Source organism: Peromyscus californicus, unplaced genomic scaffold (genome assembly GCF_007827085.1).
Source record: "Peromyscus californicus insignis strain IS unplaced genomic scaffold, ASM782708v3 Scaffold_12__1_contigs__length_115047231, whole genome shotgun sequence".
Taxonomy (NCBI): Eukaryota; Metazoa; Chordata; class Mammalia; order Rodentia; family Cricetidae; genus Peromyscus; species Peromyscus californicus.
Window position 1 is genome coordinate 100,557,613 of NW_026294413.1, and position 121,860 is coordinate 100,679,472.

Below are 121,860 nucleotides of genomic sequence, written 5' to 3' on the forward strand. Positions count from 1 at the left end.
AAAAATAGAGGAGAAACAAGCTAACCTTTTTAATCCTTTGTATGAAAAATTATCACTCAATGGCAATTAGATAGATCACCAAAGCATATGAAGTCCAAAAGAGAACTGTAGAAAGATGGAATCCAAGCCCAGAGTGGTGACACACACCTTTAACTACAGCACTTGGGAAGCACAGGCAGGTGGATCTCTGTGAGTTGGAGGATAGCCTGGTCTATACAGTGAGTTCTAGAACAGCCGAAGCTATATAGACCATCTCTCAAAGAAAAAGAAAAGAAAAGAAAGATGGCAATCCTCCCAGGAATGTGCTGTACAGTTATTTACTAAAAATATTATGTATGCTACCAGAATTTGGGGACTTGGGAGATTTTTGAGGTGTTTAATTTTGTGATTTATTTTCCTCTTTTATATACTCACTTTTTTTATTCTTTGTTGTAGCACAAATCCTAATTGGTCTTAGTAATAAAAACCCAGAGTCATATATCAGAGTAAAAGCTGAAAGATCAGAGAAACGGAGCAGCCAGCCACTAGAAAGACTTCTTACCTCCACCGAATCCTCCGCCTGAAAGGGAGCTGAGCTCCTGTCTCCTCCTACCTTATATTCCTCTCCGCCCAGTCATATCACTTCCTGGCTCCACCTACCTAGTGCTGAGATTAAAGGCATGAGATCCCAAGGGCTGGGATTAAAGGTGTGTGCCACCACTTCCTGGCTCTGTTTCTCTTTTAGACTGGATCAATCTTGTGTAGCCCAAGGTGGCCTGGAACTCACAGATATCCATCCGCCTATGCCTCCTGAGTGCTGGGATTAAAGGTGTATGCCACCACTGCCTGGCCTCTGTGGCTAACTAGTGGCTTAGCTCCACACTCTGATCTTCAAGCAAGCCTCATTTGTTAGAGCACAAACAAAATATCACCACACTTTGTATGAATGTTTCTGTGTGTGCACACGTGTAGGAGGGTGAATGTGTGAGGGCTGGCATCAGGTGTCTTCCTCAATTCCTCTCCATGTTGTTTTTGAGGCATGGTCTGTCATTGGCCTGGAGCCCTCCAATCCCACTAGGCTGTCTGGCCAGTGAGCTCCAGTGATCCACTTGTCTCCACTTCCCCATTGCTAAAATTACAAGCATGTGCTGTTTACACAGTTTTGTTTTGTTCTGTTTTGCTTTGTTTTTAACGTGGGTACTGGACATCAAGCTCAGGTGCTCATGTTGCACAGCGAGCATTTCACTGACTGAACCATCTCCATGGCCCCCCCATATTTACTTTTGTACATTTTATAAACTTAGAAAGAAAATGCAAGTTATAAACTAGATGAGTTTGGGTGTGATAATCATCTCTGCACAGGCTAACAAAGAGATTCTCTTAATTATGGCTTATTGGAATGTTGCAACTCCAAGAACTTTGAGGTGAGCTTATATTCTCGATTCCTCAATGCCAAGAACACGGAACCAAGGCCAAAGTCCCAATGGGAATTAGTGGCAAATTCAAAATTAGCAGCCAGGTTCCCTGATGCTGGTCCTCCTGAGCCTGGTCACATGACTGCAGCCCAGCAGCACATCTCATTTTTTCCTGGAATTATTTACACCGCTTTCTTGGAAAAACACATTGACAAAAGCCCCGTTTCCTCTATGCCACACTGCTACAAAGCAAAATTGCCCCCATGGTGACTTTTTCATCCATACACTGCACTCTCCTTGTGGCCAAGGTCTAAGCTCCCTGCCCTCACTGCTGTAAAGAGGTCTCTACAGAAGATGCTGGGAGAGATGCTACCAGTGCCGCCTGCTGGCCAAATAGAGCATCACATGTCTGGCAGTGCCTGAAATCCACAATCTAAAAAGAGTCTAAAAAGACGAGAGAAATCTCCATCTGGGGAATAGAAGTGTTCTCTAAGACTGCTCTGGTCATGCTCAATGGCAATCAGGATTAATCAAGACCTTGAACAAAAGAAATTGAGATAATGTAACTCAGACCAATCCCTTGAAATTCCATGTGCCCAAGCATCACCTGGAGACCTTAAGATGCAGATGCCCATCAACTAGGTTTAGGATACAACCTGGGATCCTGCATTTCTCACAAGTTCTGAGATGATTCTGCCCATAAAAGAGAATATTATGAGTAGCAAATTCTAGTTGGAAGTACACAGACTTAGGTATGAAATCCAAAAGCTTAAGTGTCAATATTTCCACTTACTAGCTATGAGATCTCACCAAAAGGATCTCCAACCTTTAACTCTATGTATTTAAACTAGGCTACCAAGATGTAATTCACTGTGCTCTTCTGTGTCACATAAAGGTAACATGTAAACATCCGAGTGATGTGCAGCACATAGTAAGTTTCCACCCAGTAGGTTCATGTCCTCAACAACTTGCTGCCTATGCACAGTGTAGGTAAAGGGCCCTAATTTACACAGGTATGTAAATCACAGTATCTCAAAGTTATGGCTGCCACAGTTTCATTTATGAGTCCCCTTACTCCCAAGGTTAGGCCCACCTACATCTATAAACCCAAAGCTTACAGCCAGTTCACTTAACTGTGGTCTCAGTCGACCCTGATAAATGTGCATCCTCTCTCACATCCAAACTAGAAAGACACACTGGAGGTGAGCTGTATTTCACATGTGCTCTGAGCAGACACCAGAACGTGACCTGTGGGTAAAGCGTCCTGTGACCACAGAGGGAGAAGCATGGTGTTAGTTTTATGTGGTGCAATGTTATTCATTAAGCGGCAATGTTTACCATGCGAGAAAAGTCACAAAGCACAACAAAAACCACTATAACAGTTTATTAAGGAAAGATGTGCTTAGGCCTATGGAAATGGTGCAGTGAGAGAGAGGAAGAAGAAGAGGAGGAAGGAGTCTGTGACATGCTTTTTATGAATGCCCCCACACATGTGCACATGAGCTTACGTAGCTACACCATGCATGCGTATAGATTACATGATCATGCTGCGTGCAAATTGTGTGATCACATAGTACATGGATTATGTAGGATGCAAGGACCTGGGATGATTAAGCCTCTTGCTTGGCTACTGCACAGTGTGTGTGTGGTCATGTAGCAACACATGGTACTGTGCAGCTAGAGGGTCTGTGTTTACACACTAGAATCATCTCTCAGCAACCAAGCAGCGCCAGGAAATCTTACAAGCCATTGCAGCCTCAGTTTCCTCACCTGGAACATGATATAATGATTATAGTGTGTACAATATCTGCATGGAATATATATGAAGGGGACTCCCACACAGCAGGGGCTCCCTCCCAGACCCCATATTAGGCACAAACCACAGCTAAACACCTGTTCTCACATAGAAAGCCTTTATTAAGTGGGGAAGAAAAGTTAAAAGTGGCTGCTTTCTGACTCAGGCAAAAAAAAAAAAAAAAAAAAAAAAAAACAGCATCAAATAACCTTGCAGGTGTCATTCTTAAAAGAAAAAGGGGAGGTCTGGGTTAGAATGGGCTGTGGTGCAGTTGTAAAGAAGATAGAGAGTGAGGGAGAAGGGGAAGAGGACAAGGGAAAGGGGGCAGGGGTATTTGTCCCAGAAGGACAAAGGACTGCCTCTGGATAGAGATGAGACAGATGTTGCACATAAGTAAATGGTGGTTTATAAAGGTAAAGGGGGAAACTCTGTGTTAGGATGGGGTGTTTAATTTTAATTGGGCATGTTAATAAGATGAACCAAAGGGGCTTCTGATTGCTGGACTTTGTTAGTCAGCCTCAGGAGGAAGAAGTGGCCAAATAAGGGAATAGACCTTGGTGGCTAGCTTTAGGAATGTAATCTAATGGTTTTTAGCAAGGCAGAGGGAATGGAGGAGAAGGGCAAGGCCTGCCAGAGCCACATGTTCAAATGGGCTAATGTCCTTTAAATGTAGAATTTCAAAAATGGCTGTCCCTCTTTGTCTTGGTGTCTCCTAAATAACACTGAAGCTCTTCTCTGCTGCCAGCTCTGGTCCTCTGAGTCCAGAATGTTAAAAGCAAAAGCTGATACAGAAATGCACATTTGAAAATCAAGCATATGGCAATTTATTTTATCATTAAATACTTTAGGTCAGGAAGGGTGCACAGCCAGTCTTCTCCACTAGCTTGTACCTTGAGGCAGAGTGACTGAAATTCCCTCTATATCACTCTGCCCTGGCTTCTTGGCCTCTCTAGCTTATCCCTGGTACCATCTTCGTTAAACCCAAACTCCTTCAGCTTTACAAGCATTCCCTCTTACACATCTCTAGACCTGATCACATTGTCTCTCTTTTTCTATATTTTCAATGTTCCACAAACTTCTGATCCAAGGACTAGAGCTCAGGTTGCAAGAGATGAGAACATCAGGGACTCACAGGACCACCAGGAAGGCTGCAAAAGCATCTAGACAGATGTGCAGTGTATTACCTATTTGTCTTGTTGCCACAACAAAATATGGGAGAAAAGCTGTGGGGACTCTGTGATCTCCACAACCAGCAGAGTGATGATCTGTGGGAGGCAAGAAGGCAGTTTGATTCAACAAGACTCAGTAGCCAGTGTGGTTCAACTTGCTGGAGTCTAGCTCCAAGTGCTTTAGGCATTTTAAGTACAGAACAATTTGGTGAAATTTTTTCTGGTGATAATTAATTCAATCCTGTGTGCACAATACAGCATGCATAACTCTCTTTGAGGAACAAATTAAACTCAAAAAAGATCAGATATGACTACACCCAAACTCTTTGTAAAGTACATATGACACCACTCATAAAGATGGGTTCTATAGATTGACTACATGTGACACCTTCTATAAAGATAGGTTCTACAGACTGACTGAGAAAAGCTAGCTTATGATAAAAGCCTGGGGGAGGGTCCAGTGTGCTTCCCAGCCACACAGATAGTGCAAAGGTCAACAGACTAAACTTCGTCCATTCCTAGCCTTCCAGGAATGCCCTGTGTCCTAACATTCCAGGTTGCCCTAGTGCTATCTGTGAGCACAGAGACATCCGTAACTCCTACAAAAAGCAACTTAAGGAAATCCCACAGTTTGCAGATAGGCAGGACACAGCAGCAGGAACTTGCACAACTGGTCACCGTGTATCCAGGGGCAGCAGAGAGATGATGATCAGCTCACTTTCACCTATTTATTCAATCTAGGACTCTAGTCAATGGGATTATATCACCTATTTAGGGGAGATGATCCCACCTCAATTAACCTAATCTAGAAGCCTCTTTACAAACATGTTCATGTTCCAATGAGGATTCTTAATTCCATCAAGTTGACAAGATTAACCACCACAGATAAAAATCATGAAAAAAACTACAGCCAAGATTCCAGGACAACACAATACAGAGACCACACCTCTGCCACCACGTGTGGCTATACACATGGTAGCACAAGACCTTCCCTGGTCACATACACACACACAAACTGACACACAGCCCTAGAACTGTACCCCCAGGACTCCTAAACTTAATAACCTCGTCTCATATTGTATTGACTAGAATCCTATGGCTACCTTATTAAAAACTTTGCAAAAATCTGACCTTCAGAGAAGAATGATTCATGGGTGATTTATAAAGTATTCCCAGAGCAAACCTGTGAGCAAGAAGGGAAGGGGGAACAGAAGAACACAAAGGCAGCAAGAGACAGATCCCAGGCAAAAGAAAAGCAGAGGACAGCTTCAGACTGACACATACCACTCCAAGAAACCTCTAGAGAGTAACTGTAGACATTTCTGCAACTCAGAATTGTCCCAACCCAAGACAATCAACTGGGATTCCACACCTCATAGTCAGCAGGTCTTGGTAGTAACAGCCCAACAGGGTTGGGAATGGACCGTGGAAACATCAAGTCCAGCTGCTCCAGAACAGTCCCTAGAGAAAGAGCAGCAGGTGGGGACTACCGAAAGCAGGAAGTTGGCAGCAATGATAATAAATGGGGTTTGGAGGGACTGGGCTCCAGCATCATAGCTCTATGTGGCCCCTGCAGACCCACCAGTGTTGCCTGTGGCCGACTTGTCCCTGTGTTCCCAGCACCCAGCACAGGGTAGGAGGTTTACAAAACTGCAGGAAATATCCAGCAAGGGAGTGACTAGACATTGGCCAGACAGTACACACGATCTAGAGAATGTAAAAATGAAGCAACAAGGAGTATGCAGACCCAAATACAAAGAACATAGGTAGAGGTCAGAGACTTCCGAGCCAGATTTATAGTCTTTCTGGTCTTACTAGTCCTGGCCATCAAAGGAAAAAATAATCGTGTCATTCCCAAAGCCAAAGGATGCAATGGAGTCTCTGTTTGGTGGACAGTCTCTAGAGAAGGGGAGTTCTGAATTGCTACAAGAATGCAGCTTCCCATCCCCCAGGGAAGAGAAAAAAGCCTCAGCATCCAGAATTCACATGAAACATCCAAAGGACACAGGCAATTGGCCGTGGCAGCTCACTTCTCTTCAGCAGCTAGCAAGTGGAAGGCAGGACTGAACAAGCTTGTAAGCCCCTGACAGATGAGCTTTCCCAGGAGAGCTCTGAAGGACTCATCCCAGAAACCAGGCAATTTTTAATCCTATGCTTTGGGGAAAGAGTAAAGCTGAGGACAATTCCCTCTCCCGTGTTAGAGTGAAGAATCAGCATGGCACCTCATAGTCACACATAAACACAGGCACCACCCACCTACACAGAGAGACAGACAGACAGAGACAGAGGAACATTTTCACACACACACACACACACACACACACACACACACACACACACACACACACACAAACACAGAGGGAGAGACAGACAGGCAGGCAGACAGAGACCGAGGAACACATTGACACACACACACACATGCACACAGAGACACACAGGCACACACTGACACATATACACACAGATTATTTGTTGCCCCTGGGACCTTTGCCCATTCAGAATTCTAGACACAAATCACCCTTTAGGGTTGTTTTCACAGAGGAACCTGAAAATTGGTGTCAGTTATTTGCATTTTGGAAAATAAAAACTCTACCATGTTTTTACCATAAAAACTTCAACCATGTCCTCAAATGGAAATAATAGAATAATCACTCCCCGGGTGCTTATCAGGGAATCCCACAGTTACCAACACAGTTCAAACATAAGTCCAAAGACTGTAGTCCAAGCTTAAGTGAACAAATTGGAAGACATAGGTTGGAACAGCATGGTTCAGCTTTGCTCCCTGAAGCCCTTGGACTAGAGAGGACCTCTCCAAATCGTGAAGGAAAAGGGAATTGAAGAGAACAAGTTAATTATGCCAGACAAGCCATCCCTAAAGGATTCCCATCCTTGAAGCCCTAAAGGTAGGGACCTGAGCCAAGCACGGCATGCCGGCCATGGCTGGGGTCTGAAAGTCCACAGACTTCCCATGGCCCACCACATCGCCAGACTCAGAAAAACAGGGTTGAAAAGAGCTTCCCAGGAGATGGACTCGGACCAGTGCCATAGAGTCCCCAGTACCTGGGCAGAGAGAACACAGAAAGCAAGGCAGCACATTTCCCGCGTGGCTGTGAGAGCAGAGCTGGAAAGCTTTGAAGCTGTGGCAGGACTCCCAGCTGGGGTCCTGGGACTCCTTAGCTGAGACCCAGAACCCACCACAGAGGCAAGACAAATGCCAAAGATGAGTGAGCGTTGAAAACAAAGAAGTGCCTCTTGAGACAACAGCAACCAGCCATCCCTGTCATATACCAGGGTTCATGACAAACCTGCAAATCCAGCCCAGAAGGAAGAGAGAATTCTAGGTTGGTTTTGCCTTGAAGTATTTGAGTTTTAGTCTCAGCAGGATGAAAACTGTTGTAAATTAAACCAATTGTAGGAGGCAGAGTTGTTACCTGCACTGCTTCAGCGTGATGAAGATTAAATACCATCACCCCCACAGAAACATGCCCATCCTGTCCTGTGCACCCATGCCAGGGGGCACAGAACTGGAAAACCATGTCCTTAAAGTATATGCATTAGTTACGTTCCCAACGCTGTGACTAAATGCCTGCCAGAAGCAAGCTAAGGAATGATGGGCTTGTTTGAACTCCCAGTCTGAGGGTGCATTCCACCATGGAGGGGAAGGCATGGTGGCAGGGTGTACCACCACTGGTCACACTGCATCTGAGTTAGGACGCAGAGAGAGATGAGTGAATGCTGGAGCTCAGCGGGAGATGGGGAGAACAGCCAAGGGATGGTGGACGTTCTCTCCTCAGTTAAACCCTTCTGAAACACTCCCACATCACACTCAAAAATGTGTTCCCATGCTGATTCTAAATCCAAATCCAGTCACGGTGACAAAGATTAACCATCGCCCTACGCTCAAAGGGAAGCTCTGTGTGCAGCCAATGACGTGAGTACCTGTGTGTTAAAAACCACTGCTGTTGGTGTGTCTAAGGACTCGTGAGTTATTCTAATCTAATGGAAGCACAACTGGAATTATGTCAAATCTACCTGTTCCTGTTTGGCAGGTAATAACTCTCATGTAGACAGACATAAGCAGGTAGATCATTTACTACTCTAGATTGCTTTCTCCCCTTTTGTTTTCACCTGCAGTCTTGTCAAACTTATCCCAAAGTCTCAACTATTGTTAAAAGTTACCTTCCACTTCTTACTTATTGTTGTTGTTGTTGGTGGTCTAAGATGGGTCTATCATGACGATGTGTTCAGTCAAGGGATGCCCTATTCCTATCACACGTCAGTTTTAATTTCAATTTGAGGCTATATTTTCCTGGTATTTTATTTTTTTACTTAAATTTTTTTATTCATTTTACATCCCCACCACAGATCCCTCTCTCCTCACCCCTCCTCTCCCTTCCTATGGCAGGAATCACCCTTGTAATTTTGTCTCATGTGTAGATCAGTGAGGAAATGACAGCCACCATTCTGAACGGCCCCCAGTTCTACAGAAACCATAAAACAACTGGATGGAGCTGTCTGGTTATAGGACAGAGGAGGGATCCAAAGTCTACATGTGCCTCCACAGCAGAGCCCCAATTATCAGTCCTGAACCCAAACAAAGCACAGATTCGGATAAAGAGCCTCAAGGAAGCCATGATGCAAGAATTCACAGTATACTGTCTCCAACCGTAACTTTTTCTGGTGAATTCGGTCTCCTGTTGTTGCATGATACTAGGGAACTCCAAAATAAGGGAGACTCTAGTCCATGGGAGAATGGAGAAGTCGGGAATGTGTGGCGTCAACCCTTAATTAGAAACTGTCCTAAAAATGTAACCAACTAGGCTCTGGGAAACTTGTTAAAAGCAGCACATCCAAGGACCATGGGTGGATAAACATGGGCAACCTGCCTTGGGCTTCAGCGATTGCTGCTGTGTTGTCTTTCTCATCCAGAGGAAAGGTGAGGTCTGCACCGTGGTGAGGGTATTACAACACCACAGCAAAGTTGGAAAGTCTGAGCCTGGTTTCTCAGCTATGGCTTCTTGCTTTAAGGAAAGACAGAGAAGAGCATGAAAGATACATAGGACTGGAAAGCCAGAATGGACACCTTGAGAAGTGGAGGAGAAGAACTCTCCAAATATCTGGAAGGACTTAAAGAATTGTGATATAATGAAAACAATATATACATATTATACATATATATATATGAAAAATATACATGTACACATATACATGTATGTGTATATGGTTTCTGCTCTTGATTCCTATGGTGATAGTATGTGAATCTTTTGTTTTAATTTGGTCTTTTATATGGGTCCTTGACACAGACTTTTATAAGTTCCAAGGTGATTAGAACATTGTTATTGTTCTATAGGTTCCTCTAGAATGACAATTAGGAAAGGATTAGATTAGAGAGCTTGAATGTGCAGCCTTGTCTTCAACCTCTGGGGAAGGGACAATGGTGAAAGTTGAGCTGACCTTCAATGTCAGATAATGTAAACAAACACACACACACACACACACACACACACACACACACACACACACTCAAACTTCCACACACAAAAAAGGACAGGCTTAAGAGGAGTTCTGGATTGCTAAACATGTAGGAATGTCTGGAAAGTCACACATCCCAAGAGGATATCTAGAAGCTGAGTGATCCTTCCCTGGATCTTGATCTACAATGCTCCTCTTTCTTGGGGCTGTTCATCTGTATCCTTGATAATGAGTATGTGGATGCATTTGTGAGTTTTGTGAGGTGTCCCAGAAAACCAGTCAAACATGAGGAGGAGCTGTGGGAATACTGATCCACATTCAGTCAGAAACATGCCTGAAGCTGATGACTGGCATTGGAAAGGAGTGACACCTTGTGGGGCTGAATCCTCAGCCCGTAGGATCTGACTCTAAATCTAGATAGATGCTGTCAGAATTGAGTTAAATCAGAAGACACCAGTGGTCTAAGTTGGTGGGGAGAAATCTCCATGCATTTTGGTGACAAAAGATAAGTACAATTGGCATGATACTGGACAAGGTTTTTCCTTTACAGAAAGATATACCACAGAACTAACTTGAACCTTCTATATGTAATCTCTACCCTCCTTGGAAGGCAGACCTATGTAGATAATACCAAGAGGCCCAAGTTTGCTGGCTTTAACTTAGTTATAGTTCATCCAATAAGAAGCCCATCAAAGATTAGCAATGGGAAATGGTGAATACAAATATGTTTAGTACCCCAGTTATATTCCTGCAAGGTTGTAGTCTTAGTTCTTATTCTTTTGCTGTAAAGAGAAACCAGGACCAAGACAATTTATAGAAGAAAGCATTTATTTGGGGACTTGTTTATAGTTTCATAGGGTTTAATAAAGACCATCATGATGAGGAGCCTAGTGGCAGATAGGTAAGCAGACAAGCATGGTGCTGGAGCAGTAGTTAAGATCCAAACAGGCACACACAAACAAACACACAGAGAGAGAGAGAGAGAGAGAGAGACAGAGACAGAGACAGAGACAGAGACAGAGACAGAGACAGAGAGACAGAGAGAAGATAAGAGAGAGAAAGAGAAACAGAGAAAAGGTGAGAGAGAGACTGGGCCTGGTATAGGCTTTTAAAACCTCAAAGTCCATCTCCAGTGACACACCTTCTCCAACAAGACCACACCTCCTAATCCTTCCCAAATAGTTCCACTTTCTTGGACCAAGCATTCAACATATGCACCTATTGGGCCATTATTGTCCAAACCATCACAGTTGCCTTATACTGGCTCTGTCCCTGGAAACCACTCCTCTCTTCAAAAATATCCATCTATAAGTACATCTCTGCTCCCACCTTGTCTTTCGGGCCTAGGTGAGAAAGACTGAGAACCTACTAAGCAAGAACACTGCATTCTCTACTGTGGCTCCCTGAACCCCATCTTTATAAGTGAAACCTCTTCAATTGACTCCCTTTTTTTAAATGTTGTGGTACTGGATATTGAACCCAGGCCTTCATGCTAGGCAAACACTCTATCACTGTACTACAAACCCAGGTCTTTTTCTGTTTTTTGAAATAGTACCTTGCCAAGTTGACCAGGCTTGATTTGCTCTCTCTGTGTTGCCAGACTGAGCTTGAACAGGCGATTCTCCTGCCTTAACCTCCTAAATAGGTGGGCTTCCAGGCCTCCACAACCAAGTCCAGCTCAAAAGTCCCTCTTTTTCCTTCCTTACTTGTTTGTTTGTTTCTTCTTCCTTCCTACAAGTTCCCTAATAGATGTTAATACAGGCAGTGCCTGGATCGGCTTCTCCCCAGCCACTCTCAGGTGTCTGTAGAAGAAGACAAATTGCATATTTAGCAAGACAGAAGAATGATTCCCACCTGAAAAAGTAACTGAGAATCGAGAAAATGCTGATGAGTCTGAACGCATCTCCTTTTCCCCTCTTTGAGTTATCATTGTTCTTTTAAGTATAATTGGTTAAAGTAGTGTTCAGGGACTTCTGAAGTTGTTGGGAGAGATGGTGCCTCCCTTAAACTAATAGTAGAATTACCTAATGGGGGACATAAATCTCCATTGTGAATACTGACGCTTTGTCTTTAAGGACGAGGTGTGCTACAGCTCGGGCCTGGGCCTTATTGTTCTCACATATGTGTCAGGTGAATGATGTTAGGAAAACAGGCAGTTTTCCTCCCCTTGTATGTACTATGCAATAAAAGTTAAGGTGTTCCTAAGAGGATTTTACATGTCTGCCCCAACAGAGTCTGTAGCTGTTCTTTAGAGTTAAGAGAGCTCACTCTGGGACTCCCTGCCTCTTAAATTGTTAAATTGTTAACAGAAAGTAGTATTTTGTTAGGAAGACTCAGGAAGGGCTCTGATTCAGAAAATAATATGCTAGAACCAAACTCTGAGCTACCAGCTTCCAGATAGTTTAAGGAATTTAGTTATTTATTAGAACACTATTGTTTTTATTCTTGTGAATTATTTGATACTTCTATTTGTTGTGCTTGACATAAGTGCCTTACTTACCATAAATCTTCAAAAAGTGAAAATAGACAAAGAAGCTTAATTATCCCACAGAACTCCTCTAGTCCTTTGCAATTGTCAGCTGCCAGTAGAAATAAAGGTTTGAAAACAATACACACAGTGGGTGCATCAGATTTTCCTGCTTACCATATTGCCCAGAGTCAGAATGTCCAGGTAAGAAGCAAGAACTGCAACCAACCGGAATAAACCAAATGTAAAATCTCATTAAAATGATATAATGAGAGGCATGCCAGTATGTGGATGTAGAAGGTGGCTACCTTCTACAGCAGTGGTGAAAGGAGGTACTGGTGAGGAGCTAACCAAGTCATGGCAAGACTGGGTTAAGTGTTTTGCCAATACTCAGGTCACTGGTACAAATTGCTATTAACTCTAAAAGCTTGCATAATTACCTAAGGCCCCTGGCTCATGGCTCAGAATCTGAACAAAATATTCCCTTTAGAAGAAGTTGACTGTGCAAATGTTTAGTTTATATGATAACAGTGGAATAAGAAACAAGCCATTTCAGACCTACACACACACACACACACACACACACACACACACACACACACACACACACACACTTCTGCCACCAGATCTTTCTTTATGCCAATTATTTCCTTTTCCTGGAGACTTCAGCCATTCTTATCCTTCCATTAAACTCAGATTTTATTGATAGCACCTAAGAATCACCCTCCCTTCTATTCTATCCTGTCTCCTCGGGCCTTTGGGCAAAGAATAAGAAAGGAAATGTTCAAGGATGGACAGGTGTCTCTGAGGAGTAAGGGCCCAGCGTAGGATGCTCATCCATTGGTCTCTTCTCCTTCACCTTCCTTCTAGGAGGCCCTTGTGACCTCTTGCCTCTGATGCTGGATTCCACCCATGCTGAGGAAGTATCCTTCAGAGGAGCACCTGGCAGAGGTACTTTTGAGTCTGCTTCTGGCTCTGTCTTCTCCCGATCCTCATTTAATGGTCTCCTGGCAGAAGAACTTACAGCTCAGCAGTCTGAGTTCATCCTCAGAGATGAGTATAGACATAGATACAAACACAGCAAAGAGCCACAGTGTTGCTCAGTACAGTGGAGACATTGAATCTTTTTGAAATTTTATGTTAATTAACATGTTGAACATATTTATTGGGTACAGTATGATAAATCAGTATGTGTGGGGCATACACAAATTAGGATAGTTAGAATTTCTGTCTCCTTAGTCCAGTGGTCCTCTATCTGTGGGTCATGACCCCTTTGAGGGTTGAACAGCCCTTTCACAGGGGCTGTATATCAAATATCCTGAATATCAGATATTTACATCACAATTCTTAAAAGTATCAAAATTACAGTTATAAAGTTGCAATGAAAATAATTTTATGGTTCAGGGTCAGCACAACATAAGGAACTATACTAAAGGGTTGCAGTGTTAGGAAAGTTGAGAACCACTGTCTTAGACATTTGGCATCTCTTTATATTTGCAGCCTCAAATGGCCTCTCTTCTAATCATTCATTAAATATGTAATTTTTATAAATTGTGATCACCCTGCTATGCTGTAGAAGACTACAGGTCCAGACTATATTTTGGTGCCCATAATCCAATTCTTCTTAATTCTGTCTTCGCTACCCCTTCTAGCTCCTAGTAATCACTTTTCTGTTTCCTGGGTGGCGTTAGCTGTGCATAAAAGTGAAAACACACATCATCTGTCTGTCTGTGCCTGGCTCATTTCACTTAATAAACCTCTGGCAGATAACTCAGTTGATTCCATTTCTTAGCTATTGGAAATGGTGTGAAGGTATATCTTTGGTATATTAATCATTCCTTTGGTTGTATACCCAGAAGTGGGATGTCAAGATCACACAGCTGTTCTATTTTTACTTTTTGGAAGAACATTTGCTCTGTTTTGTAATGCTAAGAGTTAGGAAGACAACATAGTAGTATAGAGCTTTCATAGCTTGCTAGACCCCAGGTACAGTCCCCAGCACCATAAGAGGAAATAGATGAGTAGGTGTCCTTCCACCAGCTGTAAGGGAGTCCCTTCCTCTGCACCCTTTTGACATCTCTGATTTTTCACTTTGGGGACAGTAACCCTTCTGACTGGGGTGGGTTCATATTTCATCATGATTTTGAATTGAATTTCCATGGTGATTAGATAAGGAAAGCATTTTAGGATGTCAATATAAGCAATGATTTTCAGTATCAATAGCCTAGACAATAAAAGCAAAGCCAAACAAACAGGATTGTGTTAAACTAAGAAGCTTCTTAAGCAAAGAACACCACCATGATGATGAAGAAACAACATGCAGAATGAAAAATAAGAATAGCAACCAAGTCATCAAAGCTGTAAATATTTAGAATAGAAAAAAAGCACACAGTAGAAAAAAAGTAAATAATCTGATTTGTTGAATGAACAAATGATCTGAGTAGGTGTTTCTCAAAAGAAAATACTTATGAGGGCCTAACAAATATATGAAAAATTATAGGTGTGGTAGTTTGATTGAGCTATCCCCCATACTCTCAGGCATCTGAATATTTGACCCCTGGTTCCTAGCACTGTTTGAAGAGGCTTAGGATGTGTGGCATTGCTGGAGGAAGTATGTCATTGGAGGTAGATTTTGAGAGCTTAAAGAACATTTCCAGGACTCTCTACTCCCTTTCCTGTTGGTGGTTCAAAGTGTAAACTATCAGCTGTTCCTGCCACCATGCCTGATGCTTGTGGCAAATGCTTCCCTGCCATGATAGTGATGGACTCTCATCCCTCTGGAACCATAAGTTGAATAAATTCTTCTCCTCTACTTTTGCCTTGGTCAGGGTGTTTTATCATAGCAATAGGAAAGTAATACAATCAGTGTCATCAATCACCAGAGAATTGCAAACTATCACTGTCTGGGGGACCAGCCTTCAGCAGCACAGGGCTCAAAGAGAGATCCACAGTGTCGGCACATACTAGACTTTTCTATCTGAGGGGATTAGGGAAAAAGACACACACTCTCAATGGTTTCCTTCTTAATTCTTTATTTTTCCCTGTTCTTCTATATTCTTTCTGTGTTCTTTCTACTGTATACTTTTTTTCTATAGCTTATATACCCAAAGAAAATTTTTCAGGCAATATAACATAAATTACAGTGTGGTTACATTTGATTTTTCAAGTGAATGATTAAAATGAATACAGGTAAAAATATGTTTTTCATCTCCCTTAGATGGTTAAACATTTTATGTATTACAGGTGAAAAACAAAGTATCCCAAGAACTCATGTATATTCATACCCAAGCAACTTGTTATAGATTAACCATGTGGGCAAGCAAGGTATTCTTCTCAGTCAGGACTTTTCCTGGCAGGCTGCAATTTACAGTTACAAAGAAAGGGCCAGGCCGGGCGGTGGTAGCGCACGCCTTTAATCCCAGCACTCGGGAGGCAGAGCCAGGCGGATCTCTGTGAGTTCGAGGCCAGTCTGGTCTACAGCGCAAGATCCAGGAAAGGCGCAAAGCTACACAGAGAAACCCTGTCTCGAAAAACCAAAAAAAAAAAAAAAAAAAAAAAGAAAGGGCCAATTACTTTATTACTTATCTTGAAAGGTAATCTTATAAAGAATCTTAAAGAAATCACAAACCTAAACTTTTATATATGAAAAAGAATCAGCCAGCTCTACTTTAAATCTTTGGGGTACATACCCACTCATCAATAGTTGCTTATATCAGGAGATGGAGGGCAAAATGGGCACAAGGAATTAATCATCACCTTTGATCACCTACCAAACCTAGCAAGGAAAGTACATCGGCCAACAACAATTGGGCTGTATTACTTTTTTGACCCTAACCCAATGAATCTATAACTCAATATACCTTTATGAACTTTAGATTGTTTTCTGGAGTTTTTCATCTCAAAGATATTATCAAAATATCTGATCTAATCTAAAGCTATTTTAAGGCTTTGTTTCAGCTAATAATACACACCAAAACCTATTACTGCACCATTCAGCATTAAGAGAATTAGAACCAGCCTGGCTCCTTAACCATTAACCTCAACTTAGATCTATGTAGCTTCTTAGGTGAAACTCATAGGCTCTAGCTGTGTGACATTTCCTTGTATTTATATTTATTCATCAAATCTCTGTATAAACTAACATTATTATTATCAATTAGACAGTACAGTTTAGGAAGGAATCATCTTCATAATAATCCACAGGTAAACCTGCCCAGTAGAATGGGATGTTTCCATGAGATAAACACACTACATTACAGGCAGTGGGGATCTGTCCACAACCATTTACACCATGCCAGATACCAGAGGAAAATGGCAGTGGCAAATATGTAAAGGCACAGCAGAAGCAGAAGACATTCTGGGGTCTGGGGTCTCAGGGCCTTACCTATCCAAGATTCACCCATCAGAGATTTTCCTACTGGTGGGTTGACACCTTGAACTTCAATTGCTACCTGCTGCTCCTCTGACATGACTATCAGCAGCAAACCAAGGCACTGTGCCTTACTTAGTTCTGCCATTGATGACTTCATGAAGTCATCTCTATGTCCCATCCACTCAAAGCTATCAGGAACACATATATATCCAAGGTCAAGTTGACTGACCCTACAGCAAGAAGGGGAACTTAACAGAGGGGTCAAGAGGCCAATGAGAGGGAAAAATAGGAGAAAGTGAACTCACTGAGACTGGGGAGCTGCAGTTAAAATGTACACAGTATAAAGTGGCCAGAATCTGTACACTGTGGAGGTGTTAGAACAATCATGTCAAGACAAAAGTCCCAGCACTGAGAAGGTGAAGTGGCCAAAAAGTCCCACCTCTAGCCAAGAAGCTATTCCCAGCTGGTGTGGACTGGCAAAGGGAAATCAGTTTTCTCCTATGAAGTGTCACTGTGCATATCAACCAGACTCTAGGGTAGGTACATGCCCAGGAATAGTTGGCCAGTAAAAAAACAGACTCCATGGTTTTTTGTGTGTTTTTGTTATGTTGTGTCTTATTGATTTTCATGGGTGGGTGGGTGTGTGTGTGTGTGTGTGTGTGTGTGTGTGTGTGTGTGTGTGTCTTTTAATATTTATTTTTTATGTTTTTGTTGGTTTTTGAAAGAAAGAAAGAGAGAGGGAGAGGGAGGGAGGGAGGGAGGGAGGGAGGGAGGGAGGAAGGAAGGAAGGAAGGAAGGAAGGAAGGAAGGAAGGAAGGAAGGAAGAGAAAGAAAGGAGGGACAAAGAACATGAAGTTGGATGGGATGGGCAGGGTAGTGGTGAGGATCTAGGAGAAGTTGGGGAAGGGGAGATAGTATGATCCAAATACACTGTATGAAAAAATTTAAAGAATTATTGTGACAAGTGTCAAAATGTCCATACTCATGTTCAAATTAGCATTATACACAGTAACCAAAATATGTAAGCAGCCCAAATGACCATCAACAAATGAATGGGTAAATAAAATAAGCTGAATGAATCAGATGGGATGCTGTATAGCTAAAGAGGACATTCTGACATGTCTACAACATGAATGAGCCTTGAAGGTATGATACTAAGTGAAATGTGTCACTCAGGAGAATACAAACACTGCATGATTCCACTTACAGGCACAAGTAAACTTGAAAAGACAAGAAGTAGAATGGAAGGTGCCAAGGGCTGGGAGAGAGTGAGAGGGAAGGTCATTGTTTAATAAGTACAGAGTTTCAATTTTGCAAAGCAAATACAGTTCTAGAATAGATGGTGTCAACAGTCACAATGTGAATGCATTTAATGCATTGAAATAGTGTAAATGACAGGATCTGGGACATGGCTCAGTGAGAGAAAGTACTTGCTTGCAAGGATAAGGATCTGGCTTTCAATCCCTAGCACCCACCTAAAAAGTCAGGCATGGCTCCATGTGCCTGTAACCCCAACACTGGGGGTTGGAGATAAATCCTGAGAGCTCAATGGCCAGCCAACCTTGCCAAAATGGTGAGCTACTAGTTCAGTGAGTGACCTTGATTCAAGGCAATAAGGCAGACAGCCATAGAGGAAGACACCCAATGTCCTGCTCGGACCTCTGCATACACATGGGTAAATACTAAATACAGTTTACCTCAATTGTTTATAAAGGCATGTGGTGTTACTATTGGCTAGTCTGAAGGCCTGTGGAAAAGACCGGTGTGAATGAGCTGGTTAGCATGGGCTCCACTTCCTACTGCATGCTAGGGCTTCACACCAGCCTCACTCCCAAGATATGATTTCTGTTTCAATTCTCAGTTTCCCCATCTCAGCTTGTTAACAATGCTGCTTTTGACTGTCATCTCATCTGTTCACTTGCTTGTTGTTTGTCCCGCTGGTATAAAGCAGTGACTGGGATTCTAACCCAGGGCAGCAAGCATTCCCAACCTGAGGCTTTCCATCATAGGAGCCCCCTAAAGCTTAAAGTAGGCCTCTGAAATCTATATAACCTGTTGTCTTTAGTCCATTAAAAAATATAATTCTACATTGACTGTTCCAAATACCCAGTCACACACGATGCTTCCTGATTTCCCAGGGCCTCACAGATTAGAAGACAAAACACATAAAGCAGTTTTGCCTATGTCCTAAGTGATCATATGACTAAGCAACATGTCTATGCAATTGTAATACTCCTTGCTTACATTTGACTAGAATCCCAGAACAAGAAATATAATCCACTTTGTAAAATACTAGAAATGAACTACAATTCAAAATTAAAATGGAAAGATTGCTACAAAATTTAATGTATTTACTTAGGTTTCTCTGAAGCATAAACTGTGGTGTTAGAATCTTTCCTAAGTCCTGTGGTTTGGAAGACTCCCCCAGAGGCCTACCTATTACAGACTTGGCCCCTATTCTGCAGCACTATGAGAAGGAGGCAGACCCTTTAAGAGACAGAGCCTAGTGAAAGGAAGTTAGGTAATTGCAGATATGCCTTGGGGTGAGGAGTTAAACCAGCCTCCTCTGTCACATTCTCCCTGCTACTCTGTGCCACCCAGGCCCAAAGCAAGGGTTCTCAGTGACCACAATCTGAAGGCACAAGTCAAAGCACTTTCTTCCTCTTATATTGTCTCTCTGGAATATTTTGTCACGGTTATGGAAAGCTGACCTGAACACTAAGATCTCAATGAAGCAGAGAAAGGAAGCAAAATGATTTGTAATAGATGCACCATAATTTAAAGCAGGAGTCAGCATGCTTGTTCTTAAAAAGGCCAGGTAATAAACAACTTAGCCTTGTAGGTCATAAGCAGCCAAAAATAATATACAAACAGATGAGTGTGGCTATATGACAATAAAACCTTATAGATGAACATTGAAATTTGAGTTTAATGTAATTTTCACAGGCCATAAATTATTGTTCACTTTAATTCTTTCCAACTATTTCAAAATACAAAAGTCATTCTTATCTCACAGCCTGAGGAAACCCCTACAAATGGCCAAATCTGGTTTGCAGCTCTAATCATCTGCCTCGTGCTTTATATTTTTTAATTTTATATTTGGAGACAGAGTCTCCTGTATCATAGACTGGCCTTGAACTCCCTATGCAGCCAAGGCTGACTTTGAATTTCCTATATAACTGTGGCTGGCCTTGAACTTCTAATTCCCTCAAGTGATGAGATTATAGGTGTGCATCACCATGTTTAATTTATGTGGTACTGAGAATTAATACCAGAACTTCATGCATGCTCAACAAGCACTCTATAAACTGAGCTACATGCCTAGCCCCCAATTCCTGCCTTAGAAAACTGATTTCTCAAAGTTCAGTCCACAGTCCACCAACCATGCAGCATCTGTAAGAAATACAGAAGGAAGAATCAGTGGGGTGCCGCCCACATGTTCTACTTTAAGAGCACTGGTGTAAAGTCTACATAGACTCAGCGGTCAGACTGTGATCAATCTAGGTACTGTTCCTAGACAGAGAGATGACCTGGAAAAATCTGAGCCTCTCTGTGCCTCAATTTCCCCATATGCATTATCTCCCTCAAGCATCTTGTGAAAATGCACACTCATTCGAGCACACATACATCACTGAGAACAAGAGTTATTATCATTACAAAACTTAGGTGGTTTTCATACCCATCCTCTGAAACAAGCAATATATTTACTAAAATAGTAGAGAAAAAGGAGAAACTCATCCAGAATTACATGTCAGTCTTGAAAGAAAGGAAAGGTTCAAGTGGACAAAGGTATACAAAGTCCCCCAGGCCCCAGGTCATCACCACAAGATATGCTTCTAAAGACCGGCTCTCTCCCTAGCCCCCTTTTAGCTCATGAACTCTTCAATATCCCCTAAGAATACCGTCACACAGGAATCTCCAAGAATCTGTACCCCAATTTGTTCTTTAATTCCATGAAATTTATCTTCCATTAAGACGCATATTGTTTTTTACAGCTTCTCTTTCTAGTTATAGATTGTAAATTTTCCTTCTGCTGAGTCTGGGAGCTGACTGACTATTTTTCATTGTATTTGTAAGGCTCAGGGAAAAAGGGGGGAGACCATTCCTTTATTTGAGAATTCTGACATTTATTAGCATAATAAAACTCTCAAGATGAAATTGCAGTTTTCCAGACAGTAATTTCATTTGCAGGACAACTTACAAGGAATTTATTTGAAAGCCAGGTAAAACCTAAAATATATGAGACGTGCAGAAAGTGCAGGCCCCAAAGAAAATGAAATAAATGCGTTCGAGATGGAAAATTCAGCTGTTATCTCTCGCATATTAATTAGCAGTCGACAGGAACCACAGCCAGGATGTCAGGTTTTCAACCCATCCTGGACTCCTTTCAAAGCTGCTCTTAGAACTTTCCTCCAGTGTGGGGGAAATCATCTCGTGGAATCCCCTGACACAGCACTACTTGGCAGGAGGCTGCCACTGTGTGGTTGTGGATAGCAAGGTCTTTCATTTGGACAGAGGGACCCTATTTGTCACTTAATTGATCAGCCAGAAGAAACTAATGATGACCACACAAAAAATCCTCTTCCCAGTTACACAGAGGTTTAGTGAGATTCAGTGACCTGAACAACTTCACACGGCTGATACATAGCCAAGTCAGAACGAAAGTGGGTCTTCTGAGTAGAAATAACATAATTGGGATAGCACTTGGCTATGGTCTGAGAGTACCATAGAGTTCAGAAATCAGGGTCTCTCCACCATCACTTCATTTCATTCCTGCCATGGTGCAGGCTGACTGCAGGGAAGCTTTGGAATATGTATTTTATGATACATAAAATCATATTACTGAACAGATTGGGGCTGGTTATGGTGTCACACACACGTCATCCCATCACACAAGAGGCTAACATAGGAAGATCATGAATTCAGGACCAGACCTGAGCTACATAATAATTTCCAAGCCACTTGAGCTACCTGGGAAGACCCTGACTCAAGGCACAAAAAGTAAAATACATATTTGTATGGTAGGTACTTACTTTTGGTTCCCAAAAGGTAAAAACTAAGCAAAATAACTACTGGGCTCGGGGGTGGCATCCCAGAAGAACATCCCAGAGAGGTAAGAGGCAGAGAATGAGTGACAGCAGGGGTATCAGTGGACCTGGCTACTCTGTCTTGCATGACTGTCTTCTCAGAGACCACATCAAGAGCTGATTTCAGAACAGTCCCTCCAGGAGGATGAAGGAAGAAGACGTGATTGACCAACCTGAGCATTAACCCAAGGTTCACTGCAGCAACAGGGGGTAAATAAATGGTATCCTTTTTTGTTTGTTTGTTTTCACAAAAAGGGGGAGGTGAAGCCGGGCGGTGGTGGCGCACGTCTTTAATCCCAGCACTTGGGAGGCAGAGGCAGGTGGATCTTTGTGAGTTCGAAGCCAGCCTGGTCTATAGAGCGAGATCCAGGAAAGGCGCAAAGCTACACAGAGATACCCTGTCTCAAAAAATTAAAAAAAGGGGGAGTGGTTAAAAAAAAAAAGGACACAACCATAGTGGTACACACTTAAAATCCCAGCAGATGGGAATGGAGTCAGGAAGATTGGGAGTTCAACATAGTGAGTTTAGGGTCATGATGCATAACATGAGATCCTATCTCAAAAAAAAAACACAAGGGTGATGAAGGACAACTGGAGTAATTAGACTGAGATATTCTGAGTCCACTGATGAAGAAGCCTAGAAAATTTGGGCCAATGTGTCATAAAGATGCTATGATGTACTAAAAATGTTTCCTTACCCAAAAATTCAATCTCAATCTCATCAAGTCAAGAAAAATGAAACAGAGTCAATATAAAAATAACAGCAAGAAACAATAAGACAAATCTGGAACACAGGTTATTTTGCAGAACTGCCCAATTTATACAATAAATCATGGGCCCAGTAAAAGGAAAAGGGGTGTTATCTGAGACTTAAGAGAATACCAGATGCTACATGTAAGTCTTGCTCAAATTGTAAGAGAAGAAACTATAAAAGCGGCCTTCTGGTCCTGGCCCTTACTGAGGAAGTACTGGGAGTTGACAGTTGCTGGGAAAGATAGTCACTATTCTTTGAAGATGTGGCCCCTAGTAAGATTTCCATTGTGCAATGAAAGGCTACACCCATGTACATATGGGCAGCACTATTGCACTTCGTTATGTTTTATAAATACATGATGTTGGGAGCATACTGGGGTGAATACAGGGGGAGGATGGGGGAAGGGGGCAGTAAATATTATCAATTTATCAAGTTTTTATTCTACAGATGTATGAAATTCTGAAGAATAAAGAAGAACTGTTTAAAGGATAAATAAATAAGTGCCCCCTAAAAACCATGCATGGCCAAGTGTCATCGGCATATGTACAAGTGAGGCCGAAGAACACAGTGAATGAACAAAAGCCGAGTCAGTCACACACTGACTGCAGTGATAGGCATGGGGGTGGGTGATAGCACGAGTGGCCAAAGATGAGAGAAAAAGAAGAGCCGAGAGATTGAGTGGAGAATGATAGACACCTGATGCAACTCTCCAAGCAGGTGAAACACTCCTTGATGTTTGCAGAGTCCATCTGTCCTTTTGGTGCAATCCAAACTGTCACGTCTGCTATCTGCTTGTCTGTGGCCATAAGGGAACATGCATAAGGGATTATGCTTAAATTATATACCATTCTTGAGAGTTACTGAGTTATTGGGAGCTTACTCTCATTATATGAAGAACATGTTCAGATTAAGGAGACAGAAGAATTAGAGTGAAAACAGAGCTAACCCTTTAAATGAGAGCATCCTAGACAGCCAATGCCTCATCAAGTTTGGAAAACCCATCCTTGGATTTATAATCTATACCAGATCTTGTATATTCATTCACATGAAATCACTACCTCAAAATTACAAAACCGGAGCCAAGATATGAGATAGGTAGAAGTGATTTAACAAGGAAGATAGCACAGAGTCAGTCTCCTGTTCCGAGCTTAGAAACCTTAGGCAATTCTCATGATAGTATCAACAAGCTCATGAACACTAGGACAGATGCAAAATCTGTGTCTTCCATGTAAGTTAGTCACAAGCGTACTTGTGATCTCTGTGGCTTTATGATGTGGTATAGAAAATGATTTGCTAGAAACCATTGCACATTGGTGTTGGGCATTTTTTCAGACGAGCATTCACTCAACTAACAAACCTATATTAAATGTAAAGTTCGGCACTGGAATTGTTTTGGGTTAGTAAAACATAATCCATTCACTCTAGAAGTTTGGCTTAGAACAGCCATGACAGACAGGCTTCCAGGAGCATTGGTTATTTCAGGTTTCTGTCTTGAGCTTTGGAATGGGACCAGTCTCATAAATGTAGTCATATTTTGTAACATTCTGGAGATTCACTAATACCATTGTTCATCTGAAGAATGATGGATCTTCTAGAAGGCCATGAGGCTTTGAGTGGGGATATTCTTAAGCTCAGTTCAAGTTTGGGATATTCAAAGGAGTCCAAAGAGGAAGAGGAAAAACATCATTCAAACAACAGGTGATAGTCTGGTGGGCTATCCCTCTGTCCGCAGGGTTCCTGCAGCAACTCTCCCCCTGAAACAGTGATTATTTCCTCCTAAAGGGAAAAAAGAAGAAAGGAAATCCAATTAGGAGCAAGAAGAGATAAAAATATTCATGGGCAATCAGGTAGAGAACTAGAGACAGAAAGACTAAGGCCATGTGCATCTACCTTCCCTCACTCAACTTTCCAGAAATAAAAGGAGAAATCTTTTAAGAAGAAATGTATCAGTGCTATATAAGAAAATAAGAAGGAAGGCCACCAACAAGTAAAATTGTAAAATAACTGTTGAAAAAAAATAGATTGAGAAGAAATGCAAGCTGCAGACAGATTGGGGATACAACTCCAATAAATGTTTGCCCCCATTCTTGGTGAAACTGAGGAGACCCAAAGTACAGACATTTTCATACTCTTCAAAGAGCTACTCATTGTTGGCACTGGCCACTGGATTTGGAAAGCAGAAAATGTCTATTCACTGATAAACTTGAGATTGAAAGTTGGAAGACTGTCTCAGTCTTGAAGCATTTAAGGACCACCTCAATGATAACAGAAAAATGCCAAACTCAATAGTTCAACAGATTTCTAAGAAAATACCAAGCTTATGAAGGAAACAGAAGGAAGCTTTAAGAGATCTACATTATCTTTCTCAACAGAATAAGTCATCCATGAAACAAGAGTGGGCTGTTATAAGAAAAAAATGAGCATGCAATTGAAAAACATGGCTGTTTAAATTAAAAATATTTTCAGCCGAATAGATGTAACTGAAGAGCAATTTGGTAGGTACAGGAATTGTAATATCAAGAAAAAGATACCTAAAATAGAAAATGGACTGTGAATAAGAAAGGAGAATTTACAAGTGACTAACTGGCAGTAGCCATTAAGTATATGAAAAGACACCTCAGCATCAGTGGCCATGAAAAAGTGTAAACTGGACAAAAGTGAGCTATAGTGTCTGCCCATGTGATGGAAGAAACAGCCTCATATAGTTCTAGCAGGAACATGAATCGGTGCCATGTTTTTGGATGGCAAGCTGGCAGGTCTTCTTTAATTAAAATGTGCATACTTTTCTTTCCAGCAATTTCAGTTCAAGGAATTTATCCTGGAAAATGCTGCATATGTATCCATAGTGACAAAGTGACATATACATAGTACAGATGTCTCTGAAACACTGTTCATGATCATGAAACTGGAAGGTGGAGAGATGGGCACAAGAGGAGTATGAGTAATTATGCTGTACTCTATGCCCATACCAGAGAATCCATGGAGCATTTACAAGGTCTAGTATATATACTAATGTGGAAAAATCTGCCAGACATAATTTTGAGACAGGTTCTTATGAGTCACAGGCTAGCCTTAAACTCACTATGTAGCTGAAGATCACCTCGAATATTTTATCCTCCTTTCGCTCCCTCTTGAGTACTGAGATCACAGACTCACTTATACACACAGTTTATGCGATGTTGGGGATGAAACCCAGGGCTTTGTGCTACCCAAGCATTCTAATAACTTACCATCATTTCCAACCCCTCCTAACTGTACTTTACTAACAGACAGCCACCTACTGATGTTGTGATAATATTTTTTTCATCACTCTACACAGTGATACCTCATTGACATCTCACAGGGATGCCACTGAATCCACCCTACTGAAGAGGAAACTGAGCCACAAACGCCTGAATAGTAACCCAAAACCATGCATGATAATGAAGTTGGGGTTTAAACTTGACATTCAGATTCTGGGGACCATAAATTGGTGCCATAGGGTTGGAGGTTAATGAGTTATATGCTATGAAAATCACAAAACTACTATGCAGGCATGATGGCACTGGTAGAAGCAGATGTGTGAGTTTGAGGCTAAAATGGTATACAAAGCAAGTTCCAGGACAGCCTGTTATACAGAGAAACCCTGCCTCAAAAAAAAATCACAAAGCTCTTTTTTCATATGTGCATGAGTTTTGCTACTACTGTCTAGCAAATAACACATGGCTCATTAGTAATTCAAGGTAAAAGATGGAATTGGATGCTTGAAATGAATGAGGCTCACATATTAATGTAATCATGAACTAATGGTGTAATTAAAATTTAATTTATCAAAACTGACCACCAGACCTCCATGTGGGCATAGATGATATCTCTGTGTAGGGCTAGAAGTAAAATCATGGATCTCCAGAATTTGAATTTGGAATGAAGAAAGCCTTTCTGAGACATCTGGTCTGGCTTCCTGTGCAGAACCTGCCCTGAGAGCTGAGCATGGATACTGGTCTGTGAAGAGGGCCAAGATGCCTCCATAACATAGGGGTCACAGTGATTATGAGGGCATATATGCTTGATCCAGAACAGTGCTACCAGAATCCACATACTCCCTTCTTTCCTCCTTCCTGTGGCTGTTAGAAGATCCTTCCCAACACAAGTAGAAATCCACCCTGACCAAGTCTAGTTCCACAGTAGTACTCTGAGCCCAGGTATCTATGAATGAACAATTTTCTCTTCTGTCCTCTCTCTCTCTCTCTCTCTCTCTCTCTCTCTCTCTCTCTCTCTCTCTCTCTCTCTCTCTCTCTCTCTCTCTGTATTTGGTGTAGTGTTGTTGCTGCTGCTGCTTTGGTTGGTTGGTTGGTTAGGGAGTTTGTTGTTATTTAGAGCCATTTAACCCAAGCTTCCCTTGAACTGGTGATTCTCCTGCCTCAGCATCCACAGTGTTGGGATTACAAGTGTTTCCCAATATGCCTAGATAGATAGGTGATTTTCTATGTTTTTTTTTTATTCATAAGGCCAGGTGAGGAGGTATATCTCAAGGCCTGGTGTCTTCTGAGAACAGATAAAATTTTTAAAAAGCAATATACAATCCAAGAGATGCTATTACAGAAAAATCTAAGTACAAGCAATTCTGTGACACCTTCTACACTTGTGAAACTCATTAGATGTTAGACCTGGAGGTCTCATAACTATCTCAGAATCCCTCAGACATTCCATTCTTGTTGAGGAGGTACCACTATTTTGCAGTTATGACAACTGCCAACAACTGCATTAACACAAAAACTGCTTCTCACTATGCTATATGTGAGACATTTGCAAGGCAGCATCTTTCCTGATGTGGGTCAATGAGATGGGAGAAATGACAGAGTTCTGGACACAGGATCTCCATACTCAGTGGACAGTCACAGGATGCAGTTATGGATATAATCTTGTTTAAAGTCCACAAGATTTCAAATAAGCACTATGTGTATTCATATGCTTGATTTTATGCTTTGAATAGGCTCCCCAAAAGCATGTGTTCCAAACATAATTGCAATTTGACAGTTTTAAGGGACAGGACCCAGAAGAGGCAATCAGGTCAAAGGGTTCTGCCTCCACAAGGAGATCAAAGCCATTATCTCCGGAATGGGCTCCTTGTTATGAAGTGAGTGTGCTCTTGTGCATGTGTGTATAGGGGGATGCATATGTCTGCATGTGTATGTGAGAGTGATCTTGCCTGTGCACATAGGAAAGTGTGGAAGCCATAGGTCACTCTCCAACTTAAATTTTGAGACAGGGCCTCTCCTCTGAGCCTGGAACTTGCTGTTTTGGCTATACTGGCTGGTCAAGGAGCCCTCAGGATGTGCCTGTCTCTACCACCTCACTCTCACCCTAGCACTGGGGTACAAGTGTGTGCTGCCATGACTGGCTTCCACATGGGTGTCGGGGATTTGAGCTCAGGCCTCATGCTCACACAGCAAGGCCCTCCCTACTGAGCCATCTCCGTAGGTCCATATTTGGCCCCCTCTTGCTCTTGCCCATTCTCTTGTCTCTCTCCTCTCTCTCATTTGCTCTTCTACATTCTACCAGGAGATGGATGTAGCAAGAAAACCCTCTGTGAATGACAGTCCCTCCGTCTTGGACTTCTCCGATTCTGAAACTGTGAAAAAATGGGTTTCTTTTCCTTATAAATTTTTCAATATATTTTGCTCGGTTGTAATAGCAACAAAAGCAGCGGACACAGAATCTCAGCAAGACTAAGTGACCTGGCCAAGGTCACACATGTCCCAAGTGGAAAAGCAAGTTCAGACAGGAAAAGTGGTGACTCTATGGTGGAGATAAGTTTCTACAGCTACATGGATGCTTGCTGCACTCTAGCTAGCTTCAAAGCTGCCAGAATTCTGGGCAGCAGTTGTTCAGAGAAGTGAGACAAAGACAAGGACTTGGACAGAGAGCCAACTGTCAGTCCCTGTGCTGACAATAGGCACTCAAAGGAGAGAGGCCTGAGAGTGGGGTTACAGATGCACAGGGGTCAAACCATGAGGCATGAGGCAGAGGGGAAAGCATGGGCCCCAGACCCTGCCCTGGACCACCTCTGGTCTCTTCTACCTGGATGTGCCATAGTTCAGAGATTCTGCAGCCTTAGGCTTGTAGCCTGCCCCTGCTGCACTTGCACTGGGCTCTCTTCAGCCCAAGTTTCTGCCAATCCATCCATACCCTACTAACACTTCAAAGAGGGGTACCTTGTGAAAATCAATGAGATCTGTGAGGGTGGCATGGCGATTAGGATCCACTCCCAGAAAACTGTAGAAGTCCCCAGAGGCATCCACAAGGAAGTGCTTGAAGCCCCTCTGTAGGCGGTAGGACAGGGTGTAACCCCAGATCTTCTCACTGACCCGGACCAGAAATGCTCCCTCGGTCATACTCTCCAAAAGGTCTTCTGCATTCTCTCGGCTAATAATTCCTAATTAAAAAAAAAAAAAAGGAAAGTGAAAAAATTAAAAGGGCTTTATAGGTTCTGTTCCTCCTTCTACTCCACTGCCAAGTCATCTCCCACCCATTTCTCTCTGGATCAGTTCACAAGCCAACCATGCTGTCTGGGATACGGAAGGGAAGAGAAGGGCCTTAGGGGTTGGCTGGTTGCTGCCTGCTATGGCAGAAGTTTACTGACCCAGAACAATCAGCTGTGAGCCTGAGGATAGCATTCCTACAAGAACCAGAGTGGAGCATGCTCTCCTCCAAATTAAACCACACTAATTTGGATTAATTAGGTAAGCAAGGAATTACTAATGAGCTGGAATTATAGCACCTATTGATTACAAATACTAGAGAGTCTTACAGCCCAGAGTTAATGGCTAGCCAAAATGATGGAGAACCATGCTACAATGACCTGGTACAGTAGATGAAACCTGAATAGTGTTTTCTCTTAAGACAGGAGGGTCCAACCTTGTGACATTGAAGCACAACATTGTCCTCAAAAGAAGTTCACCCAGAAATAATGCACAATCATAATGTTTTGAGTATGTTTACAATTTTCTTCATAGCTGTCCTGGGGCACATGCAGCCCCTGTGCATGAAGGAAGCTCCCTCCGGATGCCTATGCACACTGAGCACAAGGTTTCTTAGTGGGACAAATAATGAAACTCCATCTCACACAAGGACAAGAACTTTCTAAGGTGCTTCAACCTATGCCATGTGGTACCAGCAGATTATGGAGGTCGTCTGGCCTTGGAATTACTTATGCATTGGCAGCACTCCAAAGAAATGCTTTCATAAAGATGCCTTCATCCAAGTGACTGGGAAAAGCCAAGTATTTGGTGGGTCAAATTCTGGAGATTAGGAAGATAGGAAGGGGAGAGGGAACCAGAAGAGGTAGATTTGTTCTTCAGCACCTCCCCACACCAAAGGATCCTCTGACAAACGATTCATTTCTCTGATGCTCTTTGATATTCATGTGATTATAACCCAGATCTACTCCACAGGTACATTATGGCTTCCAAATCCAATAAAACGTTCCAGATGTATTTAGTTGGTTAGTTGGTTTGGGTCCTGGTAATAGTCGTGGGTTTGGTGGGTCTTCTGCTGTTTTGGAAGAGTAATAAATTGAAACACAGCCCCCTCTGTATACCTACTTGCCTCCTTAACAAGAGTCATACCCTTTATGTTCCTTGTGCCTGAGGTAGGGCACACCTGTACCCTCATTGCCAATACCCCTTTTAAAGACAGTCAACATGCTGGGGGGCTACTGCCTACATCTTCTCAGAGGACTCATAACAAATGGCAACCAAGCTGGCTAGCTCTCCCAAATCAGGCAAAGTGGATAGTCAAGGAGATAGAGGAGGAGAAGGAAGGCCTCCTATCCACAGAACACCTAAAGAAAGTACAGTGTCCCATGCCAGAGCTGCACCATAGAGAGATTCCAAATAAGAAGCACAGAAGAATTGTTCTGTGATAGTTAGTTTTAATTTTCAACTTGACACAATGTAAAATCACCGAGACACTCTAGATCAGACTCGTGGGTGTGCATGTCTACGCAGAATTATCTTGAATTCCTTAACTGATGTGGGAAGACATAGTTGGTATTTTCTTTGGCTGCCAACCAGCTCCCAAATAAAGACATGGAGACTTATTATTAATTATGGATGCTTGGTCTTAGCTTAGGCTTGTCCCACTAGCTCTTTTAATTTAATTTAACCTGTTTCAATTCATCAACATTTTGTCTTAGGGCTTTTTATCTTTCTTTCACTCTTATGTTCAACTTTCCTGCTTCCTCTATGTCTGTCTTTCTGGCCCATAGCATCTCTTTATTCTCTTCCTTTTCTATCTTCTCCTGAGCCTAAATTCTTCCTTCTACTTACTCTTCTTGCCCAGAAGTCCACCTATACCTCCTCCCTCGTGATTGGCCATTTAGCTTATTAGACCAATCAGGTGCCTTAGGCAGGTAAGGTAAAACAGCAATACATCTTTACATAATTAAACAAATATATCACACCTTTTCATAGTTAAACAAATATTCCATAACATAAACAAATGCAATACATCTTTACATTGTTAAAAAATGCAACACAATTTTGCACAGTTAAACATATATTCTGCAACAGAAAGACCCAGCAGAAAAGTGGGCCACATAAAAATAGAGTATATACAGTAATACTGAACTGTATAAAATTAGAGAAACCTAACTCAGCACTAAACATACACACTTTCACTTATTTTCTGCTCTTGACTGTAGATGTGATATAACCAGCAGCTTCAAGCTCCTGGCCCTGATTTACCATAGTGATAGACTGTAACCTAGAACTGTAAACCAAATAACTCTTTATCCCCTAAATTGCTTCTTGTCCAGACATTCTGTTACAGCAACAGAAATGTTGCTAAAATAAGATTGTGCATCAGTTAGGGCCTTCCTATTCTAGGAACTACATCATTACTACATTTGTAAGCCATAACATTGGTATCTCAGAAAAGTGAACTTGAGGGAGTTAGTTACTAAACAATCTACTTTAGGAAAACAGACAATGTATCCTAGGCAGAAAATGAGGATCAGGAAAGAATAGTCAGTACATGCTATGGTTCAGTCTAAACACAAACAACAAATCAACCTTACAGCATGATGAGAACAGACAGAGGAGTTTAAAAAGCTCAATTACAATGGATAATGAAAATGTGGTAGCTGTACACAATGGAATTTTCTTCAGCTATAAAGAAAAAATGAAATGATGGAATTTGCAGGAAAATGGATGCTTAGAAAATGTTATACTGAGTGAAATAACCCAGTTCCGAAAAGACAAACATATGTGTTTGTCCCACTCAAATGTGTATCCTAGCATCGAATCTTTAGATTTATGTGTTTAATTTGGAATATCCCTAGAATCCAGGAAACTAGAAAGGGGTATTGGTGGGGAGGAGGAAGAGAGATCTTAATGGAGGAGGTGTCCTGTTTTCTTAAACACTGTAATCAAGAGCAACTTGAGAAGGAAGGTGTCTCTTTTGGTTCACAGTTACAGTCCATCACTGAAGGAAGTCAGGGCAGGAACTCAAGGCAGGAACCTGGAGACAGAAAGTGAACAAGGAGTCATGGAGGAGTGCTCCTCTCTGACTTGGTCCCTGTCATTTGCTCAGCCTGCTTTCTTATACCAGGAAGAATCACTTAACCATGGGTGGCAATGCCCCCAGAGGGCTCACCCTGTTCTAAAAACTTGCTTACAGGCCAATCTGATGGAAGCATGTTCTCAACTGAGATTCCTCTTCCCAGATAACTTTAGCTTGTGTCAAGTTAGCAAAAAAAAAAAAAAAAAAAAAAAAAAAAAAAAAAAAAAAAAAAAACTAACTGGGACAGGGGGATAGTAGAACACAAACAATAATATCAAGGGGGAAAGTGAAATAATGGGAGGAAGTTTAGGTGGGTGGAGAGATGGTAGGGCAGGACAAAGGAGGAAGTGGTGAAGGGCTAACTAACACTAAGATATTTGAAAAGGACATATGAAAATCTATTTTGTATTTCTTACTACATACACACCATACACACATACACACACACATACACACACACACACACACACACACACACACACACACACACACACACACACACGCATGCACACATGCAAATGAATTTAATTGCTATTACCCTACACAAGGGTCAGTGCTCCTCTAAGAAGCCACAAGTTGCCAAATAGAGATCCCAGTCAGGGCTATCCAGGAAGGCCCCAACATAATGCAGGTTATGACCACTGCTCTTGGTTGCCCACCAGAACTTGATCACAAGGCCCTATTGCTGAAGATGGCACACACTTAGGTTATAAGACATGGAGAAATCAAGTTGGTACTGACCATGAAGCTTCCTTCCTGCTAGCTAGCTTTCATGGTATCAGGAGGTGCTATGTAGGCTGCTGTGGGGAGAAAGTCATCAACAGTCTCGTCCATTTGTTAACCCTGTAAACTACAATAATGACTAGTATGACTAGATATGTCCATGGGTGTATAGTAGCACAAATGTTAGGAGAATAACCACTCTTTCTCATTTGGATTTAAGCCCACGGGAGGAATCAAAGGCCTGGTTCTATACCTGGCCAAGAACCCATGGCTGAGTAGCTTACAGGCCCCAGAGAAAAATGATTATTCTGCTAAATAAACACAGTATCAAACTACCCTCTAAATTTGTATCTTCATAACTGTACACTAGTGCAGCACTTAGATCACATCAGAGAAGTTTATTTGCATGGTGGATGGCAGCTATTGCAGAAACTCACAAATATTCAAAGTACAAGAGCGAAGTGTCAGTGGAGCATTCAGCCACAAATGGGACATCTTTATCACTCCTCCCCCACCCATGGTTCAGGTTCTGTCTTGGAAGAGGAGACAGAGATTGTAAGAGCAAGAGGTTGGGAAGGACCAGAGTAAAACAGTCTCCAGGACTTGACAGGACCACTACATCAAGAACTCAAGCACCTGTAGTTGCCTACAAAGACCAAGCTTGTCAGTATTCTAGCACAGAGTAGAGAGGGGAGCTCATAGGCTCCTACCCATAACTGAGGAGTTATTGACAGCTGTTGGCTTCTGGTGAAGGAAGCGTCAGTTTTCATTAAGGGTGTGGCCCCTAATAGGGTGATCAGACTCCAGTTTATGGCCCCACATTCAGGAATATATGGACAGCACAAACTGACTTGGTAAGTTGTGTGTGTGTGAGAGAGAGAGAGACAGAGACAGAGGGGACACAAAGTTGTGAGGGAGTAAGAAGATGGGAGGTGGGTCTGGGAGGAGCTGGAGTGAGTAGGAGTAAGAGGTTATCTTGGTATTGTCTGTTGTGGTGAAGACATACCATGACCATGGCAACTCTTATAAGAAAAAAACATTTAATTGATGGCTTACTTACAGTTTCAGAAGTTTAGTCCATTATCATCATGGAAAGAAGTATGGATGTACACAGGCACACATGGTACTAGAGAAATAGCTGAGAGTTTTACATCCAGATCCACAGGCAGCAGGGAAAGAGAGACTCTGGACCTGGCATGTACTTTTAAAACCTCAAAGCCCACCCCAGTGACACATTTCTTCCAACAAGGCCACACCTCCTAGTCCTTTCCAAATAATGCTACTCCCTGATGACTAAGCATTCAAAAATATGAACCTATGGGAGCCATTCTTATTCAAACCACCACAGAGGTGAATATGATAAAGATACATCGTCAGAGAGTCTCAAAGAACTAATAAAAACATTCTATTTTAAAAGAGACCAATTATTATAGCAAACATTTTAGTAGTAGGACTACTACTATGATTCCAGTTTTGAAGCCCTGTTTGTTTATATTAACTTATATACTAACTTTATAATTTGTAGATACATACAACAAATTGCCTAAATCAACCAATAAGAGACAGATAGTAACAGCACACAACCCCCAAATAATAGAAGCAGAAAATGAATGTGGGAAAGAATTCAGCAAAGCATGAAAGACAAGATCACCTAGAAAGTAAACACATATGACTCCTTTTACAACACAGAACTAAATAAATTCCTAGAGATTAGTAGACAAGCAACAAGTGAAGGGAAAAAAACAATATCTAAAGCATTTGGGACCATGATCCCACCTGGTATAAGAGCAGGTTCTGTGCTGACACCGCACGCAGGGCCCCTCAAGATTGCTGCTGTGTCCACTCCTAACATTTTCTTTATGCCTTCAATGCCCTTAGTGGGCACCTCAACTCAACTCTGTACTTTCCAAGCTTCAGTGTGGTAAGAAAATAAATTTCTGTTCCTTATTAATTACCCAGTTTCAGACAGTTTGCTATAGCCATCCAAAAGACTATGACAATTTGCAATTACAGAAGACGATGGAAACAAGACACTAGAACAAGATTTTCATGGCATCAGAGCCTACAGAGGAGGACAAAAAGAAAAGAAAGAGAGGGGGGAGGGAGGGAGGGAGGGAGGGAGGAAGGAAGGAAGGAAGGGACAGATGGATCAGAGTTAGATAGAAAGCAGGAGGCTGACTAAATGAAACTAGTTAACTAAATGTGAATGCGAGAAGCCGAAGTGAAGCCACCCAGGGCCACCTTCAACCAATAAAAATGGAATCAAAACTCAGCAAGATACAGACAAAGGTAAAGGGGAGAAATAGGTCCGTACCCACCAGAGGGAAGCGGCAGAGCCTGGCTGTGGTGGTTGGAATAAGACTGTCCCCCATAGGTTCATAGATTTGAATTCTTGGTCACTAGGGAGTGGCTCTATTAGGAAGTATGGCCTTGTAGGTGTGGCCTTGTTGAAGGAGGTGTGGCCTTCATGGAGGAGGTGTGGCCTTGTTGGAGAAAGTGTGTCCCCTGGAGTGGACTTTGAGGTTTCACATCCTCAAGCCAGGCCCAGTGTCTCTCTTTTCCTACTGCCTGTAGATCTGGACATAGAACTCTCAATTACTCTCCAGCACCATGTCTGCCTGCACGCCACCATGCTTCCTGCTGTAGTGATAATGGACTAAACCTCTGAACTGTAAACCAGCCCCATTCAAATGTTTTCCTTTATTAGAGCTGCCATGGTCATGGTGTAGAACTTGGCTAAGACACTAAGCATCTCAAAAGCCAGCTGCTCTGCCTGTAAACACTGTGTACAGAAGAAGAAGCTCTGTGAAGCTAGAAATACTTCCCCTGGAAAAGCTCAGGAAAATGAATTTTACATAAAGTTAGTCACAGAGAAGCAGCAAGGTCAAATCACAGAGAACACTATCATGAGAGGAAAGGAATAATCAGAAGTTCTTCCCTGTGGGTGACACATGTCGGCCCTCACTATACCTACTGGTTCTGCAACATCAGAAGACAAGATGGGAGGCGGGGATCTACTCTGTACTGAACATGTACAGACATTTTTTCTTCTAATTATTTCCTAAACAATACAGTATATCAACTGTGTACATAGCATATTACTGTATTGAGGACTGTAAGTCATCTGGAGATAACATATACAGGGAGATATACACAGATGGTATGCAAATACTACATACTTATAAAATGAACTTAAATGAAAGTTGATGTCATTGGGACATCTGAAGCCAAGAACACGTGGATACCTAGAGGCAAATGTATATACAAGAACTCTTTCAACAGACCATGTTAAACTTGCCTGGTAAAATGGCTCTTTGCAGGGAAGGAAAGAATGTGAGTGAAGAACAAAGACAAAGTTGAGCATGTTGATATATAGGGATGGCCTTATTTTTCTGATAATAGTTAGTTGTGGGGGTGAGGGAAGAAAGCAGTGATTAATATCCTCAACTTTCAGCATTTAGGATTTTTCCTAATTTTCAAGGTACAGCCTCCTAAGGGGCCATCAGGTAAAGAGGCAAGAGGCCATCAATAAGGAGCACAGAATAAATGACTAGCTGGAACTGCAATCACATGACTGGCATTAATAAAATGCTGTCATTATGACAACCACTGTGCTAAGAAGTCAATCAGCATTGGTTCCCTGAAGCCTCAAAATAATCTTTTGAGGAGGGTACTTTTATTCCCATCCCCCATTTTGTAGAGAAGAAAATGAGGCAGAAAGAGACTGAGTTCCTTCCCAAGGTCTCACAGCTAGTGAATGGCAGAGGTAGGATAGAGGAACAGTCTGTCAGTCTATTCTCCCCAGGTATAGCCCACAGCCTCCCATGCAGGAAACTGGAAGACTTGTGAGCAATGTGTGGATTAGCATGACCAGTTCCTACCCCATGAAGACTCAACCAAGAAGTGCACAGAGGCCTCTCAGTTGGCTGAGTTCTACATGAGCCAGGACCAGGTCTCTAGGCACAGACTAATAGGAAGGCTAACCACCCTTGAAGACACAATGCCCGAGGGTGTGATGTGGAGAGGAAAGAGCAACTAGAATCTACAAACAAGAAATTGTATCCATGTTTTGAAGTCTTTCCAGCGCAGATAGACTCATCACCAGGGACCCGGAGATTAAGTTCAGTACTGCCTGTGTATCCGAAGAAGGTGATTCCAGGATCCACGTCCTTTATATAATATGACTCGGTATTTTGCACATAACCTGTGAAATCCTTCTGTATTGGGTGCTTTAAGTCATCTCTAGGTGGCTCATACTATCTAATGCAATGACATATTAAGCAACAATGACAAAAATAAGTCTGTGCATGTTTTGTATAGATGAAATCTTTGTAGATCTATTTTCCTTCCTCAGTTGGTTGCATTCCTGGATACAGAACCCACAGATATGGAGGTCATAAAGGGCCTATTAAGTGAAACAACACCAGGGGTTCATGAAGGTTGTGACCACAGTGGGAAGTGGGGTGCTCTTGCCACCTTTGGGGCACACACCCAAATGTCACAGCTACAGTAGTAAACTGAAGCAAACACCTCCATACCTACCTGGACCCTTAATAGGAATGAAGGAGGAAGGATTCACCTGAATCTCCCTGCAGGTTTGCAGAGTTCAAAGCAGCCCAACAACTACAGCGCCCTCTACTGGGCATCAACAGAAAATGATAGGGACTAGTGTCCCTATCAGGAGACAAGTCCTTCCTTGGAGTTGCCTCTCTATCCAGGGTTACTGGCTGCTGCAGAATGACAGTGCAAAAGCAGGTGTTTGCTAAGTTAGAAAACAAACCAGGCTAACTCTGCTCTCCCACCAGTACCACCTTACTGTCCCGAGGCTGGTATTTGCCGTCAGCAACCCAGTGAAGGGGGCCAGCAGCATCCAGCTTCCTCCATTGCTGTGTCTAAGTACAGACCTTAAGTAGACACATCCTGACACCCCCTAACCCTTGCCGCAAATCCCACCTGGATACTCTCTAGCACCATGAGCAAATTGTTCACTATCAAAATATTTGCTCAGCAGAAGGAGGGTACTTCATAGTCCCAAAAGTTGCCATGCTCAGATATACCCATAAATCTGCCAGTTAACACAGTCTCAAAGCCGACCCAGGTCTCCATCTCTTCCTCAACCCCAATTCCATCCTTGGAAATCATTAGCTGGGAACTGAAGCCACCCAAGTAACCAAATGAGCTCTTTTTATTTCTGTCAGTGCCTCTCTCTGAGAAAGAAAGACGCGCAGGCAGGCCGGCTGCCCTGGTTCCCTTTTTATGAGTCTCAATTTATCTGACGTGCATATTTCTTAAAGCTTTTGCTACGGCTTCGCCTCACCGGCTGACAACTCCCCCATTACCGCTTAGCTATTTCTCATTCATTTTTGTGACTTTCCTTTCTTATTGCCACACTTTGCAGACAATATCATTAAGGAGGCTGGAGTTATTAAGCTCTTCATTCTCAACGGTTTCTCAAAGCATCTGAAAGCCACAGAGATTGTGATAAATGTGTTCAAACGCCTTCATTTTTTTATACCTCCAAATGAAATTGAACCATGGCTAACTGCTGAGACAAGGGTTTCAGCAGACAGGCTTCCTGGCTCCAGGTATATTTATGCGCAAGAGGGAATATCGTCCATGACTGTCTGCTCACAGCTGACATGCCAGGTTCTAATCACTGAAGTTACTTGTGTAGGTCAGTGTTCTATCTCTGGAAAAAAGCATCTTAGACAGTCAACATATAAAGGGACAGGGATTGATTATGGTCAAGCAGACCAGCTTTAGGCCTCTGGAGGAAGAGCTGGGTAGCAGTGTTAAGAATGGCATAGGGGTGGAGAAACATGCACATCTGGAGAGGAATGCAAAGAGGAGTGATGGGCCCCCACCCATCATCCCATTGAAGGCCATACTCCCAACAGCCTCTTAAGGTTCATCTACCTCCTAAGCACAACATCCAGTGAACAGCCTTTATCATGTTCATCTTGGAGACAATGCACATACAAATTTTTGTAAATGGGGATGAGTGACAGACACCACCTAGCAGAATGATTTCTAAAGCTCGCTATGGATTCTGTGTAGCACTTACCTCAACTGGAAATATCCATTGATGGCATGATTACTTGGGTCCTGTCAGTCTTGTAACCCACCTAACTGTTTCAGAACAGCAGAGACCAACCTCACCCGCTCAGTCCTGTCTACCATCTTCTGGCAAAGAAACTGGGACCTTCCTTTGCTTTCTGTCTATACAATTTCAACAGCGTAAACGCTGCCTGTCCCTGCTCTGGAAAGTCTTAAGACAGCCCAGTCAGGCAGCCCATTTACTAGGCCACAGTGATTGGCTTAGGTGTGATCATATAACAAAATCAGAGCCAACACACACAAACAAAAATAATCAGAGTCAACAAAGCAGCCATTTGGGAACAATACTGGGGCTGGTGAATGAAAGCCCGCCCTCTCTGTTGCTGTACTTGAACTTAGGAGAATGTAGGCATGGCACCTTAAACAAGGGCTGCTTCAGAATGAAAGCAATGGTGACCCATGGGGCTCAGAGGTAGAGAGGGGCCGGTGGCTGAAACACTCTTTAGGTCAGGTGTAGCCTGAAACTGGACCCAGCTGTGTGTGAACTTTTCAGTCATGTGAGCTGAATTTCTTTTTGGTTATGCTGTGCATTTTTCTATCACCTGCAACTGAGCATAAGTTCCATGGGGATGAAGGGGCGTGCCCTTTTGTTTATTACTTAGGTATAGCAAGTAGTTGTTCATTCGTTCATTTGTTTGTTTGTTTGTTTGCTCTGAGACAGACTTATTTGGCACAGAGCTTGAGAGATCAAAGGTCCAAGATTTCATCAACTGCACTTCTTGTGAATGCCCCTGGCTAGGAAACAACACAGTAGAAGAACAGAAATCAAATTTGTACATGAAGAAGAGATCACATGACAAGGCAGAAAGCCAAAGTCGGGAGACAGTCTTGCTCTATTCCACAGCAAAGCTCTCTCTGGGAACTGACTGGAATCCTCTGAGTACTATACAACTCCTTCCTCAGGGCTGAGCCTTTTTCAGGGCTCTTTCCCTGACACATACTGACACAGGAGAGGGCAGGGCCCCAGCACAGTACTGTGCAGTCTCTACTACACTTCGTTATGACCCTGGCCAAAGCCCTGGGTCTCTGACCTTTATAACCACTTATTGCTATAAGTCTGCTATTTCTTAATTTATTGTTTAATGATGTGGGTTAATCAAATCCAGTCCCAGCTCCCCCTTCTCCAATTCCTCTCATATCCCCAGCATTTTCCCCTTCCAACTTTATGTTTTTTGTTTTGTTTTGTTTGTTTGTTTGTTTTTGTAAATGCCTTAACATAAGGAGCCTGCTTCTCAATTTCCCTTTTCAGGTTACTCAATAATCCCAAATACTAGTAAGTACCTGTTTTACTGTGATTATTGCCTAAGAACTTCGCTGCCTACATAAGACTCAGCATACTTCAGGAGTTCTTGGGTGGGGGGACTGGCATCAACCTCAAAAGAAGCTACCTGCCCCAGGCAGAAATACTATTGTAAAGTATTAAAGATGTATTACATTTGTTTATGCTGTGGAATATTTGTTTAATGATGCAAAGATGTGTTGCATTCTTTTATGTTGCATTTGTCTTACTCTGTGAAGCTGTGTTACTTTGCCTGTCTAAAACACCTGACTGGTCTAATAAAGAGCTGAATGGCCAAAAGTTAGGCAAAAGAAATGATAGATGGGGCTGGCAGGCAGAGAGAATAAATAGAAGAAATCTGGGAAGAGGGGATTAAGGAAGAGCAAAGTAAATGAGAAGAAGAAGAGGACATCAGGAGCCAGCCACCAAGCTACACAGCCAGACATGGAATAAGAAGGAAAGAAAAGATATGCAGAAATAGAGAAAGATAAAAGTCCAGAGGCAAAAGGTAGATGGGATAATTTAAGTTAAGAAAGGCTGGCTAGAAACAAACCAAGCTAAGGCTGGGCATTCATAAAAAAGATAAGTCTCTGTGTCATTATTTGAGAGGTAGGTAGTAGGCCCCCCAAAGAGCCAAAGAGTAAAAACAACCAACTACACATGACAACTAAGGCAACCCCACAGTATAGTACTCTGGAGGCCCACAGAAGTCCCCTAGTAAAACCTTACTCAAGGTCAGAGAATCTGAGCTTGCTTTACCCAGCAGGGCTGCATGATGGGATGATTTGGCCATGGGCATGGTTACCAGGTGTTTTGAAGGGTCTACACTTGGCTGTATGTTGTGCTTTGATCTTGAAATGGGAAGGTCTTTTGCCTCACCCCTTGGCAGTGTATAAAAAGCCCTTTGGAATAAACCTCAAGGCAACTGGGTATTGACCTAGGACCGTTCTGAAGCTATCCTGTGCCTCTGTCTTTCTTATTGTCTCTTTCCATCTTTCTATCTAATACTTCCTCATTTCCCCTCTCCTCCCCCAAAGAACCCTTTGGCAGGTTGGAGCTGGACTCTGACAGACTCCCACACAGTACAACTAAGTGCCCCCTAAAGACACAATCATCTCTTCTACCTCAAGATGTCCAGGACTGATCCTAACCACTGTGTTTCTTGAGGTGATTTCAGAGTCTGTTTCCTCTGACTGGTGAGATGGTAACATGGTTGAACCTCAACATGATGAAAAGCTCCTCAAATGCTGAAGTCAGATTACCTGAGAGTGAATCTCCCCATGCCCATTTACTATTAGTGTAGCCTGAGGCAAGTGCCTTCAATTCTTTGGGCCCCTATTTCTTCATCTATGCAAAAGCATGGCCAATGCATGGTGATGTTACAGACATGGACTAAGTGAACGTATATGGAGCATAAAGAATGGTGTACTGTGAGCTCCATATACAAAATGCTTAGTATTATTGCCTACTCCATACAGGTATGTGAGGAGTAAATGAATAGCCAATGTGTATTTGACATAGGGCCAAAACAATGTTTAGAAAGCTACTGAAACATATAAAGCCATCATACTCCCACAGGTGTGGCCAAACACAGCCCCAAAGATACAGCCCAGTGCATGCTTAAGAACAAGGAGTCACATGTCTGCTGACCTTGGAAGCCACTGAGTTAAATAACGCCTCTGTGCCTTTCAGGTACACAGCCCCATTTCATATGCAGGGCTTGGGAGCAGAGCTGGCACTAGAATTATAGACAGCTAAAAGGAAAGTCAAAACCTTAGGGACCTCAGTGCAATCTGCTTTCCTTAAGCAAAAGTAATATTGCTCTTTGTAATCCCTTTTGGGGCTATCTAACCAATGCACACTTTCAGGGAAAGAATGAAAACAATTCTTTTATTTCTTAGTGGGAATACCTTAGGCAAGAATGTTAGGAGAAGGCGAGACCACGCTCAGTGGAAGAATGTTTGCCTAGCCTGTGCGAGGCCTCAGATTCAATCTCCAGCACTACAAAAACAAAGAAAATGGGTCAAATGACCTGCTCTTTTCACCTTTAAAAAGTTTTGCATTTGAGACAAGAACTGATGGAAGATTTTTCTTTTCAAATTCTGCTCAAGAGAAGAGAACTCTTTAACTTGACATGCATGTCAGCCCTCCAAATGGCCGGTGTTATACCTATGGCTTTTAGAAATGACTTCAAAACAATGATCATAATGAAAGAAATTTTTGATTTGTGCATTATTTTTGAGAGGGGAGGCTAAATTAGTATCATCAATTGGTATAGTCACATGATGTCATCTTTACTTCTTATCTGAGTGCCAAGACTGATTTACAGGGTGCCCTGGAGGTTCAAAGCCACCAGCACTACAAGTCCCATTGTTCACCTCCCAAGGCCACTAATCAAAGCTATTAGCCACCATGTTGATTATCACATCTAACAAGCAGTAGCATTAATTTGTAAAACTTAATACTTGTAACCCTTGGAAACAGACCATATGTTGTTACTGTCCCCAGCCCTGGTTGATACTTCACATAAAATTTTAGTGCTTGAGTTTTGTTTCAAACCTGGGACAAATAGCTGAGGTGCCTATTTAACATATCAAAGCTGACCTGGCCACCAGGTTCTCCTAGCATCCCTCAGTCCCCATCTTTTACAAGGCCCTGTGGCTAGCATACCTTACCCCAATCCTAAACTTCTCCAGTCCAGGGTCTGGGCTGCCCTTCTCTATATAATCCATTTTTGGTTACCTGGCGTTTTCATCTCTTCTGGGCCTTCAGGCTATTGCACTGGTTCCCCTCTCTCCCCTCTCCCTTCCCTTCCCCCTCTCCCACATGGTCCAGCTCAGTCTGGTCATGTCCACTCTGGACTTTCCCAGATGTCTCTGCCTCTGGCTATGTTCTCCCACATATCTATAATAAACCTTACCCTCCATCATACCTAGGGGTAGACATGTCCTTCCTTTTTAATCACTTTTTTTCATTCATCTGATGCTGAAACCGGGACCAATCATCTTTCTTTTCCTTTTCATTTCTTCCTCTCATTCAGACCTCATAAACCTCAGCAACTCTTCCTGGCTCGATCCATAATCAAAAATATCCCCCCAAAGCCTCACTCCAGGTTCTTCTTTCCCACAGATCTTGGAAGCTAAAGGCAAGCACCTCATGGGCTCACTCTTCCCATTTGATTTCAGAACAAACCGGCCATTCCCAGAGAGCTCCTCAAGCTATGTTAGGGGATCCACATCAGCCCTGCTCTGCAAGGTCATGGGTCAGGGAGAGTGAGAGGCAGCTTGTACCAAAAGTATAAATCTCAGTAGGAGTTTATAAATCCAAACAGGACTTTTGAAAAAAAAAATCCCAATACCTATCTCTGGATAGCAGAGAATTCAAAGGGGAATGAAATACTCAGAAAAGAATAGATAAAATCCTGTGTCTTGTTTGACCCCTTGGGTTTACTGGTGGGGAAAGATTGAGTCATTTTCTCCAGCTTTCTGGGCCTCATGGTGGTCACCTGTAAAGGGAGATCCTTGTCCAGCTCAAGAAACCATTCACAGCGGTGTGAGATGGTGTATATCAGATGACACAGTATAAGTAAAACATGAGGGACTGCGTGGAAGTGATACATCAGAAGGGTGGCAAAGGAAAGTCACCCTAACTTCTAGGCTCCCTGGAGACAGCACTGCCGACACAGATGAGGAAGGCCAGTCCCATACTTCGTGGCTGTAAGAAAAAGCACCATGCCAGTAACATACCACCTGAGTGAAGTCATCCCAACTTAAATTAGGGTGTGTCCACACTTGGGGCACACTGCCAGCATCTGAGCAGAACTCAACAGGGCTCACTTACCAATGTCATGCCCATCATCAATACATACATTAGCCTTTTTCTGTGCTAAGCCCTAAAGGCAGTAGCAAGGCCACTAAGCATCATTGCCAAGACAACAAACCATGGAACATATTTTAAGTCTTTTCTAGAAGTAAAGCTAAGGAAGAGAAATGTGTTCTGAATGAGCCAATGTTCAGACAGAGAACACTCAATAATGTCAGGCATACACTGAAGTCCAAAAATAGCTTTTTCCCAGAGCCAAGCTTATGTGCTGGCACATCTCAGGAAAAACTTCAAGACTCTCATAATTCTTGGGACGTGGGCAATGAACAAAAGAGAAAGGGATTGCTTTTCTGCTACTCTTTTTAACAGAGGGCTGATTAGCCTCCCAGGTTGGTCCCAGAGGGAAGATAATCTCCATTCCACTTGTCCTCCCATCTGGGCTCTGGGCTCTCTTCTCTACACCATATTTCCTTGAAGAGGTAAAGTCTCTTCTGGTAGTTGATCCCACACTCCAAGACACTAGTACTGGCACTTCCATATGGCTCCTTTGGGGGACAAGGCATCTTTGTTGGTTTGATTTGCATAGGTATCCTGTGAAGTGCATGTTATAATGTCAATTTCACAAACAGAGTTAAATGACATACCTAAGTTCAGAGAAGGACCCTGTATCTTGAGATCCCTGTGTGTCCTGCTGTTTATATTTCACCACAACACATCTAAATGTCTGAAAAAACAGAAGAACTACAAGTTACACTAGTCATTCTTAACCTGCAGCAAAATCCAGCTGAACTGACTAGGAATGTCTCTCCTGGGAAAAGAATAGAAATACATCACTTCAATTGTGATATATTTTATCATTACTTCAAATTCTTCTTAACTCACTGTGTCCACGCCCTTTGATACATGACTTTGAAGTTTTTTACAAGAAAGAAGAACAAGAAGGAAGAGGAAGAAGGAGGAAGAGAAAGAAGCAGAAGGAGGAGGGGGAGATGAAGAAAGAGGAGAAGGAGGAGAAGAGGAGAAGGAGGAGGAGGAGGAGGAGGAGGAGCAGGAGGAGGAGCAGGAGGAGGAGCAGGAGGAAAAGGAAGAAGATGAGAGGAAAAGGGAGAAGGTGACAAATTGTGGCCAGCAGTATGAAGTAGAACTGACAGTGTACTGGTCCTAAACCTAGACTCTAAGAAACTCAGATGCTGCCCATCATTTTCTTCTACCGACACCATCACTGTGACAAGAACATAACTAAGTGAACCCAGTACTCCCAGAAGATGAGAGCGACATGAAGTAGGACCTCCACCAAAGGCATGAGCAGAGTCCCTGCCAAGGGGGTTAACAGACTGATACAAGCTACCCATGGGATAAGCTCTCTGTCTCTGTAGGGACTGGTACAGAAAGAGTCCCATATACCCGTCAGAAACCCCCCACATTGGGAAGGAAATTGGGACCTTCCAGTTATTCTCAACTTTAGCATTTTAGAGATAAACAAGGTACACACATACAAAAGTCTCAGGAGCCAAAACTGGGCTGATAATGGTCTGTTTTTCCTCAAAAGTACAATATATTAAAGTAACCACTGTTAACTATCTCCATCAATTCATAAAAGATGGGGCATTTTAACACCAAAACTGAAAAGGAATATAATCCTAAAATATAAATATAGCCCACTCCTTTCTAAATGAAGGCAGTTTGCTGTCCTCCATATATGAGCTATTTTCTTTTATTCTGTCACAGATCAAAGAAAACTTGGTCACTAAATAGTTCTGTTCTGTGTGTTAACAATTTTCCTACATGCTTTATGGTAGAAAATGTCAGCAGAACATGAAGTCAGTTACATAAATTTTAAGACTTAAATCTGAGTTCTGTTTGTTCTGTGACAACCTAAAACTTACCTTTTTCTCCGTGGAAATAGAAAGTAAAACTAAAGATAAATTCCTTTTCCCTAGCTGGATGTCTGAAGGCAATATGGATGACCAATAGCTCTATGGTTTTTAGTCACTGCTGAGTATGTGCAGGTAGTGTTTCTATTAATATGGAAAGAGCACAGGTTTCATTAAGTTGTACCAAGTGACCTTTCTTGAATGGATTATTCAAGACAGTCTATTGTAGTAATATTTTATTTGGGCTCTAACAAATAAAGTTTGCCTGGAGATCAGAGTGCAGAGCTAGCCACTAGTTAACCATAGAGGTCAGGCAGTGGGGGCACATGCCTTTAATCCCAGCACTAGGAATGTGGAATAATAATATAAGGCAGGAGGAGACAGGAGCTCAGCCCTTTTAGCTCTGAGGATTTGGTAGAGGTAAGAAGTCTCTATAGTGGCTGGCTCCTTTACCTCTCTGATCTTTCAGCATTTACCCCTATATCTGACTCTAGGTTTTTATTATTAAGACCAATTAAAATTCGCGCTACATCTAGCACCCAATGTGGGGCAGGAACTCATGAAAAAAGTTGCTTGCCTGTAGCTTTGCACAGGCTGGAGCTGCATGTGCCTGGAGTCACTGCCCCACCGGCTAGGTTCTCCTCTCTTTTTTCCCTAAGCCTCTGAGCAAGTTTGGGATTTTTCTATTACAGCCTCTCTACAACAAACTCAACACACAGGCATTTGGGCTCCAAATGCTGCAGGAGTTAGCTGCTTTTTCACATTTCCCCACGCAGACAGATGGCTCTTTGGCTTCTTCTCTCCCAGTGGGTTGTGGGCTTTCCCTGGACCCTTTCCTTGGGCTGATGCCAAATTTGGTATCTGCCTTGACAACCCACTCAGGCTTCTACTGTTCTACACAGCAGCAGTCAACCTCACATCTTCACCATCGTCATCACATCATCAGCAGATTTGGTGAGACAATTGGGATTTCTTAAAGGGATGAATTAGTTAAAAAAAAAAAGATAGAGAGAGAGTTTTTCCCATGTTAAAAAATGGGAAACACTATTACAATGGAGGAAATTACGTCTTTGTAAGATAATACACTGGTCAGTTTGAAAATGAACAATTAAATGAGAAGATAATTAATTTAGATGGGATTTATGTAATGTCAATTATAAACATTATTGATTTTATCATTTTTTGTTTTATCACTAAAAAATTGGTTAATATGAGTGCTAAATACAAATTTTAGAAAAACTTATTAAAACAGATCATAGAGATATTCATACCCAGACAGAGGAATTTAAAGGAGAACCAATCTCATTGTTGTATTATAAGATTAGAGAGGAACAGCCTAAGGTTTTCCAACAAACAACTTTAATTTATCCAGTAACCTTATAGGAATTGCCAAATGATAGATAGCCCCACAAATGGGTATGGACTGATTAGACTCCTGTGGGAATGTTAGATTTAAGGAGATTTAAGGAAGTGATAGTCTCATATGGCATGCATTCACCTTTTGTCAAGCAGATGTTAAACTTGTGGTCAACTTGTAATAGAATTGTCCCACAAGACTGAAGAGACTTGGTTACAGCAGTCTTGGAGACAGGTCCTCAGTTATAGTGGAGGACCTGGTAGAAAGACTAAGACCATTGAACAATGAAGTAGGGCTAGAGGTATCAAAATCTCCCAAGACCAACTTCTTGGAGAGGGAGATTATGATAATGTACAAAGGCAATCTCTCTATGGTGAGCACACCTTTGCTTTGCTACACAACAGCCTTGAATGCTTCAGGCAGAATTGAAGAAATAGGAAAAAAAAATTGAGTCATTCACCATAGTTATACAAGACCCAAAAGAAAACTTCACTGATTTCTTAAAAAGACTGACTTCAGCTGTAAATAGAATGATAGCAAATTCAGAAGCTAGACAAATAATAATTGAATCTTTGGCTTTGAAAATGCTAATGCACAATGCAAAAGGGTAATTAGGCCATTAAAGGCAAGATCAGCACCCTTAGAAGAATGGATCCGAGATACAGTCGATATTGAATCTCATAACCATAATGATACTTGGATAGGAGAGATAATTTCCAGAGGTTTGAAGAAAAATTGAATTGTCAGGTGTTTCAATTGCAGTAAACAAGGTCACCTAAAAAGGGACTGTAAACAAGGTATTTCTAGAAACAAAGTTTTTTCTAAGAATAATCACAGCAGAATGCAGAAGATGTGGTAAAGGCAGACATTGGACTAATGAATATAGATCAACAAGGGACAGTCAAGGTAACCCTTTGCCTCACAGGCTCCCATATCAAATTCGGTTCAGTAATTTCCTGACATCATGGAGGAAACTCCTTCCAAGAGCAATTAAAAAAACCTAATGCCTATTGCAGCATATATATATATATATATATATATATATATATATATATATATATATATATATATATATATAAATTTCTCTGGAAGATAGAACAGCTTTAGCAAATAAAACAAAAAAATTTCAGGAAAAACCATAAATCAAAATTGATAAAAATTAGATTTGAACAAGAGAGACCTCTTGATTAAAAGAGGTGGTAGGTAGTGCATCAAACAGCATGGCTGTTCAATCTAAACTAACCTATAAAACTAACAAATGCTTTTCATTTGATCAGATATAACTTGCTATAAGGGAACTTCCCCAAAATTAGGTTTGGGGAAGGGTTTTGTTTTTGTCTTTTCAGGAGAATGAAAGCATCCAGCTACACACACACACACACACACACACACACACACACACACACACACACACACAAGTCCCAAGAAAAAGAATAAATTGGCCTATTGATATATCATATTTTCAACAGGATAAAATTTCATAAATCTTCTCAACTGTTTTTTTTCTGCTTTTCTCCACAGACACATAACGCAAAATGTGTTCTTTAGTCCCAGTTCAATTAAAAATTAAAGCTGGCTTTAGAGTTATAGTGTGGCTCTCTCCTTCTCTAAGCCCAAGCATGCTTGTTAAAGTAAAATCCAAAATCTCTGTCTCATGTCAGAAGAGGTACCTGATATGGGGCAGAAGAAAAACAAAAATTAAGGAATTATTTTATTGCCATTAATTTCATAATCCTTTGGTTTTATTTTGACTCTTTAAAATTTTTTCATGGGGGTAAGGCTAGAGGGGAGGGAGGAAGAAGGAGAGGGGGATCTGTGATTGGTATGTAAAATGAATAAAAAATTCCTTAATAAAAAAGCTTTTTCATAATCTATGAATATTATCTCAAAATTTATAATATATATATTAACTTTTTGTCATGATACTAGTTGTCATATAGAATACTAATTAATTTCATAAAAAGACTTCATCTAGCTTCCTGTGCATGATTTCAGGTTTGAGTCTCTATCAGGTAACTAGGAATTAAGTTTTTTGTACTCTGGGTGTACATAACAAATATTGATCCTTTAACCTCTTCAAGATCTGCTGCATATGACATTTAAAATGTTTAAGTTTTCTGCAGTGAACCAAAACCAAGACTAACAGTGATCTTTGAAGTCTCCAAAAGGAGGATGGGACCCCACAACAACAATTCCACCAGGATTATAACACCACTAAGCTGAAAAATACCACCTAAAAACCAGCTTTGTACTACAAACTGCTCAGGACAATTTTGAGGTGGCTAGCTGAGATGACCCAGCCTCACAGATTACTCTAGCCAAGACTTGAGACAAGCCCTACACTTTTCCATTATGCAGAGACTGGACAAAAAAAATGATCAGCTACCTCTCCCAGGACTTGACAATTAACCCAATTTTTTCTTTTCAGGATCCCCTAAATATGCCATCACTGCCAGACAGCAGGAAGTTATTTTAAGAAAATGACACCCATACTCCCAAGAAGTTGGGTAGGTGTTTTTTGGTTGTTCAGTGGGTTATGGATATTTGTCATCATTTAGGGTGGTTGGTTACAAGTTATTAGTAATGGTCAGTAAAAAGCTGGAAAAAAGAGATTAGATTCAGGGTTCTTGTTTTAAAAAGAAAAAAGGGGATATAAATATGATAGGATAAAAGGGTAGATTATTGAATCTACTTTTAAAAAGCAACTACTTGTTTTAAATATTTTACATTGATATGTATCTTTGTATATTGACACAAATTTGAGATATTTTTTAGAACATACTGTACATACATTTCTAATCTTGTTCAAGGTATTGTACCTAAACAGCTCCTTTAACAATGTAATGTAAATTTCTAGTCCTTAAAAGTTATTATTACAAACTATTTAGGATAATAAAGAAATGCAGGTTAGTTGTTAGTCACCTATTACAATCAAACTTGCAGACATGTTAGGTATGTTTTCAAGGTCAAACAGAGATATATCTTAGGTAGACAGGTGGTCTTCAAATACTTCAGAGTTCTACAGAATATGGCATTTAAGATGTTTTAATAACATTAGTTCTTTTTTTAATGACAATGAGACATGTCTGCTCCTGGCAGCACCAATCTACTTTGGAGAAGATGATGGGCATCAAAGAAGCTCTACATGGAATTTACTTTCTTTGTGGCAAAGGTAAGCCACTGGGAAAGAAAGTGCTCTTGCCTTGACTACTGAAAGTATGCTGTCCAAATTGGACAAGCAAGACACAAAAGAAAATGACTGCAGAACCTTGCCAAGACAAAGTAGGACAGTCCTTCAGAAAATCCTGCTTCACAGATGAGTCTGTCAGCTATGCTAGGCTGGTAGGCTGAAGATGGATGCCTCAATGTCACAGAGGAACTTTGGGTGACTGTCCAGGCAGCCAGCTGTTTGGAAGTTGCTTGCTTGCACTTCCTGCTTACTTTGGTAATATTTCTCTCTCAAGTCTGATGGAGTTGAAGACTTTATAGTTGTAGTTATAGTCTTGCTTGTTACCATATTCAAAAAAGAAATTCAATAAAGGGGTGTAAAGTATATAGGATTGAGAGACATTAAAAGATAGTTTTGGTAGTACAAATTAGAATAAAAAGTAAATTAGGTACAACCTTTTGAACTCACCAAAATAGGATAGATAATGGAGTATTTTCTCTGAATTTGTCAAATGTTTATAGACTAGACATTGTTAATGTATTTATGGCCTGTATATATTGCATATAGTTATTGTACTTATTGCATACAGCTTTTCTTATTAGTTATAATCTTCTTTTTGTTTTAGACAAAAAGGGGGAGATGTGGTGATATTTTATTTGGGCTTTAACAAACAAAGTTTGCCTATAGATCAGAGTACAGCACTAGCTACCAGTTAACCATAGAGGCCAGGCAGTGGCACATGCCTTTAATCCCAGCACTAGGGAGGTAGAGATAGTAATATAAGGCAGGAGGAGATAGGAGCTCAACCATATTTGGTCTTCAGTAGAGGTAAAAAGTCTCTCTAGTGGCTGACTCCTTTACTTCTCTGATCTTTCAGCATTTACCCCTATTTCTGACTCTGGGTTTTTATTGTTAAGACCAATTAGAATTTGCACTACAGTTTACCTAATGAAAGAGACAAAGCCAGTCTCTGTACACAAAAATAAAAATTGAAACACTCTAAGACCTTCCCAAAAAATGATAAATTTGATCACTTGAACTTGCCTTCTCCACTGGCTACCAGAATCACATCTGAGCACCCAGAAGAGCCACCAAACCCCTGCTTAATGGAACATTTGAGCTGTACTTTGCACCTACCTGAGATAACATAAGCTACTTCCATGATGATAATAATGTACATATGAGGGGGGGAAGGTGGTGGCCCAAATCAGGGGATCCACCAAGGTCTTCAGACCATACAATATGAGAGAAGGCACTGAGTCTCTGGGACCAGGTCCAGGGGCACATGGCCAGGTCACCCATGAGTGTTGACTGTGCTTTCTCTGGGCCATGAAAAGCCACTCCATGATTTTGCTGAATATGTGGAAGCCTAAGAGAAAGAAGATTCCCAAAAGTGGCAAGTAGCTATAAGAGCCTATTTATTATTCAAAACTCTCAACCACACCATAAACACCAGACACGGCTGCCTCTGGCCAATGATACCTCTATGCACAATCACAGCAAGTGTCTGTTCCATTCAGAAACTTTGGAACTACTGTATGACCCACTAATTCTTTCCTTTCCCTCTGCCATGAAACCATCAGATTTTATGAAACCAGAAACCAATAGAAACAAGACTTCAATCTGATGCCTAGATGTCTATAATTAACTTCTAACAAGCATAAGACAGAAGTATGAAATAACCCTTAGTTGGTAATAGCCACTGAGTTTTTGGGTGCCTATGTTCTGAGATGCAACAAAGCCTACATACATATGTGATGAACACAGTAGGGATGTCATAGTGGTCTTCTAGAAGTCAACAAGAATGGTGGTAGTGGAAGACGGCAAACTTTTCTTGGCTGTGTTTCAGCACCTGACCTCTGGGCAGTTGGAAGGCAGAGGTGACATGTGAACACACAGGTGCCTAAGACATGGATCCTGCCCCTGTTGAACATATCACCAATTAGAAAAACAAGGCATCCCTCTCTTGTGCCACTCTGGGTTGTCAGATTATTACTAGGCACTGTAGTAGGGGAGAATCATACAGCTGCCAGGGCCCAGTGCTGAGTATCAAGAGATATTATTTAGGACTGGAAAGTCTAACTCTGACAGCTTGTGCCCACCTTTGGCCATTTCTCCACAGATGCCTACCAGGGCAGGCACTGAGGAAAATAGGCCAGGCCCTTAGCTTTCCAAACTTACATTCATATAGGAGACAGACAATGAACATTAAGAAAAATACTAATGATATAAGGGAGCTATTTAAGAATGACACAAGACAAATTGACAGAGCTTGAATAAAGTAGGCTTTGGAAAAAGATCCAGGAAAGGCCTCTGAGAGGAGCAGATATTGCAGATGAAAAGTAAACTGTATCTGTCAAGCAAAGAGCTGGGGAGAGACAGCAAAGGCAGGCACCATAATCACAAGGACAAGGGCCTGAGCTGGAGAGGAGGGTGCCTCACTTAGGAACAGAAGAAAAGGCAGAGCTCTGGGCAAGGTGGGCACAGATGGTTGACTTAAAGTTGGTGTGGGGAATTATGTGTCACCTGAGCCTTGTGATTCAGAACAGGGTTTAGAGGGGCTTTTTGTTTTGGTTTGGTTTTTGGTTTTTGAGTATATAAAGGGAAGTGGGGGATAACACAGCAGAGAAATGATGGGATCTGACTAAAGAGTTCCAAAATGCTTTGTGAAGGATGAGCCACAAAGAAGACAGAGCAGTGAGGACACTTCCAAGGCCTGGAATGGAAGCGCCATCACCTGTATGACCTTCAGAGACCTTCAATACTGCATTTCAGCTGCCTGCTGCCTACAACTCAGAGTTCATATGCTCTTTGGGCTCCAGCAGGCTAATGTAAAGGTGTAGAGAGCTTTGCTCAATTAGCACATTTTCCTGCTAAGCATTTCTGGTGCCTCCCCAGAGCTGGTGCCATGGCCAGGACATACCCATGAGGGCCTTCTTCTGCCAGCAGTGAATCCACTGTCAAGGTACTAGATTCTACACTCGAATGACACAGGCTCGTCCCTCCACGTAGATAGAATTGAGAGTACATAGAAGCTGGTCTGGAATAGAAGGCAGTTTATCACCAAGACAAACACACAAGAAATACAGGCTAAGACAAAGGCTCTTCCATCCACCAGGAGATTTGACAATAGGGGAGAAGGTGCAGGCAAAGGTAATAACTGTGGCAGGGAAGTTGGTTCTGACCAGAGAAACCCCAAGCTCTCCTAACCTGAGCTAAGTGGTGCTTAGGGAAGGAAGGCTCGGGGAGCAAGACCAAGTTGCAGAGACTTGATGGTCTGGGCCAGACTGATGGATTATAAGAGTTCACATAAGCAGAGAGCAGACCCTCCTAGACTATCCAGGCCTCAGTTAACCTGCTAGCTGGCCAGAGGACCATTAGTGAGCTCAGTCAAGATCATGTAACCTAAGCTAGAACTGCCCAGCCAATTCAGACACACGTGAAGAAATAATAAAGGTCTACTTGCTTTAAGGTACAGTGCCTTGAAGTGTTTGTTATGCAGTGATAGCTAACTGATGCTGAGGGAACTCAAAGCCAGTAGCAAGTCTTTAGCAAGTCTCTGATGACGCCATAGCCCTATTTGTTACCCTACTTGAAGCAATTGCATATTCGGATCACTAGACTGAGGCTATAGCCCTTGTGATTCATTCTTGGAGTTAACTTTACACATCATCTAGTATCTTTTGAAAACTCCCTCCTGTCTTTGAGCCTTGGTTCCTTATCTGTAATAAAGGAATTGAAGGATTTCTAAACAGCCTCCTAGTCTGATACATTTGAGTGACTCTGAACTCTTCATTCATCCATCTGTCATCTAACCAAAAAGGATTTTTTTTTTTCAGAGCCAACAGTCTGCAGTGATGTGGCTATGGCTAAGAACAGAGTTGCAGAATCAAGCACACAAGATGTTGGACCTGATCCCCAGTAGCCTGGGACCAGTAGCCTGAGACTCACTGTCTTATGAGTACAAGGACAGAACCTTGTCAGTGACTTGACAATCAAAGAGGCTAAGTGGTGACAGCAGTGAGTGAGACTCAAATTCACAACTGTCCAGAAGACAGAGGGGATGCATGACTAGTATCCCAGTGACTCTGGACTCTAGGACTCTTGTCAAAAGTATTGGGGGCAGAATCGAGGCAGCATGGACGCCCAAGTCCTCCACACCCCTGATTACAGCCATCCTCCAAGACCTCCAAGACTTCTTCCATTTGAGAAAGAGTTGGACATGTCAACATCATCTGCCATGGGGCCGAGAAAGTATACTACCATGAAACCAGGGAGCAATGGACTTGGTGTTCCTCTCGAAGCCTGCTCGGCGAGGCAGCTGTTCCTCCTTGAACCAGCGCACAATGACTTCTCTGGAGAGTGGACGTAGAGGACGCTCCCAGGTTCTGCTGGGAAGAAAGAGAGTAAAGTGGAGGTTGAGGGGAATAAATCAGAGAGGAGGAAGAGAAGAAAGAAAAGGATACGGAGGAAAAAAGGAGGAAGTTGAGTGGGAAGAGATGGCTCAGCAAGTATAGGCACTTGCTGCCAAGTCAGACCATGTGAGTTTGAACCCAGGGACCCACATGCAGAGAACTGACTCTCACAGATTGTTCTCTGACCTCCATATGCATGGTCTAGCATGTATATGTGTACATATACACACACTAAATAAATGAATAAGTAAAGTTTTAAAAGCATAGAAGGGGGAGATACTTCTGACTCTGCTTCCAGATTCAGAAAACACATAAGAAATTTATCTTATAAAAATCGAGCATTTAAAAAATTCAAGCATTTCTGCATGCAAGAAAATTCTACCTCCAAAAATAAAAAAAAAATAATTGACAAATTGAGAAAAAGGATGTGTCACAATTTTTCCCTAACTTAGGGAGTTCCTAGAGATGGATCAAGAGAACATAGATCACACAGTAAAAGGGTGACTGGACAAGAGAAGAGAAGGAAATACTGTGGCCCTTCAACATATATGAAATGTTTAGTCTGGCCCATAGACATATGTGAGTATTTCAATTTACTCCAAGACATATTTTCTTACACAAAACAAGATTGGCAACATCATGGGCCAGGCTAAAGGATGTGAAGATACAAACATTGATAGCAGCCCTGTGCAGGGCCAGCAAATTTCCAAAACACACAGCCCTTGAATAAAGACCCTACTTGGGAGAATATCTTTGTAGATCATGGTTGCCCAATATAAAATTAATTTCCACGAGTTTATACACACAGGACCTGGTTGATGATTGCAAAAGATGTGAAGTAGCAATGCCCACTGAGAGAGTCCCTGATAACTAATAGCAAATCTATACCGCAGAACACAGACAGCCTTTAAAGAAAAGAGGAGAAATAAGGTTGGTTTGGGTTTTTGTTTGTTTTGTTTTGTTTTGTTTTTTAATGTTGGCAAGTGTACAAAGAAGTCCAGGGGTTGGGATGGTGTATTGTAGAATATTATTTTAAGATGTGTTATATTTGTTTATGCTGTGGAACATTTGTTGAATGATGCAAAGATGTGTTTCATTCTTTTATGTTGCATTTGTATAACTCTGTGAAGCTGTGTTACTGTTCCTGTCTAAAACACCTGATGGTCTAATAAAGAACTAAACAGCCAATAGCGAAGCAGGAGAAAGGATAGGTAGGGCTGTCAAGCAGATAGAATAAATAGAAAGAGAAATCTGCATGGAAAATAAGAAAGAGCAAGAGAACAAGGAGAGGAGGAGGAAAGGATCCAGCCACCCAGCTACCCAACCAGCAACAGAGAAAGAAAGAAAGAAAGAAAGAAAGAAAGAAAGAAAGAAAGAAAGAAAGAAAGAAAGAAAGAAATAGGAAAAGGTAAAAGCCCAGAGGCAAAAAGTAGAAGAGATAATTTAAAGTTAAGAAAAGCTGGCAAGAAACAAGCCAAGCTAAGGCCAGGCATTTTTAATTAAGAATAAGCCTCCATGTGTGTTTTATTTGGGAGTTAGGTGGGGGGCCCTCCAAAGAGCAAAAGCAAACAACAACAATGGGTAAGTTAAGAAGCTAAGAACAGGCCAGGGGTTGGTGGCACATGCCTTTAATCCCAGCACTTGGGAGGCAGAGCCAGGCGGATCTCTGAGAGTTCGAGGCCACCCTAGTCTACAGAGTGAGATCCAGGACAGACACCAAAACTACACAGAGAAACTCTGTCTCCAAAAACCAAAAAAAAAAAAAAAAAAAAAGAGAAGGAGAAGCAGCAGCAGCTAAGAACAGTATCTATGGAGGTGCTGTGAGCAGTACACAGGGAAGGAATCAAAGTTCTCTATACACACTATACCTTCTCATACCTTCTAGTTTGGGAACCACACACAATGAGGAAGGAAGGAAAGGGGAAAGTGAGAGGGGAGATGTGAAGGCCGAATCAGCTCTTGCTAGACTCCAGGGAAGAGGAGTCGGGGGTTATGAACAACCCCAAACTCCAATCAGAACAAAATTAAACAAACCACACTATCTGGGGATAAACTGATCCCTGAACATTCCCTGGAGATAAGGGAGCCACAGGAGCTTAATCTCACAGCTCCCATCCCCAGGGAAAAGGTGGTGCTGTAAGCATGGCTGAAGAAAGCCTGAAATAAGAGGCCAAATCCCAGGGCCAGCCCAGTCAGACAGCCTGAACGTGGAGAACCGAGTAACTTTGTGTCTTTGGCTTTGCCAGTCATACTTTGTCACTGAAGTGTCCTTGGCAAACAACCCTTCTAAGGACACAAATGTGTGCAAGGACTTCTCAATCTGCCCACACTAGTCTGCAAACCTGCTGTTCAAACTAGGTGCAAACCAGCTCCACCCACAGTTAGTTGCAGCCCTGGTTCCCAGCTACTGGAATATTTATCCCATCTAAGGGCTTTTATTGCAAGGTTTTGGCCAAGGCCAAGGAGTCTAAAACTATGGAAACATTTGATGCATTTGCATACGCAGATTTTGAGGATTAAACCTCTGAAAGGTTTAACCCCCAGAACTCCAAAGTTGTTAGAAAGGTCCAGAGCCCTATTTCTGCATTCTGTCTATTACATAGATTGGAATGCTAAAGCCTAAGGAGGGCAAATGACCAACAATTAAGAGACAGAGCCTGGGGAGAACCCATGGAGCTTGTCTCCTGTGTCCACAGCCCATCCTCACATACCTGTCAGGTCCTGTGAGGGATGATGGTGGACTTGTGCATGGAAGTTGATGGTAGAGCCTTGCCTCCTGCTCATGGTTCTGGCCAAGTTCTTGGAACATGGTGCTTAGGCCAGCAACAGTGCCCTTCTGGATGGCACGGAGTGAGTGGCGCCGGTACTCATCCCGAGCTCGCTGGGCACGACGGCTCCTCTCTTCATCAGCTGCCTTGATTCTGCGCACTGAAAAAAAAGAACAGTATGGCTGGCCTTGACCCACAGCTCAAGCTGAACACTGGGAAAACGGAGACAGCACTGTACACAACTTACTTGGAATTCCATCATTTCTTAGGGCTGACTACCCAGAATACCAGAGACTACAGGAGGCTTGGCTCATCTAGGAATCACAAGGCATGCCCAGCCCCAAGATGGTAGGTTTATAGGAATCTTTTCATAATTGACATTTCATGGGCTAAAAACACTATCCTCTCTCCACCTTTCTGCTTTCCATGTCCCTCGATGGGGCTCTGACACAGCCAAGTAGCCTTGAGAAAATCACTGTGCATGTGTGTGTGTGTGTGTGTGTGTGTGTGTGTGTGTGTGTGTGTGTGTCCATGTTTGACTTTGTGTGTTTCTGTGTATCTTTTTATGTGTGTGTATGTGCATGTCCATGAGTGTGTGTGTATCTGTGTATGTGTGTGTGCATGTCTCTGTATGTTTGTGCATGTATGTGTATCTATATTTGTGTGTATGTGCATATCCATGTGTGGGTGTGGGTGTGGGTGGGTTTGCAGAGCTCCTAAAACTCCTAAGTTTGGGGGTTAAGAAAATAAAGACTGGCTCTCTGCTGCTCTCTGTTCCAGAGACAGCTGCATCTTCTCATGCAATGCCAGTCTTGTTCCTGAGACAGGCTGGTGAAGATCAGAGTGAACAGATTTGACTTTATTGGGCTCATGATTACCAGGGCTGCCTTCACATCTGGCAAAGTGAACACTGTTGCCATCAATGACACCTTCACTGACCTCAACTACATGGTCTACATGTTCCAGTATAACTCTACCCATGGCAAGTTCAACAGCACAGCCAAGGCTGAGAACAGACAGCTTGTCGTCAGCGGGAAGGCCGTCACCTTCTTCCAAGAGTAAGATCCCACCAACATCAAATGTCATGATGCTGGTGCTGAGTATGTTATGGAGTGTATTGGTGTCTTCACCACCATGGAGAAGGCTAGGGCCCACTTGAAGGATGGAGCCAAAAGAGTCATCATCTCTACCCCTTCTGCTGATGCCCCTATGTTTGTGATAGGTGTGAACCATGAGAAGTATGATAATTTACTCAAGATTTTCAGCAATGTTTCCTGCACCACCAACTGCTTAGGCCCCCTATCCAAGATCATCCATGACAACTTTGTCATTGTGGAGAAACTCATGACCACAGTCCATGCCATCACTGCCTCCCAGAAAACTGTGGATGGCCCCTCTGGGAAGCTGTGTTGTGATGGCCATGGGGCTGCCCAGAACACCATCCCTACCAAGGCTGCCAAGGCTGTGGCAAGATCATCCTAGAGCTGAATGGGAAGCTCACTGGGATGGCCTTCCATGTTCCTATACACAACATGTAGGTTTTGGATCTGACATGCCTCCTAGAGAAAGCTGCCAAGTATGATGACATCAAGAAGGTAGCAAAGCAGGCCTCTGAGGGCTCACTAAAGGGCATCCTGGGCTACTCTGAGGACCAGGTTGTCTCTGCAACTTCAACAGTGAAGGCCACTCTTCCACCTTTGATGCTGGGGCTAGCACTGCTCTCAATGACAACATGTAAAGCTCATTTCCTGGTATGGAAATGAATACAGCTACAGCAGCAGAGTGATGGACTTCATGGCCTACATGGCCTCCAAGGAGTACCAAGCCCTGGAAGTACCACCCAGCCCAGCAAGTACACGAGAGCAAGAAAGAGGCCCTTGGCTGCTGAGCAGTCCCTGTTCCAACTCAGCCCCTAACACTGAGAATCTCCCTCACAGTTTCCACCCCAGACCCCCAGAATAACAGGAGAGGCTTGGGAGCCCTACTATCTTGAATACCATCAATAAAGATTACTGTACCCACATTTTAAAAAAAGAAAAGAAAATGAAGAGCAAATAAAGTCTACTGGAGTCAATGGCTTCTGCCAGAACTGGTCATCCTAGAGTCTGACTGCTTCTCGCCAGACCTCTACCTGCCTCTAAAACCCAAGAGTTTTCAACAGAGGGCTCTGGAAGCTGGCCCTAAACTCCAAATTGTAAAATATTAGTGATTGCAATGGCCCTGGCAGACCACCTCCCTCTCCAAGTAGGAAAATCTTACTCCATCCATTCAACATGCTTCGCTGACATCTACAGCTTTCTAGAAACTGCACTTTGCCAGTATTTGGAGAAAACAGGTCAGTTGTTCTAGTCCTCAAAGAGTGTTTTGCCTTCACAGGTGATCAGGAGCCTTTTTGGAGAGCATGGCATCTTTCAGATCCCAGCATGCAGTCTATGCCTACAGAGGTATTTGCAGAGTGATGCCATGCACAGATCTCCTACATTTTGAGCTCCACGGGGCAGGTTCTTTGGCCTGTTCGTTGCTGAACTCCTATGTCTAGAACAAGGTTGGCAGACAAGATATCGTTCTAGATGATAAGGGATTCCAGTATGCTGGGAAGATGGCGCATGGGTAACGCACTTGCCATACAAGCATGAATGATGTGAATTCCATCCTCAGCACCCTATAAAAAGTTGGTATGATATGGTAGCATATGCCAGAAACCCAGCTCTGGGGATACAGAGACAGAAGGATCCTGAAGCTTGATGGCCAGCCAGACTAGCTGAATCTGTGAGCTCCAGGTTCAAGGAGAGGCCCTGTTTTAAAAAGAAATGTGAAAAGTGATAGAGGAAGACATTCAAAGTCAACCTCTGGTCCAAGTGTGTGTGTGTGTGCGCGCACGCGCACACGCGCGCGTGCGCGCACACACACACACACAGACACGGTCATGTATGTTCACACATACACATACAAAAACTTTAATGATTTTAAAAAGCATTTCATGATTTGGCTGGATTTGACTCTGGGCTAGATAGAGAGAAGACATAGAAGCAGGCCCTCCTTTCAGTCACTCTAACCAAGCTGGAGAAAGGACAGGTAACTATCACCAACATTTATGAAAAATGTCAAGAGTGTCCTTAGAAGAGGAGGAGGAGGAGGACGAGGAGGATGAGGAAGAAGAAGGAGGAGGAGGAGGAGGAGAAATAAATTACTGTGAGAGTTCAGGGTCCACAGTATTCATAATGTACAGGGACCAGAGCTGTCAAAAGAAAATCAGCTGTAGAGGAGGTGGTCTGTTCCCAGCAAAACTCAAGTTGAGATGTGGGGCCTTAAAGAGAGACTGGTGTCCCCTTTGTAAGGCTGGATCAATTTTCTCAGGGATGGATGAGTTCTTGGGAAACAAATGGATAAAACAGATCATCCCCTCTGTCCTCTCTCTGCCCCCTCTTGCTTTCAGGCAGAGAATAAATCTGTTTTCCTTGTGAATTACCGAGTCTTGTGAATTACAGTGAAAGAAAATGAACAAGACGGTATGGAAAGATCAAGTACTTTCTAGAGAAATTGGAAGAGGAGCTCATTCCAAGAAACAACTGTGAGACTCAGGGACGCAGAGACTCCTCTGTAGAGCTCAGGGAGCAAGAACTCTGTGAAGCCTGCTTACACTGTGGGCAGAGGGTCAGTCAGGGTCGGGAAGCCCAGGGCCGACTTCAGGGTCATTAATACACAGACAAGACACTTCATAGAGTTTACAGTCCCTAAGAGACAGGCACTACAGAAAGACAGACAGACAGACAAAGGTTTGGCTCCTGAACCCCTGTCTGGTATGGAACAATATTATTCTTTAGTTCCCTTTCCCTGAACAATAAACAGTGCTGCCCTTAGTCTGAGGACTGCCACACTGCCAGGCTATTCCAGAGTCACCTCCCCAATGACACTCAGGGTTCCCACTCTGTTCCCTAACACTGAGAGAACACAGAAGTGTCTCTATCCCCTTTGTGTAAGTGGTCACACAGCTCCGGTGTGCTAAGAGGCAAGTGTTGAAGGGGTTTCACCACTTCAAATAACATGTTGGCCACATTCGGTGATACACTCCCATACATCTAGGACCCAGGAGGCTGAGCCCAGAGGATTGCAAGCTTCAGGACAACCTGTCCATATAATGAAACCTTGTTTCCAAACCATGAATGAATGAATGAATGAATGAATGAATGGCATAGTCACACAAGTATATTTAGCTATCTACTTGTGTCAGCTCTCAGTGTTGCACAGGGCTATCAGTCAATACTATATGCCAGCCACATACCGTACAACTCCAGGAGACACAGTTGTAGTGCTGGCCTTCAGAGAGCTTACAGTCTAGTGGGGGAAATGCAGCACTAAACAGTAGAGCTGTGGTGGGGAGTGCATTGGCCCCCAGGGCCCCCAGAGGAGGGACATCACATCCATGCATGAATGGTCTTTGGAAACAGGAAGAGGTCTAAGCTGATGCCTGGTGGATTCAAATAACAGTGGCCAATAAAGGACATTTGTTCTTCTTTCTTTTTTTTTTCTGGTTTTTTGAGACAAGATTTCTCTGTGTAGCTTTAGAGCCTGTCTTAGAACTCACTCTGTAAACTAGGCTGGTCTCAAACTCACAGAGATCTGCCTGCCTCTGTGTCCGGATTGCTGGGATTAAAGACGTGAGCCACCATCGCCCAGCTAGCAGGGCATTCTTAATAGAGTCTCTCCTGGAACACTGCAGCATCACTGCAAGGCAGAAGTACCAGAAAAAAACACTTAGAAGACCACTCTATTAATGTCCTGAAAGATAACTGGAAGCCACTAGAGGGCAGAGTTCTGCCTACACTCAAAGGAGATTGCTTGAGCTATAGAGCACTGGGAGTGAATTCACAAGAGTAAAGATGCAGAAAACAGAAAGGCACTGAGCAAGGAGAATGACTTAAGTGACAGCATATAAATTCAGAGAAATGAAAAGGCAGGATCTGTACAATTATGTTGGAGTAGTAGTAGTAATAGTACTTTATTTATGGGGTGGGGTGCAGGGGAGTGGAGTGTGTGTAGAAGTCACAGGACTTGTGGGAATAAGTTCACTCTTTTCACCTTGTGGATCCCAGGACTTGAACTCAGGTCATCAGCTTTGACAGCAATTGCTTGTACCCGCTGAGCCAATCACAAGCTCCTTCAGTCAGTTTTGATACAGAGAGGGGGCAGAAAGGAGAGACCTGATGGCCAGGTTCCTTTCTAAAATTTACGTTAATTTGATTGATTGACTTACTTCGTGTGTGTGTGTGTGTGTGTGTGTGTGTGTGTGTGTGTGTGTGTGTGTGCATGTGAGTGTGGATGTGTGTGAGTGTGTATGTGTATGTGTGTGTGTGTGTGTTTATGTACAGGCATGTTTACTTTTTGCCCTCTGTGATTTTTTTTTTTTTATCTTTTTGAGACAGGGTCTTTCTAGGTTGCCCTGGATGGTCTGGAACCAGCAGTGTAGACCAGGCTGGCCTCAAACTCATAGACATCTGCCTGCCTCTTCCTCCAACGTGCTGGGATTAAAGGTGAGCATCACCATGCCCAGCATCTCTCTGTGATTTTTAAGCGGAGATTAACTATCTTTTTTTTTTTTTTTTTTTTTTTTTTTGCCTAGAAAATGAGGACTTCATGTGGTTGCTTTGAGGTCTCAGCATGGGAGCAAATGGGAGGGTTTGCTCAGGTCCTGGCACAGAGCTGTGCACTAAATGTGTCCAGGATTCTTACTGTGTAGACTGTACATTCTGGGGACTGAATACACCATTTGGAAAGAGTCTATGTCTTGGTGGGGGTGGGAAAGAGTAGTGGGGAGGAGGGTGATGTCTAGGTAGAATCAAGAGTTCCTACTAAGGAACTGAAAAAAAATTAACATGTGGGAAGAGCAGGCTTCTTCACCTCTGGAGAGGGTATATCAAGGGTATCCATTTTCAAAAATGTCCTATGATTCAGCCTGCTAGAGCCAGATCACCTGCATAAATCAGTGTCTTTAGCAATAAATATGATGGAGGCTGAATGGTGAGCTTCCAAGTTTGGAAATGCAAGTGAGATTCACCTACAGTTCAGCTGGTCTAATGAAAGGGGTTTCCTCAGCAACAACCAGCCTCTTCCCTCTAGCACAACTTCATGCCTGCAAACAGAGACCCTTGTGGTGACCAAAGCCGACTGCTGGATCCTTTTACGATCCAAGCTCTCAGGCCACGTGGATAGAGCAATGACTGCCTTGGGAAAGCCCAGGGATCAGTGGACAACTCCACAGAAGAGGGAACCCCTAATAGAGCCTAAATTAGGTGTTCAAAAGTTTAGATGAGCACTATTCAGAGTTTTAATACTGAAAAAGGCACCCAGAGTTGGAGTGGCCCCTGGTCTATGATGGTCCGATTTATGATGTTTTTACAACAGTAATAAAAATTTAGTCAAAACTGTTCTTCAAATTTTGATTCTTCAATTTCTTCCCAGGCTAGTTATATACACATATATCTGCATGTGTGCATGTGTGTGTGTGTGTGTGTGTGTGTGTGTGTGTGTGCACATACACCTGCACAGTGTGTGCTGCATTGATGCTGGTGAGTGGCAGTGAACCATAGATCCTACTCAGCCAGAAGATCTGAGCAGATCACAACCTGCACCCCTCAGTGGGCTGTGTTGATGAGTCAGGATGTCCTGTAGTATAGAGTTAGGATTAAGGACATGATTTCAACTTCAGGCTTCAGGGACATAACTTTCTTATAAGTTGTGTTTCAACTGTGGCTATATCCAAGGAATAACAATGCATCAGTCATTTTTCTTGTTGCTGAGACCAACTACCTGGTACGAGGCAACTTAAGTTTTGAGTTTGAGGATGCAGCTCATCCTAGTGGAAAAGATGACAGTGGGAGCCTGATGCAGCTGCTTACACTGCATCCTGCAGTCAGGAAGCAGAGAAATGGCTGGTGCTCTGCTGGCTTTCTCATTTCTCTGCTACTCAGTCGGGTGCCACCCACATTCACCATGGGTCTTCCCCCTCAGTTAATCTTCTCTGGAAAGACCTCACAGGTTTGTTAATCCAATCAAGCTTTCCCACTGGAACCAACCATCACACTTAGACACTCCATGCAGAGGATACCAAAAGCCCTTCTTTCTTCTTGCTCTTAACTTCCGGTCCACATCCTTCTCTGCTCCAGCATACTTTCAGTCCAGCAGCGTTCTTACCGGCCCCTCAAGGCTCGGCTTGTCCCAGGCCTCTAGCCTTTAGAATTACCAACATTCAACCGAGAACTCAGACCCACTTCTTTGTAAGAGGGAAGGAGATGGAGCCAACATCACTGGGCCCCTGTGCCAGGCTGTAGGAACACTTTTCTCAGGCAGCTCTCTCGGCCACCAGGCAAGACATGAGGCAATGGCATGTAGGAGGTTGATTTGGGGCCATAACCCAAATCATACAGTCGGAGGACCCAGAGTGACCACAACTCCTACTCAAGATGGCCAAACATCATTACATTTTAACCTCACAGCAACAACACTGAATGTCTGAGTTCTATAAATAATATCATTTGCTGGATCCTCTCTAAGTTTCTGACCCACTAAATAGTCTCCAACTCCACACCCCTAAAAGCTCACAGTTGAAAAATCATTAAACACACTGCCCTGCCTGACCTATCCAGAGGGTTTCAGAAGCCAGACCTCTAAGATTTGAGTTGAGTAACTAACTCCCCACTCCAGTGATACTGAGAGCCATCTTCTCCCCCGCTTTTTTTTTCTCAGCTGGAGAATTTAATTTGACTGTTTTATCAAAACTGCTGCTCCTGATAGATTAATGGCCCACTATATCTTTCAGATTAAGTTAATTGAGTGCAGAATGAATTTGCTAGATTTGAATGACATGCTCTAAGTTCAGCTCATCATTCTTTAAGAAAATATAAAATGAGAACCTCCAATCAGAGAGCCTGAATTATCACATATTTCCAGTTTCTCAGAGGTGTTTCCATTTTCAGCTGCCACACAGCACACTGAGTTAAATCAGGCAGCTCTCAGAGGACACGATTTCCAGTCTCCACCACAACTGAAAGAGCAGCCAAGGAGCCCTGCGGAAGCACTCCAGCTTTAGGTCCTCTCTCTTCATATGGCAGGAGTAACCCCATAGAACTTGCGTGAAGTCACTCTGTTAAGTGGTCAAGCTATAGGCAATGCTCCCTGAACTGACATCAGCAGCTTCGCTTTGTGAATCTTACTATTCTTTTTAACATAAGTGTTGTCTTTTCTCCTCCTTCCACTTGCCTCTTCCTCCATTCTGAATGTAGATAATAGCTTCCTCTTTAGGTTAGCTTTCCAACCTCATTTTTTCATTATGGTCCATTATGAACCCCAGGATATGGCTACATTGTGACTTGTGAATGCATTGTCAGCTTTGATCATAACTACAGGTATGTCTTAGAAACCAAGTGTCTCAGGGCTGAATTTATGATAGAAAAAGAAAGAAAGAAAGAAAGGAAGGAAGGAAGGAAGGAAGGAAGGAAGGAAGGAAGGAAGGAAGGAAGGAAGGAAGAAAACCAGAGAGACAGAGAAAGGATAAACATAAAGGGTGTCAAGAGCAAAGGTGAATTAAGAACCTCTGAAGATGGGGCTGAAGACCTGGCTCAGAGGTTAACAGCATGTACTGTTATTGCAGAAGACTGGAATTTGGTTCCCAGCACATGTCAGGTTACTCACAACCACCTGATGAAGGGGCTCCAACAAGTTGTACAGGCACACACATATGCATGCACACATACACACACACACACACACACACACACACACACACACACACACACACACACACACTGACAATGCTGAAAAAGAAATATTTTGAAAAGAACCTCTGTACATCCTCTCTTCTGCAGGCAATGATAACACTGGCAAATGGTCAGAATGGACTTTCTCACAATATTAAAAGGTAATCAAAAGCTTGAAAAAATCCAGGAAGCATTTATTCAAAAAACAAGGGTTCAACTCAAGTGAAGATATTAAATTTCCACAAAGAACTCCCAGATCTAGATGGCCTCAATGGTAAATTCTGCCAAGCATTTAAGCAGGAATTCCAATTCTTCACAAGCCCTTTCTAAAAGATGGAAGAAAAGTAAACACTCTCCCACTCATTCACTGACACTCCGATTATCTTAAAACCCAAACTAGACTGTCAGCAACTCCTATGAGCACAGACTAAGATCCATCATGAATATTGATACAAAAATCCTCAACAAATTTTCGCACACCAGGGCTGTGGAGTTGGCCAAGTTGGTAAAGCGCCTGCTGTACAAGCGTGAGGACGTGAGTCTGGATTCCTGGTATCTGTGCACAAGCTGGGCATAGTGGCACGCACCTGCAACCCCAGGTAGGGGTACAGACAAGCAGTTTCTTAGAGTTCACTGATCAGTCAGACCAGCCAATCAGTGAGCTCCAGGTTTGTGAAGACCCTGTCTCAGAAGAGAAGAGGAATAGAGGAAGATGCCTACTGTCAGACATTAATATTCAACTTCTACGTGTACACGTGCATGCACACGCGCGCGCGCACACACACACACGCATATGCGTGTGCACCTACATGTGTATGTACAAACACCTGTATATGAAGGAACACTAGCCCACTTGAGTATGTGGCTCTGGCACCCCTTGCCCTTCTCCCCATTCCCTCTGCCTTAACAAAAACCATTAGATTACGTTCCTAAAGCTAGCCCCCAAGGTCTATTCCCTTATGGGCCACTTTCTCCTCCTGAGGCTGACTACCCCAAAATCCAGCTATTGAAGTATTGAAGTCCAGCAATCAGAAGCCCCTTTCGCTCCCCTAATTAACATGCCCAATTAAAATTAAACACCTCATCCTAACATGGGGTTTCACCTTGTACTTTATAAACTGCCATTTGCCCATGAGTGCCATACCTTTATAAATGGCCATTTTCCTGTCTCCTCTTATCTTGCATGTAAAAAATTATCAGGAATCTATAATTAATCTATATGAGCCAATAAGTGTAGTGAGAGCTCAGCATATAAGATCAATATACAAAGCCCAATGCATAATCTAGATACATTCCATTTACACTTCAGGAATAAATTTATCAAAACAAGGGCATAACTATGAAATATTATTAAAGGAGATTAAATAAGATTTAAATGAAATTCTGTCTTGTTTTCAAGGATTGGAAAGCTATTATTTTTTTTAATCTTGAAGATTTAACCCACGGCCTCACACTTGCTAGGCAAGCATTTTACCATTGAGCTACTTCCCTACCACTTAGCGTTTTTATATGATTTATTTTCATTATTTTAATTATGTGTGTGTATGTGCCTATGTGTGCATATTACCACCTGACACAGATGCTAGAAATCAAACTAAAGTCCTATGGAAGAACAGTAAATGTTCTTACACACTGAGCCATCTTTTCAGGCCATCGCCTTCGCCCGCTCTTTATTTATTTATTTATTTATTTATTTATTTTGAAACAGGGGTTCAGTACGCAAGCTGAGCATGTCTTTGAACTTGCTATGAGGGCAGACTGGCCTTGAACTTCCATTAGTACTTCAGGCACTATCCCATTAGGCCTGACACTAAGTATTGTGAAGAGGACAATAGTCCCCAAAGTGATATACAAAAGCAATACCACCTCTATTAAATCCCAGCTGCCATCATTTCAGAACTAGACCCGCTGATCCTAAAGTATGTATGGAAATAAAAGAGTCCCAGAATAACCAAAATAATCCCAAGAAAGAACAGCTATGGAGGAAAGCTGACTGCCAGGCTCCCATCACCAGGACGGCTACTGGCATGAGAACAGAAAGACAGGCCAGCAGAACGAGCTGAGACCCCAGAGGGTGGGGCAGACATGGTTCCAGTAAATATTTCTACAAGAGTGCCAAGAGATTTAAAGAAAAAAATAGCCCTTCCAACCAATGCTACTTTGACAACTGAGTCAATCAGGAATGTCCTTTCACACAAAGATTAACTCAAAACACAGCAGAGGCTTAACCATAAAAGCCCAAACTATGAATCTCTTACAAGAGAAATGAGTGAGTCACTTCTACCTGGGAGTAAACAACTGGTTTCTTCGATGTTACAAAAATCACATGTGACAAAAAAAAATAAGAAAATGGAACTTCCTCAGAATCCAAAACGTTTATGTTTCAAAGGACACCACCAGGAAAGTGGAAGGGGGGCTGGAGAGATGTACTAGATGTTAAAAGCAATGGGTGTTATTTCAGAGGACCCACAATCGGTTCCCAGCACCCTCATCAAGTGCTGAGGTGCGGTGGGGGTTGTGCTGCAAGTGAAGCCCTCAGACAACTCTGGTAGGATCCTGAACAAGACAATCACCTTGGAAAACAGTGTGACAGCTCAGCAAAATCTCAAACTTGATCTCCACATGACCCAGAAATTTTACTCCTAGGTGTAATTCCAGAGAATTAAAAGTACATCTTCAAAAATGTACGTATATAAATATTCATTGCAGCAGTAGTCATAATAGCTCCAAACGAGAAACAACCCAATGTTTATTGTCCTCAAACTGGAGAAATGAAACTGATATACACGTGCACTAGATTATTATACAGCCATGAAAAGAGGTGAGGTTATGACAGATGTTATCACATGGAGGGAGCTTCACACTTGCTAAGTTAAATAAGTTAGACACAAAAGGCCACATAATGTGTTTTTCTTTTTCAAATTTTATTTTAGGTGTCTAGGCATTTTGTCCACATACATCTCTATGTAGTAATTGCAGGCTTAGTGCCCTGAGGTGCTAGAAAAGGAAATTAGATCCCTGGACCTAGAGTTACAGAAGGTTGTAGGCCATCAGGAAGGTGCTGGGAACTAAACTCAGGTCCTCTGCAAGAGCAGCCAGTGCTCTTAACTACTGAGCCATGGCTCCAGCCTCTCTGTTTTCCTATTTCTATGGAATGTCTGTAATAGATAAATCCAGAGAGACTAATTAGATTAGTGGTTTGGAGGCAAGGGCGGGGGAACCACTGCCTATGGTGACAGTTCTTTCTGGGGTGATAAAATTTTCTATGATTAAATGGTGGGAGGGTTACACAGCTTTGTGAGTATACTAAAAAAATTTAAAAAATAAAAAAAACAATTCTACACTCTAAAATGAAGAATTTTGTGATATGTAAATTACATGTCAATTTTTCTAAAAGGTCAATTTAATGAACCTGTCATATATTCACATAGTCAAGGCATGCATACAGAGAGGCAGGGGGCTGTCCAGCAGAGGACTCACACCTCTCTGCTCCTACTGTGGTCTCTAGTGGCAGTATCTGTAATACAGATTGCAAACACCCCACCCCACCCCGTTCACTCTCTCTCCGACCTAACAGATTCACACACTCAACTGTAGAAGGGTCCTGCCCACCTGCACTGGTCAAGCATGTTTACTATTTTGGTTTTTACTGATGCTTTGACATTTGAGCCCCTGCTGATCCTTGAGGGCTGTCCCTCCCTCCCAAGGCCAGCCAGCTACTAGAGGTAGTAAAGGGCCTGCCTTTCATAAGCAAACCATCCAATCAGGGAAGGAGGCTGAAATGATAGCAGAGCACATACACAATAGGAGGAGCTGGGTGGGGGAAGTGGGGCAGGCCTCCAGGCCCAAGACACAGCTCAACTCACAGTGTTCTTCCCACTCACGCTCCTCCCTCTCGCTGGCTTGGCAGTGCATCTGGGCCTGCTTCAGGGTCCAATAGAGTTCCTTGGCTCTCTGCTCCTCCTGGAGGCGAATCTGTTCTTCTCCTCGCCTCCTCTCTTCTTCCTCTTTCCTCTGAAAAATTATTAAGACAGAATGGCATTAGAATGGGGAACTGCCTGTGGGATTCTGCAGCTAGTCAAACTGAGCTGTCTGGGGTAGAGTGGCCCGCAGTTACTATTCCACTCTTGGTCCTTACACAATTGAAATGTGATAGTCACACTTGGTAAGGACCAAACGGTTTGCTGCAAATTTTATTTGCTGTTTTGCAGTACACGGGATTGAACCTAGAGCCTCATGCATGCTTAACAAGTTCCCACCACTGTGACATCCCAGTCCAGCAATGCGTAAACTCTAAAGCTTTCTGCAAAGATAAGAAGACTGAGCCATCCTCAGGCTTGCTTCCACTGGAAGTCAAGAAGGATTCCAGGTTCAGAGAGCAGTGTCTGATCTTTCTAGAGGCTGTCCTGGACATAGAGGGATGCCTTGACCAGTCTGGATATAGTATTGATAAGACCATAGGTCTACTGGTCTTAAATCTCTTGTTTTTTGCAAGTCCCACTTACAAGTTAAGAAAAGGTTGTATGTGTGTGTGTTTTCCTACCCTTGTTTACATGAAAAGAGCATTTATGCACTCAGAACTTACATAGGTGGCTAATGAAAAATAGTTCACCAACCCATCTCTTCCCCCACCCCAATGTACCATTCAGCCTTATATTTCACACAGGTGCTGGAAACGGAACTCAGGTCCCCATGCTTGTGTGGCAAGCTCTTTACTGTCCGAGTCAGCCTATATATCTGTCCCCTAATATTGTTCATTCTTGACTTACCAATTCTAAAGATTAAATTCTTCCTTTGATTTTTGTTACATGAGTCTTAAACAGCAGTGAACGTCCATATTGCAAGCCAAATATGTTGCTTGTTTCATCAATTATAAAGAGTATGTTTTTAAACCTTTTAACATACTTGCTTCTTGCATGTGCTGTATAACTCACAACTTTCCTTTCTACTAAGAACAGGTTTTTTTCCTTCTCACAATGATATGTTTCTATGATTAATGACATCTTAAATTATGTAAAATGTGGCAGGGAACGGGCTTTTCTTTCATGCATCTTTGCCATAGCTATTTTTTCCTGGCTTAATAATGGCTTCATCTTAAAGCAGGATATGGCATTTTCCCAAATTCCTATCAAGTATAGTAAGCCTTGTCTGAATTAAACCACATATGAGTTCTTGTAAACATGGCATCGCTCTCTTTTCCAGAGGGACACCCTTCCCCTGGGAGCCATTGTCCGTGCTCCTGTGGGCTGTGCTGGGCACTTCCTAGATGCCTCTCCATCCACACTCCAGGGCCCACCTCTGAACCTTCTCTGAGATGCAGCCCTGTATCCCTGCCTTCCTTCTGCAGCCACTTATCACAGAATGCACAGAGCCACTTTCTGAGTGTTTGCCTGAAAACACTGCTATGCCAGCCTCACAGTCAGCTACCGATTTAGCGGAGCACAGAACCTGATTAATTAAAATCATTGCTACCTTGTCTTCCAGCATTACTGTCACCTTTTCATCGGCTGCATAGGGTACTTGTTTTCCCCCTTGGAAATCTGCAGAGTCTCGTTACCATGGGTATTCTAAGGCATTTTCTTTTCTTTTCCTTTTTTTTAATTGAAAATAGATTCTTCTCTTATATAGCATATCCCAACCACAGCTTCCCCTCCCCCCCACTCCCCCTTCATTTCCCTTCAGAAAGGGGCAGAACATGGCCCACTGAATCAACTAAGCAGGGCTCATATGGGCTCATAGAGACTGAAGAGGCCAGCATGGGGCCTGCACGGGTCTGTCTGCCCCAGGCACTCTGTGTATATGATATATATGGCTATTAGCATGGTGTTTTTGTGGCACTCATAACAGTGGGAGCAGGTGTGTCTCTGTCTCTTTTGCACGATCTTGGGGCTCCTTTCCTCTTATTGAGTCGCTTATTGAGTCGCCTTGTCCAGCCTCTATATGAGAGCTTTTGCCTTTTCTTTTTCTTTTTTTTTCTTTAAAGACAGGGTTTCTCTGTGTAACAGTCCTGGCTGTTCTGAAACTCGTTTTTGTAGACCAGGCTGGCATTGATGATGCCTTGTCTTATTGTATCTTGTTTTGTCATGTTTGGTTGTTGATTCTAAAGCATTTTCAGTGGTGTGCCTTCAGTGAGGGTTTTCTTCAGACTAGAGCCTCGTGTCTGTCCAGTACAATACTTCTTCTTTGCCTGGATGAGTTCTCTCGCTTCTCTTTTTATAGGGCTCCTGTTTGCCAAGCTCTGGTCAGCTTGAGTCAATCTCCCATAGTCTCCATCTTTTCTCTCTTGTTTTCTACGTCTTGTCTTTTCTTGTTCTACTTCCTGGTTGAAGTCACTGACTTTATCTTCCAACTGTTTCAGCAGTCGTGAGCGGTTTTCTTTCTGTTGTGGCATGTGTGATTTTTAAGCCCTCGTTCTTATTTGCTAACTGTCTCTTTCATGTGGTTGCATCCTGTATTTGTTTCAGAAGTGTGACAGCCTAGCTCTCTGAAGATTGAGACCTCTGTCTTTCCCTCTGCTCTGGTTGAGATCTATTTCCTTTTTGGTTTGTTGCGTTTATTTGACTTAGTGCCTGCTATTCCTGGAAAAAGAAGGCTTTCTTCAGATATGCCCTCCCTGTCTGTTCACAGTGAAGAGGTAAGTCAGACTTGAAGGGGAAGCTAAGTATATAGCCAGCCTCCCTGAGAGAAGAGCTTCACTCTGTGGCCATTTCAGGAGGAACCAGCCATTTCTTTGACAAACCATCATGTGGAAGGTTTTAGAGCTACTTTCTGTGAGATTATCCAGTCTTCTATTCTTCCTGTGTGGTATCTGAACAGGAGTCAACCGTGAGCACGCTGCAGGCAGAATTAGGCTTAAATTCCCCAACCTGGGCCTCATGCTTCATGCAAAGTCATGATTTGAAATGCCTATTTGTCAATTTCTTCCTCCAGCTCTCTCTGAGAGGGGTAGCCCTGTTTTCCAAGGCCAGACAAGGTCCTACACGAGCTCTGGTCCCTGTTTATTCATTTCACATGTTCTCTGTCCCTCTCCCCAGTATCTGAGTGTGGACACCAGGCTGTGTCTTAAACTATGTAGAATAACAGCTTTCAGGCTGTGCTAGCCTTGAAATATTGCACTTTATAAAGCAAGAGTGTTGTTGGTTGTTTTTTCATCTTTACTCTTTGTTCTTTTTAACTCTTTGCGGGTGCCCACCACCAAGCTCTCAAGTAAATCACAGGGAGGCTTATTCTTACTTATGAATGCCCAGCCCTCACTTGGCTTGTTTCTAGCCAGCTTTTTCTCACAGAGCTAAACAAATGAACATAAAAGAATGTAACACATCTTTGCATCATTAAACAAATGTTCCACAGCATAAATGAATGTAACACATCTTAATGTAATAGTCCACAACACAAGTTTCTTATTACATCTTTAAAGTTTACTTTGTGTGCATGCTTATATGTGCTGTGGGGGAGGGGGCGCATGCATGACATGGCACTTAGGTAGAGATCAGAGAACAGTTTGTGGGACTTGGTTCTCTCCTTCTACAAGGTGGATCCCAGAGATGGGATTCAGGCCATCAGACTTAATAGCCAAAACATTTACTTGCTAAGCCCTACGATCATTCCCAAAGGAACAGTTTCGACCTGAGTTACTATACTCTAATACTCTAAGCCTAAGGGGTAAGATAACATAACTCTTCTAGTTAGGGTTACTAGAAGAGACACAGCAACTCTTATACAGAAAACATTTAATTAGGGTGGCTCACTTACAGTTTCAGAGGTTCAGTCCATTATCATCATGAAGGGGAGCATGGTCACATGCAGGCAGACATGGTGCTGGAGCTAAGAGTGCTCCATCTTGCAGGTAACAAGAAGTCAACTGACTGTCACATTGAGGGAAGCATACCAGGCTTTTTCTTTTGGGCCACCAACCAGCTCTCAAATCATGACTTGGAGACTTATTACTAGTTATAAATGTGTGGCCTTATCTTAGCTCTTATCATAATCTGTTTCTCTTTATCTACATTTTTGCCTCAGGGCTTTTTACCTCTCTTTCTTTCTGTATATCTTACTTTCCTGCTTCTCATGTCTGGCTGGCTAGTGGCTGCCTGGTTTCTGGCCCCAGATATGTCCCGCTCTTTCTCCCTCATTCTCTTCTCCTTTTTCTCTTTCAAGCCTAGATTTCTCCTCCTACTTATTCTCTTCACCCATGAGCCCCACCTATCCCTTTCCTGCCTAGCTACTGGCCATTCAGCTTTTTATTAGACCAGTCCGGTGCCTCAGGCAGGCAAGGTGAATACAACACATCTTTACATAATTAAACAAATACAGCACAAACAAATGTAACACATCTCTGCCTAGTTAAAATAATATTCCATGACAGGGAAGCTTGAGCAAAACAGACCTCAAAGCCCACCCCCACAGTGACAACAAGGCCACACCTCCTAATAGTGCCACTCCCTTGGGGGCCATTTTCTTTCAAACTACCACAATGTCATTATAACTTGTTCATTCAAATAAATAACCACCATCACAAGGCACAAACTGATAAATAATGTATTTGTATCAATAAAGTATCATGCATGTGAATATATGGAATCATATTGGAAACACTGTACATGATTTTATCAGTCATACCAGATGTAAACCTCTCACCTGAGATTATAAAAAGGAGCAAACAAGACTGAGATACAGAAGGCATACTGACCTACCACCCAGTCACTTGTCACAAGTTTCATCCTGAAAAATTGCTACAGCAAAGGACTTCTGCCTTTGCCCCCCAGGCTCCAGCTCAAGCCATTTCTCTTGCCTATGACAATTGTAAAATAACATTCAAAACTGCCAGCTACCTGGCATCTGACCACTCTGTGCTTTGAACAGCTCTACAGCTGTGGTTTGTAAAACTACTTATCTGGTTCTCTGCTGAAGCTCTCCCTTACATCTAGAGAGCCTCTTTGCCTCCGCTGAAGCCCGCATGCCTCTTTGATCTGTCCAAGGCCATGCGTAGCATGTACTCACTACTCTACCATGTGAAATGCAAAGTGTGATTTCAGAGTTAATGTTAATAATTAAGATGAAAACAAAAGAACCAGTGGTTGCTATTGGCCATGTCTACCAAGTGAAATCAGTATACAGACCTCCTGGCAGGAATGAAGATATTTTGCAGAGACATTTGTGCCCTTCCCCTTTGGCTATGAGACTATTGGAACAATGGTCCCCAAGAAATTGGAATCTTCAGGGATCTCACACTAGGAGAAAGAAAAGGCTGGAGTCTGGTATCAGACTCTGGGAAACTTGTCTGCCTTCACACAATTCAGACAACCTGTCAGACTGTGGTGGTATTGTGTTCCCCAAAATATTGTACACCCTAATAAACTGGGGTCAGAGACAGAACAGCCACAATATTAAACATAGAGGTTGGGCAGTGGTAGCACACGCCTTTAATCCTAGCATTCCAGAGGCAGAGATCTACCTGGATCTCTGTGTGTCCAAGGATATAGCCAGGCATGGTGACTCACGCCTTTAATCCCAGGGAGTGATGGTAGAAAGCAGAAAGGTATATAAGGCATGAGGACCAGAAACTAGAAGCATTTGGCTGGTCAAGCTTTTAGGCTTCGAGCAGCAGTTCAGCTGAGAGCCATTGGGATGAGGACACAGAGGCTTCCAGTCTGAGGAAACAGGATCAGTTGAGGAACTGGCGAGGTGGGGTAGCTGTGGCCCGTTCTGTCTCTCTGATCTTCCAGTGTTCACCCAAATACCTGGTTCAGGTTTGATTTTATTAATAAGAACTTTGACGATTCGTGCTACAGTCAGACCACCTTGCAAGAGAAACTGGAGTAAAGACAGCAATGATGGGTCGAGGACAGGTGAGACCACACCTTAGCCGGGCTGCTTAGCTGCACATACCCTCTATTTAAACCTGAACCTCACGTCAGGGCTCTGAAAACGGAGTGGGGACCATTCCACTAGACCTCTTTATTTGTTCCTCTTCCCAGTGTGGCCTCATCAGACAAATCTCCTTGTTACTATTATTTGTCTGTTTAATTAGCCTATTGAAAATGAGTGGCCAAGCTTAACTTGGTAAAGCTGCAGACCCCAGGCTCTGATCTTAATAATTCTGGTAATAGTAGTACTTGGTGAATTAAAGTGAACAATACTGATGTAGCTTGTGAATTAATTGTTATTCAATAAATTCTCATATTGTGGAAGGATACAAACATGTTTGCATAGCTCATTAGTGACAAAGAAGTTTAACCAGACACTCCTGTAACTCCAGGATTCATTTTCATGGAGTCAGATTAGCCTATAGCCCAGTGGCTGAACCCCGGGTTCCAAGAAGGTAGTCTGACAGCAGACACATCCTGCTGGCCAACACAGTAATTTTTTCACTAGTTCACAAGACATTCAGTAGCTGGGACAGAGCTAACAAGCTGGTGTTAGTTGGCTATGATTGTTATTAGAGACAAACACACTGCAAAACAATTATTCACCTTCCCTGTACACCCTGGAGGCATCCCTAGCTATCTTCCCACTGCTCCGGGTTCAGACCTTAATATCTTTCTTCCCTACACATCTCTCCCCATTCTGCCTGATAGCTCAGGCCTTTCTGTTATGATATATTATGCACGTGCAGGGAAACATGCTGGGCAGATGGGAGGCTGGGGAGGGCAGGGCTGCAGTGTGTGGAAAGTCATTCACACCCAGGCGCTCCATCCACTCGGAAATGGTTTATTATAATAGGAGATAAAGAGACAGAAAAGACAGAAAACAGAGAGAGAAAGAGAGGTGTATGCACCTCATGGTGGGAAGAAGGAAAGTGGAAAAAAGAGAGAGAGAGAGAGAGAGAGAGAGAGAGAGAGAGAGAGAGAGAGAGAGAGAGAGAGAGATGGGGGTAGGGAGGAGTTTTTCCTTAGAATGAGGTTTTTACATCAGGACACAGGGGGCACCAAGGGGCAGGATTTCAAGGGGCAGATCAGAACCTTAACACTTTCTCTCTTTACTTCCCACCTCCTTCAGGTTGGAAGGAGGAACAGATTCAATATCCTGAGGAGTAAACAAGTGGAACAGAGGGAGACAGGTTCAGCTGCTCCACAAAAAGAACCTGCAGCCAACCTCAGGTCCTCAGCACCACTACTGACAGTATCTGGTGCCTCCAAATCCTGGACCTCTGGGATTCTGGATTGAGCCAGCTCACTGCCTGTCCCCTTCCTACACCCTCACCAAATTCCTGAATGTCTTGCCTCTGTCTTGATATTTTCTTTTTTTTTTTGGTTTTTCGAGACAGGGTTTCTCTGTGTAGCTTTGCGCCTTTCCTGGGACTGACTTGGTAGTCCAGGCTGGCCTCGAACTCACAGAGATCCGCCTGGCTCTGCCTCCCGAGTGCTGGGATTAAAGGCGTGCGCCACCACCGCCCGGCGATATTTTCTTGTACCACTTCTCCTCTCTCACTTTTTCTGTCCATGTATAATTTTTTTTCTAGCTTTAGGTACTATATTAATGACTAAAAAAAGAAAGGTAAAATAACTGTAAATCCTTTATCCTGTATTTTTTAAAAATGACATTTTGGGGCTGGAGAATTTTCACAAAAGAATGACCAGTATATATGACCATGTCTAGGAGACTACCATAGGCCATGGGACCAGAAGAATTCTCATGGGATGCTGTGTGGTCTGACATCCAAGGTACAAGTAGAACATAGTCCAGTGAGTACAGGGAAAGACATTTTCCAGACAGCAGGAACAACATAGACAAAAGTCCAAGCGTTGCAGTACACATCAGCCTAGTTGAGGAGAGAGACTCATTGAGCCTAGAGTGGGAAAGTCAGAATTCTACAGTGGGTGTGCTTGAGAAAGCATCTGACACATAGGAGGTTTCTGTGAGTGATAAAATGCTGAGATTAAGGAGCACAGGGTTTAAGGGCAAAGCTCAAGTAGTCATACTGAGGGGACATTTACATACATATAGACGGACCCACTGGTGTGACTGAAAGACAGCAGACAACTCAAAAGAAAGAGTTGGAATCAGAGAAGAAGACTGATAAAGAAAGCCAAGGTTAAGCTAATAACCTAGAAGGAAGGATGCCTGTGAACAACCAGGAAGAGGGAGCATTTAAGGCAAAGAGAGCAGTGAGCCGAAATGAAGACTACTGAAGACATTACCAAGGCAAGAAAGCTACCAGAGACTGCTGGGTGCGATAAGTGGAAGTGACTAGAGAACGTGACAAGAGCAGCCCTCATGGAACAGAGGGACAGTTATCCAGGTACCACAGGGAGGAAGTAGAGATGGCCACAGACAACCCATCAGGACATCCAAAATGAGAGAAATGTGGGGTTACAGTAGACACACAATGGCTTCTCAGCTTTTTGGCTAAGATCCCTCAAAGATAGACATGGGTAGGGTGGCTTTGACATGGGAAATCCTAAGGCAGTTCCTGACTGATAGAAAATTGTAAACAATGTTCCCAACTCTAGTGCATATAGTAAACTGTTTTGTTTAAAAGCCCTACTTCACCTTCACCACAATCTCAGCAGCATGGGTAGCACCCCTCATGCTGGCACAGCCCTTCATATTTTACCTAATGCATTTCCTTTTCCTCCTCTGAGCTTCCTGATCTCTGACAATGGTTCCTGCATCACTCAGTCCACAAGACACCAACCAAAGCAACGTGCCCACAGACACTTCAGATCCTTCACCCACCTGAAGGGATCTTCCAGACAGACAGTTGGCTCCTCCTGTCAGAGCCAGGAGCCCCAAATTCAAACTGTATTAATTTGCTGTTACAAAATATCACTGCCTATGTGGCTATACACAAGAAAGTGTTTCTTCACAGATCTAGAAGTGTCATGTCCTAACTCACATCGGCAGGGTTGGTTCATTCTAAAGATCCCTCTTGGCCTGCAGGCGGCCACCTTCCTGCTGCTTCACACTGTGTCCTATTTACTCTTCTTAGAAGGATACCAGTCATACTGAATTCAGGCCTACCCAACACTGAAGACTGCATTTTAGCTAAAATTACCTCTGCAAGGACCTTGCCTTCAAATGCAGTTATGTTCTGAAGCACTGGGAGTTTCAGACTTCATTGTAGAAGAAGGGGGCAGGGGCAATTGAGCTCATATTGAGAAGATTGCACTCTAGAGAAGGGCCAAAGGGTCAGAACTGGTGTGCTGCTTTTCCCACATCAAATTACAATGTGAAGTACACAAGCCAGCTGTGGGTGACAGGAGGCAGAACGTTAAACAACGGTGTCATTGTTCAGCCTTTTCTCCTCTCGAGAGTGGGACACTGCCCAGGAGCCAGTGGTCTACAGCAACCTCCTCTCTCAAAGGAAAATGACTGGCCATTCACTGTGACAAAGGCAAACCTCTTCACAAAGATGAAGACAATAAAGAAAACAGTTTGCAACTACAAATCCACAGAATTGCATCTTTCTCCTCAAGGACTCACTAAAATGGCTCAACTCTCACAGCTGGAATTACCTAAACATCCTCATTGTTGGGGAAACCATCAGAACTGTTGGGCCAGTCTGAGATCACTGAAGAAAAGTCCATCTTACTAAGTTGAGCAGTCAAAGGCCAACTCAACCAAGACGCAGGCACACAAATACATTTCATCCAGGAAGCACATGACATTGTCTTGTGCTGGCTATCCAAGGCCCTCTGAAATTATTCAATCCCTCTTCTCCTGATAACCTGTCAGTAACAGCATACTGCTGAGACTTGTTTCTACCTAACCCCAGTGGAATAAGTCAGATCCAAAATGCTTTTTCTGGAAGAAATCAACATTTTTGCAGTATTCTTGTCCCTATGTGCCACTGTACCCTGTGAGATGTACATTCCAGAACAACAGGGCTGGAACCGTGTTATTCATTCCTCCCTCTCCAAGTCACAGGGCAGGGTCTGGCAGTAGGTAGTTCTTAAATGCCACATGGATTAATGAATAGTAAAGACAGCAGCGCTTATGATAATCCATGAGAGGGAGAAGGTGAGCCAGGTCATGTCGTGTTCCTGACAGCCTTGTGAAAGCACTACAAAGTTTTTGTTTCTTTTTATTTTATGTACATGGGTGTTTTGTCTTCCTGTATGTCTTTGCATCACTGTGTTCAGTGCCTGAGGAAGCCAGAAGAGGGTGTTGTATCCCCAGGAACTAGAGTTACAGATGGTTGTTAGCTACTATGTGTGTGCTAGAAATCAAACTCCAGGTCTCCAGAAGAGCAGCCAGTGCTCACTCCTTCCTTCCTTCCTTCCTTCCTTCCTTCCTTCCTTCCTTCCTTCCTTCCTTCCTTCCTTCCTCCCTCCCTCCCTCCCTTCCTTCCTTCCTCTCTCTCTCTCTCTTGTTTTCTTTTTTTGCTGGGAGTGGGGTTCAAGATATAATATCTCTCTGCATATCTCTGGCTGTCCTGGAACTCATTCTGTAGACCACGCTAGCCCCAAACTCAAAGATCCACCTGCCTCTGCCTCCCGAGTGCTAGGATCATAGGCATGCACCATCACTGCCCAGCTAAGCCAGTGTTCTTAATCACTCAACACGTCTCCAGCCCTGAGTCCTCAATTTTCAAGAGGAAAGTGAAATGAGAAATGGAAAGTTTGACCACCATTTATGATCTTATTGGGACCAAGACATTGACATTTGGTGAGGATATCATCCAGTCATTAAAATGAACTAACTTAAAAGTAAAGGGCAGGGGGAGTAAAACCAGAGTGACCTCAAATAAGGAAAATGAGATAAAGTTGGCGATTGGCAAGGTACTTGGAAGTCAAGAAGGAAAGTGAAGGGAACAGAGGAAGAGCACTATTCTCAGTGTGCCTTGTTCTGTGATCTTGAGCAGGAGAAACATCTAGAAGTGGCCTTATAATTGAGAAAAGAGTAGCAGGGTACAATAAGTATCTGGCCCCAGTATCTCCTTTTTATTAAAGAAGCACTTTTATATGCATGTATATTGCATTCTAATGGCACCAGACACAAGACGATGGATTGGTATGAATTGGTATGGGGTTTGTTTTGTTTTGGGTTTTTTGTGTGCCTTTTCCTCCCTTACCTTTATTGTGTGTGTATTTGTTTTGTTTGCATGTATGTTTGTGTATCACATGCATGGCAGCATCCACAGAGGTCAGAAGACCACCTAGAACTGGAATTACAAACTGTTGTTAACACCCACATAGAGATGTGGGTGCTGAGAATCAAACCTGGGGTCTCTGAAAGAGCAGTCAGGGCTCTTAAACTCAACCCTTTCTCCAGCCCACAAGAGAATGGTTTTCTGTTGTATGTTTTTGGTTTTGTTTGTTTGTTTGTTTCATTATTTGTTTGTTTGTTGCCAGGTACTACAGTTTGGAAGCAGAGCTACGGACATGCTGGGCAAATGTTCTACTACTGAGCCACAGATGAATCAGAGATGCTTTTTAAACACAGATGACCAATTTGCACTATGTTCCATGTGGGCCTTCCATTACAAGCCCACACAAAGATAATGTAATTTACTTTTCTTTTTCCATTTTTTAAAGTAAATTGTCGGCATTATCTTTTCAACAACCTGGAAAATTAGAAGAAGCTGTCTACACCCTCAAGGCACACCATCCCAAGCAAGACTCATCCTCTCTCAACCACAAGTTTCTCAGATTCTCTCCTCTCTAGCCTCCACCCACCCAAACTCTCTTTTTCAGAACTGAAACCTCTGCATGGCTGACCCAAGCATGTCCATTCCCCTTCAAGTCCACACCTGTGTCCAGCTTCCACAGCTACCATCTACCTATCCCTCAGCCTGTCTTCACATTTCACTCCAACCCCACCACACCCTACTAAATGAGCCACCACCAATGTTTCTCTGTGTCCAACTTTTCTTTTCTGCCTTTAGTCACAGAGTCCATCTCAACTTCATACTTAACCATTGCAAAAATCTCGAACTGACCTCTTTTCCTGAAGCTATAACTGGAACTATACTGTCTCCAGCATCCTAAAATTAACCCAGTCATGTCCCTACATAACAAAACATCATTTTTTGCCCACACTTTTAAAAGTAATGTTCAAAGACTCCACAACCTATCCTTCTGGGCTTATGCTTGATTCCATCCATCACGGGCTTTTTTCTCATCCACCAGCAGACCTTCCTTTCTCCCACTTACCTCCTCTGCTCTCTACTTTTTGTTCAATCAGACTCCTGAAGGCACTGCTGTGCCATATTCTAGTCCTCTGAGTGTAGTTGGGGCAAGAGTTACTCAGTCTCTTCCTTGTTGTAAGTTTCTTGAGAGAAAGTAGTTTATACCTGCTCCCTCACTTTCCAAAATCCAACCCATACTTGGGTTCCCAGGAAAAGAAAATATATATATTAAATAAAAGCGGTTACTGCATTCCTACATTGTGAATGTTGGAATCATAACATCAAAAGATGCAATAAAAACAATCCAAGTCATTCTCTAACCTGATACATAAATCCCTCATTTGGGTTCTTTACTGCTGCAAAGAAACTACAAGAAAACAAACTGCTCAACACAACAACTTAACACTTCATTCACTTGGGATTCTGTAGGTTAATAATTCAGGCAGAACCTGGTTAGGTGGCTCTTTTGTACCACACAGTATCACTGAGGTTGGATCCTTAACTGAGCTCATTCCCTGGGATTGGCTGGCAGAAAAAGGGGGGGATTCAGCGTGTGCTGCCTGCTTGAATACTCTCCAAATAGTCGCACAGGCTTCCTTTCAACAGGGTAGCCTAGGGCATAGGACTATTTGTGAGCACTACAAGAGGTGTAAGAAGAAGCTTGGGTCTCCTGCAGGCTTTCCTCAAAAGGGGCATGGACAGAATACACCCAAGTACCATGTACATACGGGAAAGCTAGCCAAAGATGCTCACTTTTCATTTTATGCTAACCCAAACTGAAAATACCCTTGATTCAACCAGGAAAAATTAGGAAATACTAAAACACAATTTGCTTATTCGAACTTATAAATCCATTAATGTGAATAAATTTTTAAGCAATTGAGCGCTAAATTAAAATAGATAATGATATAATCTGTAAAAAGATGGCCCAGGGGCTAAAGGGGTGCACTTTGTTTGTTTGTTTGTTTGTTTGTTTGTTGTTTGTTTGTTTGTAGACTGGCTCTCTCACACAGTTCTGGCTATCCTAGAACTCACTACATAGACCAGGCTGGCCTCAAACATATAGAGGCCCGCCTCTGCTTCTTGAGTTCTGGGATTAAAAACATATACCACTATGCCCAGCTGGTTAAAGGATTTACTCTTCTTGCAGAGGACCTGGGTTCAGTTCCAGCACCCACATGGTGGTTCACAACCACCTGTAAATCCAGCTACAGGGGATCAGATGCCCATTGGCCTCTGTGGGCACCTGCACATGCCGTGCACATAAACTTGTGCAAATGTACACATACACAAATAAATAAATCTTTTTTTTAAGAAAAGGGAAAAATATGGGCATGTGAAACCTTAGTAGTTTTATAAACATTGGTATGCTTTAAATACAAAGCAAAAATGGAAAATATTGTCTGTTGCATTTCTGAGTTAAATTTGTTTGTATATTTAAATGCTTCATTTAAAAAAAATACTTGATTTTTATACAGCCATCGTGATCTCAGTGCTCATGCAAGAGACTAAGGTAGAAGGATTTTGAGTTTGAGGCTAGCTAGGCTACACAGCAAGTTTTAGGTTAGCCTGGACTATATAGTGGGACTATGTCACAGAATAAATAATCAGTTAAATCAACTATTTGCAAAAAGGGTTTTAAATAGAAGTTATAAAGAATTGTTTCTAGTACACTCCACACATCAAAGTTTTTCTCAAGGCCAATACAGACTTAAAGGAAGAGGAATACCCCACTCTAAAAGGAAAATTGGCAAAGGATTTGCTGCCAGCCATATTCATCCCAGCAGAAAATCTTTCTGAGACAACATTTCATCAGCACATCTTAAGTACTTCCTGGGAGTTTCATAATGAAGACTGGTGTGCAAAAGAAAGACCACACATACACACACACACACACACACACACACACACACACACACACACACACCACACACACCACACACATCACACACCACACACACACACCACACATACATACCACACACACACACACCACACATACATACCACACACACACACACACACCACACACACCATACACATACACACCACACACATACAAATACCCACACATACACACCACACACACACACACACACACACACACACACACACCACACCACACACATACATCACACACATACATACACACCACCCACATACAAACACACACTACACACACACACCACAGACACACACACACCACAGACACACACACACATCACACACATACACACATAACACACAACACACACACACACACACACAACACACACACACACAGAGACACACACACACACTCTTCAGCCGAGACCAAGCCACCTGGAACACATCCTGAAATAACACCTCTCCTGCAGTCTCACATTTCTGAGGCTTCTCAAAGTGAAGCCATGCTAAATCAAGGTGCCTACTTCTATTAAAGTTCAAACATGCATATTTAACAACTTGAATTTTAAAACAAAGACACATACATCAAAACTAGAACCTTCTTTGGAAACAACACCAGATACATATATTTGAGTCCTTCGGTGGCCTGAAGGTCTGGCCAGGTGGCCTCACTGATACCACTGTGAGCCCTGGCAGAATACCCCACAATCTATCACCCTTCCATCACTGAGGCTTTCAAGGAGATCATCAGCCAGAGAATCTCTACCAGTAACATGACCCCTCTGTGATCTCCCTGTGCAGTGAACCCAAGACCCAGCTCTACCTCACCTCACTCCAAGTGTCTAGACTCTGCCCAGTGTGTGGAAAAAGGAGACCAAAATGTAGCCAACAATGATAACTCTTAGAGATGCAGAAAATGAACTGCTCTTCTTCCCTAGCCAACTTAAAGCTAAATCATATATAATCTGGTTTATATATTGTAAATTATATATGTAATGTATATATAAATTATATATAGATCATATATAAATCAAGTATAAACCTCTCTCCATACTTGGATCAGATAGTATATAAAGTGAGGGGAGGGGAGGTTGGCACCTGATGTATAAAGTGAGGACAGGACCACTCCAAGGTATAATTAAGGGGAAGATTTTTATTTAGATATGGGGGAGAGTACAGCCAGAGGCATCTGGAAGAGTCTAGAACAGAGGGAAAAGTAGTAGACTGAGCATGGCCAGCAGAATGGACTGGACCATGAGGAAGTTTGGGGGAGAAGAGAACCAAGAGAGGGGGGCAAGAGAGAGAGAACTAGGAGAGAGCCAAGAAAGCACAAGGCCAAAATGGGCAGGGTTGTGTAGGAATGAGGAGCTGGGGGAAGAGAAGTCCAGAAGCTGGAGAAGTTTTTTGGGGGGCGTGCCAGGATGAGAAGAGCTGAGAACAGCCAGAGGTACTGAGTGAGCCTGGAGCCAGCAGCAGACATTCTGTATGCTAATAGTCACCACAGTTAGTCATTTATCCCAAATTTCTTTTGAACCTGACAGATAGGACATGCCTCATAGTTTTACTCTTGACTACAATAGGTATAATAGCAATGGCTGTGGTTCTGACGGGTCCTTACTCAGAGGAGATGCACGCAGAGGGCTTAGAGTGTCATCAGGCCATGAGGAAACACTAACCTCCATCTATCTCTAAAAAGGGAGGTCTTCTTGGAACATAGCCACAGGCATATGGTATACAGTGACTATTGTACTACAATGCAAACTGAGTAGTGCCACATAGATGGCATGGCCGCTGTAGCCTAAAATACTACATGACAATGTTCAGAAAGTACTTAGCTGACACTTGAGTATCATTATCTATGCAACCTTCTTTTAAGTTGTTCAGCAAAATAATGACAAAAAGATGCATAAAAGTACATATAAAGATGTGTATCTGTATATATATATGCACATACACAAGTGTGTCTATGTATATACATGTGTTTATATATGTGTATACATATGTATATAGATGTGTACAGGTATAAGTGTACTCAGTTTTTACCAGGGTTCAGAAAACTTATAGGTTTATGGAAGTTCCTGAGACTGTTTGGAACCAGGAAACCATTGATTTTACAAGTGTGTAAATAAAAAAAATAATGAAGACAAAAGTGGCTTTGGATCACAAGAGAAACAACACATTCCCAAAGAATATTCCAAGCCTGAATATTTTTTTAAAATGTCCATTTTCCACAAACACAGCTACAGCGTGACGCAATCCCAGTAAAAATCTCCATGAATTGTTATTTGAGGGGAAAAACAGTAAGAAAAATAGTTTAAAAGTTCTGCTGGTAGAAGAAAAAATATAAGTGAGGTTATTTGCCAAAAACGTTTTGAAAATAAAGCAAAATGATGGGGTTCTTACCTAAACAGATGCTAAAGAATTATTTTAAAGCTATGATAATTAAACAGTTATTCTGGCCTGGGAATAATAAATCATAGCGGAAAACTGAAGAGATCCGGGGCAGGTAAAGAGTCAACGCCAGCCAAGATAGTAGACAAAGGGAGACGGGGGGCACCCACTGCGGTAACGCCCGAGAGCTGGGGAAAAACACAGTCAGAGCACGATACTGTACACTCTCCCAAGACGGAGGAAAACTAAATACAGAGAAACAAGAGCATGAAAGGTATAAAAAAACAAATGTAAGGAAGCTTTCTGGGCCTAAAACAAATAATAAAGGAAAAGATTAATGAGCTTGGCTCACCAACATTTTGAGCTTCTATACATCTGAAAATACGATAACCAAAACTAAGAAAAGCAATAGCTGCTGAGGAACGGATCTCAACTTCCTCACTACGCTATTGCTAGGGAGGAAGGAACAGGTTTTAAAATAGGCAGATGCTGTAAAGACACTGACAAGTGAAACTCAAAGCATAACTCCTTCCAAAGCTGCGCATGGAGAGACCGGACCAAACTCCAGCTTAGCTTCCAGCTCCTAAGATCATGTCCCCAGGATGAATCCAGATCCACTCAAGGGCCTGCTTGAGAAAGCTTGGTGATGCCAGAAAAATGTGCAATGTGGTCTAGCCTGCACCTGGCGGCTGTCTGTACTTACAGCACTCCTTACAGGGAACTTGAAGCTGTGATGACATCTCTTTCAACTCAGAAGCATGTGTCTGGATGCCCAGAGAGCTTCTTTGGCACTGTAATCACCAGCAGGAAGGGCTCCTTCCCCCAGCTTCTGAAGGAGGACAGACGCCCCACTTCACCAAGTGCCTGGCCTAGGGAACTCAGCATCTCATTAGAAACTGCCCTGCTTCTAGCTTCTTTCCTCCTCTAACACTGCTCTGAGCAGGCTCTCCCCTGCCCTGCCCTCCAGTGCTCATTCCCACAAATCACCACAAATGTTGAGGGATCGAAGCTCTCTCCTCCACTGTCAGTAGTCACCAAAAGGAAAAATCTTTTGTGTTTTGTTTTTTTGGCAAATGTTGAATATGAAACCCAGGGCCTTGTGCATACTGTATTCCCAGCCTCGTCTCTGTTTTCCTGCCTTGACTAATGTCCAGCTGTGTTTGGTTTCAACAATACAATGTACAAAATAGTACAATGTAGGAATTGAATGTGATTTTTTTTTGTTTTCTGTTTATCTGTATTTGTGTGTGTGTTTTCTAATAAATAAACGTATTGTACCTATAATGAAAAAGAATGTTTTCAGGTGATTTAAGCTTCCTACCTGTTGTAGTTTCCTTTCTGTTGCTATGATAAAAATACCCTGACAAAAACAACTCAGGAGGAAAGGGGTGATTCTAACTCACAATTGTAGGTTGCAGTTCATCATGGTGGGAACTCAAAGCAGCTGGTCACGAGCAGAGAAAATGGATGCCTGCATGCTTACACTCAGCTCACCTTCTCTTTTCCACAGTCCAGGGTCCAAGTCCAGGGTCCAAGCCCAGGGCACAGTGCTCCCGTTTTTAGGCTAAGTCTTCACACATCAATTAATGTAATCCAGATAATCCCCCACAGATAGGCGAATGAGCCAACTAATTTAGACAGTTCCTCATGAACACTCCCTTTCCAGGTGATTCTAGATTGTGTCAAGCTGACAATTAAAGCCAACCATTACACTACCAGAGAACAGGGAACTTCATTTACCAATTCCAAAACCCTACAGATCTAGTTAATAACACCACATATCCAGACATTCCTAGGTCAAAAATGTACTTATGTCCTCTCCCTAAATCTTCATAAAAAAATAAAAGGCTTTCCAAGCATGCTGGCAAAAATTTGTAATTCTAAGACTCAAAGGGCGGAGGTAAGTGAATCTCTGGGAGTTCAAGGTCAGCCAGGGCTACCTAGTGAGGCCCTGACAAAACAAACAAATCCAAAGTAGACTATTCTTCCTACCATTTTACCAAAAGCAAGTCAATAACTCAGAGAAATTTAGCAAATGTACAGGCTGGCTTTGTGTATCAACTCCTCACAAGCCAGAATCATCACAGAGGAAGGAGCCTAGAAGACAAGCTATGTGGGTTGCAGAGGGCAGAGCCAGAGAAGTGATCCAAGCCCTTTGGAGTAGTCCAGAAGATTGTGATTGGATCCCAGATGGTAAGAATTTGGTCCTGCTTTGATGTGACTGTGCTCTGATTTTTCCCTCTTGAAGTAAGAAAGTATTTTACTGGAGCCCACAGTTGAGAGGCTTTGAATTTAAAAAGATTTTGGATTTTAAGAGATTGGCTGTTTTAAAGGGGCTGAAATTTTAAGGTGTTTGAATTTGTAAAGACTGTGGAACTTTTAAAGTTATATATGTTTTTAATGTGAGATTTTGTGAATAAATAAGAAAGGAAGGAGTGTGATGTGTTTGTGTGATGTGTTTGTGTGTCCTGTTGACAAGGGGTCAGTTGTACTGGCTGATTTTGTGTGTCAACTTGATACATGCTAGTCATCAGAAAGGAAGGAGCCTCAGTTGAGGAAATGCCCCCATGAAATAATGTGTTTTCTCAATTAGTGATCAATGGGGGAGGGTAGTGCCATCCCTAGGCTGGTAGGCCTGGATTATGGTAGAAAGCAGGCTGAGCAAACCATGGGAAGAAAGCCAGTAAGCAGCATCCCTCCATGGTTTCCGCATCAGCTCCTGTCTCCAGGTTCCTGCCTTGCTTGAATTCCTCTCCTTACTTTCTTTGATGATAAACAGCAATGTGGAAGAGTAACCTTATAATAAGGCTTGTAGAGGGCCCATAGGGTCAAGGAAATTGGCTCAAACCAGTTGCCAAGGCATGCACATAAGGTACTTTCTTATGAGCCAACCAACCTGGAGTCTGCCTGAAGGCCTAACAAGAGGTGCTGTCAGAGTTTCCAGTTGCTGTCAGAGTTCCTGATCATGCAGAGTCTCCCTGAGGGCCTAGCAACAGGTGCTGTCAGTTCCTGGTCACTGTCAGAGTTCCTGATCATGCCCAGTCAATGAGGGATGACCATGCAATGCCACCAGATTGTGACACTGACTGGATGCTGAGAGGAGGGTGTATAAGACCCTCCCCATTATTAAATAAAGGAGTTTATTGTTTGTCTTCAACTGACTCCCAGTGTCTGTGCCATTGATGCCGCGTCTTCTCACCCCTTTCCCTGAGGGAACTGTTAGACTCCAGCAACATAAGCTGAATAAACACTTTTCTTCCCAACCTCTTTTTGGTCATGGTGTTTTGTTGCAGCAGTAGAAACCCTAACTATGACAGAAAGTATCTCAGGGTCATAAAGCAATCAGTAGTAGAACTGGAAGTGAATTCCAGCTGAGCTGGTCAGAAGTTCCTGGGGCCTCATTTCACAACATGCTCAGTTTGGGATAAAGAAGGCCAATATTCTGTTCCTAACTCTTTACACAACCACTATTATGTGTGGCCTTGGCAATTCATTTTCCTTTTCTTGCCCTCACTTCCTCATCTATACAAAAAGGAGATAGATGGGCCTAAGGGGTGTCAACTTCCTTCCAGGTTAGGTATGCCAGATTTCTGTCTTATTGCACACCCAGGCCAACCAATGGCCAAGAACAGATTCCAATCAGACAGTGGCCACATCAAACTTGGAGACTAGAGTAGGTGCCCCTCCCAGGTGCCCCATGTGCTGTCCCACCTTGAATTCCTCATGTATACGTTCCTCCAGAATTTTGGCAGCCTTGCGGTCCTCCATCTCCACTTTCCACCTCTCCGCTAGGATCCGGGCTTTCTCATTGGCCAAGGCATCCCGGAACTTCTTGGTGATCTCTGCTTCTTTCTGTCTCCTTCCAAGAGAGTAGCAGCAGGGGTGAGCTTAAGTAAAAAACTAGAAGAGCATGACACAACGCAACTTCAAGTAAAAGCAATGAGCAGCCTTCCCTTGGTACACAGAACAGCAAACACATTTTGCTAAGATTACCAGAGCTCACAATGGCAAAGGAAGGTGGAGAGAAGGAAGGGTAAACCAGCAAGATCATTCTGGAAGCTCAGAAACAAGAAGTGAAAATCCCATTTCTCATTCAAGTAGCCAAAGGTGTATATAGTAGATGTTCAGCAGAGTTTTATGAAAAGAAATGATGAGCTAGGCAGTGGTGGTGCACGCCTTTAAACCCAGCACCCAGGAGGCAGAGCCAGGTGGATCTCTGTGAGTTTGAGGCCAGTCTGGTCTGTAGAGTGAGTTCCAGGACAGGCACCAAAACTACACAGAAAAACCCTGTCTTGAAAAAAAAAAAGAAAGAAATTATGAGCAATTCAAATATTTATCAAAAACACAAATAAGTTGCAGTCCTGTGTAATAGAACACTACTGAGAATCTTCAACAACCTTAGGATTTGAACTGATGGAATCTGTCAAGGTATAAATAAAACCTTTTGTCTCTTAAATACTCTTCATGGTTAGCTTGGTTAGTGGGTGTTCTTGAGTTCATTATGATCTTCAGTTTTGTTTGCATTTTTACAATTTTACAACTAAAACACCATCATTCAGACTTGATAATGGAGGACACTAAAGACACTGTCACATGGATTTCCAAGTTTGGCGAGGAAAAAAAAAAATGTTAAAAGTTGTTGATAAAAAGAGTCTGACTCTAAACTTTCCTGAGGGCTCATCTGTCCTTCTACTGTGAATGCATAAATCATATTCAGAGGAACAACAGAAGCCATGGTGAAACATTACTGCTAGACCATCCCTGTGAGAACTTCCCAGAGTGGCTAGGGCTGTGGAAATGGTTCAGTTGGTAAAACACTTGCCATGTGAGCACAGAAAAAGAATTCAGATCCCTAGAGTCCTCATCATAAATCTGGATGCAGTAGCACATGCTTATAATCCTAGCACTGGGACGACAGAAACAGGAGGATCCCTAAAATTCACTGGCTACCAAGTCTAGCTGCATTGGTGAGAGACTCTGCGTCAAAAAATAGTGTGGAGAGTGACAGAAGAAGATATCTGACATTGATCTCTGGCTTTTACACACACAAACACAGGCACATGAGCACATGAACATGCACCACACGCTATCCATCCTGTCCAGGTAAATCCAAACTTCAGGCATACAGAAAGGGGTGATAGGTTGTTAGGCATATCACCAATAGGAGAAAACTGAGGTCCCAGACTAGTTGATTGGTGGGTCTAACACTTGAACCCACAAGGTTTACTGATGGGAGATCTTGATGCCTTGGTTATTTGATCTTTACAGAGCTCAACCCAGCCAGCCACTGACCAGTACCTCATTTTCCACCCATAGCTTAGATCTATCTACCCAGGGCTCCACGCTCAGGCCCCACCCGGCACCCTCCCTGCCAGCACCTCTCACCAGAGCTCCTCAGCTTCTCTCTGTGCTTGCAGCCGTGCTCTCTCTGCAATCAGCTCCTCAGAGATCTCTTCATAGGGCTTGTCACCAGGGCCTTCCCCCATGACCCACACCCAGACCTCGCCATCGGCTCCCAGCAGCCACTGGATGTGCTTGTTGCTTGCTGCCTCACAGTGGAAGGAGAAACAGAGAGAAAAGAAGAAACATCTGGTTTCTAGGTAAGGAGCAAGCTGAACTGGTATACAGCACATGTTCTATAGTTATGATACAACTCAACAGAGCAACAGTGGCTTCGGTGCAGATTCAAGACATTCCCTGACGCCATCCCCTCTAGGGAGCAATGTCACAGCCGCGCCAGCATCGGAGGCTAGCGTCAGAGATGAGCTCTCATGAGGTCAACATCAGCAAAAATATCAAGGGTTAGTGTGATACTCTGTAGGCAACGACTTCTGCTACTCCCAGGCTGAGGCAGTCAGGTGTCAGCGTGTCTTCTCTGCTCTCTCATTTTTCTATCCACTGACTATAAAGAAGGAATCAGAAATGGTAGAGTTGCAAGATGAAGCAGCCTGGAGCCTGGTGTTTCTGTGATATACATCATGCTGTAATTTGAACAAGAAATAAACCTTTGCTGGATGCCGCCACCGAAAGCCCTTAGTTTGCCAATAACAGCAGGCTCCACTGGTGACTGTGACTAGATCAGTGATGTTCCTCGGTGACAGGGTTGCCACAGCAATAGAAACCCTGCATCTGGCTTTAGCATCTGAGTGGTGAGTGATATCTAGCAGGCCAAACAGCTGGAGATCCATGCATGCAGGAACAAAACAGCTGTTAAAAAATGTCACAGACTCATTAGAGCCTAAAAGGCAGACCCTGTGTTTTCTGAATTGGGAAAATGAAACATTAGCAATGTGTATTGGATGCATTTGACACGGTGTTAAGAGAAAAAAAACTAAAATTCAAGAAGGAATCAAGTGTTTTGCAGGGAGAAGTGAAAGAGAATGGAGAGAATACAGAAATTTGGGGTTGGAAAAAAAAAACAAGGTTCCAAATAATAAGATATGAACCAGGCATGACGATGAATGTCTGTGATCCCAGTACTCTAGGTTGAGGCGGGAGGATCATGAACTCCAGGGTAACTGGGCAATGTGGTGAGATTCTCTCTGTCTCTGTCTCTCTCTGTCTCTCTGTCTCTCTGTCTCTCTCTCACACACACACATACACCCACACCCACACCCACACACACACACACACACACACACACACACACACACACACACACAGATGCAAAAGGTGAAATTCTGAAGAGTTTTGCATAACAGAGCTCCATCAGCTGTTTTCATGAATGAGATGCCCCAGAACACAAAGCACAGTGGCTGTGAGCATGTGCTCTCTACACTCCACTACAGCAGATGCCGCTGAATAAAACCCCCAGCCTCCAGGACCCTGTGTTTGATTACGGCTGTTTCCCAGAGGTTGCCCCAGTCTCTGACTGAGTGTGCCAGGCTCATGACGGAGGCGTTTGACTCCTTGCCAAAACTTCCTGGCATTACACAGCTCTCTACAATAAGGCCCCCAGCCACCCTCTCTCCTTTACCCAAGGTTAAGTGAGAAAAATTTAAATACATATGTAATGACATAATAGTACAAATTTTTTTCATGAAAAAAATGACTATATATAGTAAAACAACAGAATTATCTTTAGGGCTACAGTCACTGAGCCACTGCCCTAAAGGCTCAGTTGTCTGCCTTTCTTCTAGATATATAGTTGATACAATGATCAGAGTGAAGAGGCAACCTACAGGGAGAGATACAATTCTTGCAACCTATACACCCCATTAAGGGTTAGCAACCAAATACATAAGGAACTCAAGCAACACAGTATCAATAAAACAAATAATTCTGTTTCAAAATGGGTAAAGGGCTTGAATAGACAACTCTCAAAAGAATACATGCAAATGACCAGCTGTGAGAGAAAACATTCAACCTCATTCATCATCAGAGTAGCTAGCTCAAGTCAAAACACTGTGGGATATCACTCCACACTTGTTAGAAGGGTAAGCAGCAAATATATAGAACTATAAATCTTGGGGGTAGGATCTAGAGCAGTGGTTCTCAACCTGTGGATTATGACCCCTTTCGGGCAGGGAGTTTGAACGACTCTTTCACAGGGGTTTCATTTCAGATATTAACATTACAATTCATAACAGTAGCAAATTTACAGTTATAAAATAACAAAGAAAATAATTTTATGGTTGGTGGGCACCACAACATGAGAAAATGTACTAAAGTGTTGCAGCATTAGGAAGGTTGAGAACCACTGGACCGGAGAGATGCTCAGTGGTTATGTGCTGCTCTTGCAGAGGACCTGGATTTCATTCCCAGCACCCAGATGACAGCTCATAACCATCTGGAACTCCAGTTCCAGGGTACCTAACACCCTATTCTGCCCTAGTGGGCCCAGCACACATGTGGGCACAGATACAGGCCCATAGGTGAAATACCCATACACATAAAGCATTTATCTATCTATCTATCTATCTATCTATCTATCTATCTATCTATCTATCTATCTATTATCTTTCAAGACATGGTTTCTCTGTGTAGTTCTGGCTGTCCTGGAACTTGCTCTATAGACCAGGCTAGCCTTGAACTCACAGCGATCCACTTTCCTCTGCCTCCCAAGTGATGGGATAAGGATGTGCACCACCACCACCTGGCACATTTTTTTTTTTTAATAAAAGTTTGGGGGAGCATAGAAATCGAGGGACATTTGTACTCTTGTGTAAGAATGTGAATAAATGCAGCCATTGTAGAAAACAGTACAGAAATTTCTCTGAAAGCCAAAGCTAAAGGTGTCAACATGTACAATACATGCGTATATGTATATATCCAAAGGAAATTAAATCATTATGTCAAAGATGTCTGCACACTCCTGTTCATTATGCACTATGCACAACTGACATTGAGTCACTTGTGTCCACCAAGAGACATGAACACATGCAAACAATTAAAAAATTAAGGAATGAATAAAGAAAATGTGATACCATATGTACGATTGAACACTATTTGGCCCTGGAAAAGTAGGAAATCATATCATTTTTAACCATACAGGTGAATATGGGGGGCACTGTGTTAAGTGAAAGAAGCCAGACACAGAAATACAAATATCATATAAACTCACCCATGTGTGGGGAGTAACACAGTTATCAGAGAATGGGGAAAGGGATTGGAGAGAAGGCGGGATAAAGGCATGGGTCTCTAGTTGCATATATGGGCAGCACTAACTGGACTTAACTGTTTATTTAAAAAACCAAACATGAAGTTAGAAAGGGATGTGTTTGGATGAAAGGAGGAGCTGGAGAAGAAAAGAGGGATAGATGATAATATTTCATTGTATACATGTATGAAATCTCGAAAATAAAAATAAAGCACATCTTTCTCATTAGTGTACAAATTTTATCTTATCTTTAAAAATGGCAAAAACTTCAAGTATATCAAAGACGCTTTAAAATACATTTCTCTATTATTTATTATATAAAAATTGGGTCTTGTTTTACATTTTTGCAAGTCTATTGACTATTTAGCCTAATTGAAAGGAAAAGGGGTTCTTGTATCTTCTGACTTCACCCTTTTATGATAGATAATTTTGGTTGATATTTATTAAAAAATTATCCACATGTACTTGTGCTGTGGGATGTCTTTCTGTATGCTGTGAACATATGTTGCTCTGATTGGTTGATAAATAAAGTCATTTGGCTTGTGGCAGGGCAGGATGGAGCCATGTGGGAAAATCCAAGGGAGATAGTGAAAGGAGAAGGGAGAGGCAGGGAAGATGCCATCCCACTGTCCTGGGAGCAGCATGTAATGGCACATAGATAAAGCCATGGAACACATGGTAACTTACAGATTAACAGAAATGGATCAAGTTATAAGAGCTAACTAGAAAGAAGCCTGCCATAGGCCATGCAATTGGTAATTAATATTAAGCCTCTGAATGATTATTTTATAAATGGCTATGGGACCTTGGGGCCAGGAGAGACCGGAGAAACCTTCCGACTACACACTTGGAAAGAAGAAGAGTGGAGAAGACATCACAGGTTTCCCCCAGGTAGTCTTAGATACTGGACTAAGATTATATAAGCAAGGGATACCCTTTTGGTTTACTTACTTATTTATTTATTTGAGATAGGTTTTTGCTATGCAGCCTAGGCTTGCCCTGAACTCATTTATAGCCCCAATGGTCTTGAATGTATGATACTTCTCCCACCTCAGCCTCCCTAGTGCTGAATTATAGGCATGTGCCACCATGTCCAGTTAGTAGTAGATTGTTAAAGGTTAGTTACAACATGGAATCTAAACTGGATCAATAAGGTCATTGAGCTTTTTACATTAAAAGTCATCCATTGTGATGACATAAGGATGTTATCATTAGGAGAAGTTGGGTGGGAATGCTATAGGAATTCTCCAAACTCTTGAAATTCTTCTGAAATAAGACTGAATTACCTCAAATTAAAAGGTCTAAAGATTTTTTACAAGATTTTTTTTGTTTTTTTTTGTTTCTTTAGTGTGTGTGTGTGTGTGTGTGCGTGTGTTGAACAAGGGCACTGGATCTCCTGGAACTAGAGTTACAGGGTGTTGAGAACAGCATAATGTGGGTGCTGGAAACCAAACCCTGGTCCTCAGGAAGAGCAGCACTGAGCGATCTCTCCAGCCCCAAACAGTCTTTTGTTTGTTGCTTTTGTTTTTATTTTTTGAGACAGGATCTCTCTATGTAGGTAGCTATGGCTATATTGGAACTCACTGTATAGACCAGGCTAGCCTCAAATTCACAGAGATCTGCCTCCATCTGCTGGAATAAAAAGCATGCTTCTGTATGTGCCCATGATCCCAGCTACTCAGCATGCAGAGATGGAAGAATCAGTACTTGAGGCCAGACTGGCCACAGAACAAGACCTTGTCTCAATATACATTTTTTTTATTTAAAAATAAAACTCTACTGCTTCATATTGTACTTTGAACAGACTTTGTACTTGTGCATGACTTTGCTACTTTGCTCATTGGGTCAACAACGCATCAAACAGATTCTCCAAATATGGGTTTTATCTTACAGTACCAGAAAAGACACATTTGTAAATGCAATCATAATCTTAGAAGAATAAGCATTACACATTGGGCAATTTGTAAGCTCCTTGTGACAGATAGACATTTCCCAAAAATTTTTGCCTTTTTGCTTGAAAGCAGGAATTTTATCATTGATGTAAATTTTGTCAGTTCCGTTTCTTGAAGTAACAGATTCTCTTTATTCATTTTTAAGTACTTACCTATGAAAAATACATACATCATTGACGGGCACTCTTAAACAGTGAACCATGAAGGAGACTAGTTTATCAAATTACTGAAACAAGCACATAACTTTTTTCTCAAGATACTCCTGCATACTGCAGCAGCAATACTTTACGAGGCCCTCTCATTTGTCACACAATACAATGTTTACTGCTTCATTGTGGAGTGAAGCCATCAGTTACTTGCATGGAATGGTGAAAAATACATTGACCACTACCACTATGGTGCCAGAAGATTTCCTCGATGTATTAGCTGGCTTTCCATCACTATGACAAATACCTGAGCTAGTCAACCAATAAAGAAAAAAGGTTTATCTTAAACCTTTTTTAAGGGCTTTAAAAAGGACTTACAGTTTGTGGGTTTCAGAACATGATCAGGCAGCCCTAGTGAGGATATCACACAATGGTGCAGTCACACATCAGAGCAGATGGGTCACATCACAGCCAAGAGAAGATGACAATGAAGTCCCATAATCCCTTCTGAGAACATATCCTCAGTGACCAGGGGGCTTTCTACTAGACCAACAGTACCAGCACCTCCCAATAGCACCAAACTGAGGACCAAGCCTTCAATATGTGGGGCTTTGGGAGACATTCCAAACACCAGCTGCAGCATCCACTGTTGATTTTACAGTCTCAGTACCAGTATGATAAAAGGAGCATAGTTTTAGCCTTATAAACTGACCACCCCAGAAGGATCTCAAAATGTCTCAGGAATTCAGTAGCCACACTTTGAGAATCATTCCATAACATGATAACTTAATTTTCTTATTATTCTATACTGATTGGAGGGAGAGGACGAATACCTGAAATACACAAAGAATTCCTGTAAATGGCTGATAAACATATCAAAAATACTTAACTTCACCACCAATTAAAGATAAGGCATGCAAACAGCAGCGAACTGTCATTTTGCTCCTACAACACTGGAAAGTATGAAAAGGTGCAATGGTGCCAAGGGTGGAAGGAATAATAGAACACCAAAAATTCTTAAAATCATTTCAAAGGAAAGGCACAGACCCAACCATTCGAAAGATAATTAGCAATATTTAATATGACTAGAAAGTAATGCTTCCCAGTAAATAATCTGATAGCTGTTTTGCATGTGTGTTCAGAAAGATCTGAACAAGATGATTCCTGGAGATATTGCTCAAAATGTAAAAAATTGAAAATGACATAAATAATAAAGGAAAATGACAGTATATTTTATAATACCATAATGTATGGCAACACACATTGCATCTCTAAAAAAAAATGAAGACCTATAAAATTAAGTTCAGGTTACTGTAGTATGATAGAATTGTGCCATTTATATACAGATTATGCATCATGTTGTTTATGGACCCAAAGCACATATTAATATAAAGAACAGACATAAGCATGATACACACTGAATTTGAATAGCAGTTGAATATATTGCAAGAATCAAAGAATAAGATTATATACTCTAGAATGCCATCAAAATGGCTCTGAATTGCATCATAATTGTTTAAGGAAAAAACATAGACTTCGAAAAGACCATGGAAATTTTTATTATTTTTATTGTTCCCATAGACTCAAATAATTTTAATAATAAACTTTTAAATATTATTTTTAAAGATGTGATATGTGATATGTAAGCTGCCAAAATGGCTTAATAGGTAAAAGTGCTTGCTGCCCAACCTGACAACCTGAGTTCAATCCTGGAGACTCACATATTGGAAGGAGAGAACTGACTCCCACAAGCTGTCCTCTATTCTCCACACACACGTAATGTCACATGTATACATACACACAAATGAATAAAACCATAATAATACAACTTGCCATAGTCACTAGGTGTTAACAAGACAAACAATAACAAGAGTTGGCAAAAATATGGAAAAAAAATGAGTCCCCTTGTAACTGCTGCTTGGAATGTAGGGTTACAAGATGACACAGTGATTCTAAGGAAGAGAAAGGAAAACATGTTCCCACATAGACGTGTACATGTGAAGCCAGGTACAATACCAAACACATGTAATGCCAGTACTTGGAAGGATGAGGCAGGAGGATCCCTGTGAGTCTGAGGCCAGCCTATGCTCAAAAAGAACAACCAACCAGCTAAAAATCAAAACCAAAAACCTTATGTATGAATGTTCATAGAAATATTGTTTACAATATCCTAAAAAGAGAAAATAAGCCATGGGTTCACTAAGAAAACAATGAGTAAACAAAGCTGGCCATGGGGTGGGGGGCACATAGCTAGACTCCCAGTACCTGCGATGTTGAGGCAGAAGGGTCATTAGATGCCAGCCTGAACTACATACCCAGACCTCTTCTTAATAAGAACAAATGTTCTAAAGTCCAAATTGATCCAAACATTCAATGCCACCTTAAATTCTCGGTATGAAAGCTGGTTCTAATATTTGGTACAATAAAAGAGCTATAGTAACAAAATAAATCTCAAAAAAGAGCAAAGTTGAATAACTTACATAGTTCCAGTTTGAAATTTACTACAAAGCTACATTCTCGAGATTTACTAGAAAGCCACAACCACTATAATATTTATATAAGGGAAGACACATACATTGGTTAACTAGTAGATAGAGTCCAGAAATAGAGCCACATGTATTTATTTGGCCAATTGCTTTTCAACAATAGTGCCAAGATAATGAAATTGAAAAGGGATTTGTTTTCAACAAACAATACTGAGAAACTAACATTCACATGCAAAAAATTTTTTTTACTCCCACCATACATCACACATGTGTCCATATTTAAACTGTTAAGGAATTCAAACACTAGTAGAGTGTGTACATTCAGGTTCTCCTCCAAAAAGAAAGGTACTATGTACTTGAAAATGCTGGGAAACCCGAGACAGATCACAACTGATTTGCCATGCTTTCGTCTAAAACCTAGCTGCCTGATCAGTGTCTCCAGGAGAGGTACTGAAAGATTTCTCATCTCTTTGATGATTCTTCCCTTCATTTACAAGGTACCAACTTTCTCTTCTGATGTTTTCACCAACATGTGTTTACTGATGCATGAATGGGTGGTCAGCAGTCTTAGTCACCCTGAATGGTAGAAGTTCCTCAAGAAGTAGGACTTTCAAACAAGGAAAGTCTTGGCCAACCAAAACAAGATGGGTCACCCTTAGCAGGACAAGATGGTTCACCCTCAACTGAGAAATTATCTATCATTTTGCCTACTAACTCTAAATTTTTTCCTAGTGCTACATTTCAAAGCTTGGACTCTGAAAAAAGCAGCCCCATCTTCACCGTGGCCTTCTTTTCTCACAAATGTAGACCAGAATCTGGAAGGATGGAATCTAAACTAAGATGCAAAAAAAAAAGGGGGTGGGGGGTCATCTAAGGCCACATGGATTCAGATTTGAATAGTATGAAAGAGACATTGGCTAGCATGAGGGAGACAATGGATGTTTATCACTCTAGGTGGTGGTGAGACCTGAAAGGATGGAGCCAAAATTTAGGTAGACTAAAGTCTTATGCAATAGCCAACTTTATTGAGAGTATCAGCAAATTTATCCTCTGAAAGTTAAGAAGAGTCATCTGAGTAAAGTGTACAATCACAAGGACAAGCCACATGTGGCAAAAAACATGTCTTTCCATAGAGCCATATACAAGTGACAATGGTCAGTTGTAATGAATAATCTGAAGTAAACTAACTCCTATCTGCTACACCTGGGAAGGACAAAAAAAATTCCAAGAACAATTCCGTGTTTTAAAGAAACAGGTCACAAAACTTCTGTCTGTTTTCTTGGAGTTTTCGCTACACCTGGGAAGGACAAAAAAAATTCCAAGAACAATTTCGTGTTTTAAAGAAACAGGTCACAAAACTTCTGTCTGTTTTCTTGGAGTTTTCTCAAAAACACACAGGATATTCCCCATTCTTGAACTCAGTTCTGACAATTGGCTAGCATGACAGAAGCATGGGGGGAGCATTGGATAGCATGGAAAAGACACTAGATAGCGTCGGGAGATACTGGACAGCATGAGGGAGAAATCGCTTGCAAATAAACAGCATGAGGAGTTTTTCAGCTGGAACAGTGTGTGGAGAGAAGCATAACCAGATGACAGAGAAAATAGGCCTTCCTGTAGTCCACTTTCTGGTTCCAGATCTATTGTCCTTGATATCTTTAGATTCTCATGCATTACTTGAAAGAATCTTCTTTTCTATAAGATATCCTCACCAATATGCCTGAGCACATAGCCTGATATCAGAGTCTGGTGAGCAGATTACTGGCATCTCTTACAGCAGAGGCACACTGCATATAGTATGTACTTACTACGTGTGCACATGATTAATTGCATACTGTACTGGTGAACTTTTTATTGCACTCATTTCTTTGTGTGGGTGTGCATGCTACAGGACACATGTGGAGGTCAGAGGCTAACTTGCAAGAGTCTCTTCCCTCCTTCCATCATATGGGTCTTGGAGATCAAACTCAGGTTGTCAGGCTTGGTGGCAGATACCTTTATCTGCTGAGCCATCTCCCCTGCCCTGGGATGGTTAATTTTATAAGACTACATGGCTAGTTATAGTGCTAAGTTGGTTGTAGCATTACTCTAGCAATTGTATTACTCAAAGGATTTATTAATATTTATAATCAGTTGCCTTTTAGTAGAGTACATGAGCCTCCATCATGTAGCAGGCCTTATCCAATCAGTTACAAGTCTTAAGAAAGAAAGAAAGAAAAAGAAAACCAAGAAGACCTGAGTTTCAAGGTCATAGATTTTAGACTTACTATTCTGCATGAACCAGTTTCTTAAAAGTTGTAAATACATTCCAATCCTAAGAACCCAGACTTAGAAATATGCTAACTAGCTGAACATGAAATGACTGAATCAGGACTTCTAGGCAGTGAGGAACTAGGAGACACTGGGAACCATAAGAAACAGTACACAGCTTATCCACCATGTCCATGCACCACTCCTAAAGGTAAAACCATGTGTGTCTTTATGCTATCTCTCAGAGCATCCTCGTAGGTGGCCTCAACAACATGTGTGTTCCCTTAATGCCAGTGTCATTTGTTCTAAGCTATAAATTTATTTTCTTCTAGAAAAACAAAAATAACTTGTCGAGGTATAGAGAGGTACTATTAGGCTAGTGCAAATCAATAACTTAGAGCATATTGGGTTTCATTGAGACCATCTCATTTCATCTTCCCCATGAATCCAGGGCATATACCCTATTATTATCTTCTGTTGATACAGACACTTGAGTGTCTTGCCAAGGCCAAATTAATAAGCGGAAACAGCCACAGTTAGTGAGTATACAGAGCCAAAATTAAATCCAGACACTGAATATCAATCAAACTTCTTTGACATAAATGATACAAAGTCCCAGGGCAGTGTGAAAATCAGGTCAACAGTATGGCTTATTTTACATTGTGTTCCATATAGACTTGGTAGTTGGTCATCCAACACTTTCTCTAAGCTGTGGTGATAATAATCATCCCTCAACTCCAACTCAAGACCATATCACCTGCTGAAGGAGAATGTCTTAAGATTTGCTGTAGTTATCACTGAGAAACTTGTACAATACAACCTCCAACCCCAACGCCTTATCTGGAATTCCTTTAGGACTGAAACAAAAGAATCAGTATAGCAGTAAACTCAGGACCTTGTCCTGTTCTTTATTAGCATAGTGCTCCCACCTAGGACAATGTCTAAGGCACTAATAGCTTACTTTGTCATAAGTGGGGGCTGCATATATATTAAGGGACCAGACATCCTAAGTCTTCAGCATTTCACAGAGTCTAAATGCCAGAACTCAACCTTGGTGACCAGAAAATAAGCACACCTGTTGTAGATTAGTTAAATTGTTTATACTGTGGAACATTTGTTTAATGATGCAAAGATGTGTTGCATTCTTTTATGTTGCACTTGTTTAACTCTGTGAAGCTGTGTTACTTTGCCTGCCTAAAATACCTGATTGGTAGAAGCAGATGCAGAGATCCACAACCAAGTACCAGGCTGAGCTCTGAGAGTCCAGTTCAAGAGAGCAAAGAGGGATTATATGAGCAAGGAGTGTCAAGATCATGATGGGGAAATCTACAGAGACAACTCATAGGAACTCAGGAACTTTAGACTAACAGCTGTGGAACCTGCATGGGACCAGACTAGGCCCTCTACATATGGGAGACAGTTGGGTAGCTTGGTTTGTTTGAGGGGTCCCTATCCCTGGTGCATGAGCTGGCTTTTTGGAGCCTATTATGTATGGTTGGATGCCTTGCTCACCCTTAATGCAGTGGGGAGGGACTTGGCCCTGCATCAACTGAATGTACCAGGCTTTGCTGACTCCCCATGGGAGGCCTTACCCTTTTGGAGGAAGGGGTGGGGGTGGGTTGAGAAGGAGGAGGCTAGGGGAAAGCAGAAGGAGGGATGAGAGAGGGGTCTGTGGTTGCTATGTAAAATGAATAAAAATTTTTTTAAATAAGAATAACTTCTGATTGGTCTATGAATGTTCTATGAATGGCCAATTAGCAAGGCAGGAGAAAGGATAGGCAGGGCTGGCAGGCAGAGAGAATAAATAGAAAGAGAAAAAAAGATTGGAGAGCAAGAAAAGGAAAAGGAGAGGAAGGTATCAGGGGCTAGCTAATATAGAAATGTAGGATATAGATATGATAGGATAAAAGAGTAGATTATTGAATATACTTTTAAAAAGCAACAACTCATTTGAAATTTTTTACATTGCTATAGATTTTAGTTTATTGATACAAATTTAAAGTTAATTTTGTTATACTGTATGTATATTTCCACCCTTGTTTAAGGTATTATGTTTATATAATTCATTTAAATTTGTAAAATATAATTAAGAAATACAGATTAACAGTCATCTATGATAAATTTATAGTCATGTTAGTTAAGTTTCTAGGTATATATAGCTATATTTCAATTAGGTAGGTAATCTTCAAACACTTCTAAGATCTACAGAATATGGCATTTAAAATGTTTTAAAAACTTTGAATTTTCTGGACATTGAGACATGTCTGCTCCTGGCAGCACCAATCTACTTCAGAGAAGGTGATGGGCATCAAAGAAACTCCATATGGAGTTTGCTTTCTTTATGGCAAAGTTAGCCATTTGGGCAAGTATCTGCTCTTGCCTGGACTGCTTGACAGTATGTTGTATAAAATGGACATGCAGGACCCATGGGAAAATGAACTTTGCCAAAACAGGGTGAGATGGTCCTTAAGATTCCTGCTTCACAGAGGAGACTGCCAGACATTCTGCAGGACATAGGGAGAAGCAACTGATGAACTTTGCCAATAGGCAAGACAGTCCTTCAAATTTCCTGCTTCACTAAAAAGTCTGCCAGAGACTCTAGGCCTGTAGGCTGAAGATGGATGCCCCAACATTACAGAGAAACTTTGGGTGACTGTCCAGGCAGCCAGATGTCTCTGTCATTTCTAGAATTATGGAAGTTGCTTGCAATGCATTTCCTGTTTACTTAGGTAATATTATATTCTTCTGGGGTCTTTGATGTAGTCAAAGACTAGATAGTTATAATTTTCCTTGGTTATGATAAAAGATAAATTAGATATGAAACTTTAGACTCACAAATATAGGATAGATGATAGAATATTTTCTTTAATTTTACCAAAATACAAATAGACTAGATATTGTAACTGTAATTCTTGCCTGATAACTGTTCTATTATATGTAATTTTACTATGTTAAAGTTAAAACCTTCCTTTTTGACTATACAGAAAAGGGGAAGTGCTATGGGATAACTTTCTGTATGCTGTGAATATGTGTTGCTCTGAATGATTGATAAATAAAGCTGTTGGCCAATGGTGAGGCAGAATAAGGTTAGGCGGGGCATTCTAACTGAAGAGATGGGAGAAGAAGGGAGAGTGAGAGGAAGACACAAGCTGCCACCGAAGGGGCAACAAGATGCCAGCAGACTGGTAATGCCATGGACACATGGCAACATACAGATTAATAGGAATGGGTTAATTTAAGATGAAAGAGCTAGCTAGCCAGAAGCTGAAGTCATAGGCCATACAGTTTGTAATTAATATAAGCCTCAGAGTGACTACTTTATAAGCATCTGCGGGAGGGACTACAGGGCCAGGTGGGACTGGAGTAATTTCCGGCCACAGCTAGTCACCCAGCTACACAAGCAGCAATGGAGAAAGAAAGAAAGGAAGAAAGAAAGAAAGAAAGAAAGAAAGAAAGAAAGAAAGAAAGGGAGGAAGGAAGGAAGGAAGGAAGGAAGGAAGGAAGGAAGGAAGAGAAAAGAAAGAAAGAGAGAAAGGTATATAGAATAAAGAAAGAATAGGCAAAATGGGATAATTTAAGTTAAGAAAATTTAAGTTAAGAAAATTTAAGTTAAGAAAAGGTGGCTAGAAAGAAGCCAAGCTAAGGCTGGACATTCATAAGAAAGAATAAGCCTCTATATGATTTATTTGGGAGCTGGGTGGCAGGGCCCCCCAAAGAGCAAAGAGCCAAAAGAGTAAAAAAAAAAAAAATCTACACACACCCATTAAACAAGATAAAGATAAATGATCCCTGAGACTTAAGGTAATTTTGAAGTGACTTGGGGAAGACTAGTATGAAAACAAACCCAAAGAATTTCGACCTCAATGTCTAATGTCTCTATTTCCATTTGGAAAACCCTAAGAAGCATTGCTAATTCTTAGGTGAGAAAAAAACTAGAAAGCAATAGTATTCACAACTCTGGGTGACCGAGAAGCAATGAAGCCATCTGCAAGCTGTTACTTCAGCGGAGCTGAGACCTGCGATCCGATTACAAGGTGATATAACCAGCTAGTTGCCTTTCTCAGAGACTGTCCCTGCTGACCTCCAGGCTGGAGAGTGAAGCAGGAGGTGACAGGCACAAGAGTCTCCGACACAATGAAAGAGAAATTAAATCTGGGCAATTCAGCCCAGCATCCTCCACTGGGGCTCTGTGCCTGTGAGGAAAGGCACCTGCCTCCATGCAGGGAACCCAACTCAAGCGCTCTGCAATATACTCTTTACCTCTGAGCCATCTCTCCAGACTCATGCTTTCTTTTTCCTTTAGTCTGGGATTCCAGGCCACTGACTGGTGCTCTCCACATTGAGAGTGGTATTCCCACCTCAAAAAAACCTGTAAGGTCAGCCTCAGAGAAATACCCAGAGGTTTGTCTCTTAAATGAGTATAAATCCTGTCAAATTGACATCAAGATTAACCATCAAAATCAGTGAGCTTGAGTGCCTCTTTACATCTTCATTGTTATTTAAATTTTCATGAGGGGGACTGTGGGTGGATGGGGGTGGGAACAGAGCCAGCAGGTGTAGGGATGGAGGAGGGAAGTACTGAAAGAGATTACTGTAAAGGAGTACAGTTGCAGGGCCAGGTAAAAACCTGGTGCAAGGGAATCTCCCAGGAATCTACAAAAATGACCTCAGCTAACACTCCTAGCAGTAACAGATATGTAATCTGAATTGGACATCTCTTATGAGCCAGGCAAGACTTTAAGTGGAGGGACTGGGACACCAACCCTGCCACATAACCTACAGTCTGTCCTGTCTATGGGATGTGCTGAGTTAAGGGTGGCCTAGAGATTGAGGGAGTGGCCAACCAATGACTGGTCTAGCCTAAAACCCATGCCAGGAGAGTGAGCCCACCCCTGACACTGACCCAGAGACCTAGGATAGAACCAAACACAACTTGAGGAAAAAAAAATAATGTCAATGTAAGGATTCCTAATGATATTCTGCTATACTCATAGATTGGTGCCTAATTCAATTGTCATCAGAGAGGCTTCATCCAGCAACTTATACAAACAGATGCAGACCCACAGCCAAACATTAGGCAGAACTCAGGGAATCCTGCAGAAGAGGGGGAGAGAGGATTGTAGGAGCCCAGGGGTCAAGGACACCATAAGAAAACCCACAGAAACAACTAACCTGGGCTCACAGCGGCTCACGGAGACTGAACCGACAACAAGGGGTGAGGAGGAGGGACTGGGAAGATAGGAGGAAGGGGAAACTATGGCTGGAATGTAAAAAAATGAAAAAGTAGCCCTCTTGTAAACTGCTTGTTCAGACGTTTTCTCAATTTTTCTCTTAATTTTCTTTTCCTAATTGATTTGAAAAACTTGTTTATATTTGCTGAATATTAATAGTTGTCTGTTACTCTCATTTATCTCCTATTTTTTTCTCTAAAAATTTATTAATGTGTGAGCATATACTTCTATATATGCATGATTTGTGTGTGAGAGCAGGTGTGTGTGTGTACTATAGCATGAGTGTGGAGGAGAAAGGACAACTTCCAGGAGTTGATTCTCTCTTACTGTGTTTTGAGGCATGGTCTCTCCTGTTTCTGCCATGTTGCATACTCCAGGCCAGCTGGCCATGAACTTCTTGGCTTCCCATCTGGAGGTCAGAGTAACAGACTACACATGCAAGCCACTGCTCCTGGCTTTTTAATGTGGATCCTTGGGGTTAAATTCGGGTCATCAGGCTTGCACAGGAACTTTTACCCATGGAACCATCTTGATGGCCTTTCTCCTTTTCAAAAATATTTATTAAGAAGACTTTTTATCTAATGATTGTTTTTCATTTTCCTTGTTCTATATTTTAAATGTCTCTATTTTGCATTTTCTCTTATTCCTCTAATAATTTTGTTACACTTTTGCTTTTTTTGTACGGTGGTTTTTGATTGTCCTAAATAAGCCTTTTTAGGGGCTGGAGAGACACTTCATCAATTAAGAGCACTGGCTGCACCTGGGTTCAGTTCCCACAAAGCAGCTCACAACCAGCTGTGACTCCAATCTCAAAGGATCTGATACCTCTTCTGAGCTCCAAGGGTACTTCACCAACATGGTACTGCAGAGACATACATTCAGGCAAACACTCATATACATAAAATAAAAATAACTAACATCTCAAAAACGCTAAATAAATAAATAAATAACGTAAGAAAATGCTGTGTGTTGAGGCAGGAAGAATGGAAACTTTAATCCTAGCAGACAGGTTGATGCTCAGATCCTACTTCATCTCCTAGTTTCCCTGTACATGCTGCTAAACCTGCCTGAGATTTCATCTGTCCAACTAAAATAGACCTCATGCCCCACTTCATCAATTCAAAGACACACCTTTGAACATTTCTGCAATCAGAGTGTGTCTTACAATCAACAATGTGTCATGACTTAATTCACAAGATACATACAGGTGCAGCTTCCAGGTCACTAAGAGGGTGAGGCTATAAAGGGTTTACATGGGTCAGGCAGGTCTTCATCTAGGAGAATTCTTCCCAAAGAATGAAATGCTCTTGCTTTGCCTGCCTCCCTGGTCTCCTTTGCTTTTTATCTTCCTATGCTCACTTGCTGAGGACCCCTCCATGATCCCCCTATCAGAAGTTCTCAGCTGACACTCCCTGTAGATTCAGAATGTCTAGAGCTGGTATTTAAGGGTTCCACATAAAGTTATTCTTTCTCCATAACTTCAAAAAGTATACCTTCATCCTTGGGGTCATTCCCACCTGTCAGATACCAAGAGCTATGACAACAGTCCCTACAGATGACTCCATACTCCTTCACAACAGGCTCTGATCTAGTCCCTCTCACAACTCACCTGGTAATGTTAAGGCTGGCATGGAGATAGGGAGTTGTGAACCCTGGTGATTTTTGACAGATGGGGCTGCCTCAGTAGATTTGAGGAAAACAAAACAGGAACAGGAATAAGGCAGATGAGAAGAACCAGAGGCCATCAGCTGGTACCATGTACACAGGGTAGGCACCAAGAACTGCATGGTGGCCCATGAACTACTCACAATCACTTATGGGGGAAGACAGGTTTAGTAACTCCATTTCCCAGTACAGAGGAAGGACTAAGCTGCAGGAGGGAAGTGATGTTGAGACTGTATCACTGAGAAGTTCACTCACTGGCTGCTGTCCCACCATCCTGTCTTTAGTTTCAGGATAGAATACAAGCCACAAAGTGAATCTACATCAAACTGAAGGCCTGATGGAACATCAACTCGTGGAAGGCTCACTAGATCACACAAAACAGGTGGGTACAGCAGATAGGACTGGCTACGAGATTTTCCCTTGATGCCACAGACTATCAGCCAAATACACAGACACACACCCAGCTTCATCCTGCCTTTCAGAGATCACCAGCTTTGTTTCATTGCTCTGACCAGGTAGGGGCACCATGTCTAGGCTACTCCCATACCACCACACCAGGAAAAGAGGAAGATGAATGTGATCTGCCTCTTATGTTATGTGCCTGCATGGTGGCTGAAGGTTTCTAAGTGAAGACACTTTTTGAATCCCCCCCCATTACTGTTAGAAAAACTTTGAAACTCCCATTTTAAGGTGAATTTCCAAGGTTATGCCACCAGGTGATAAAATCCAAGTGACCTGGTTCCATCTACCAGGCTATACACATTTTTTAAATAGCATCAACAGCCAGGCATGGTGTCACTGGCCTTTAATCCCAGCCCTTGGGAGGCAGAGGCAGGTGGATCTCTGTGGTCTACAAAGTGAGTTACAGGACAGCTTGGGCTGTGACACAGAGAACCCTGTCTCTAACCTTCCCCCCTAAAAAATAGCATCAACACAACTCAAGAGTAGAGGAACTGAGATACTGCTACTCCTTGCCCTTGAATACTTTAAGAATTTAACTCTAGCCCCAAGAAAGTGCACATGAGCAAGTCCCAACTTGAAGTGTAAGTTTTGGTGTCATCAAAAGGAATGAAAAGGAAAGGAAGCCTGCACAAATCCTAGAATGTTGGAGTGACTGCATGAAATCTTGTGGGAGCATAGTTATGGCATACTATCCCAGAGTCTCAAGATGACAACACAACTTTCCATTGAACAACAAATGGTCAGAAATATAAACAGTCCATATGACAGTAGATGAGCAGATTTTCAATCTGGATGTCTCCATCTGCTGCAACTGGATCAGGAGATTGCTTCAAAGGAAAGAGTGAAAACAGAAGTGTCTCATAATGAGATGTATGCCCATTCTTGATCCTGTCTTTCCCCACTTATAATAGATATCTAAGCTGTCATTCTAGGTTGTTTCTGTGGTGCCAAATATATGCCCCAGAGTTGAAACAGTCACCAAGGTTTGTGACTAGAATGATCCATGATCCCTGGGTTTACTCAATAGCCTCTTCAGACATAACTAGCTAGAGGCTAGGACATTTTGCCCTAACCTGACTGTACATGCCATCAGAGTGTGACCTGAGCTTTCAGGTGGTGAACCCAGGCCTACTATAAGCTGGAAATTTTTCCCAGTAAAGGAAGAGGGTCAAACAACAAATAGGGTGGGGATAAGGGCCAAAAGGAACATGATGACATTTCAGGATGAGCATGCCTGAGCAGGGTTGTAGAGAGATGCCAAGAGGCCAGCATACAGCTTGACAGGGGTACAGCAACTAGGAGAAGGGAAGGCAAGTGTAGTAGGACAGACCCATAGGGTCAAGAAAATTGGCTCAGACCAGTTGCCAAGGCATACTTATAATGTACTTCCTTATGAGCCAACCTGGAGTCTGCCTGAGGGCCTAGCAACAAGTGCTGCCAGAGTTCCTGATCAAGCCCAGCCAATGAGGGATGACCACAAAATGCCACCAGATTGTGACACAGACTGGGTGCTAGGAAGAGGGTATATAAGGCCTTCCCCGTTATTAAATAAAGGAGTTTATTGTTTGCCTTCAACTGACTCCTGGTGTCTGTGCTGTTGACACTGCACCTTCTCACCCCCTCCCCAGAGGGAGCCATTAGAATCCAGCAACAGGCAAATATGCAGGGGAGGAAAATGGAAGGATGTTCCTACCTTGAGCTACCACACAGATGCCTTGCATGACACCTGGCTCCTCACACTTATGTCAACTGTGTACCCTATGATCTTCCTATTCAAAGGATCGAAGGCTAAAGCAACACAGTCCATCAATGTTAGCCCTCAGGATAAGTGAATGTATGGGTGAGTGGCTAGGCAAGAGAACAAGTGACAGATTATTCATTTAATTGGATTCCAAGATCAGAAGGCGTTGCATAGGAAAAGCTCAGTCATGGTCAAAGTCATGGGATGTATATTTGACTCCACTTCCCAGCAGCTGGGTGCCCTTGGCTGTCCTGCTTCTGTTCTGTGACACATAGGTTGTAGGTTCTTCAAGACCCCTCATCATGATCCCAGGACAGGAATCAGGCACTCTGCACTCTCAACACTTCACCAATAAAGTTTTTTGGTTCCCGGGGCACCGCCAGTCCCTCGTCTAGACTTCTCTGGAGTCAGGCTCAAGCAGTTACCAGGGGCAGCACTGAAGCACAGGCTACAATCTGAATGGGATTTTGACCTAGGAGGTACACATTCCTCAGCAAGTTCCCCCTATTTTCTAGTCTTTATCAATCACAAATTTCATTACCCAGAAAAGAATCTTCTGCACCAGAAACCCAAATGAGTTTAATGTATAATTTATATATGAAAATGTAGGTGTCAGTATGTGATAAATCTCCACATAAATATTTTTGCAGTTAAATTTTTAGGCATCTGTCTTTTTTCCCAAAGGAGCTACCAGACAGATGCGAGGCCTTAGGAATCAGGCTGAGTGGGGCTGGAAAGCTTCAGCTTGTAGACTTCTCTATCTGGTGATGGGAAAGCCAGAGCATGGAGCCCAGACTTAGCACCAGTCCCCAACAGTCATGTCAGAGCTCTGTTACAACCATCCTGCAGGGAGGGTGGAGAAGGGTGGGGGGTGTTCCTGCTATTTCTTGTTCAAAACAGGTATTCATTGTCCCAGTTCTATGCTAGGCCCCGAGGGAGGAAAACACAGTGAAGTACAGGTCCAAGTTTCAGCAGTTCGGAATCTACTGGAAGAGCTAGACAAGTGAATGATGAATAACAATGTCAGGGCGACACATGCTGCAGCTGGGGTTGGTCCTAGTGCCAGGAAGTTACAGAGGAGCAAGTCCTCCCTACACCAGAGGCATCCCCCAAGACTCCTGGAGCAGGGAAGGTGCTGAGAGATAAAACAAGCGGACACTGTCAACAGTCAGAAAAACATAGGTACAAACCAGGGTGAGCGTGGATATGATTAGGTGGTACCACCAAGCCAATGGCATGCACTGGGGCAGACCAACAGTGAGGATGGATTAGAAGGCAGAAGCTAGGTCACCAACAGGCCTATCTGCCCAGCCCTGGAACAGGACTTGGCCTGAATTGAACACTTTGAACAGATCAAAGCTACACTTCACTTGATGAATAGATGGAGGCCAAGTAAGGGTCACGGGAGCAGAAAAGAAAGCAAGTGTATTTGTGTTGCAAAGTATAGAATTGTGGCAATGTATTATGATAAAAATAGCCCTTACATTCTAAAAGACTGGAACTTTTGCTGGACCTCATAGCCAGAGTTAATAATACACTTGGAGGTATTATTAAGACTTAAGATTGCTACCCTACTGTGTACTCAGCCTGTTTGTTTAATCTGCCTTTAAGAAGACAATGCAACAACCAACATTAATTGCCTTGATTTCCCATGTAATCAACTTTTTCTACCCAAACTAATGCATAGCTATAATCTTAATCTATGTGGCCTTAGTGGACTGTACCAATTTTTAGCCTTTGAGACTTTGAATAAAAGGATCATAGGGCACACAGTTGACTCAAGTATCAGCCTAAGGAATACTGTTGACTCAAGTGCCAGGAGTCAAGTGTCATGCAAGGCAATTTCCATGCTTTGGTATATGTGTTATAATAATCACTTGCCGAAAACAGTAAATATAGGTTGAAAACAATCTTATAAAATGAATATCCACCATATATGTTGAATGCAACATACAAATATTGCTTGATTAAACAATGATGTGTGTAGTACTCTTTGTTATCTGGGTCAGTTGGGGTCAGTGGCTTAATCTCTCATAAAACTTTATTCAAGATTATTGTGAAGTACCCCTCATTCCTTCCCCCAAGTGATGCTTTCTGTACTGTTCAATAAAAGAGAGAGTAAACCCTTTGTTAGGGACAGACAGAGTCACAAGACAGCCTTCAAGAAGGCACATAATCAGACTCATACAACAGACAGAAGATGATGGAAGACAGTGAGATTGAAGTAGCACATGGAAATCTGCACTCATCCTTGATCAAGGGGCACCAAGGAAAAATGCTTTATTGATTCCTGTCCTTAATGCATGCAATCCCAACAAATTTTGGTGACTCTGAATTTACTATTAATTCATTCAAACTGACCATAAAGTGAATGCGATTTACACAAAAGCTACTCTCTACAGCAGGATGCCGAATCCTGTGCAAGGTGCAACAGCCTGTCTGATGCTAGCTAGAGGTCACAAGCAGGTCATTTAGCATCAGTCCATTGCTTTGACTGATAAATGACTTTGAATATAAATCACCTGAAAAACAGGTTGGGCTCTTGCTTCTTGCCTGAAGTTGTTATTGCCATTTGGAAATCATGAACACAAACACAAACCACAGCATCCTCTCACATGAAGACATGCACGGAGAGGCATGATGAAGAGTACAGGCCTGAGCTGAGAACCAGAGTCTACATGGCAGGGAGGAAGGACCTACATATCTTCAATGTACTCTGACTAGAACTGTAGTGAGAGGGAAGAATACACACCTGGCCTGAGCATATACCTTGGTGGTAGAGTGCCTACCTAGCATGCACAAGGCCTTAGATTCAATTCCCAGAATCAGAAAAAAAAAGATAGACTGTACTCTATTATCTACCATGCAATTGCCAACTATCTGAGCACACTTTCAGTGGTGTCTTCTCAGAATGTGAACCTTATACAACAAGACAAAGCCAGTCCCCATTTCCCTAGCCCATCTGGCTCCTGCATAGTCCTGGCCACATTCTTTATCTATAATCCTGGTTGGAAGATAGAATCCCATGCTAGTGGGACCAGAGCCCCCAGCTCAAATCCCCAGCCTTTTATAACAGTAATGGCCTTAAAAAAGGAGGACTCAACCTTGACTAACTTTTTCACCTCCTGGAGGATTGGTGACAAAAAGCCACATACCTCGCTTGACCTTCGCAGGTCTGAGGCCTTCTGCCTGGGCCAGGGTGTCCCATGCCTCCCGCTCCCTCCAGCGCCGAAGCTGCTCCTCTCTCATCTTGTAGAAGAGGATGTGCTTTTGCACATCACTGAGCTCAGCCAGAAGCTCAGGGTCGATGTACATGTCGTGCAGGATCTGCTGCAGCATGATGTTGTAGGGGACACACCAGAGTGCAGCCAGTCAGGACTGCAAGGCTAGGCAGATCCGCAGTCCAGGCCAATGCCTGGAGCCAATCTTCTGCCCTGGGTCCTCACTTTGGGGTCACTCCAGGTGTCCTTTCCTTGTATAGCATCTTTGTTCTGTCTCAGCTCCCAGCCAGCGATGAACTCCTATCTGCCAGGACAGAAATGTGGAGCCAAGCAGCAACAACCAAGGAGCTGTGAGAGGAATCAGAGGCAGGAAGCAATCTAGCCCTAGGTTGCTTAGTGATCATTGTATTTCTGCAGTGCCTTGCATCATGGCTTCATCTAGGGTTCTGGGACAATAAGCGTCCATACCTCTGCTCAGACCCAACCCTGCCTAGGTCGGTAGGTGTCGAGTGATCTGTCAGTGGAAGGTAATGATGACACCAGCTGTATCAGTGACACTGGCCTGGCCAGCTGAGAACTGATCCCTCTCCTGCAGGTAAGAGGGGGTGGGGAAGAAGTAGCTTTGTCTACTAATTCCATGCCCTTTGAGCCAATGTCAAACAGAGACATATGAAGCATTCAGAAGCTTCTGGGATCCCTAACTCCACACTGCATCTGCTTCACCATGGACAGCCTTCCTCATGCCAGGGTATCTGGAAGACTGAGGTATTACTTTTTAAAGCGCCTTGTGGAGGAAAAAACAAAAACAAAACAATAAAAAAACTTCCCTCCTATCTGTTTTGGATTCAAGGAAGAGAACAAAATGGAATCAGTAGAGGCATAGTAGGGGTTATTATCCCAAAGTTCAAGGCCATAAAGCTGACATAATTTCTGCTTTCTCTAGAGCAAACTCTTAAGCTTTCTGCATGTGCTTAGAGACAGGCCGTTTGGTGGTTGTGGTTGTTGATATCTTTGTTGTCATGTCCTTATTACCACAAAGCAAAACTGCCTTTGTGCCTTAATAGAAGTGCCCTGGCTTCTGCTTTGAGGGAGCCACCTCTGTTTGGCTCAGAGGGTGGGTAGCAGTTGCTGTTGCTGAGACCAGAGGCTCCCCTCTAAAGTTGCCTGCAGAGCTACTCACAGGAAGAGGCGGGGAAGGTAGTACACACCTAGAGCTATCTGGCCAGAGCTCAAAGTTGACATCCTGTTGGTAGTTTAAAGCTGCAACCCTATCTGGGGGAAAACAGGCAGACAAGTAGGATTTGGCACTGTAAACCGGTTGGGTTGGTGGCATTTCTGTCACCCCTTTCCTGAGGATTGAAGGTAGATCTGGCAACCAAGAGTGATAGAAGGGACTAGGGAGTGTGAAATCAGTCTCCCTCTGCAAGATCAAAACGAAGTAAGTAGGACAAAGCAGATTCTCACCAGCTAAGCCCACAGGGTCAAAAAGGCAGCCTCCTCTCACACCAGTCCCTTTGTCCCAGTGTGACTCAGAGCTGAAAGCCTCCATACAGGAACTCCTACTGGGACAAACGGTGGCCTTGACCAGGCTCCTTCCTACACTTCCTTCCTCACTACAGCTTCTACCGACTGACCCCACTGGAGCCCTCGCTCCCCTGGGTGCCTGGAAGCCATCTTCCCCAGCGTAGCCCTGCCTCTGATGTGGCTATTGTTTGTCCTTCTCATCATGTGTGCTGGTTAGTTTTTGTCAACTCGACTCGAGCTGGAGTCACCTGGAAATAGGAACGCTCAACTGGGGAACTGCCTCCATCAGACGAGGCTGTGGGCATGTATGTAGGTGCATTTTCTCGTGTGCTGATTGCTGTGGGAGGGAGGGCCCAGCCTACTGCGCCATTCCTCGGCAGATGGGCCTGAAGAAAGGCGGAGGAAGCAAATCACCGTAACAGCCTTCCTGACAGATCGCTGCTTCAGTCCCTGCCTTGGCTTCCCTTGGTGATAGAGTGTAAGCTGTAAAATGAAATAAACCTTCTCCTCCCTCAAGTTGGTTTTGGTCAGCGTTTGATCACAGCCATCAAAGCAAAGCAGGGCACTGGAGAACCAAAGGCAGCAAGGACATAACAGCATCCAGCCTCTCTGTGACCCCAGATTCCTACCATAGGGGATAGAGGGCAGAGAGCACACTGGTAAGAGCAGCGGAATGGGCCAGCTGTCGAAGGTCCAGGGTTCCGGTCCTGTGAAAGTGGTGATGACCCTAAGGGTAAAAGACTAGGGGGAATGACTCCAGCTAGTGCTACGGAGGCTCGCTCTGTGGGGGAGGGGTGCTTCCTGGCAATCCTAGGTCAGTGGGGCAGGAGGCCAATTGACACCAAATCCACCCACCTGACCCAGTCCCTGGGTCAGGTTTCTGGAACACTAAGGGTCAGTTCTGGCACACTGGGCACCACCTGTGCCCGCATCCACCTGTCCTGCCGCTTAGGTCCGGCCTGGCGCACCGCACCCCCTGCCGGCTGCTCTCTACCACAATCCAGGCTTGGACCCTGCGATAAGAGCGCAGGAGCATCTTCAGACAGGTTGCGTTTTGTTTTTACTTTTCAGTGGCCCAAGTGGTGTGTTTCTTGTTGCACGCTGACACAGTTCCTTGCAGAGCAAGTCTGTTGTGCAAGTTTCTGGAAACCACCTGGATGTTACTCAGCTGGGGAACATTATTCCTGTCACAAAGAACGATGACATCAATGGTCTAGAGGAGGGGAAACATCTAGGGCAGATAAAGTGAAAAGGCAAAAGCATGGGATATTGTCCACAGTGTGGTTCATTTTTAAAATGTGTTTGAATCTCTGGGAAGTGGACTATACAGAAGATTACACACGTAATTGTTTAGCCCAACTACTTGGTTTCTTTTTACAGAGTAGGGGTTGGTTGTTTTATGACGGGCAAGATAGTCTTATATAACTCATAACTGAAATCAAATGTATTTCAAAAATTCCTAAAATGTGTTCCATCAACACCAACCCTGGAAATCAAGCCCCATGAGGTTCACTGATAGAATGAGCCCTGAGGGCAAAGCCAGGCCTCCCTACACTGGGGAAATGGAGAGGTCAGTCACCTGGGCTTCAGAGCTAGAGAAAAGTTTTGAGAGTTTCTGAAAGGAAATGGTAAGAAGGAACTGTAAGAAATCTGCAAGGGGACGCTGCTCCATGCCCTCTTAGACTGGATCTCATGTGTCTCATGCATCTCACACAGGCGAGAACTAGCTATGTAGTGGAGCAGGACCTTGAACTTCTGATCCTGTTTTTACCTTCCCATGTGTGGGAGTTTCTGGCAGGGGCCACCATATCCAGTTTTATTCAACTGTGCTGGGGCTTAAAATCAGGACTTAAGCACATCCCCAGGCCCACTTTCAAAATTTAAATCAAAACATGTTATTTCTCTGAACAAAACCCAGCTACTAAAAGTCTAAACTCAAGTCCTCCAGGGCCCTCAAGATCCCAGGATCTGCACCGATGGCCCCTCCCACCAGTCTCAGGGTCACTGGATTTAGCTTGCTGACCTGGGCCAATCATTACCTGGCTGTTTAGAGAACACATCAGACCCCCCTCCTAGGGCCTCAACATTGGCTTATCAGTCTGCCTAGGATCCACTTGGCTTCTTACCAAATTCCAGTGTTGCTTTACACTGTCTGGGCTGTGCTGTGAAACTACCTTCTTAGACCAGCTCAATTTGTTCAGTCCCTGCACTCCGATTCCTCCCACTCACTTCCTCTGCTCTTGTGTTTTTCCTTGGCATTTAACTTTGTAAACGACTATGCTACTTATTGATTTGTTACTATGGCTTTTGTCTGTCTCTCTGATAGATAATAAGCAACCAAGGGCAGGTGCTTTCATCTGCTTTATGGGTAGAAAGACCACCACTGAGTAGTACTGGATAAACATCTATAGAAACAAAAATGAGAAGCTAGGGAGACAGTTCTGTTGTAATTAAAAAAATATTTATTCTTATTTTTATGTACATTGGTGTTTTGCCTGCATGTATGTCTGTGTGAGGGGTCAGATCTTAGAATTACAGACAGGTGTTAGCTACCATGTGGGTGCTGGGAATTGAACCGGGGTCCTCTGGAAGAGCAGTCAGAGCTCTTAACTGCTGAGCCATCTCTCCAGCCCCTGTTGTAATTTCTTAACATGCAGAAAAACCTGGGTTTGATCCTGAACACCATATACACCAGGAATAGTGGTGCACAGCTGTAATCCCAGAAACTGAGCAGTGAAGGCAGGAGGACCAAGGGTTCAGAGTCATTCTCAGCTATAAGCAATTTTGACACCAGCCTGAACTACATGGGGAGTTTTCCCCCTGAAAACAAGGGGAAAAAAAGATATCGAGGAAAGAACTTTCCATGTAGAATTGACCAGAGCTTGAACAAATGTCGTGTAGTCAGTTGCTGGACACTTGGACTCAGCAATCATGGGCAGATGGGCTTCAGTAGATGGATGAATGGCCCTGACATAAGCTACTTGCCCTGGCTTCCCAGTCATCCCTGACCATATGGTCCCTGGCAGGCAGTGATGGTCAGAGGACTCCATCATTCTAGCCACAGCCAAGCCTGTGACAGTGGCTACTGAAAGATTAGTGATAGAGTTCTCCTTACATACCATCCACCTGCCCCAGCATATTCTCACTTAAAGAGTAAGAGCACACTGAGGATCTCAGTTGTATCGTCCAAGAGCTCTGTGAAAGTCAATAGTAATTTCTGTCTCATTACCACTAAAAATAATAATAAGGAACATAAGACAGGAAACAGGGCACATGACTATAATACCAGCACTCAGGAGGCTGAAGTGGAGAGCCAAAGCTTTAGATAAGCCTAAGTTACATAAAAGACCTTGTCTCCATGGTGGGGGGGGGGCAGGAAAATCATTAGTGCCCCCGCGTATATGTGCAGTAAATACTTAGAACATCCTATGTGAAAAGCAAATCCTGCCCAGCATAGGAACCAGACATATAACACAAAACACTGGGAACAAATTTAACCTGTGGGGGTGGCGAAGCAAAGAAACATAGACATCTTTGATGAGAGGATACCCACCTATGCTTTAAGGTGGCCTGGGAATATGCCACATTCACTATCACCAAGACCCAGTATCGGCCTGGGGAGATGGAAGTCAGTAAAATGTTTGCCTTGTAAGCATGAGGACTTGAGTTCAACCTCCCAGAATCCACATTATTAAAAGAAAAGAAGAAAAAAAAAAAAGAGGTTTGGTGGCATACATTTTTAATTCCAGTTCTAGAGAGACAGAAACAAGCAGATCCCTGAGGTTTACTGACCAGACAGCCTAGCTTACTTTGTAAGTTCCAGGCCAGTGGAACACTGTATCTTAAAACACACAAGGTATGTGTTGGGGGTGTGTGTGGGGGGGGGGGTGGCTCACTGGGTAAAGGCATTCGTCCCCAGCCCAGACAACTTGAGTTCAATCCCAGGACCCATATGGTGGGAGGAGGCAGCTCTCAAAAGTTGCCCTGTGACCACCACATACACACATTTTGTAGTGTGCAGCACACACACACACACACACACACATACACACACACACACACACACTCACAGGAGAGAGGAGGGGGGGGAGAGAGAGAGAGAGAGAGAGAGTTAGTTGATGGTTCCAACACCAAAGCTTGAGTTGCAGCCAATCAGACTTGCATGTGCTGCAGAGCCCACAGTTTCCTCACCTGTATACAGGTAAGCAGTCAAGTAATTTTTGTTCTCATTAACTGGTTACAGTGAGTCAGGCACACACAGTGACTGTGAGAGTTCAGGTCCTCTGATTCTCCATGGAGGGCCTGGCTCCTTGATATGCTGAATCAAAATAATCAAGGGCTGAGGTGACCAATTCTCTCTGCCCAGCAAGCCCTGTGTGTGCTAGAAGGGTGGTGATAACAATACGGGTTCATCTATGAACATTAGGAAAAGTTGGCTGGTTTTTGTTTGGTTTTGCTAGTTACTGTGGCTGATGGCCTTCAGCCTTTCTTACAGGGCAAAGGTCTGTGTTCACTAGGCAGAGTCTGGTCCATTGCAGAGACAGAGATGCCAATTGATCACCTTGGCAACATCAAGACCCTCACTGGCTCCCCGGATTCCTATTTCCCACTATTCTTCCCAGCACTGGAAGCCTGTCAAGCATTTTCTGTTGAACCAGGAGTTAGCCCTGGGCAACCAATGTGTCCTGACCCTAGCTCCCCACCAAGGCTGAATATTGGAGACCAAATTATCTTGTCACGGGTACTGAAGATAAGGGCAGGAAATGACATAAAGGAGGACCTTGGGCCTTTCCTGATGTTGTTTCCCACAAGAAATCCTCCCAGGTCCCTGAACTCAGTCACACACACTAGCTAGATGATAAGTGGTACTTCAGGTCCTCTTCCTTTCCCTCACTGGGGGAAGCCAGAGGTACAGTGAAAGGATCGCTCTAGGAGGCGCATCACCTGCTCATAGGTGATTCTTTGTGGCTGCACCCAGCTCATGGAGTAGGAAGCCCTGGGTCCTTGATGTAGAGGTATTACTGAGTTGGCTGTCACCTTTCTACCTGACGTCTGACAGACATGGCCACGACTGACCTGCATCCTCACTCCACAACCCACTCCTGCAGCCCCAATCCTGCTCATCGGGAAAGCACTAGTCCATCCCATTCTCCCTCAACTGAGGCCCTTTAGCAGCCCTCTGAGGCCAGCAGACAATACTAGAGACAGCCTTTCATAGGGCTCTTCCTGGTGTCTAGTACTCACTAAAGACCAAGCAGTATTCTGGCCTTGCCTACTGCTCTTTCCTCTATAGAACAGTCACAGGTGACCCACCAGACCCAGGTCACCCTGGCCAGAAGCGACACTTTGCCTCAAAGTGGTTGGGAATTCCAGTCAGCCTAACCCTCCAGGCTAGGTTAGGAAGCCATAATCTAGGTCCTGCTGGATACAAGCAGGACAGAGCTACTAATGTCCTCAACCTACCTGTGATTTTTTTTTTCCTTTTAAAAATTATCTCATGTTTATATTTGAGGAAGCAGAGGTGAATGGCAGATCCAGTACTAAACCCTAGGTCTCCCTGAGTCATGACTTGGTACCCTGTCTGTGCCCTCCTACCTCACCCCATCCCCAGCTCTTGTTCTCACCTGGATAGTCTTTCCAGGCCCCTATACTGCAGTCGAGCTATGCCTCTCACAGCCAATGAACCATCTGTCCCAGCCTGGACACAGCTCACATCCCTGGCCAGCATGTGAGGAAGCCACTCATGGCCTCCAGGCTGGATCAGAGGCTACATGAGACGGACAAACCCCAACAGCTTGGGCCTTAAGTTCCCCACAAAGGGACTTGGGGAATCTACTTCTTCACTTCATTCAACCACAGGAGTTGAACACAGACCACCTGCATCCAATGTTTGCCTCTTGCTC

General features: G+C 42.8%; 1 protein-coding gene across 3 annotated transcripts; it reads right to left on the reverse strand.

Annotated features, from left to right (window-relative positions):
* Positions 1-23,797: 23,797 nt before the first annotated feature.
* Positions 23,798-114,551, reverse strand: Sh2d4b (SH2 domain containing 4B). Of its 3 annotated transcripts, none has more exons than XM_052734376.1 (8): positions 114,368-114,551; positions 92,066-92,225; positions 90,392-90,539; positions 70,197-70,344; positions 57,521-57,737; positions 54,658-54,782; positions 28,705-28,925; positions 23,798-24,286 (listed from the first exon to the last, which is right to left on the reverse strand). In XM_052734376.1, exons 1-8 carry the CDS (start codon positions 114,549-114,551, stop codon positions 24,194-24,196), a joined length of 1,296 nt encoding a protein of 431 aa, XP_052590336.1. In that variant the 3' UTR covers positions 23,798-24,193. The 3 variants fall into 3 exon arrangements, with proteins under 3 accessions (XP_052590336.1, XP_052590335.1, XP_052590337.1); XM_052734375.1 differs by having other exon boundaries at positions 54,658-54,785; positions 92,066-92,229; positions 114,354-114,551; XM_052734377.1 differs by lacking the exon at positions 28,705-28,925 and having other exon boundaries at positions 92,066-92,229; positions 114,354-114,551.
* Between the last annotated feature and the right edge of the window lie 7,309 nt (positions 114,552-121,860).

What these genes read in the sequence shown, in the direction of transcription:
- Sh2d4b (XM_052734375.1), bottom strand. Translation starts at nt 114,551, where the DNA reads ATGCTGCAGCAGATCCTGCACGACATGTACATCGACCCTGAGCTTCTG. An exon ending in AGCGAGGTATGTGGCTTTTT is followed by an intron (nt 92,230 to 114,353) that starts GTCACCAATCCT and finishes TTCCACTGTGAG; the next exon opens with GCAGCAAGCAACAAGCACAT. An exon ending in ATCTCATTGATTTTCACAAG is followed by an intron (nt 24,287 to 28,704) that starts GTACCCCTCTTT and finishes TTTTCCCTTTAG; the next exon opens with GAGGAAATAATCACTGTTTC.